This window comes from Erpetoichthys calabaricus, chromosome 15 (genome assembly GCF_900747795.2).
Source record: "Erpetoichthys calabaricus chromosome 15, fErpCal1.3, whole genome shotgun sequence".
Taxonomy (NCBI): domain Eukaryota; kingdom Metazoa; phylum Chordata; class Cladistia; order Polypteriformes; family Polypteridae; genus Erpetoichthys; species Erpetoichthys calabaricus.
This window is the reverse complement of record NC_041408.2, coordinates 77,904,923-78,049,101: the sequence shown is the minus strand read 5'-3', so window position 1 is coordinate 78,049,101 and position 144,179 is coordinate 77,904,923. Positions and strand designations below refer to the sequence as shown.

The 144,179-nt window shown below is 37.9% G+C and overlaps 2 protein-coding genes across 7 annotated transcripts in view; both read right to left on the bottom strand.

Annotated features, from left to right (window-relative positions):
* Positions 1-1,615, bottom strand: part of npas4l (neuronal PAS domain protein 4 like) — a 12,693-nt gene extending 11,078 nt beyond the window's left edge. The window contains exons 1-2 of the mRNA XM_028820370.2: positions 1,534-1,615; positions 1,149-1,277 (exon numbers count right to left, since the gene is read on the bottom strand). Coding sequence (XP_028676203.2) covers positions 1,149-1,273 — 125 coding nt within the window. The 5' untranslated portion in view covers positions 1,274-1,277; positions 1,534-1,615. The remainder of the gene's footprint in view (positions 1-1,148; positions 1,278-1,533) is intronic.
* Positions 1,616-28,192: 26,577 nt separating this feature from the next.
* Positions 28,193-140,512, bottom strand: klhdc3 (kelch domain containing 3). 6 transcript variants are annotated; one of them, XM_051919220.1, is made up of 11 exons: positions 140,327-140,512; positions 108,146-108,393; positions 104,265-104,441; positions 99,399-99,514; positions 98,480-98,551; positions 90,349-90,562; positions 88,104-88,190; positions 85,437-85,545; positions 40,793-40,866; positions 37,468-37,546; positions 28,193-30,019 (listed from the first exon to the last, which is right to left on the bottom strand). In XM_051919220.1, exons 2-11 carry the CDS (start codon positions 108,297-108,299, stop codon positions 29,953-29,955), a joined length of 1,149 nt encoding a protein of 382 aa, XP_051775180.1. In that variant the 5' UTR covers positions 108,300-108,393; positions 140,327-140,512; the 3' UTR covers positions 28,193-29,952. The 6 variants fall into 6 exon arrangements, with proteins under 6 accessions (XP_051775180.1, XP_051775177.1, XP_028676357.1 ...); XM_051919217.1 differs by lacking the exon at positions 140,327-140,512 and adding an exon at positions 136,621-136,760; XM_028820524.2 differs by lacking the exon at positions 140,327-140,512 and adding an exon at positions 135,975-136,213.
* Between the last annotated feature and the right edge of the window lie 3,667 nt (positions 140,513-144,179).

The following is a 144,179-nucleotide window of genomic DNA, read 5'->3' as shown; positions in this document are numbered from 1 at the left end:
TTTACTCTGCAGTTTCTTTCAGGATTAATGAAGTTTCTATATATGTAAGAAATGTCTCTATACACACAGTATGTTATATACAACTACAGTATATACAGTATAATACTTTTCCGGGCTTGGTTTTCAGCACTGCAATCATTTAAGTTTTACTACATAAGGATCTGGCATACTTCTATTTTAAAAGAATTTATTCATCTATTTTTGAAGATACTTTTCCATTAGGTGTTCATGGAAATCTGGAGCCTATCCTGGCAGTTAAAGCCATTAGCAATCCTGCATGTAATGGGGACACTATTCCACAGCTAAGCATATTCACTTACAGTGGATCTAATCGGGATTACCAGTCTGTTCTGGGGGAGAAAACATGAAATCCCCTGTGCAAACCGTAACAAATCTGCAGAGAGCATGCAAGCCTCACACAGAAGGTAACTCTTCTGGCTTCTTCTACTGGCAAATAAAGAAGGTTGCAAGTACTGTGGTGTGGCAATTCTAACCACATTACCACTTTCTCTACACTATTCCCGCTGCTACCAAGATTGGTTCCACAACCCTTTACTTATAAAATAGCTGGTCTGAAAAAAAACGTATGTTTTCTAATTTTTATGTCTCCCTTAATCAAATTAAATGAGAATAGCCTGAGTAATAAAGTTTCTCCTAAAATTGTGTAAAGTCTCATCAACTTTGATAAATACTTCATTTTGTTGCATATATTGTAGAAGCGTGTGCAAGTAGCAACAAATACACACACATATTATATATATATATATATATATATATATATATATATATATATATATATATATATAGATAGATAGATAGATAGATAGATAGATAGATAGATAGATAGATAGATAGATAGATAGATAGATAGATAGACTTCAGACGATGAGGTTGTGGGTTCAAATCCAGTGACCATAAGCAAGTCACTTCACCTGCTTGTGCTCCAACTGGAAAAACAAAATAAATATAAAAGTTGTATCTCAGATGTTGAAAGTCGCCGTTATTATATGCGTCAGCTAACTAATACGTGATAATAATATATTAAGTACTGGCATCAATAAGTGAACGATCCTTTGAGGTTTTGCAGACGAACAGCACAAAGGGCACATCGGCAAATATCAGTTACACATCGGCCTCGGCGACCCTACCTGAAAGGCTTTAAAGTGGTCCTTTCCGCAGTGACTGTCCTTGCGGCGAAGCATCCCGGTTTGCGCTGGGGACCCTCGGGCTGGGCAGCATCGGGAGTGATGAAGTTTCTGCAGCTCACCGTCATTGTCCTGTAGGAAAGATTCGAACACAGGCGTCAAGCGTTGTACAACTCAACATTAAACATGTGTCATCGCATTAGTCACTGTCGCCTCATGCCTAATAATGCACAATGTACTAAAGTTTGGTCCCAAAAATAATGCAAACTTTGCAAAGATGTGATCGTAACTCCACCTTAAATGCTGCTCATGCGCACGAATCATTAAGGTGTACTTTTAAGTGTACTACGATCTCGGACGTACACCTGCAGCTTCTAGCGCACTTTACCTCACTGGCCGCTGCCGCCTAGCTCCTCTGGCTGGCGGACTGGCCTCGGGCCCTTTTTATATGTTGTCCGGCCAGAGGGTGAACCTGATACTGTGTTTGAAACTCAGCGTGTGTATTTTGTGACGCAATGCCAAGCGCGAGGTTATTTTTAGCAAGTCGCAGTTTAAAAATAACCGCCGCGAGACAGCGCCCCCTGGGAGACGCGCTGGAATATTCGGACTGTGCTCGAGTGGGCGGGGAGAAGGGCGTCGCGCGCGCCCGTAGACTGAGTGATGAGCCTCCCTGCAGAAGCGGCCGCCGCCGCGCAAGACTTATCATTGATCCCTTTGATCGTGGCCTATAGTGGCCGCTGGCGAAGTGGCTATGGCGTGTGTTATCTCTGCATAATGAAGCTGCCCTAATCAGAAAGTGCAGCTGCCTGCATCCAAGCGCGAAGTGGCAAGGCGTGATGAATCACGGAGGCGAGCGCCGGCAGAGGGCCACGCGGGAGGCGAGTCGAGCATTTCCTGCCCGTGCCACTCTTGTTTATTTACCATTCGCCAAGGGCTCCATGTCGCATGTCACATCGTGACGAGGCAGCGGGCACGACCACAGCCTCGAATGTTTGCATAGGACACCCTAGAAGCTGCAAAAATAAACGGAGCGGGAATGGCATTGAGAGCAGGTTGGAAGCTTGTTTAATCGACTGTCTAATGTCATGTTATTCGATTTAAACACGTGCAGGAGCACTAGCGGTGACAGGACGATATGAGTGATGGGACGGTAATTGACACTGCACGTTTGTATGGGGGGCTTATTTGTGGCCTTGTGGTACATTTGAGAATAAACTGAACAGAAACATGTATAAAGGAACTTTTAATTAATAAGGAATGAATGTACCGATTTGCCATTTGAGTTTGATTTATATTTTATTGTAACAAAATAATTAAAATAAAGCCACCTTATGGCTAATATGAAACTCAAATCAGTTATAGACCGAATAAACCAAAAACAAAGCATTCATAATACAGGCCCTCAATGAAAATCATGAAATGTCATAAACCTTCTTTCAGGTGGTGAGCAACGTCGGTCCTGGGGGGGGGGGGGGGGGGCTGCAGGTTTTTGTTCCAACCCAGTTGCTTAAATATGAGGGACGTTGCAAGTTTCCACACTTTTTTTTTTAACTATTTATTAAGAATTTCAAAAACAAATTACATCACTTTTCTACATAGTCACCCTCCTTTGCGATGCAACGTTCCCAGCGTCATACCAATTTTTTAATGCCCAGTTACTCCTCCTCCTTCTGCCTTCACCGTTCCCAAGAAAAATATAAAAGTGCAGAAACTTTTTGAACGTCCCTTGTAGAAACCAGTCCTTACCGATGACAGGTCTTATTTAATTTCAAGGCTTGTTAGTGTTTTAACTCTGCCATGTCGGGTTATTCTCGTATCATACATTTTGTTTTTCTTTCCAACGATATCATCCAAACGATTAGAAATTCCCAGTTCTTCACTCTTTTCTCTTCAGTTTCCTTCCAAATATTTTATTATACCAGATAGTGCATGATGAATACACACAGGTGTAAATGGACTCAAATTAAATGGAGAACTGCTGGGTCCTTTGTCATCTCCATCTTATCTATAATAAGGAGCAACTCAAAAGACTAAAATAAATAATTAAGGGTGGGAAATCTAAACAAGTGAGACAACTAAAATCCATCCATCCACTATCCAACCCGCTATAACCTAACTACAGGGTCACGGGGGTCTGCTGGAGCCAATCCCAGCCAACACAGGTCACAAGGCAGGAAAAAAACCCCAGGCAGGGCGCCAGCCCACCGCAGGGCACACACACGCACGCACACACTAGGGACAATTTAGGATCGCCAATGCACCTAACCTGCATGTCTTTGGGGACACGGGGAGAACATGCAAACTCCACGCAGAGAGGACCTGGGAAGCGAACCCGGGTCTCCTGAGAAGCAGCAGCGCTACCACTGCGCCACCCGACAACTAAAATGAAGCACTAAAATGTTACTTAAGCAATAAGTGCTTCATCAGCAATACTAACTTCTTATTAAGAACTGGGTTGGAACAAAAACCTGCAGCCCTCCAGGACTGACGTTGCTCACCAATCAGTCTTAGACCAAGTAGAGTGAACTTGCCAAATATTAATCATACAAACATGAAACGTAACACAGATATACACTGAACAAGACGTTTCAAATATTTCATGTGATTTTTATATATTTTTGAATACTGAATTTTAAATGAAAACCATTTTTCTTCAGAACATTTTCTCACAAAACACATTTTTAGCTGTCAATTGGTTTTTTTTAAATAGTTTTTTGTGCTTTAATTAATTAAATATCAGCATTTTATTTAAATGTCTTTGAATGTAATACTTTTTAATATTAAACTCTATGTTTAAAGCAAAACAGTGAGAAAATGAACTACAGTGAGCACCATTGGGTCAGATAGATAGATAGATAGATAGATAGATAGATAGATAGATAGATAGATAGATAGATAGATAGATAGATAGATAGATAGATAGATAGATTATTAATCCCAATGGGAAATTCACATTCTTCAGCAGCAGCATACTCATACAATAAATAATATTAAATTAAAGAATGATAATAATGCAGGTTAAAAAACAGACAATAACTATGTATAATGTTAAATGTTAACGTTTACCCCCCCGGATGGAATTAAAGAGTCGCATAGTTTGGGGGAGGAACGATCTCCTCAATCTGTCAGTGGAGCAGGACAGTGACAGCAGTCTGTCGCTGAAGCTGCTCTTCTGTCTGGAGATGATACTATTTAGTGGATGCAGTGGATTCTCCATAATTGATAGGAGCCTGCTGAGCGCCCTTCGCTCTGCCACAGATGTTAAACTGTCCAGCTCCATGCCAACAATAGAGCTTGCCTTCCTCACCAGTTTGTCCAGACGTGAGGCGTCTTTCCTCTTAATGCTGCCTCCCCAGCACACCACTGCGTAGAAGAGGGCGCTCGCCACAACTGTCTGATAGAACATCTGCAGCATCTTATTGCAGATGTTGAAGGACGCCAGCCTTCTAAGGTAGTATAACCGGCTCTGTCCTTTCTTGCACAGCGCATCAGTATTGGCAGTCCAGTCTAATTTGTCGTGGCATAGTATGTAGTATGTATGTATGTAGTATGTAGCGACGTGAAATTTCAGTGTGTATCTTACGGTGTCAGCAGTCAGGGCAGACAAAACTTCCATGTTTTCTCTGTTTGTGGGACAGCAAAGCCAACAATTAAACTTTGGGTTAGGAAGGAATGGCCAGCTACGAAACAGCAATAGCTTGGTGCCAAAAACACTATCAGACTTGGCTTGGTGGGTCCTGGTGCTCCTAACCACCTCTTTATATCACGCTTGCTTTAATGTAAGACCTGTTGTATGTATTTTGGCTGAAGGTTTGTCTGTGGCTAATATGAAACAGGGCATTTTTTCTGGACCTGGTATTAGAAAACTGACTTCTGATGCAGAATCAGAGGATGCAATGAACAACCTGGAACAAGAGTCTTGGGTATCCATCAATGAAGTCATTTCTAAGTGTTTAGTTTACAATAAAGATTCAAATTCTGAAGAAATTGTGAAAAATATACTGGTTAAGTTTAGGGAATGGAGTTGTAATGTGAGTCTCCACGTTCACTATTTGGAATTTTGGAGCAGTGAGTGAAGGGCAAGCTGAAAGATTCCATCAGGCTGTCATAATCAGAATACACTTTACTGGCCAGGTACACCATTGTGTACTAGGGATTTGTCTCAGTAGTATTGATGCAATATACAAGGACAACACAGAACACAAAAGATAGACATAGAAAGAAAAAATGTCATGTAGCATGCAAGGACAATACAAAATACAAAGAGATAAAATAGGATTTAAACTGTCCAGACATCTGGTGTGCAGATATACTGAGATACTGAGTAGAAGCTCAGACCTGATTAGTCTGAATAACTGCACGTGGTAATAAACTGTTTAGGTCTTTTTAAACTGCCTTTCCCAAGGGTTTCTCCATTTTTTCCCTACGAGGTTTTTTTTGGAAGTTTTTCCTTGTCTTCTTAGAGAGTCAAGGCTGGGGGGCTGTCAAGAGGCAGGGCCTGTTAAAGCCCATTGCGGCACTCCTTGTGTGATTTTGGGCTGCACAAAAATAAATTGTATTGTGCTGTTTTAGCTTTCATATTGTATGAAGGTGTTTGTCGGAGGGAAAGCTTTAGAACAGGTGATGCTTTGGGTGAGTCGGATCAACAATGAAGGACATGGATGAAGGACAATGAACAACAATCAGCAATCAAAGACAAGAACCGAAGATACCGGGACAATTGGGATGTCAGACGTTTACTGGACAATTGTACATCAGGCCAACACTACAAATGGCAGGCCATCAAACAAAGTTTTGGACCTAAAAAAAAAAAAAGAAATGAGACAAACTAGAGAAGGTATATGTACGTCAATGAATATACAGTATATTGTTGTTATCTTTACATAAGGGCAGCACAGTGGTGCAGTGGCTGCTGCCTCGCAGTTAGGAAACCTGGGTTTGCTTCCCGGGTCCTCCCTGTGTGGAGTTTGCATGTTCTCTCCGTGTCTGTGTGGGTTTCCTCCCACAGTCCAAAGACATGCAGGTTAGGTGGATTGGTGATCCTAAATTGTCCCTAGTGTGTGTCCTGCGGTGGGCTGGCATCCTGCCCGGGGTTTGTTTTTTGCCTTGTGCCCTGTGTTGGCTGGGTTTGGCTCCAGAAGACCCCTGTGACCCTGTAGTTAGGATACAGCGGGTTGGATAATGGATGGATCTTTACATAAGAAAAATTAAATTGAGTAAATATTTTCATGTTATTTTGATTTAGAACAATATTGCATACATGAATAAACTGTGCATAAATTGTAATTACAATTCTTTTCAGTTTTTCACTTAAATTTGACATGTTGGAAATATTTATTTATATGTTATTGTATAAGTGAATGCAAATAAAAACAAGTATTCACAATTAAAATGATTTTTGTGAATTAATTTTGCAGACCTGTATAATGTTATATATTTGTTATCACACCATAGCAAAGGTCAGAAAAATATACTGTGTCAAAAAAAAATCACTTGAATCATATAAAGTGTCCTTCCATTGATACAGTATACTATTACAAATACAGTGTAATTAAATTAGAACAACAAAAACTCGGATTTAATTCTGGACTGAAAGAATGTCAGGCATTAACTATACAGAATTAGATACATATACATTTTTTTCTTATCAATATGTCTCTGAATACACTAAATAGTGATTATTAATTGCATCAAAAATTGAAAGGTAAATAAATATATCTGAGCTAAACAATTCCCCCATTTTGTTTTTACACATTTGGTATGTTCACCTAACTTAAAAGTTTATATTTTCACACAGACCAATTGAACTGAAGTAAAATCTTAATTAAAATCCCTTGTTTCTTTTCATAGAGATGCAGGGAAGTAAAAGTAACATAATAATTGCAAGATCAAAGTTTTCCTGTTCAGCGTGAAGTTTTCCTTTTTAAACCCCTCAGGTGTCTCTAAGTGTAGCTGCATCCCTTGAACTTGCTTTAAGTGAGTGAAAACGTGTGCATGCGTATACGGGACCTTTCAATAAACAGGCATTCTGCATTGGCTGGCTCCTGCTTCACCTGGGATAGATTCTGAAAATGAATTTATATCAAAAATGGACACTGTGCTTTTAAAGACAAACATGTAAATGGAACTAGTATTTTTGCTTCAAACTGATAACTACATAATACAATTAGATTTGATATACACAATTGTTTAATATAGATTAGTGAGAGGGTGCTTCAAAAAGTTGATTGGAGCACATGAATTAAAGCTTGCTACTTGATTTATACTTATACTTATATATCCATCCATTATCCAACCCGCTATATCCTAACTACAGGGTCACGGGGGTCTGCTGGAGGCAATCCCAGCCAACACAGGGCACAAGGCAGGAAACAAACCCCGGGCAGGGCGCCAGCCCACCGCATATACTTATATACTGTATTTATATTTACTTTTGATTTATTTGATTTTATGTTCTCTAAAATCTTAATTAAAATCCCTCGCTTCTTTTCATAGAGATGCAGGGAAGTATAAAGTAACAAAATAATCACAAGCTCATAAACAGAACATTCTCAAACAATCCTAATCCAGTTCAGTGTTTGGAATACGCCTGTCCCTACCGCTTTGGACAAGAAGCCATGGAAGGGGTCATCAGTCCATCACCGAGTCCATTCTTGCACACGCCACGCTTGTACTTATAAAGGGTCAATTTAGATCTGACAATGAACCTAACTTGCCCATCTGTGAGGATGTGGAAAGATAACTAGAAAACCGAGACTTTAAACCACACAGAGGCAGGAAGAACATTCAAATTCCACACAAACAGTGACTGGGCTCAGGATCAAAACCCAGGAATTGCAGTAACCAGAGTGTCTTTGTCTGCGTGTTTCATGACATTACAGAGACTTGTTTTTTTTTTTTTAAACTGTCAATGTAGATTTAGATTAATACGAGAGGCATTCAGTTATAAACAGGAATTTTCATGCTTTGTTCTTATAAAAAGTGCAAGGCAGACCTGACTCATTGGACAAACCCATCCATGGTTGCAGTTGTCATTATTAGTGCCAGCTGCTCTCCCCCCACCCCACCACCCCCCCATTCTAGTCAGTTGTAATCAACATGTCGGAGCTGGAGGTACAAAGTAGTGTTGCGCAGCACATTATTATATCTTTGACAAATGAAGGAGTCATTCCATCTCAGATTTATTTGAGACTTAAAAATCAGTTTGGGGACAAGTGTCTCTCTCTCTCAGTCTAGAGTGTATGATTCGTGCAAGTCATTCAGACAGCGACTATCATCTCTTCGGTCCACTTAAGGAGTTTTTAGGTGGGATAAAATTCAAGTCGAATGAGGAGGTTATTGACACTGTGCAAGAATGGGTCAACATGCAGTCAAAAGACTTCTACTCTTCTAGGATTTAGAAGCTTCCTGAGCGCAGAAACAAGTGGACTGCAGTGGCAGGAGACTATATAGAAAAACAGTGTGCAAGTCATTTTGTTGTATTCAATAAATAAAGTGCAGCTCATAAATTCCTGTTTATATTTGAACGCCCCTCGTACTACCAGCACTTTAGGTAATACACAGCGTCATTCGTGTGTTTGATCATTTTGGTCTGCCTGTTAAAAGTTAGCAGTTCTTTCCAGTTTTAAGGTGGCAGTTTGTAGCCCATGCATATCTAAGTATGAAGATTGCTTCTTCTTTCTGTGAGACGGTGCACGGGGATTTCCCAGAAGTATTCGAGTACAACTTTTGGCTAAGCAACTATGCAATTAACACCTATAGGCGCCCATTAGGTTTTGGGAGTTGTCTCCATTAAAAAGATAAGATAAAAATATCAGCTGCAAATATTGAATATCAGGCACTGGCTGAATAAATTGCACACCTGATAGGTGGCTTGATGCTGTCTTGAAACAGCTCCTAATCCTAACTGAATTAAGCAATAGACTCAACGTCTTCCTAATCCCTCAGGAGGTGGCAAGATTTCGGGTCTTGAGCATTACACTTCTGAAAAGATGGAGTAGAGAATTACAGGTGTAAAAGACACCCGGAGTGCTCTCTAAAGTGTTTGTAGCTTGTGCCAATCTAGCTCGATTGCATTACCAGATCACTTGAGATAGTAAGAGCCCATTTAGATCGAATAGATACCAGGGTTCTCTATATCTGCGATAGCCTGATTGCCTCCCCCTATCACTTACATATTTAGATTTTTGCTTTTCCTGTTGGAAGAAAAATGAATTAATGAAACGTATACTGTATATTATATGAAACTGACCTCTCTATTTATTAATGTATCAATAATCTTTCATTTTATATATTTTTTACAGTGAGCGCCATCACAATGACCTGTGCAAGAATGCAATTTGTTTTTATGTAGTTATTGGATTATACTATACTTGAGAGCAATAGTTTCATTTGTAAGTGATTAAACACTTTCATAATCACCGCTAAAACCCCACTTTAGATATGATATTCCTGTATTTACATTTTCACATTTTCACTTTAATGGTAGGTTACTTAATTAGATAACGGTGTTTATTAGGACAGAAAGTCTTTTCAATAAATATATGTAATGAAAAAGCAAATGTGCAGAATCATGGACTGTGCCATTACCATTAAGAAATTAATATATAGATGGATATAAAAAGGAAAGGCATATTTAATAAACTCTTGATGCATATAAGATGGATAACATCCTGAAAAAGGAAAAAGCTCTAACCTTGACTACTTTTAACACATTTGACAGGCAGGAAGCTAGCAGTAGCAACAAAATACATTAGGTTAGAACGGATTTTGCCAAATCCTAATAGAAAGCAATAGTCATTAAAAAAATGTGTTCTTACTTGATTATTTCTGTAAGTATATTGTATTCAGCGTGCCACTGTAACCTTTTTTCTTGCAAATTAAATATCAAACTAGTAGTTGTTGGCTGTGATAAAGGAAAAACCTACACTGGCTTTCCTTCAGCATAAGGGTTTCCTCTTCAGCTTGTTTTCCTTTTAAAAACCCCTCAGGTGTCTCTAAATGTAGCTGCGTCCCTTGAACTTGCTTTAAGTGAGTGAAAACGTGTGCATGCGTATACGGGACCTTTCAACAAACTGGCATTCTGCATTGGCAGGCTCCTGCTTCACCTGGGATAGATTCTGAAAATGAATTTATATCAAAAATGGACACTGTGCTTTTAAAGGCAAACATATAAATGAAACTAGTATTTTTACATCAAACTGATAACTACATACAGTCATGGCCGAAATTATCGGCACCCCTAGAATTTTTCCAGAAAATGCACCATTTCTCCCAGAAAATTGTTGCAATTACAAATGTTTTGGTATACATGTTTATTTCCTATATGTGCATTGGAACAACACGAAAAAACAGCGAAAAAAACAAATCTGACATCATGTCACACAGAACTCCAAAAATGGGCCGGACAAAATTATTGGCACCTTTTCAAAATTGTGGGTAAATCGTTTTATTTCAAGCATATGATGCTCGTTTGAACTCACCTGTGGCAAGAAACAGGTGCTGGCAATATAGCAATCACAACTAAAGCCAGTTAAAATGGAGAAAAGCTGACTCAACCTTTCTGTTGTGTGTCTTGAGTTTGCCACACTAAGCATGGAGACCAGAAAGAAGAGCAGAGAATTTTCTGAGGAATTGAGAACAAAAATTGTGGAAAAATATCAACAATCTCAAGGCTACAAGTCCATCTCCAGAGATCTTCATGTTCTTTTGTCCACTGTGCACAACATAATCAAGAAGTTCACAACACATGGCACTGTAACTAATCTCCCTGGACCTGGACGTAAGAGAAAAATTGATATAAAAGACTGCAACGAAGGATAGTCCGAATGGTGGATAAACAGCCCCAATCAACTTCAAAACATATTCAAGCTGTTCTGCAGACTCAGGGTGCAACAATGTCAGCTCGAACTGTCCGTCGACATCGGAACGAAATGAAACACTATGGCAGGAGAGCAAGGAGGACCCCACTGGTGACACAGAAACATAAAAAAGCCAGACTGGAGTTTGCCAAAATGTACTTGAGGAAGCCAAAATCCTTCTGGGCGAACGTCTTGTGGACAGATGAGACCAAGGTAGAGCTTTTTGGTAAAGCTCATCATTCTACTGTTTACAGAAAACGGAATGAGGCCTACGAAGAAAATAACACAGTACCTACAGTCAAACATGGTGGAAGTTCTAAGATGTTTTGGGGATGTTTAGCTGCCTCTGGTACTGGATGCCTTAACAGTGTGCAAGACATCATGAAATCTGAAGACTACCAAAAGATATTGGGGCGCAACGTAGGGCCCAGTGTCAGAAAGCTGGGTCTGCGTCAGAGGTCATGGGTCTTCCAGCAGGACAATGACCTCAAACATACCTCTAAAAGCACTCAGAAATGGTTGAAGACAAAGTGTTGGAGAGTTCTGAAGTGGCCAGCAATGAGTCCGGATCTAAATCTGATTGAACACTTATGGAGAGATCTCAAAATTGCTGTTGGGAGAAGGCGCCCTTCAAATCTGAGAAACCTTGAGTAGTCTGCAAAAGAAGGGTGGTCGGAAATTCCAGTTGAGAGGTGTAACAAGCTTGTTGATGGTTATAGGAAGCGCTTGATTTCAGTTATTTTTTCCAAATGGCGTGCAATATAATATTAAGTTGAGGGTGACAATAATTTTGTCCAGCCCGGTTTTTGAGTTTTGTGTGAAATGATGTCAGATTTGGCTTTTTTTCGCTGTTTTTTTGTGTTGTTCCAATGCACATAAAGGAAATAAACATGTGTATACCAAAACATTTGTAATTGCAACAAGTTTCTGGGAGAAATGGTGCATTTTCTGGGAAAATTCCAGGGGTGCCGATAATTTCAGCCATGTCTGTAATACAATTGGATTTGATATACACAATTGTTTAATATAGATCAGTGAGAGGGTGCTTCGAAAAGTTGATTGCAGCACAGAAATTAAAGCTTACTACTTGATTTATACAATACATTTAGATGTTCTCAAAAATCTTAATTAAAATCCCTTGTTTCTTTTCATAGAGATGCAGGGAAATAAAAGTAACAAAATAATCACAAGATAATAAACTGAACATTTTCAAAACAATCCTAATCCAGTTCCGCATCTGGAATACGCCTGTCCCTACTGCTTTGGACAAGAAGCCATGGAAGGGGGGCATCAGTCCGTCACCGAGTCCATTCATGCACACGCCATGCTTGCACTTATAAAAGGGTCAATTTAGATTTGACAATGAACCTAACTCGCACATCTTTGAGGATGTGGAAAGAAAACTAGAAAACCAAAGACTTTAACCCCACACAGAGGCAGCAGGAGGAACATTTAAACTCCGCACACAAAAAAGGACAAAATATAGAACAAGCATACCCTCGCTGTTTTAACGCAGTGTGTCTGAGCCTGAGCAGACTGCAACTTCAAGTATTATTTACTGAATCAAAGTGGGCAATGAAAACAGGATCTGGTGAAGATATGCCACAGGAGAAAGTAGGCCAGCGCCATGGTTCACACTGCCTGAGCCTGAGCAATATCTTGGGCCAAAACTGTTACTACATTAAATTGGAGGACAGAGTAGCATAAGACAAAAATGGAGCAGTCTTGGAGTTTGCCACAAAAGAAACAATTATGAAAAAAATACTTGGCATCTTAGCCTTACTGAATGAATTTTATCTTAAGAAAAAGCATTCCAAAGGAGATAAATATGCATGACGGCCTTGTTGGGAATGGTCCAAATCCTGCTGCATATTTATTGTGTACTGCGGTGGGCTGGCACCCTGCCCGGGGTTTGTTTCCTGCCTTGCGCCCTGTGTTGGCTGGGATTGGCTCCAGCAGACCCCCGTGACCCTGTAGTTAGCATATTGCGGGTTGGATAATAGATGGATGGATGGATATTTATTGTGTAATCCTGAAATGCTGAGCATGTTGTCGACAGTTGGTATACAACACTATAGAAGAGTCTTAGATATGTAATCAGTTCAAGTCATTTGATATATTTCTGAAATATTGCTTGGTGAAAAGGGCGCTAAAATCAAGAAAAAAAGGGTAGTAAGAAGAGACACACGCAAAGAAATGTAAATCAAATTGAAACACATAAGTAGTTTATTGGCACACCAGGTGACTGATAAAATCATAATTCAGAGTTTAACAGGAGCCACGTTAGCAGCTACACAATAAATAGAACTGAAAGAGAAGAGGCCATTTAGCTAATCAAGCTTGTCTGCTCATCTAATTGCTAAGTTAGCCCAATATCTCATTTGTACCTTTTATAAATGCTTTCAGCGTCTTTCCTTCAACTTTGTGAGTTGATCAATTTCTCGACGTTCTTCAAAAGTTTGCATCCTGAATGCTTTTCTTTAACATCTCCAGCAGGACATTTAAATATGTAACTTTTTAACCTCAAGTATTTTTCTGGACTATTGTTATCAATGTCTGTGACCTTCATTAGGTAAGTTCAGCTCCCTTGGACTGTCAGAGTGAGACAGGCTTCATTGTTCTTATGTGCACAGCTTCTACTACTGCTTTTTATTTATTTATTTTGTAGCACAGTGACCAAATATAATATTTAGAACAAGTCTCAATAATCATGTTGCAGAGCCTGAGCACAACGTTTCAGGGTTTATATTTAAGAGTTTTTAGAAAGTTGCCAAACTTTTTTTTTTTTTAATTGCTTCTGTAAATTGGCTGGAGGCAAAAATGCTTTGTCAATGTAAAACCCTTAACTTGTTTCCGATTTTATTTCCATTAGATCAGTGGCCTTATTACTGTTGTATGTCTACAAGAAGACGCACTTAGGTTTAAGAGTTTCCCAAGTCATTCTGAATTGTTTTTGCTTCCTTTTCAGTATTTCGCTATACTTCTAATGTCGGCATCATCTGCAGATGCACTTGTCTGTATGTGATACAAAAGTAAATTAGTAAAAGTAACATTCCTAGCGCAAATCCCTGAGCTTCTGTATGCATTGCTTTGCCCCATGTGGAGCATACTAATGTTATCTGAATTATCTGTCGCCTGCCCATTAACCAGTTCTCAATCCAATTCTGTAAATTACAGATGATGGTGACATCGTCTAGCTTGCTTCAGGATTAGTCTGACTGAAAGTGCCTATTAAAAAAAAAAAAAAAAAACTAAATTATTCTTTCGCTTTTAAACATTATATTATTTTTGTGAAAGTAGTTTTACGTTGATTTTTGACTGTACTTTGCTATTTACGCAGGTTATAGTGAAGACATATTGTATTTATTGGACTGAATTCACACAAGAAACTTCTAGTCATTAGGCATATAGTGATTAAAGAAATATATGCATCAAGAGTTTATTAAATATGCCTTTCCTTTTTATATCCATCTATATATTAATTTCTATTACCATTTTTTTCTAAGATCTCAATGTCTGATGCACATCTTTGTTTTTATTAAAGATTGTAAGATTTGCAGGTCATATTTATACAGTCTCTTCTTTTCACTCTTTTTCTGAGATCTCAATGCCTGATACACATCTTTGTCTTTAAAGACTTTAAAATAAATCTCTGAGTTTGTCTTCACTATACTATTCACAAATATCACATTTAGTTTAAAACTGATTGAATGCTTCATTTATTCATAATTATATTTGTGCATCTCTGAGGCTTTTAAAATGCAGTATATAAAACTTTTGTAAGGTTGTGCCTTGTGCTTCGTTAGCCCAGCAATGGCTCCAGTCTCCAAATCTACGATCTGAATTGAGCACATTTAATAAAAAATGGGTGGATGGTTTGGTACTGAAAGAAGTTACTGGAAGACATCCTGCTGTCAGTTGTATCGTCCAGTTTAGTTTTTGTGTACGTTTATCTTTTCGGCATGTTTTTTTTTTTTTACTCTAAAGAGCAGTTTGTTCATTTTTTAATTTTGCAGTAAATAGGACACTTTATTTTTAGGTTTATAATCGGTGTATTTGTTTTTGAATTATGCTAGTTATACACTCTAATCTGGATCTCTCTGAAATTACAACATCTTTTACTTATGGTATGAAAGTTTTAATTTGCATTTTATATTTGCTAGGTGTTTCGTCTTTCATAAGAACTCTGGTTTTCACAAGTTAGTTGTTTTGCTTTGTGTTTTCAATGATTATTGCACAGTTAACGTCACGGTGAGGCCTCTTGCTCACAATATATCACTCTTGCCTCTTTCCTTTACTTTGTTTTGTTAGAAATGAGTCTGTCTACACAGGCCACGTCCGAAGTCGAGCAAGAGAGAAAGTGGCTGAAGACGCCGTTGTTTGGCTTGTGTATCGTTACAGCTCCCTCTTTTGTTCTTCTAACAGCTTGGAGATACTTGGAGTAGCTTAAGCAGTTTAGCAAAAACTTAGAAACAAAATTAAATCACTTAAAGCAAAATGAAGTATTATGAACAAAGAAGTGTTTCATCCATCCATTATCCAACCTGCTATATCCTAACTACAGGGTCACGGGGGTCTGCTGGAGCCAATCCCAGCCAACACAGGGCGCAAGGCAGGAAACCAACCCACCGCAGAGAAGTGTTTCACCGTAAATCAAATATTCTCCTAATGTCAGAAGTTATTACTGCTCATTTGGTAATGGCATTCTTCATATTTAAGTAAAGTTGAAACCAAACATTGTAAGATGGTAATGGTAAAGCACCGGCGCTTAAGTCTTGTCATGTCATAGCAGGTATGGAGCAGCAGCAGAGAGGGTTTTTATGTGTTTTTTATTGTTACTGGATAATGTATAAGCTTTAAATGAACTTTTGAAAAATGATTAATGGGTGAACGGTGTACATATGGTTTTTATATGGCTAAGAACATTCACCTGTGCTGGCTCAACACTTTCATAAGTAAGAAAGACAGTCGATAGAGGAGTACAGGAAGGTTCGTCTCTCAGGTTCAGCCTCCTGGTCTAAAATTCACAGTGGTGCTCCCTGTAAATATACAAACATATAACACTTGCTGAATCCGAGAATTACAGTAGGTGTGTTCTCTGGTGTTTACTGGGTTGTATCCAGTTATATTGGTTGGTTGCCTAATTACTTGCAAAACATAAAAGATTGATATTTGGTTAGAAAGTATCTGTATATATATATTGTAACAAGACCACTAGGGGGCGTACCAGCGACCCAACCCAACACAAACAGACACCACAGGCACACATATAAAAACACAATTTTTTTTTCTCTTTTCTTCGCCTGTTCCCACAGGCACAACACAGTCCCAATAAGCACTATTCACACACAATACTTTTTCTTCTTCTTCTTTTCTCCTCTACTCCTCTCTGGCAAGCTTTGTCTCCCTCCTCCCGACTCTGGCTCCCGGAGTAGTGGCTGCTGGCTCATTTTACAGCCCACCCAGAAGTGCTCCAGGTGTTTGATGACCCATTTTCGGCTGCACTTCCGGGTGTGGTGGAAGGACCGCCCACATGGGCTCAGGAACCACAGCAGCAGTCCCTGGGTGGCACCCCAGGATCCTAACAGGGTCTTTGAGAACTCCATCTCCCATGGAGCCGTGCGAGAATCCGAGGCACCCACTGCCAACCAGGGGGGCTGCCATCTAGCATCCCGGGGAAGGTACTGTTCAGTCCATGCCTGTTCCCCTGGACCATATACAGAAGAGGCGTCCCGGCCAGCCGTCCGCCACAATATCTATAAAATCTAACGTCTGTCTGTCTGTATGTCTGTCCGCTTTTCATGAGAGAACTACTTAACGGATTTAGATCAGGTTTTTTTTCTATAATTTGCTTGAACATTCCGGTTGATTTTGCGACTTCTCTCATTGCGCTATGTATCATAGTTCGCTTGTGGTAGTGATTTAATTGCACGAGTTGCCAGGGGGAGGTGAGCAGAGCCTTCCTCACTCGCGTGTCAGCCTCGGGCGTATCTTACATCCACTTAGCTACCGAACGAGAGAACTACTTAACGGATTCAGATTGGGGTTTTTCTATAATTTGCTTGAACATTCTGGTTGATTTTGCGACTTCTCTCATCGTGCTAAGAATAGTTCACTTGCAGGAGCGATATATTCACGCTAATCAGAGACAGAGGCTGCGAGCCGAGGGGAGGGGGAGGCATGACGTCAGGAGTGGGGAGCCGGGCAGGGCCCTCCTCACTGTCCTGTTTCACTACTACGTGGGTGGAGCTGCAGGGGATGGTTAGTTAGTAATAAAAATACAAACAAGTTATATTTAAAAGTCATATAATTTCTGAAGGTTAATTTAATTGATGGCCCTAAATTGAGCCTATATGAGAGAGTGGGAGTATGGGAGTCATGTTTCTGGTAACAGGATGATTTCCCATTTCGGACTGATTCCTGCCTTGTGCCTGATGCACCTGTTATATTCCCCCAACTCTTTTCAGCCCTGAAATTAGATTCATACGGTTCAATAAACACAGCAGAAAAAGTTAATCTGCAAATCATACAGGAGAAGACTCAGCTGTTACTACCTCAAAAAAACAACATGTAAAATCAGGGCAACAGACAATCAGTCAAATGCAAAGACACACTAAAAGTGACATATACATATGCGTGCATGACATTTAATAGTGTCAGTTTCTGAATGCTCTTTAAAAAAAAAAAAATCTTCAGGCATATTGAAGGAATTTCAGAAATGGAGAAGAATGTGTTGCAGTAAAAAGTCTCATTTTAAGAGAGGGGAACTGAGCCAACATGTTTATATAAATACGGACACTGAAACTGTACTGTGGAAGGGTAGTCCAGGATACTTTTGACAGATCACCCAACGTTTAGTACGACTGGCTTATCAAAGCCATTGAAATGACGTTTAATTTACTGGTGCCTTGAAGCCACAGAGTGGAGCTCCTCATGTACATCCTGGACGGCTGCTGTGACTACAGGTTTTCACTTTAACCAATTTCTTAATTAGAACCCATTAATTTCTATTGAAGCAATATTTTGGGGGGGCTTAGTTTTAGTTAACTCATTTGTTACATTTCAGAACCCTTAATTGCCTATTGTGTTCATAAGAATTATTTATGAATGCTTTGAAAAGACTTCAGTCTTGCACCTCCTGACTACCCAGTATTAAAAACCACACATATGATATGCCGTTCAACTTGTCTTGATATCTAGTTGTTCAAGAAATCGAGATGTTTGGGGTTCCTGCCTATTTTTGGCTCTGAAGATATTAAAATTCCTTTTTAGGCATTTTTGGATTGTATATTGTGCAGGAGATTACACCCATATAATAAAGAGTAAACCAGTAAGTGTCCTCTGCAAAAATGATCAGGGCCACATCAACTGAGTCCAGGAATTCACCCACTAATGGGATATGAAGGGTCAAAGTTATTCTTTTTCACAAAACCTAGAAAAACATTGGGATTGGCAATACAGGCATGTGGAGTGTCATTTTATCCCATTCCGAGGTTGCTGATCACAAATATGATAATCTTTTGGATATCTGATTCCTTACCAGCGGTCCTAGCATGTGCGGTATCATTTTAAAGTCTTTCAAGGTCAGTGATTATGAATACGATATTATTTTTTACTATTTTCTAGGAATCAAGGCTTTTATTGACCTCTGTCAGAGAGCATAATTACTATATATATATATATATATATATATATATATATATATATATATAAAGTTGCAACGGTGATGTTTTTATGTCACGCTTTAAATCCGGCTTATTTTAAAACCTACATATATATGTTTGGCATTGGAATTCTTTTCAGAATTTATCGAAGTTTAATGTGATGTGGTTAGATTTTCAGATTCTTATTCAATTTTTAAATTATAAACTAAAAAATATCAAGAACTCACTTCTCGCGAGACGGGACTTTGTGCCAAAAGATTTAACCAGGCCCGGGGCCGGAAATAAAAGACAAAGAGTAGGACAGCTGCTATAAAGGCCTTTAAATGTTCAAAGCGCAGATCATGCGGCACGGCAGCAGCAGCAAGCCAGCAGCTAATTGAGCAAAGAGGAGGTTAAAAAAAAACAAACAAACTATTTGTTTCTGACTGTATCACCGTTTAAGAGGGGGTTTCGGAGGAGCGACCACATCTCCTTGGGGTGCATTCAGACCCCTCTTCACAATGCGAGCGGAAGAGACGTGAAGTGGCTGGCGAGTGAAGCAAGCAGGGGGTGAATCCCCTAGTTTAAACTGTAAACTTTTGAACTGAAGCACACATTTTAATATTTAAAATATGTGATGCATCTGTTCTAGTTTAGTATGTATTTGTACCTCATGAAGTAAATCATTACATTAATTAGGAACACCCTGAATTAGGGTGGCTTATGCGAATTCAGCCATTTTTTTTAGTTTTAAGCAGCTGCATGTAGGTTTTAGTCATGGCCTGTTTTCTTAACCAGCCATTAGTTAGTAATGAGGTGCAAATGGCATAGGAAACTCCAGCTCTCCATTTAAACCTGTGCATATACATCATTAAGATTATGGGTTAACAAAACAACTTTTGAAATAAATGGACCACAAAACATATGGAAAATGTTTTAAGAAAACCAAACAAAATCTAGAATGTGATACAAGATTTTTTTTTGGAAGAATGAAAGTAATAACAGGCCATATAATTAAATACTAAATATCATTATCTGCTAGGCCTTAGTTTTACTTATAAAACTGGTTGGAACACCACTGTGGTCTTCCAGGACCGTAACTGCTGTGGAGTATACATTTTCTACTGTTGCTCATTCTTAGTAGACAGCACATTTGTTTTTTCATTGCTAGAGTTATTAGATATTTAAAAGCTTTCTTGTGTTTACTAATGAAGCTCTGTGTGCTGTTCAGTATCTAGAAATTGAAGTAATATTAGCTGGGTTATCCTTCTAAGACGGGTTGAAATCTAAGTAATCTATGTAGACCTCATCATTAACGTTTGCAGTGCATCATACAATGCTTATGTCTTTGTTATATGCCATTTGGTAAGGGATTCGTGAAAACAGTGTTAAATGTTTTTGATGTGCCACCTTTTGGAATGAGAGAGCCATAGCGACCTGATAGACACGTATCCTTTTATTAGGGTGGATGGTCTAGTACCATGTGAAAGTCTTTCATAGTGTTAGGGGCTTAAGGTATTATAAAGTGCCGATTCTCATTTTGATGTTTCCACACATAACTCTAAATGGAATCCAAAATTTTGCACAATGTTTACCTAACCTGTGAGCATAATGCTGTACTGTGTTCATAATGGCGCTGGAAATGAGACATGCCAGTACAAACTCTATATAAAGTCAAACATTTCTGGAACATGAAACTGTTGTTAAAAAATGCCTTACTATCTCTGAATGCAAATCTAATTTGTGTATTTAGGGATAACCACAGGAGGTAGCGAAGTAGGTGGAGTAGTGACAGACAGCACTACGTAAACCACAAGAAAATATCTGGGAATCCTTAAAAACAAAAATGAGGCAAGAATACACCCAAATGTTTAAACTAAGAAAAAAGCTGCCTGTTAGCCTCCCTTTCTAGCCAACACAGAGTCATGAAGAATTGCTCTCAGATCCCCTACAGCTTTATTGCTTTTTCCAGTCAATTAAAGCTATTAACACTGAATCTTTTGCTACACTTCAGGTCAGGTTTGGTTTTGTTAGGACTCTTAAAGAGTTTGTTTATTTATTTGTTTAGTTTACAAACTTGATATCCAAAGTAACAATAATAAATATTAACGACTACTAGCAACTTGCTGGCTCTTTCATCTTTCTTGAACCACCAGAGAATGTGGACTGCTGCAGCAGCTTTTGGAAAAGCCCTTCTTTGTTGTTGGTTTTATTAATATAAGGTATATGGTTTAATAATAGAATTTAGCATGTATAACATGGATGCCATGATGTTTTAGAATGACACATTCAGTTATACTAACCATTTGTTATACTGTACATTGGTCAAAGTTACTAAGCACAAATCAAAAGGAATACATCGGGGAATTAATGAAATAATCTAGACATGCATTTTTCTTAACCTGTTAGTTGCAACTGCAAAGAGTTGCAAGTAGTCACAGCCTCCCTTGGTACCGATAAGTGAAAATGAGGAACCAGAACTGGACATCAATCTGTGGCCACCAATCAAACAGACTTGTAAGCCTTTGTGGCGTCAGAAGAAACAAGTGTGCCTGGAGAAAACCAACAGTAAACGTGTAAGAGACACACGAGCAATGACACGCTAGGATACTCCAGAGCAGTGAGTCAGATATCCGGTACTTCATGAACTTATGTTACACTGACACATATTAGTACGTAAGAAGAAGATGGTTAGTCCTTAATTGGGCAGCATTTTAGTAATATTCATAAGGGTGAAAAAAATCTGCTTCATTTTTTAAACTACTGTAGTTTTCAAAGAATACATTTCCCACTTTTGGCCTGATGTCTGCTAGTGCTCTGGTAACACACACAGTACATTCAAGTGGGGACAAGAGGACATAACGGGTTCACAGAACCGGGGCCCTAATTGGTGTGCAACACATTTTATTCCTAAGTTACAAATATATAAGAATTGATTTATTTTATGTGGCACCTTTCACTGTAGTCATCATCTCACAGTGCAGTGCACAACAGTTAAATCCCACTTTACAAACTGGCAAAGCATCTCCAGCGGTGGAAACTGAACCAGATGCCTTGTTTTACAGTAGATCCACTAGAAGCACTCGCTCATTAGACCTCTAGCTAACATTTTTAACCCCCTTACTAATCTTATTTGATATTATAGCATGACATACTGTACTATTTTACAAATTGGTAGACACTGTTGATTCACTACCGTATTTAGAACATATGATGCTTACAATTGGCAATGGACTTTAAAGTGAGTACTTAACCAAATGAAGGAGAATCCTGATGTATAGACGGAAGTTAATCATTTGCACTTCTGCAGCTTTCTGCTTACAGCACAGTTTTGACTGTCGGTGGATATTTTTTTCTTTACTAAACAACATAACTACTGCCATGTTCTAATGAGTGAGTGCTTCTAGTGGATCTAAAACAAAAAGACATCTGGTGCAGTTTCCACCACTGGCGCTGCTGTGCCAGTTTGTAAAGTGAGATTTAACTGTCGTGCACTGCGCTGTGAGATGGTGACTACAGTGAAAGGTGCCACGTGAAGTAATTCAACTCAACTACTGTACTGCTGGTGCACTCCCTCCCTCTGAACAGGCATCCCTCTGAACAGGCACTTGATTTGTGCTCGACTATAAAGGGTCAGGCTGCTGAACAGCCACCAGACCTGACAACTCACCCTAACTGACGTCAAGGACAACAACTATAGAAACAGAAAACATTGCTCTGTTGCCTTTTGATTTTTAAATTGCTCTGGATGAAAGCATCAGCAAAACAAATCATCTGTTAAAGTTATATAGAATACACTGTATTCTTTCTACTAGTATTTGCGGTAGATACAGGTGTTGATCTCTAGAGAAAGCTGCTCACAGTGATTTGCGGCTTCTTTTTCTGTGAACGATCCGTGATGAAGCTATTAGACTGCACTTCCTTCGCAGTGCTGGGTTGTATATTTTGTTAAAATGGAGCTCCATCTGTCTGGTCAGTCTATGTGACCTCCCGTCTGCAGCCAGCACTTAACACTCCAGATAACATTCACTTTATTGCAGAGCTTGAACTCTCAACATGCTGAAAGACAGGAAAAAACTGCTGAATTAGCTGAATTTAAACAGCAGCAGTTTCTTCTATTAGCATATTTCTCAAATGTACGAAATGTATAGTCATCATGCAAGTAGTGATACACAAATAATAATAATCCAAAATATACTTACGTGACATCCGAATAGAGATTATTAAATAAAAAAGGAGCGCTCTCTATTACGCAGGGTGGGTTATGTGTCAGGGTGATGCCTCACAGCTCAAGGAGAGTCACCACCAAAGTGGATTTCACACACATGTTCAGTCCAGGTGAGTTCTCACATCTCCCACATGTTGTAACTGTGTCCTATGATAGACTGGTACTCTGACCAGAATTGGTGCCTATCTTGGGCCCAACATTGCCAGAGTTAGACGGAAGCCACCCACAACCCAGAACAGAAAACTAGATGAAAGGATATCTACAGAGGAACGACTGAAGTCTGTGAACTTGGCTTGAAACCAAAGATAACGTTAAGGATATTGAGAAATTTACTGTATGAAAATATCATCCTGATAGAAATAAATACCACAACTGCATGTGAAGGACTCAAGAAAGGCATGTACTTTTGAAGGTGGTACTGTATATAAAATTAGCTACATACACACACACACACATTCTCAAAACCATTTAATCCAACTCAGAAGTGTTGGACACACAACGTAAAATTACCCTGGAAAAGGTGCCAGTCCATCACGGGGCTAACAGATGCCAATAAACGCTCACTGATGCTGGGACTCATCAAGAGTCGCCAGTTAACATTAAATTAGGTACTTGAAGGTGAACCGTCACATACGATAAGAAGGCACAGGATTCTGAAATAGCGTTAAACAATGACTGGTGTGGATAAATGAGTGCGAAGGTCCTGCGGTGAACCATTTGTTCTAGCTTTGTGCCCAATACAGCAAGAAGACAACTAAACGCAACCTTTTGCCAGCTTAAATCTCACTGGGTTTAACGGCATTTTGTATCATCTGATGCTAAAAAAAAAAAAAAAAAAAAGTTAAATTTACTTGATGGCAGAAGCCTTTGATATTTATACCAAATATGGTAACCCATAATAAATATTCATCTTAGCCGTATACCTCCAGAACAGGCAAGAGCTTTCTGTCTTTCTTGTTCCCCTTTGCTTTTTGACTGACTGACAGGAGTCTTACTGTATAACTGAGCTTACGGTATCATAAACCATTCTGAAAGAATTTTATAAATGTATGAATCGTTTTTTTAACAACATTAAAGAGAAGCACATCTTTCCTCTTCACACAAAGGTTCATGGGACTCTGGAACAAACTGCCAAGTCTTGTAGATGAAGCAGAGGCCTTGATGTCTTTTAACAAATGGATAAAACAGCACATCTCCTTAGCTTAGTGAAGTGGGTTATGTTCTTACAACAATAACATAGAACATTACCTAACAATGAACACAACAATACGCGTCATAGACAGTACGCCATGCTAAATTATAACCAGATAGCTTTCTTTTTTATAAATACACTGGTAATATTATACTTTACATCCCTTGTTTAGCTCCACCATCCTGCAAAAGTCCTACGGTGGAGTTGAGATTTTCAATAAATACTAGTAACATCTCTCCATGAAGAAATAATGGGCATTTCATTTATTAAAAAGACTATAAAGACTCAAACTAGTTCCTGAATCATTCATCATTTAAAAACGCACCATTAAATATGTTGCCTTGAAAATGGACTGTAATTTGAAAAAAAAAAAACATCCATGGATGAGGATTAAAAATGCACTTATCTTCAGTCCCATCGTTGTAGGAATATTAAGGGAGGTTTCTTTAAAATAAAGAAGTAGGAGGCAGTGCTGATAGCACGGAGGTTTGTCTTCTTATATAATGTGAATTTGTGCTGAACGCTTACTTTGCCTTTCAACAGCCTTCTGTCCATCTAGGAAGGCTATGGCAGGCGGCAGCCATCATTGATCAATTTTTACAATGGCCATAGCATTGTACTGTATTGTGGCAAGCATGACTGTAACAGTTTGAATACTCTAATGGAGCAAACTGCACAAAGCCAAAGTCAGCCGAGTAGATTACTGACCAAAGTCAGTTTTTGTCTTTTAACATATGGCAGAATAAATCTGACAAATTAAAAGATTGAATTTTAATCAAGTGGTTCTATATTCATTCTCTGGGGGTGTGATCCCCTAACAAATAAGTAATAAAATTAACCTAAATGTCACCATGATGGGTAAACAGAAAACAAAGAATGTATGCAAAATGCGGGGCAATTGGTTTGACAAACACAAGCAGGTTAACATTCTCCTTCAAGACATTATGCCTCCCGCTGGACTCCCTGGACAATTGTGGCTAGGCAGCTATAATTATCAGTTGTTAAAATCAGCATTAAATTGCAGATATTTTCCCATTTTGCCCATTAGGTTATGGTAGTGAACATGGGATAGGAACTTGATAGGCCAGCAAAGGAGGTGGCCAACATGGAATGATGTGCCTGGCGCTTAACCTTTGACTCTGAAAACAAATTATAAACATAATCCTAATTATGTTGTCATTTATTTATCCAGATTCACACAATGAAAATTAAGAGATGCCACTCAACAACATTTCAGGTATCTTTCACCAAAAACAAATGCTTTAATAGTTAAAAGAAAAATGTACCTATTTTTTTAATTGAATCACAATAGCACAGTAAATGTTTTCTCCGTTCTTCTATTGTGGAAAATGGTTAAATGTTCCTTTGAGCAGACAATGTCCATTCATTCATGACAGAAACCAAAATGAGCAACTTGTAACACACATTAAAAATTTTGCTTCCTAAACATTTGGCTCAATACAGTAAGTGGAACCGTTTTTAAAGTGGTGGACTCCGTGGAGTCAGCTCAGTTATCACATTTCCAAGCATTGGGTAAATAAGAGATAAAAAAACAGATCTACTGTAGTGAACTAATCAGTTTGTTCTTTTTAAAGCAGCTTCTTGTTTCTTCAATTTGTGCGTCTCTCGTGACTAACATAAAGGTGAGGCTGAAGTAGTGAATGCAGAGCACAGCCATAATGTACAGTAAATATTATAATCACACAACAGAGGAACAGTGAGATCATCCAATATAAAATCGAGAGTGGTTGCCCCTAGACGTTCTCGAATACTCAGATATGGGGATGGATATTTGAGGAGTAAACCAAAGGGAATGATTATATTTTTATATTATGTACATTAAAGAACCTTCAACAACAAATCAAATCAATAATATATTGAACAATTAATATAAAAGTAAAGTTGAATAAATCAGACTCTGCAGCTGCATGATTAAAAGGTAAAGTACCATTTCCGGTTAGCGGAAATAGCCCAGAAGTTGATAGAAATCTACGTTTTGTACCTAATACTTCTATGCAAAATTTGATTTGACCAAAGTGAAAGCGTACTCAAGTTATCATATTTACATATACACAGAGACACACACACAGACATAATTCCAAAAATGGTATTTTCGGACTCAGGGAGGTCTAAAACGTTGAGATTCATCAAAATCTCGAGGTCGAATTTTTGGACAGTTATAATACCTTCCCTATTCTTCGTATACAAGAAAGTAAAAATGAGTACAAGTTCAACAACATTTGAAATTCTACTTTAAACATACTTCTAACTTAGTATGGTAGTTAAAGTAGTCATCATATGTTAAGAAAGTACCTCCTTTATCTCTGCAAATCTCAAGCAATGGAAAGAGATCAAGAATATATATATATATATATTATATATATATATATATATATATATATATATATATATAGACAGAAAGAACACAATCAAAAAAGAAAATGACAAATCAACCAAGAGCTGTGATCCCAGTGGCCCTTCCCCAACAGGTCTTTGTCTCTATCTGGTGGGGTGGCTTACCTTCTTTGTCAGGGTCCGTGTCAATAAGCCCACTCTGGCTCTCTGTCAATCCCTTGCCTTTCTTCTCCATCTCAGTGAACTTTTGCGCAGATTAACTTCTATGCCTAGACCTGACTGGTACACTGGCTAGGGAGACTTTAAAGAAAAAGAAAAAGTTCACCATCATGGCATATGTAACTTTGTCATATACGACTGTATTCCAAATTGAAGCGTTTTTTATAAATGTAAAGAATAATTTTGTCTTTTCTAGCAATTTACAATGGAGTTCTATGGAACGGCAGATCCAAACGTGATAAAAAAAAAGCCTGAAAACTTACCAGATATGTCCACTTTGAAGCAGCAAAGATTGTGATTTAAGAAAACGTGCCTTTAATTTTATATCAGATTCTTGGTCCTGTTTTGTAGAAGTGAGGGTATGTTACTTGCTCGTTTCTGTTGTGGCTGACAACACCTTTTATTCTGCTGGAATCTGGCACTTCCAGGCAGGTGGAGCAAGTGCAATGAGAGGGCTGGAAACACTACACTGAGAAATGACATGATCAGTTTTGTTAAGGTTTCTTCCATTTTCTAATAAATCCCATTTTCTAACTTTAGCTTGACTCCCCCTCGTATGGTGAAGAAATAATTTTGACTTGAAAAACACCAAACTTATGCTTTACAATGCATTTCTTCACAGTTTCAAGGCTAAGACGTTATACCACTTGTAGATTCAGCTCTGGTCCACTGAAGCTGTAGTTTCACCATGATGGTGCTCACGCTCTCTCTCTGGCTCATTACTCTTACTCTTCTTTTGTTCTTTCTTATTAGTACACACAAACCACTGCAAACCAAAACAGTTTTCAAAAATCTTTGCGTCATAGTTTGTAACACTTTTCTATTCATATCATCTTTGTGATAAAGGTGACATTTCTGAAGTCAAAAAGATTTTTCTGTACCGCTGACCTGTTAAAACTGACTATGAAAACCAGCTTACTAATGCTTAAAAGTACTTGCATGTCTATATAGTCAAAATATAATATATTAATGAAGGAAAAGACTAAAATTCTCAAATGGGTTCAGAAGAATCTCAATGTTTTTGAAATACACGTGCAGTACCTGCAGCCATACAATTTTCCTCTATACGTTTGATGTGTCATACACTATAAGTATAATGATACACTCAAACTGCCAGACAGAATCTTAAAAAATACAAAAAAATAAAAAAATCACAAAAAGTGAACATGTCAGGAACAGACCAGTTATTCGCAAACAAAATAGAGGATTACAGACATTTTAACCTACTGTACATTGACTTTGGAGAAAAGAGTATTTGTTATAGGTAAATGATCACACATTGTTTTTAATGGTAAAAAGTATATCTGAAATACATCATCAAAAAAGGCACATAAAATTTGGCTTTGTCCCGCTTTCTCTTATTCACATCACCTTGTGAGATACTTTTTCAAGATTTGTTTAAAGAATAAACAATGCACCATTAAATTCCACTAGACTACTGACACGGGCAACATTCAGATCGGTATGGCAGATACAGGTGCACAAGGCCAATGCAAAACAACTAATCAATACCGTGAATACAGATATACAACAGAGTCATGGCATAAAACTTGACAATGAAAATCATTTTTAATAGAAATAATCCAGTAAATACAATATGAACATTTTAAACAGATAAATTAGAAAGATTGGTGGATATCGCGAGACAATAATAAATTAAGCAGTGCTCCTCGTTTGTAGACCAATTCTTTGTGTTGTGAATGGCACCAGCCTCTTTATGTGCATTCTATTAGCAAGACAAGGAGCTGCAAATGATCTGGCTGAGTTTGGATACATTTCCAGTATTTTTTTTTTATTGCTCTAAAAATAAAAGGCCACAGTAATTGATTAACTATTGCTGCAGTCAAATAAAATTGCATTCTTTCATTATACAAAAGGGCCTCTGTTTACAAATAGGTCAGGTAACAGCATTTGCTTCAAGACTTTCATCAGACAATGTTTGTAAACTTGAAGCTGAAATTTGGCAGGAATATTAAAGTCTCAACACTGGGGCCCACCAGATATACTATTAAACTCACCAGGGTCTGCAGAACATGAACAGCACATATGCAGATAGGAATTAGGCAAGTTGAGCTATTCGTCCCTTTGGTAAAACTATCAAGCAAATGTCCAGTAACAGACTGTCCATGGCCAAAATGTACGTAAACTCAGGAAACAAACCATTTACTGCATAATACAAATAGGAACACTGCATTAGTTCAATAGAAATTCAAAATTGTTATAAAATGTATTTCTTGCAGTGAAATTCACATTCATTTTGTATTTTTTTTCTTTTACAAAAATGTAATAATGTACTGCATTTCACTGTCAAATACTGTAGATAATAGAGGGAGAAAAAAAATAATACAAATTCAAATAACATTTTTTTTTCATTTTGCATTAAAAAACATTAGCTAGGTGTATCCAAGGCAGACTGGTCACTTCAACATGTGCCACATGCATAGATGCTGACATTTTAGTGCACGGCCAGTACTTTGCTCTGAATGCCTGAAGTAAGTAATTAACAAAAGCATACAAAATATTTAACCATTTGGCAGAAATATGTGTTTTGTTCATTTTAGCTAAAGCAAAAATATTCCACTGAATGAAGAAACTCTTTTACTCTCAATACTGCTCTGCCTTAAAGGAATTTCAAACAAAATTGCTTAAATTAGTCAATATGTTTTGTCATTTTAAACTGTACATCCAAGAGCAAGTTACAAATTGTGAATCAAACATTTTGTTATGTTCACATATATAGAATATTGGCTGTATGTAAAACAATATGTAGGCATTGTGTATGCATTACTGGAACACATCATTACAAAGGCAACAGTGATCAGAACTTCTCCATCTAAACATTTCTAAATTTTATCAAATGTACGCCAGATCTACCTTAGTACACTGAAGTACTGGTTTACACATTATTTAACTCTGAACGCAAGTAAATGCAGAAGGGGAAAAAAAAAAAAACATGGGGAGGTTGAAAGTCATCTCTGGGAACGTTAACAGTTTAAGAAAAACATTTTTTCTAATATGAAATGAACAATGTGACACCTCTTAAATTACTTCCATACATGCTACAGTAGTGTGAAATATTTATATACCAAAAATGCTTTGATTTGTCGTAATTAACGAATTGTAAATGAAATAACAGAAACCTTTTAGGTATATTTGTTTTTTTTTTTTTACATAGAATTTCAAAAACAATACTTCTTTAACATGTAGTACAATCGATCCAATATTTAGTTAAAAAAAAAAAAAAAAAAAAAAGCCTCGTATACACCTCTGATGTGTGCCACTTTGAGAATAACAACTGCATATTCTTGAGTTATCCATGAGAGGAAAAGATCGGTCGGCTGATGTTGCTATTGGTTGTCATGGCAGTCAACTCCCACCTAAACAAAATGACAAAAATATCAAGTTAGGTCTATTATATAAAAAAATCCTGAGATGAGACTTTTTTCAAGAGATTTTTTCAAGTCCCGCAAGACAAGACTTTGGCCATGAGATTTTTTCAAGTCATGCCCTCCTCTCAACCATATTCAACCACGCACACGGTACCCTCACCTCTCGTTTGTGAGAATGCTTTTGTCAGACACACTTCCTGCGCTCTCAGATCTTATAAATTTTAACGTTTTCCTCACTTTAAGTTCCCAATTAAAGAAGACACATTATGTCCAAATCTTACTGAAGAATTTCATCACGAAGGGTTATTAACAGAAGAAATTAGTACATGGGCAATCCTAGCACTAAGAAACAATGAAGTCAAACAAATTTACGCAAAAATTGTCGATTGGTTACACAGAAAATTGGTTAAATGTGTATCAACAGACTATTCTGAAACAGTTGGTGGTGACCGTGTAACCATTCAGTGTTCCACCACATGAATTATTGTAGAAAAAAGGATGTATGCAAGAAAAGTTATGTAGTACATCTTCCACGGATAACATTAGACAACAAAGAAGATTTTGATATGCCATTCACATTAAAACGTTAACAGTTTCCCGTTAGAATAGCTTCGGCAAAGACTAACAAATCTCAGAGATAAACATTCAAAAAAATTGTTTTATTCATTAGAGAGAAACAAACGAAATTCAGTCACAGGTAGTTATATGTTGCGTTGTCACGATGAAAGTCAAAACACAGAATCAAAATTCAATGCAATATTGATGAAAATTTAATTCAAATGTTTGTTTTTACTGAAGTTTTATAGTACAAGTGTAAGTTTAAAAACTACTTGCATGTTAATTTCAAAGCCAGACAAAACAAAATCCTATTACGCAATGAATAACTCTAACGCAACATGAAACACAATTTACTTTCAAATTATTACGTTTTACTATTTTTTACTATGGTTAATTACTCACTGTAATGTAAAATAGTTACTTCTATTATGCATATGTAACAATTCCCATGATAACAATCTATTTAAATTGTACATCTGCATCCCATTACGCGAGTGTCAGGACCGCAAAGAGGCTAGCACGTAGCGCAGGCCTGGGAGGTTGACAAGCGAAGCGAGCAGAGGGCAAAGCCCCCTAGTTTTCTACATTTAAATTTCAAAAATATATTATGTGCTTTGTTCAGGTAATATCCTTTAAAACAGGACAACAAACATCTCAAAAAGAAACACCCTTTTAAATTCTTTGTTTATTAACAGTAAGAACAATATTCCAGCTGTAACACATACACAGTATTTTTTTATTCTTTGTGTTCATGGCCTTTTGTTTTTTTTTTTTTTTTTAATTCCCAAAGATTGTTTTCTGATAACGTAAAGTAAAACATGCACTGTAACTCTGTGCATCTTTCTGGCTTGGTATTCTATGTAAATACAGTTAATCCTGAGAAGTACTTGGGTTAACCGATTTTGATGAGATGTGAAGCGTTACGCCCAAACACTTCAGCAGATTAAAGCCATGCCTAACTTACTAAAACAAGCTACTCTTGGATACCCTTCTTTCCCGTCTACTCTTCATCATGCAGTTAAGTGTGTGTTAACAAGGGTTGGCCATATGGTCACTGATACAACCGTTTTGTTGCCGAGTTACGTCAAGGTGCTTTCTGCACATACTTATATTTTAAATGATTTACAGCTTGAAGTTGGTATCAAAAATGTACATAATATGGGATTAAATTGCTCAGAGATATTTATATAGACAATATCTTTGCATCCTTTGAGCAATTACATTACAAATTTAACCTTCCAGCTACACATTTCTTTCACTATCTTCAAATTAGAAACTTTGTTACACAGAACCTGCCCGATTGTCCTCATCTCGTACCCGCCACCAGGCTGGGAAAAATACTGCTCAATTTCAAGGACTTAGACACCATTTCTGCAATATATAAAATTTTATTAGAGTCCCTTCCTTTCAAAGATCCAAGAGGACAATGGGAAAAAGATCTCTTAATTAATATATCAGAAAAGGAGTGGAAGGTAGCAATGCAGAGAATTCACTCGAGCTCCATATGCGCAAAGCATAGCATAGAATTATTCAACTCAAAATTATATATCGAGCTCATCTGTCTCGCTTAAAACTGTCCAAAATGTTTCCAGGGCAAGATCCAACCTGCGAATGCTACAACCAAGCTCCTGCCTCAATGAGTCACATGTTTTGGGCATGTACCAAATTAACATCATTTTGGACCAAAAGTTTTAAGTGCCTTTCAGACAGCCTTGGAGTCACAATCCCTCCTAACCCATTAATAGCTGTGTTTGGTGTTCTTCCAGATGGATTTGAAGTGGAGAAGGACAAGCAAAGTGTAATTGCATTCACTACACTTTTGGCACGCAGACTGATCTTGTTAAATTGGAAGAATCCTAACTCTCCTTTAATAAGTCAGTGGGAAACCGATGTTTTATATTATTTGAAATTGGAAAAAAATCAAATTCTCAGTTAGAGGATCTGTGTAGAAATTTTTCAAAACCTGGCAGGATCTAATCAATAATATTTTAGAATAAGAAGAAATAATTATTTCCGCATTTCTTTTCCTTCTCCATTTATCTTTTTTGCCCCATTAAACTCAATAATTTAGGCATGTTTACAAGCCTTAAGTATTACTCCTTTGGCCATGCTCTCCTTCTCAGGGGTGGGGTTTGATTTGTTTTTCAATCCTATTTTTTGTAAAAATCGATCTATTTGTACGGAATAATTACAATAATTAAAAAAAAAAAAGGAACATAATATTCTTGAAAAAGCGCAATACAGCTCAGGGTAAAAAGGAGCAGATACCTTTTCAGAGAGCATCAGGCACAAAGTAGGAAACAACCCCCAGATAGAAAGCCACTGCATTTCGGGACACAAATGCTAACAGAAGGGGCCAATTTGGAGATACCACTTTACAGAGCCTGTACAACTCTGGGAGGAAAACTGACACACATGGGCACAACATTTAGATTCAACATACTTAACAACTAGGCATAGTCTTCTAACAAAGAATGCTGGATCTGCAAGGTGGTACAACTACCCACAGTGCTTCTTATCCTCTTCTTAAATAAAATACAAAATAGTTCACAAATTATGAAAAGTAGCTTTGAAATTTATTTTAGTTGAATTTGAAGTTTCATCTACACTCCTTGGCAACATTTTCTATATTAATAATTATTATAATTCTTTGCATTTATAGAGTGCTTTTCTCACTACTCAAAGCGCTCAGCAATTGCAGGTTAAGGGCCTTGCTCAAGGGCCCAACAGAGCAGGGTCCCTATTGGCATTTACGGGATTCGAACCGGAAACCTTCCGATTGCCAGTGCATATCCCTAGCCTCAGAGCCACCACTCCACCTATAGCTTGTTATCTACAAGCTCTCAGTGCAAAGACATATTTTTGAATATTACTGCTAACCAGCTTCAAGTGTGTCCCAGTGTAATCCCTGAAGAATGCATGCAAACTAATCCGGTGGACATTTACATACATTAGGCTTTATAATATGTAGTAGATGATATGATCACTGTGGACTACACGGTTTAGTACACCATGTCCATATGCTAAATTTATTCACTTTCAGTTTCTGTCTTTTAACTAAAGAATATATCTGCATAAAACCCATATTAAAAAATTCAAACATTATACCATTGCCATGTGAATTTGTGAATACCAAAACAATTCAGAACATTTTCATTTACACAAATTCTTTAAAGCTGCATTTCTAACAGCACACTTTATATAATGAGGTACTGTATGTCAGGAACTCGCTTGATAGGTTTCTGACATTTTCTGTTGTGAGACTACATCAGAATATGAAGGAGACATTAGCTAGTATAAATTAACTCATATTTCAAATGTCACAAACTCCTGATGCTTTTATTTTCCAAGTCTTACTCTCATTTTTAGATTTGTCACAACTTTGATGCTACCATTGTGAATAAAATGTATTATTATTGTTAAATCGAACTTGTCGATTTAAGATTATTATTTAAGAATTCCTGTAACAAAATTCTTTTGTTTTCAGGCTAACTCACATAACTGATCAGGCTTTGTTTAGACTTGTGCTGGACATGTACAGAATTTGCCACTGAATAATTACTCTGACTGAAGGGCTGTACCCGTTTTGCTCCCATACCATCGAAACGTGTCATTTGTGCTTTCAATACGTTTGGCACATTTTACATGTTATAACATTATTTTGATTTCCCAAAAACACTGAATCACTTAAATGTAGTGTTTACTTTGTGTTCACAGTCTCACCACCTACATTTCCATTAAAACATTACTGTACATGTCAATCTGAATCAGATAACCTGGCTATAAAATGGGCGGGTGGTTGGATGTCCAACTGTAGCCAAGTTCTTTACAATCAGAGAATGAGTGAGAAGCCTCCACTCATTCATTTATCAGGGTAATGTATGGTACTCTGGCCATCATTTCAACTCCCTCATTCAAAGACATAACCTGTTTTGACACAACAAGTCAAAATGACTGCAACTGGCAGGTTACTGGTCACATTAGTGCACTCTCAAAGCAAGCAGAAATCAGGTATATTTTATTTCTGAGATGATAATGTAATGCATCTTTACCATGAAAATGCATTGGGATTGAGGTGCTGTGTCTCTCTGCCTTCATTCCCACTTGCCATACCTGACTTTTTTCTTTCTGTTTTCCCTCATGTAACACAGGTTGATAACCACCATTCTGAGTAAGATGACTTTTTGTTTTCCGTTTAACAGCTATTGACATAAATGAACTTACATGAATATAAAATTCAGTATTTGGTTGCAATCATTACCTCAAGCCTGTTGACATCACCACATTACTCTTTACATTTTGAATCAGAGTAAGTTAGCGAGCTGTGTTCAATAATGTAATCTTCTGCAGAAATGGCAGTGAGCCTTGAGCCTTTCTGAACCACCGGCTAATGAGATGGGAATCATTTTCTTGCAGATAGTCTGACAAAAGGTTTGTGGAGTCAGTCATTAGAGCCAAAATAAATAAAGGTGAGTGAGAGATGGCTGTACGTGTCTGTGATACTAGGCCTGCTATGTTTGGCAGATGAAGAGGTTTGCTTTGGGTCATCTGCATTTCATTGTTGTTTCACACTTTCACTTAGAGATCACTGTGTAGAGAATTACTATTGTCTCATTTGTCCGCGGCACTGCTCCTGCGTTTACCTGTCCAAATTTGAACTTTAGCAAAGTGTAATGTGGCCTTTTTATATGTGGTGTTGTTGACCAATTTTCCTACTGTGCTTTATGGTCTAAAATGTTTCTTAAATTTTTGTTAATCATAAACTGCAGTTGTTCTTCTCAATTGATGACTGCTAAGTGTACCTGTGTATGTTTTTTGTTTTTTATTTCATCAGATTCCAAATTATTACCTTTGCTCTATGTAGTTACTGTGCAGTAGTTTCAAATGTGCAATTCTGTGCAATAGCTTTCTTTGCTTTTAACATAAAATGGCATCCTTTTTCTTTGATGGGCAAATCTGAAGTCTTTGCTGGTTTAGGCCAACTGTCTCAGAGTGGCACATATCGAAGAAAAAAGCAAAAACTAAATTCAACACTCCTCATTGAGAGCTGTGTGCACAGTCAAGCACCTTCCAGCCAGTTGTACAAATACCTATTGGGCGGCAGAATGTACAAAAAAACAAACAAAAAAACAAACATGTAACACTCTTAAATCTTATATGATAAAAGTATAAAACTTCACAGAAATGTACAGCAACTACCCTGATCCTATATTCATTATTCATACTTTATTGTATATTCATGTGGTGGCACGGATGTCTTGCCGTTAGGAGACCAGGGTTCAAGTTCTCCCTGCATGGAGTTTGCATGTTTTCACCTTCTCTGCGTGGGTTTCTGCAGGTTCTTCAGTTTCCTTCCGCTGTTCAAAGACATGCAGGTTAGATGAATTAGTGGCACTAAATTGGCTTGGGTGTGTGTGTGTGTTTTGCAATGGACTGGTGCCCTGTGAAGAGTTTGTTCCTGAATTGAGCCCTATGCTAGCTGAGTTAGGCTCCAGCCCCAAACCTAGACTTGATTAAGCAGGTTGGAAAATGACTTGACCTAAATATACATATGAATAAAAGAATATATCTATTTTAAATATAGTCATAGTATTATTACCCATACAGAGTACAGTGAAATTCTTACTTGCATACTTGACCAACATGCAACAACACTGCCATTCTCCGGCGCCACGATAAACAAGAATGTAGTTTAATATCGTGTCCTGCAGTTTTATAAACAACTGAAAGGCAGGAGCACTAAAGAAGAAAAACAACGTGAGGAAGTCGCTGAGTGGTGCCCACTGAATATTTAATAGCACACTGTGACAGAGAAGGCACTTTGCCACCCCCCTCTGTTCCCCAAAACATTTCTGGAAAGCTTTAACACTAAGTTGCTGTAATCTGATAACCAGAAGCTGGCTGCTGACGAGGACTAGTGGTGACCTGATGAGAGGTTAAAGATCAAGACTCAGATTGTTATCTCTGTATCTTGTTTCAGACTCCCTTCAAGCTCACTGTGTGCACAGTGGCCAAGAGGTTAAAAGGAGTGGGGTGCCCTCAGAGACAGGTTAGGGGGACAAGTAATGTAGCTGGTAGGAGTTAACTGGACGCTGACCCCATTATATACTACAGGGTGAAAAAGCTTAAGGCTGAAACAAGAAGAGTTGCAGGTTATTAAGGGCAAATACGTTTATTTGTTATTTATACGTTTTGTTATTTAAAATAAACCATCATTCTTACCTGTTAATGTATATTTGTTTGTTTATACTGCATAAATATTTAAAATTTTCATTACGTCATACTTTTAACAAACTAATGTAGACCAGCATGTCTTTTGTGATCTAAAATCCCTTCAATGAAATATATGAACTGGCACATTTTATCATTATCCCAGTTTAAATGTTGTATTAATAATTCTAAGGTTCTGGAAAATTTTAAAATGAATACAATTGTGTTAGCACACACATTACAGCCCAGCTTGGATTTCTGTAGGATTTTTTGTCCGGGCAAAAGTACGACTGAGAAAGGACGTCTGACAAATGCTTTTATACATGCTGAAGTGTGCTGTTTTAGCTTTATATTTGGATATTTAGGTTACTTTAATGGATATGTCTGTTGAAAATACGTATCAATAGAAAACAAAACCTTATTTTTTGATGGCTACATGTTCAAATACTGCTGAAAAACAAAGCTTTATGAGTATTTTGTACATTTTCTCTGTAAGGAATATCTCAAATTTTATGGATGACAGGGCAAAATGATTACTCATCTTAATATGAGCCATGGATTCCGTATTTTGCAAAGTGTGACAACTTTTCAACCTTTTGATACTGAATAATAACACTGTGGTTACCTTTTATTATCTCCAGTGGCATCAGCCATGAATCTCCACTTACCTAATGTCATGAGGAAGGCCAGTCTGCTCCAAGTTATGCTGGATGACAGCTATTTTACATAACGTTTTCAGGCTCGGACCTGTTTTAAATAAGATTAAAATGAAAATACTCAGAATTATTTATCTCTCTAACATAGGCACACTCTAAGCTCTACAATATAAATAAATCACAAACCATTTTGGAAACCGGAAATATGGAAGAAGTGGAATTTGACTTCAATGAGCACACAACACCTGCCAGCAGTTAAGCCATTTAGATTTTAAACATACTTGTTAAACAAAAAACAGACTTAGTGTGAACACTACGAAATATGGTGCAAAATAGTATTTCAATAATATTTATTGTTGATATGACTGCAACAAATTATGTACTTTCAAGTTGAGATCGGGACAGGTACGGCCCAAACCACCGGTGCCATGTCCCCAGTTCTACCACTTTTATTCCAATTGTCCTGAGATGAGGTGAGAAGATGCCCACAGATCTAGAGGGACTTTCTGTGGCAGCCCCACAAACTTGGTAGTGATGGATGTAATAATGCATCACAAGAGCAGAAAGTGTAAGTATTTGTAAAAGGCATTATGAATAATGTTGTAGTCCAGGATTCAATCACAGTATAAGAAGGATATTTGAACAGTTCAAATGGAAAAAAAAAAACTTTCTGGAATGTTTAACCAAGAATGGGTTGGCTGTTATAATAGAAGGGGTGCAAAGTTGAGATGACACGTGGTTACTCTAAAGCACATCTGTAGATATGTTTATTTGTATGATGAAGACAAATCTCATAATCACCTAAATTGGACCTTTTGTGACAAACAACAAATTTTATTTTCCATTATTTATTTAACATAAACTAAGCTAACATGCAGCAGCCATACGTCAAAAAGTAAGGACACCATTACTTATAGGGAGAAAAAAGCTATACAAATGTAAAAAATTATTGTTATTATTACTTGTAACATGTCAATTAAAAATGTTCTACGAGCCAGGACTGCTGATGAAATGCTGCTGATTAGCTGATAGCCAGCTCACCCCCTAACTACTGGGTTAATTTTTTGGACTTTAAGTTCTTGCCCCAGCGTTAATACTAGACCTGTGATGTCACTGATCTGCTCCTTTTCTGGCGATTTAAACAGAAACTATGTTACCAGTTGAATACAGATAGCAGAATCAGTTTTAAAACATTTGATATCTCTTGTCTTTGTCCTACACCTTTCTTCTGTATAATTATGTGTTTCAAAACTTGCTGGCCAGTGCTTTCTCACTATCTCATTCCTGTAAAGCCTTCTTTTTAGACCCTGTCATTTAAAGACACGCTACTTGGTTCCGGTCTGCTTTTTGACTATCACCAATGGTAGATGGGCCCCCCATGACCTGCTATGAAAACATAATTTGTATTCTTGCAAATACATTCCATCTTTGAAGGTGACTCTCAGTGTTCCTCCTACACCTTTCCTCAATATCCTTATGTGACTCAACCTCTCTGATGAACTGAGCTGCTCATGGACACACAGTGTCAGTAGCAAGACTTAAACCCACAACCACAGGGTTATGAGGTCTAAAGCCTTAATTACTAAACCACACCAAGCCATGCCAGCAACTACACCAAAATTAATGTCAGCAATATAAAATAGAAAAAGAGGTGGTCCAAGAACAGACCCCTGAGGGACTGATGGGATTGTTCCACATGGCACATTCTCCTCTTACCTATTTCAAACTTAACTACAAAAAAATGAGATAAAAAAAATATAACAGATTTTATAATGGAATTCCTTTACTTAATATACTGCAAAGCATTTAAAAATATATGGTTATAATATACCGGTAGTTTTTAGTTTATATTTGGTATTGGTTGTCTTGTATGAAAAATTATAAAAAATCTGATACCTGGCCGCATTAATTAACTGTCCATTATTTCCTTGATAGTTTAGAATGGTGTTTTGTGATGAAATTATTGTATTATATAACTAAATATTTTAAAGTAAGAGTGCTTATTGAACTCTTTGGTTTTAGCTGAAAAATTGAATTACTCTAATTGCCAAACATAAGTAAATTAAACCCTTTCTTTCAGATTAGGGAAAATGTTCTGGGTGTTAATGCAGGTGTTTATTGTTTCTGATTTTTGTGAACATGCTTTGCACTTTTTTATTCCATGAAGAGGATAGAAACACCTTGTAAGCAGTAATAAATCTTTTGTTACTATTATAATTTCACAGGGTCACACTTGTTTTCTTTCTCTTTTCCCTTAAGGCTTGTTTTGAGATTGTAGCAGGGAATGTGGGTAATTTGCATGCATAATTAGCCATGCGGTGCTTCAGTGTTATATATCCAGTGGCAGTATCATAATATTCTTATTGTGGCCACCTAATGTACCTATCATAAGAACATTTTTTCACGTTTTTTTTTTTTGGGTGGGGACATCATGCATGGCCAAAGCAGCTTTTTAACAATTTTACAGTATACATGTTACAGCTCTGTGATGTCACCAGCTGTGGCACAGAAAGCTTCACAAAGCATCATGGGGTGCTGTAGAAGAAACTGTTTGCTCAAGCTGGCCAGAGGGCAAATTTCCAGGAAAATACTCAGCGAATAAAATCATGGCATATTCGCTGTGAGAAAAGCTTTTGTGATTTTCACTAATCAACACTAGCCAGGATCAATTAGCATTGAAATTTAAGGTAAAGCCAGTGGCACATTACACAGTCAGAGGGGAAGTCAAACTTGATGACTACAGCTGCTAATTTTGTCACTCAGGTATGTCTGATAGAAATTGCAGGACATAACAAATTACATGAATGAATGCAGATTTTTCAGTACAGTTTCACATTTCCAAAGCCCTTTTTTCTGACAGGCAATAACGTGCTGCCTGTCAAAGCCATTGCTGTACAAATGCTTTACAAAGGATAATGAGTTCAACTGCAATATCTGTATTTTTTTTTTCTTTCCATTCTGTTGTGACATTAGACACCCATGCTCATTATTGTACCTCCGGCTCAATGCTCATTGGCTGTCAGGTCTCATGCACACAGAGCCCGCCCCTATGGCTAAAGACAAAATCAAACCTGTTTGGTTTTGCCAGGGGGAGTTTTAGACCATTGCGACTGAGTCGTTGGGTATGTCAGACTACAACTGACCATAACGGTAGCGCACAGTAACTATTCTCAATTACCTAACATCATCCAGTGAAATTGATTGGAAAAGTTGTATAATGGGATAGGGTAATCTTAACAAAATTAACTGGAAAGACCACTTTAATCTTAATCAAAGGGCAGCACAGATAAAATTAAAGGGTTTGAAAGCAGTTGTGAAGAAAGAAAAGTTTACTCACTGAAGTCCAGGATGTATAAGTCTGAATGATCCATAAGGTTGAACTCGTCTCCCATTCCCTGCTCTGGACAAGGGCTGAAGGGAAAAAAAGAAAAGGCAAACAAGTAAGAAAAACTGATTATTCAAATGAATAAAAACCTCTTTAAATCTACACCGGAATAATTCTTTCTGCTGGTTATTAACCAGTTTTCTTCACTGAGCCTCTTGTATAGCTTCCATTTTGTTTCTTTTTATTCCATGTAAGAAACTTAATGAAGAACTCTATGAAAACTTGCATGTATGCAGGGATATTTTTGAAAGGCTGCAGTCACTTAATTATCAATGCACTGAAAAAAATCATTGTACATAATCATCATACAGTATGTATATACACAATTAATGACCTATTTATCAGGTCCACCTGCTCTTCCAAACAGCCAATCAGGTAGCTGCAAATGAACGCATACAGCACATACAAATACATACACAGACACACATTTAATAAGAAGCCCGGTGGGCAAGGTGTTAAGGGGAGGATGACAAGAAAGTCCAAAAAAAATAAGACCAATCCATGCAACACACATGTGCAGGTGAAAGGGAGAGTGGCAAGTTTTAGAAGTATTGTGGACTTCTGAAGGGACAATGGACAGGGATACCTAATACGGTATGGGTGTGGGTGGGTTGGGGGGTTTTCAGGGAGAGAGAGTTTTGCCCTACTTGGTAAAGTACAAGGGTCTCCTGGACACTACAGTGCAACCTCTAAAAAATGTGACTTTGCGATGTGAAGTTGTACAACAGAACTTTGCAGCAGGCAACAGAAAACGTACATCAGTTTTATAAGTGTACAAGATTATACAGTACATACAAAAGATTTATAACAGAACAACATTGTGTGGGGAACAGCCCGGACACAGACAGGTACACATGATGGTTTCACCACACACACATTTATTTACAATATTTACAAGTTTGAAGTGCACAATACCCAATGCCGCAGCACCAATCACCCCTTCAGTCCTGGCCACACAACACAATGCCTTCACAGTCTCTGGTCCGCCTCCACTCCTCTCCACTGAGCTTCGTCCACTTCCACCTGACTCTTGCCATTGAATGGAGGGAGGAGGCCCCTTTTATACACCCCCGGATGGGCTCCAGGTGCTTCCCGACACTCTTCCGTCGACACTCCCTTGTGTGGTGGAAGTGCCGGCTGCGCAACCAGAAGGACTCTGGGTGTCCCTGCTCCTCTTCCCCTCAGCACTTCCGGGTGTGGTGGAAGTGCTGAGGTCCAGGGATCCCAAGGCATCAGGGCGCCCCCTGGCGGTGACCACGGGCCCCTACAGGGTTGAGCTTCCAAGCTCTGTACCCGTGGCCCCCAAAGCAACCAAGGCGGTTGCCCCCTCGTGTTCTGGAGGAGGCACAAGCCCTCCTCCGGTCCTCCTGGGCATCCCGGCCGGGCATGAACCCCAGCCGGGTGCCACAATTGTTAGTAAGTCACCAACCATAAAACTAACAACATTATTATTACCATGATTAAACAGAAATGCATTATTTACCAGCAGCTCTCCAACAATTCCAGTGCTGAACAATGGAATCTTAATATATGTACCGTATATACTCGCGGATAAGTCGGGACTTGCTTTTACAGTATAATTTCTGGTATTTTATAATGTTGCTTGTATAAGTCAAATGCGGAAAACTCACACTATTGGTACAAGGGATTATGATATGCTAACACCCACCTGAGAGAGTAACCACGGAGCACACTGCCTTTTTTTTCTATGTGGGTGCAGCAATGCACTGTATCAGCAGCGTGTGCTCCTAACCTCTCTTTCACTCTATTGTGCCTATGTGACCACACGGTAATACCTGAACTACTCCAAAGCGACATTTTCATAGATTTGTGTTTTTTGTATCTCACACCCTCATACACCTTTATCCTAAGAGCATCCCTTATCTACAATGGAGCGTTAGATCAAAAGAAAATATGAAGCTGGTTTTATATTAAACATCATTGAAGTAACGAAAGAAATTGATAACTGAACTGCTGCAACAAAATTCAATGCGTCTGAGAAACTGGTACACGATTGGAGGAGGCAAGAAGATGTAAAAAAAAAAAAATAATTGTGTTGCATTTTTGAACGGGCATATACAGTAAGTCAGGGTCTGATTTTATGATCAATTTTTTGGGTTTCAGGACCCGACTTATATGTGAGCATATACGGTAATATTAAAGCCAGTCCACCGCCCTGTGAAGTGGAATCCAGGAGCTCAAGGAAAGCCACAAGACAAAGAACTCCAGGTGCCTTAAAGCTCGTTCTTCCCTTGTTCTAGAAGGCAACCAGAAACATTTCAAAATGAACATGCCCTTATGAGGAACCCACAGGACAGCTTAAGATTGCTTTGACCGATAAGGTCAGAACATGGAGGCCACATTGAGTACTGAGAAAAGCGCTATATAAATGTAATGAATTATTATTATTATTATTATATCACTTCCTGTCATGTGACACATGACTGACATTAAAAGAGAGCCTCTGGGAGAGAAGAGAGCCTCAGGGCTGGTAAGGCTTCACAAATGAATTAATTTAAATATTAACATATATGCATTACTTTATGATAACAGTACAGTAATTTCTGTATCATTGGAGATTGTGATGTGATTTTTTTTTTTTTTTTTTTTTGGTGAAGTAATTTGGAATTTAGTAGGATATTGACTGTAGTGATAGACATGATACACTGCGGCATCTTAAAAATAAGTAAAAGCTTGACATATCTCACTTTTTGGATCATAATAATCACATTGCTGGAGAAGGATGAATTTTGTTGTTGCTTCAGCCCTGCTCACATAAGCAACAAAAGTATGCCTTGAAAATTACAAATAAAAATATTTTTTAAAAATCAAAGACGCAAACACTACTGGATTCAAAACAAAACAATGTACCAGGGAGCAAAAGCACCTGAGGCCCATGGAGAGGTTAGGTGACATATAGAATTAAAGCTCGACACCCAAAGAGGAAAGAAGCAAGCACCCAACCATGACTGGAGGAGACTTCAGAAAAGAGGACATCTCCCATCTAGTGTTAGATATAGTAAAGGATTGTTTTATTCCACTCTGTGTATGGAGTTCAGTCAGTGTCAACAAAATAACAAATGCATATGGAGTGACAATAGGTGTGACAGATGTACAATTATAAGATGAACTACGCCATACATTGCACAGACTGCAGAAGATTGTATCTTCTCAGTAGCCGAATTTCAATCCCTATCTGAGATTTTAAGTAAAGATTACTAAAGGATGCACATCTTGAATTAAAATGAGACAATCTCAAAATAATGTCTATGTCTTCATCGTTGCCAGCTAGTACAATTATCAGGCATTGATACTGAAAGAAAGTGGGGAAGGTTACTTTTGACAAGTTTGTAATTTGTACATTAAAAAGTTGTGTGTTACCGAATGTCCGTATTTAAAGCATAGTTTTCCAAATAGTGTGTACACATTGTCTATTTAGTGCAGGGGTGGGCAAATTCATTCCTGGAGGGCCGCAGTGGCTGCGGGTTTTTGTTCCAACCCAGTTGCTTAATTAGAAAACAATCCTTGCCAATAATTACATTTCATGGCTTGTTAGTGCTTTAACTCTGCTATGTCAAGTCATTCTCATATCCTAGATTTTTTTTTCCATTCTAAGGATATCATCCAAATACTTTGAAGTGTAAAACGGATGGGTAATTCTCAGTCCTTCACTTTTTTCTCTTCTCTTTCCTTCCAAGTATTTAATTAAACCAAATAGTGCACGATAAATACACACAGGTGTAAAGGGTAACAAGCAAAATGGATAACTGCTGGTTTCTTTTGTCATTTGCATCTTATTGCTAATAAGGAGTAATTAAAAACCAAGAATGCAGCTGTTTAAGACTTAAATAAGCAATAAGGGTTCATAATCTTAACGAGGGAGATAACTAAAATGAAGCAGAAGTGTTTCTAGAGCAATAAGTGCTTCTTATTAAGCAACTGGGTTGGAACAAAAACCTGCAGCCACTGCGGCCCTCCAGGAATGAATTTGCCCACCCCGGATTTAGTGGCTTCTAAAGATCCAGAGACGTCTATGAACTAAATACCACAAAGTTTAAAGAAGGCAGTAATACAGTTACATGCAAAAAGTTTGGACATCACTGACCTGAATACATATTTTGTTGTTAGAAATATTTTTTTTTTTAAAAAATCAATAGAACATGAACAGAAAACAAACAAATCAATGGCATTTTTATGAAAATGTTAATGTACAGTTATAATGTGTTTGATCAAATGAAAAAATGTCAACAAAATATGTAATTTGGCCAGATGTGCCTAAACTTTGCATTTAACTACACGGGGCCAGCAAAGTAAATCACCTCAGCCTTAAAGTATCTTCTATGCTGGCAGCACATTTTGAGAGAATGATATGCCACAGGAGAGCTATGGAACTGGTGAAATTCTGCACAAAATTAGGTCATCTTCTGTACAAATTCCCACAACCCAGTAACTAAACTTCAAGTTAGGTACAGCTTTAGATCTTTACATGGCCTTTTTACATTCCAAATGAACAAAGCTACAATTCTATCTCTGTCAATAAAAGACTTGTTACTACAGATAAGAATACCCAGAAAATGATATTAGAGCTTCAGAAGAATAAGGATATTTACTTATTGACCCAAGCAGGAGCTCATCCACATAACCAGGGAGGTCTCCCTCTTGTGCACTGGGAATGCAACACTGAACAAGAATCCAGGTCACTGGTAAACACAACATGCCTATGATCCATGTCCTCAATCCTGCTTTTCACCCAACAGGTACATTACAGTGGACAGCTTGATTTTTTTTAATTGTTATTGAGGATTTTGCCACATAAACAATCACAATCTGATCATCCATTAGACATCACCACTTTATTTGTGTGGTTTGCTTAGCAGCAGAGGATAATTAAATATATTAAGCCAGGTTATGTAGGAGCTAAAGTTTTACACCTTGATACCTCTGTTCTAATGCTGTGCCAATTCAGAATGTTGTCCACACTGTATAATTTATCACTTATGTGTTGTAAATCAGTTCTTCATCAGCCACAAAGTCTAGTCAGTCATTAGGTCAACAGCAGGTACTCAGACTATATCTAGTAAAAACAATACTGGATTTGTAAGTAGCAGAACCCTGATCCAAGGGCACTAGCTACAATCTGCAGAGTATGAAATATCCCTGTAGACAGTGGAAAAAAGCCAGCATAATATATTGGCTGAGTACTCAAATACAATTAAGTGTACAATGTGTGTGTGCATTATTAAAACACAAGCAAAGGGACATCTCTACTGTAGTCAAGTTTGGTATCTCCTTCAACTTGGAAATTAGAGATGATACAGGGTCAGTATGCATGTGTATAGGAATGTGTAAACTGCTGAAAATCAGGGAATTTAAAACAAAAAAAACGAAATTTGGACATGAGTGTCAGTAGGCTTTGTGCCCTAGTAACCAAGTTACCTGAACTATTCTCTAACATTTCAGTCATTACTTACTGCTCTGATGCTGATCTTTCTGGTCATAAAATAGGTCATTACAGCAGCAAATGATGAGAAGAAGTCATAATTAATTACAGAATTATGGTAATAGAGTGCCTCTTTCTCTTGCACGATTTGGCTCAAAAACTAATCAGCACATCGTCATCTCATAACAGGCTTAAGTTTCAAGTGTCAAATTCATTTCTAGACCATCCTCAAGCAACTGTGACACTCAGACACACACATACACAGACAGACACACACCCATCATCGAGATATCATTGTTTTCAATATCAGGGGACCCTTATACGTTGAGATCCGTCACAAACTGGAGATTGAAATTTTTGACGAATCTAAAGCTTTCACTCCTCCTCCATAAACGATAGGCTATGGTGGAGGAGTGCACAAAACAAAAAAGAAACTATTTCTCTATACAAGTGAAACTAACAGTCTACACTCAACTGCAAAGTCATCTTGCACTATTGAACACCATGACTGACAAAACTATTACCTAAAAAAATGTACAGTATTAACTGAAAATTTCCTCATGTTCCTGGTTTTCAAATACATGATGCATACTTTTCTGCTCTAACACTATAAGGTTAAAAGAATGACAGCCCATGGGTTTATTAAAAAAAGTGGATCAGTGACACAAAGGAAACTTCTTGAGAGACAACATGTTTTGTGCTGATAACACATAACCCATGTTCTCTCTGCAGAGCCGTTTTCACTCGAGTGCATTATCTGGCAGCATCTGTTTCCTGCTTAAATCCAAGCTGAACTCCCCGGCACCTGCAGCCTCAACAGGACATGGCTACAATGAGGAAATCATTAAGAAAATGCAAGACAATTTACTACAAAGGTGCCCCCTCCACATTTAGCACTAAGAAGAAATAAGAAACAACAGTGAATCTACCACCAACATTTACTTTTTGTTTCCTTCTCTATTTTAAAGAAAAGAGTATGACCCAAATTAATGCTGGAGAATCTTAAAATTTGTTTTGTGGCAAAGAAGACGTCAGAATCATGGAGACTATGTGTCATGCTAGTAAATAAACTTAATGTTCAAATTTGTAATGTTTGGTACAGTTACTTACACTTTAAAAGCTGTTCATAGACAATATTATTTTTGCCAATACATTTATTAAAATAGACCTCTCAAGCAAATAGAAAAGCATGAACTGCCTGTTCAAAGAGGCCAATTTATTTTCTAAATGCAGTACAGCTGAAGTGTACAAAAGAGGGAAGTGCTGTAGTCACAGTTTGTTCAGCCCTCCACTAAGACACTTTAGTACCTAATATGAAACATCATGCATTTTCTGTTATCTCCCTATTATTCTCGGGGGGAAATACTCACACAACATACACACTACAGTTGTCTATAATACTCTAGTAAAGTCATGGATATATTATATATATATATATATATATATATATATATATATATATATATATATATATATATATATATATATCTATATAAAGTCAATCTGGAAAGTATTCACAGCGCATCACTTTTTCCACATTTTGTTATGTTACAGCCTTATTCCAAAATGGATTAAATTCATTTTTTTCCTCAGAATTCTACACACAACACCCCATAATGACAACGTGAAAAAAGTTTACTTGAGATTTTTGCAAATTTATTAAAAATAAAAAAATTGAGAAAGCACATGTACATAAGTATTCACAGCCTTTGCCATGAAGCTCAAAATTGAACTCAGGTGCATCCTGTTTCCCCTGATCATCCTTGAGATGTTTCTGCAGCTTAATTGGAGTTTACCTGTGGTAAATTCAGTTGATTGGACATGATTTGGAAAGGCACACACCTGTCTATATAAGGTCCCACAGTTGACAGTTCATGTCAGAGCACAAACCAAGCATGAAGTCAAAGAAATTGTCTGTAGACCTCCGAGACAGGATTGTCTCGAGGCACAAATCTGGGGAAGGTTACAGAACAATTTCTGCTGCTTTGAAGGTCCCAACGAGCACAGTGGCCTCCATCATCCGTAAGTGGAAGAAGTTCGAAACCACCAGGACTCTTCCTAGAGCTGGCCGGCTATCTAAACTGAGCGATCGGGGGAGAAGAGCCTTAGTCAGGGAGGTGACCAAGAACCCGATGGTCACTCTGTCAGAGCTCCAGAGGTCCTCTGTGGAGAGAGGAGAACTTTCCAGAAGGACAGCCATCTCTGCAGCAATCCACCAATCAGGCCTGTATGGTAGAGTGGCCAGATGGAAGCCACTCCTTAGTAAAAGGCACATGGCAGCCCGCCTGGAGTTTGCCAAAAGGCACCTGAAGGACTCTCAGACCATGAGAAAGAAAATTCTCTGGCCTGATGAGACAAAGATTGAACTCTTAGGTGTGAATGCCAGGCGTCACGTTTGGAGGAAACCTGGCACCATCCCTACAGTGAAGCATGGTGGATGTTTTTCAGCGGCAGGAACTGGGAGACTAGTCAGGATAAAGGGAAAGATGACTGCAGCAATGTACAGAGACATCCAGGATGAAAACCTGCTCCAGAGCGCTCTTGACCTCAGACTGGGGCGACGGTTCATCTTTCAGCAGGACAACGACCCTAAGCACACAGCCAAGATATCAAAGGAGTGGCTTCAGGACAACTCTGTGAATGTCCTTGAGTGGCCCAGCCAGAGTCCAGACTTGAATCCGATTGAACATCTCTGGAGAGATCTTAAAATGGCTGTGCACCAACGCTTCCCATCCAACCTGATGGAGCTTGAGAGGTGCTGCAAAGAGGAATGGGCGAAACTGGCCAAGGATAGGTGTGCCAAGCTTGTGGTATCATATTCAAAAAGACTTAAGGCTGTAATTGCTGCCAAAGGTGCATCAACAAAGTATTGAGCAAAGGCTGTGAATACTTATGTACGTGGGATTTCTCAGTTTTTTTATTTTTAATAAATTTGCAAAAACCTCAAGTAAACTTTTTTCACATTGTCATTATGGGGTGTTGTGTGTAGAATTCTGTGGAAAAAAATGAATTTAATCCATTCTGGAATAAGGCTGTAACACAACAAAATGTGGAAAAAGTGATGCGCTGTGAATACTTTCCGGATGCACTGTGTGTGTGTATATATATATATATATATATATATATATATATATATATATATTATATATATATATACACATACACACATATACACACACTAGCTGTGTAAGCCAGCACGGGGTCCTAGAAACTATTGAAATTGTCAGGAAAAAAAACTGAAATGTAGAGATGTCAGGTAATTGAAAGAAACTACTCTGGGCGTCTCTCTCCTAGGAGGTTTCGTGTTGCCGACATGTTTGCATCGTTTGTGCATTAGTGGCTATGCGACTGTCTTTCTTCGGAAGTTTCCTTTTTCTAGCGGGCTTACCTCACTTGTGTATTAGTGACAGGAGGAAAAGTAAAAGGGACACCGTTTTGCCGATGTGCTTGCCTCGCTTCTGTATTAGCCGCTAAGCAAGTGACTCTTTCTTTGGAGGTTTCGCTTTGCCGACGTGTTGGCCTCGCTTACGTACGGTATCCTCAGAGGTGGAGCCCTTACCCCAACTCCACCTCTCACTTCCGGGCTGGATAGACAGACACACACACTTACACGTTTATATATCAGATTACCTCTCTATTGTATAAAAAAAATCTTGAGACGAGATGTGACTTTCTCAGAGAGACACTTTCACGTCCCGCGAGAGAGACTTTGTGCCAAGAGATTTAACTACACCTGGGGCCGGAAATAAAAGAAAAAGAGTAGATGACAAAGTAGAATGTTGTAAAGAATTCAAAAACGTTGGCGTGATACACATGCGGATAGTAAAGATCGCATTTGCGCAAACAAACGGAAATTATTACTCGGTGAAATAACAGAACAGCGAAAAAAGATCGAATATATTGTTCGGATTTAAACTTTATGTCAGAGACTTGTAGATCGTCTAATTCGTGTTGCCATCAAGGAAAAGTAGTGTTTCTTCCCAATGAAGAGGCGTATCAAATACAAATAAAAGATTTGTTGTTTGGTGAAAGTGAAATCCACATTTGCTCTAACGCTTGGGTCACAGAATTGCACATATACACAGGAGATGTTAGAGGCAGAAACGTTATTCAAACACTTCAAACAAACATGAGTCTCTTTCAGGAGTGAATCGAGCTCCGTGTGTAGCTGGAGGGGACAGTTCCATCTCTCAATTAAAATAATAGAAAATCTTCCTCTTCATAGGGGCGCACCTCAGGAGCGGGACCCCCAACAGGAGCAAAGGATGTCCGGGGGAGGTGCTGCGTTAGATGCAGATCACGCGGCATGGCAGCAGCAGCAATCCAGCAGCTGATCGAGCAAAGAGGAGTTAAAGAAAAAAACTTTTTGTATCACTGTTTAAAAGGGGGTTTCGGAAGAGCGACCGTGTCTCCTTTACACAACGCGAGCAGCAGAGACGCAAAGCGGCTGTAGCATAGTGCGGGCCTTTGGGTGATTTTTGGCAAGCATAGCTCCCTAATATCTGTCTATCTATCTTAAAGTACTACAGACAAAAGAAGAAGAAGAAAAAAAAAAAAGACAGTAGCGGCCATTCATCCATGTTTTACTGAACCCTGAGCCTTTCCCGAAACATTTGGTGCAATGCAGGAATCAACCCTATACAAAATAATAACCGTAATTTTAACATTTTATACAAATAATTTCATGCACATATTGTGTCATGTTTTTCTGTTCAGCCTAATGTTTTTGAATTTATATACTTACAACAGAACATAACATTAATTTTAAAAGTGCATAATATGGAAGAGCACTTCATAAAAATAAACCAACCGTGCACATAAATAAACTAGTATTGAAAATGCATCTGAAACTTTTAAATATTGACAAACAAAATGCACTACTTCTAGAAGACACTTGTGCAAATTGTGCATATTGCCCCCGATACTTCTGTGACGTCTGGCTCCTTGTATTTATGTAGGTGGCCAATACAAACATTGCTGTCTATTTGTGTGGGTCTAAACTAACCCCTTGAATGATGGTGGCTTATGCTGTTTCTGTAGCTTTTTTCAGTGCTGCTCATGGTAATAGTTTATGTAGCATTTTGCTATGTTCAACATGAATATCATTCACTGGATCGCTTTTATGTCAAACACTCTACATTGTTCATCTGCAACTTGCAGCCTCTTTCAGGATGTTGTTGGGATTTAACATTACTAATCTTACCTAAACAAACAGAGTAGAAGTAAAGTACACCTCTGAACAGAGCAGCACGACCAGAGAGGCCCTGGGCCCCAGCTGGGGAACTCATTACACGGCGAGCTAACCAGGGGGTCAAGCGCCAAGGATTAAGGTGGAATCTTTATCAGCTTTTACTTGCTACAGAAGACAAATTCTGTTTATATCATTGATATGGAGGAAAGACGTGGGTTTGAAAAGAGAAAAACTGCAGAACAGGCAAGATCAAGCTTTCAGCACACTTGTGTGCTTTTATGGAAACAAGCACCTTTCATTTTTTTAGTTTTACCCTTACCCTGATGTTTACATTTGATATGATGATGGAGGTTTTATTTTGTGTTCAAAAGAAAACAGACCATTGACACCTGTATAAAATTCTGACAAAGAACATAAGATGAATCATTCTTTGACACAAGGTAACCTGTCAAGAATTTGCACACCTTTATTACATTAAGCAATGTTTATTCACAAGTTCCTTCTTTAATGGGGTAGCTTCAGGGTCATACACCTTATTAACTGAACTCAAGAGCTTAAGCTTGGTAATCAACAGAAAGAAGGAAGAAACCATTCTTTTTTTTAAATGACTATGCACACAAACATATTAAAAAAAATGTCCATCAGAGCAGCAAGTAGTTTATCTTGGATCTGAGCATGACAACTATCGACCGACCGACCGACCGACCGACAGACAGGCTTTATTTGTAGTTTACGGTACAGCAGTTTAGAGTAGAACATAAAATCTTTTAAGTGATACATAGATACTGGAAGACTAGTCCTGCCTAATCGTATTCTATTTGACAAAGAGATAAAATATAAGAGTGGATGAATACATAGAACGTAGTCCTAAATATGTCAAATCTACCAAAACTATCATGCATCCATACCTTTATACAGCAGACTCAAAGAAGTCATGGCCAAATCATGCAGCACCCAGCAAAAAAATAAAATAAAATAAAAAACTAAGAGTAAGCTCGACTATGTGCACACAGAGAATAAAATGTAGGTCACCAGAGCTATGAAGCAGCAGCAGCATCCATCACTCTGCCATTGTGTCCCTCTTGCAGAAACCTAAGAACGATGCAACACACAGCAAAGACACATGCATTGTTAGAAACACAACATACATGATATTCCCACCAATAAAAGGAACTGATGACAAACATCTTTACTTTCTACAATCAAGAACACAGAAACAAAGAGGTTGTGAGTGAACAGGTACATAGCTATTGTACTGTGCCTTGTGTGATCAGAGACCAGGTTCACTTTTTCTATACGTTTTCTATAGTTCTTAAATAAACTAATTGAATTGCAACTTTTAAAATGTATAAGGTTATTTAAACATCTATAGAATGAGAGAATGAAAAAAAAGTTTTCTGCATTTTACAGTTGTTATCTGCATGTAAAGAAGCAGGATGATGATGATATATTATATGAAAGCTCTAAAACAATAACTTCCCCTGCGGTTGACTGGCATGCAGTCCAAGAACTGTTCCTGCCTTGTGCCCTTTGCCTGCTGGGTTAGGCTCCAGCTCCCTTGTGGTCCTGCTCAGGATTAAGCAGGCTTAGAAAATAGTATGGGTAAGGTATAACAGTGACTTGACCCATCCACTTTTGAGCATGTGTAATGAAGTACTGTGTCAAAAGGGCTTGATCCTCCTGGCAGCATCGATAATAAGGCAGGAAACTAATCTTGGACAAGGTATAATAACAGAGGATAATTCATATCCATTAGTCAGAAGTATTTACTCATTTGAATATTAGAGGATGATTTAAAAAATTATTAAATAACGACCTGACCACTAATTTCATTTTACATTTTCTTCTAACAGTAAAATCTTTATGCTGCAGATGTTAGACCCTGAAATCATTTACTTGTCACAGATGCCTGTCTCTTACAAATGATGAAGCAGGAGGAGCTCGTGCAGCTTGACTTAAAAGTTCTGTTAGCTATAAAGAGCAAGTTGTAAAAGCCAGGGAGTTTGAGGTTGTCCTAACTGGTGTTAACAAAGCAATTTTCAGTCCCTGATCAGTTAAGTGTCATTGAGTGCCAGCTCGACCTTCTCATACCAATTAGACACGCTGGGAATAACTGAAAGATTCTTGACCCACTGAAGAATGAAGCGGGATACTTGGTGTTAGCTCCTGAGTCACATCATGTTATACAAATAGGTCTTGCTTTGTAACACAACATACTGTATAACTGTGTCTAATTGGAGCCTTCCAATAAGGGTGTTTTTCTTAAAAGTTCACTATTATGCCTCTCCTGGGGCACACCATTGTGACGGCTTTGGGATACTCTTGTATAAGGTTACACTATACTGACCAAATAAAACTGCCCATAGAATAAAATACATCCTTAAGTATTCATCAGTCACCATAAAATATGCAAGACAGCCCTCATAGCCTACTTTACATTTCTTTCAAACAAAATGTATTATGTTGTGTTTGTAAAGCATAATTATCAAACGTGGGTCAAGAAGCCTAATAAATGGATCACAGTGGAAATGACAGGTAGTGAATGTATCAGGCAAACTTGCTGAAGTGGCCTTTTCACGCCTCATATAATTTAACTAAGGGTTTCTGCCGTACCCCAGTGCAGGATCGCTGAAAGGCAAATCTTTTACGGATTCTCGCTTAAATTTACAAATCTCAGAATTATTAAGAACCATATGATTAATATTAACACAATCATGCATCTGGACACTGTCATGATGGCAATGGTCTACAGAACACTGGATCAATGCTGTGTCTTGAGACTTTTATGTATTTATTACTTTAATACCAATTCTTAATTGAACTTCTTTGTCTGATCTGATGCTAGCTTACTATTTTTATTATTATTATTTGATGTTAGCTCACGGTTTGTGGTCTCAGAAGTCAATAATAATGTGACTTTTACTAATTCAACATAGTGGATTTCACTGCACAGGTGTCTCTTAGTCTCCTACTATTTCCTTCATTTTAATCCATTTACTTGTCAAAATTTAAACCTCTTTACTGATCCACTGATGATAATAATTTGCAATTAAAAAGAAAGACAACAATTAGCTATACTGTTGCTATTCTCACTTGGATTTTTTTGAAAATCGGAAAAAAAAGTTAATAGGTTGAGTGGTTTTATTCCTCTCTGGTCCTTATTTGACTTTTTTCCAACAAAAAATAAAATACATAAGGAATTTCTGACACTGGAGAATGATGCTTTACAAAGAGCTGAGTAACTCAGTAGCCTCCTTTACCCCAGGAAAAACAAATCTAAGACGTTGATTTTTTTCCCCTAACAAGAAAAAAATGTTATTACATGTAACAGAAACATGTAAATATCAAAATGTCACCATAAATACAGACAGGTTTGTTCAGTGTCCACAGCTGTACTGATGCAGAACTAGTACACATCCTTCAAGTGATATGTCACCAACGCACAGCCTGATGTTGCAACTGGGACAGTAAAAGATTGTTTCTTTTTAACCTTTTCTTATAATGTTTTTCTGTTGCTTGCACACAAGAGGGTAGAAGGTTTGTGCCTGATCCGCATAATCAATGTACCCCTTGGGATAGTATAGGCTACCAAGTCTTAGTGACGTCTACATTTCCCCTGACATGAACATTGACAGTTGGTGCATAATAAACAGTGCTTAGGAGGCTAACATCTTTGTTATCCTTCTACTTCATTGCAATCATTTTGCTTTTCTGCCACAAAGCTACTTGAACCCTGCAGCAGCTTTACATGGCTGAATTAATTGGGCATATCATGGTGGTTCGATCATACAGTGCCATATGTAACAGTTTCACTATCTATGTCAATGTCTGATGCACACTATTATGTACCTTTTTCTGGTTACATTGATTTAATTCTGTTAGCTATCACACAAACACAAATTTACTTATTTAGAAAAACCACAATCAGATACTGTATCTTCTTTCAACAGAAGCACAACCAGTCTCAGGGACTATTGTCATTACTCACTAATTATATGTTGATCTTACTCAGAATTTTTGTAATCCTCAAAACATGGTATTCGGACATTCCCTAGACACACTTAAATTAAGTTGATTTCACTTAAGATAGTCATATTTGCATAAAGTGTGATATTTTGTACAAAGAACCACCGCTTATGTTGACAACACATTCTGATTGACCCTCACAGCTTTGTATACCTGGAAAGAAAGTTAGACTTTTAGTAAACTGATTTTTTTCCAAATGCTTTGGGTTTTGTGGAGTTGTGGAAGCCGATTTATGAGACTTTTTTTGATACACACTGCCCACCCTGTATCAGAAAACATTTTTTTCTTTGTTTCAAAAAAATAGCAATTTAATTAATGTAAGATTGCATGAAAAATGCAATCATCCTAAATATAACTTGATTACCTTATGAGGTAACAAATGAATGACTACACACTTAATAAACTGAACAGTGCTGATATAGTTTGAATATTTATTACAGAAGATGTAATTTATTAGTATTGCTTAATACAGCTAAGTAAAGACAAAATGCTGTGATCTTTTATGCGAGTCCATTTAGTTTATACTACTAAATATATACATTGTGGCGGATGGATGGGACCCATGCCCAGCCGGGATGCCTGGAAGGACCGGGAGAGGGACAATACCTCCCCTGGACCACAGGAGGCCCACCGCCAGGGGGCGCACGGACAGTTGTGGAGCCCTACAGGCCAGCACTTCTGCCACACCCAGAGGTACTGGGGGAAGGAATCCCAGGGACACCCGGAGTGTTTCCGGGTGCTCATGCGACACTTCTGCCACATCAGGAAATGTTATACAACACTGAATCACAATGGATTTATGTGTGTGTTTTTTTTTTACACTGATCAACAGAAAAAGACTCTTAATGTGAATTGACTGCATTAGCATTCACCCCCATTAATGTGGCACCCCTAAATCATCACTGGTGCAGCCATTTGTTTTTTGGAAGTCACAAAATTACTTTAATGGAGGTCACCGGTCACGGTTTTCAGTTGACTGTAGTATAAATGCATCTGAATGGGAAGGGACAACTAGTGGTGTATGGTGGTCTCACCTACACAATGAAGACAGAAGGGCACTTACTCCAAGCATATCTGTGAAAAGTACATGTCAGGGGATGGAGACAAGAAAATATCCAAGTCAATGAATATCCCTTGAGTCCAGTTAAATCAGCCATGAATAAATGGAAAGAGTATGGCCATCCATAAAAACTGAATGAAAGTGCAAGAGGATAAATAAGGGAGCCTACCAACTGAGAACCTACGATTAGCGAGGTAAATATGATATTATTTATCTTGATTTTCAGGAGACTTTTAATAAGGTACTATATGAAAGGTTAGAGATTGAACTAAAAGAAGTATGAATTCAGGCCATGATATATGTAGGTAAGTACAATATTGGCTTAAACCCAGGAAGCAAAGGGTAAGACCGTGTTTAACAATCTTATGACTGATGTTCACTTTGCCCACGTGTAGCGCTTTATACTTTTCTACTTTAAACCGCATTTTCCAAGTGATCACCCAGTTCTGAAGCTTATCCAACTTTCTTTTAATTAGTTTTGCTACCTTCTCAGTATCTGATATGCAAATGTCACAAGTTTACTAACTACACCAGAATCTAAGTCATTAATGTTTTAAGTCTTCTACCTTGGATTTTGCCATTTATTTCTCAACTTGACCGAAGAAGGAAAAAGTACAGAATTTTCAAAATTGGTACAACAATTATTGCAAATGAGGAGATCTTTTCTTAAAATTATTATTATTATTATTTTTTTTTTTTTTTAGAGTTTCTGCTTCAAAATCTATAAATCACAATGGTTTATAACCAGGATATTATTTTTAAAATAATCCACACTACTGCACAACTTCTTTTAATTTTATTCAAAAGAATTCTCCACCTTGTCAGATTAACTTGATAGATCTTTCATAGCAATGTAGTACAGATGTGAATTCAGCAAATTGCCAAAATAATTCAAGTGGCACTAGCAGTTTAGATTTGTGAATTAGTAAATATTCTAAAACATTTCTGTTCAAGTCACCACCTAGTGAAGCATATTATTCAAAGAGTGCAAATTTTTGTGCTCATACATTATTTATGAAAATAACTGAATGGTTCAATATTTTCCTTTTACTTTTAAATATCAGCAAATCTGTAGAAATGCTCAGTGTCTGTCTTCTGAGAGGAGTGGTTTGGAAAAAAAAAATCAAAACTTCAATAGCCTCTGTAGGAATCTGGGCTTTCTTTTTTTTGCACATAAATCTGTACAGTTATTAACAAGCTGAAAAAGCCAAATACACATTATTATAGAGGAAAACATATCTTCTCTTCCTCCTCCTCGAAGTTTCATTACGACTGACGAGGACAATCTTCAATCTGTTATTTCTTCATGAACTCTGCCGGCTTTCTCCTCATCCTCTATGACATTTTATCTCTGCTCCTTCCTTTCCTTACTTCCTGATGGTGCCTTAAGGAACTCTTCATGTACAATAACTTCCTGAGATGTGGCTTATCTGGCTAAACAGATGCATGTTACACCTGATGGCTGTGGCACTAAGGGTACTAGGCAGGCAATATCTGGGTCTCCTTTCATGGAAAAAATCTCCCCCCCAAAAAAAAACTTTATGAAGTTTTCTTAAAAAAATTGTGCCAGTGACATGCAGCATGTTGAATAGATAGACAGACAGACAGGCAATGTACAATGTACCTTTGATTTTTAATTTGCTTTACGATATATTAAGTAAAAACCTGTTTGCTTAAAATGCTTTTTCATTCCCCAAAAAAATGAATCAGATCATGAGCTGCAGTGAATATTTTACAAAATGATTTCAATGACACTCACGTCTCCATATTATTTTGAAAAATGCATACATAAAAACCATTAAAACATATATCCAATATCTATTTTTAATTATACTGAAAAAGAAATTAAAATTTGAAAACTAGTCCCCTGTGGCCATGCTCACACTGCGAGTAAAGAACAAATGGAAAATTAATTTGCTTCCTGAAAAAATACACAGTTTTTAACACAGCACTGAAGGTCACTGATAGGAAGGAAATGGAAACTAAAATACTGATGTAAAGCAGAACCTGTCATGTAGAGTGGGTGTCTCTTTTTTGCAGTAAATGAGCACCTCAAAGTTACCAAGTTTTCTTTTTTTTTTTTGTTTACAATTAAAGTTTGCACTTTGGGTATTACTTTCAGGGTGCACTTCTAACCAGCAGCCCTGTTAAAAAACACAAAACAGGTCCAGTGACCTCTTCACGTGAAGAGTGAAGCTCTCCAATGAGAACTACCCCAGTGGTCACTCTACATCACAACTTGGTGATCAAGTAAACACATTCAACAGAAGGTTTAACAGTAAAATCTATCTATCTATCTAAAAACAACAGTTTTATTTTGTTTCATTTTTTCATGCATTGCCTGTTGCTATTATATAAGTACCAGTAGCAAATGGAGAAGGGAAAGAGTAAATTTTGCTGTGTTTATAAAATATAAATACAGTTCCATGAAAAGGTTTGGACACCACTCACCAAATTGCACATTTTATGACATTTGAAATAATAAGTGCAACTTAAGACAGCAAAAAAACTAAAATAATATCATTTTTATAAAAATGTTAATGTATTGGTACAATTTGTACATGCAATATTTGCAAATGTTTAGGCTCCCTACCAAGCCAGTACTTACTAACACCCACTCTGGCAAAATCACAGCTTGCTAACACTTTTGTATGCAGCTATGAGTCCTTGATGTCTTGTTCTAGAAATGTCTCCCTGTTCTTCCTTGCAGATCACATTCCAGTTGTGAGATGTTCTTGGGCAGTCTAGCATGCACAGCATATTTTAAGATCTATCCACAGATTTTCAATGATGTTCAAGTCTGGGGACAGTGAGGGCCATTCTGAAAATGGAAATGTAAAATTGTGTGTGTACTGTACTTCTTTAAGAGAGGAAACAACCATGAAACCCAGAAATTTTAACCTCCGAGCACCTAGAAAAGTTCAGTATGAAATTAATTTATCCTAAGTGGTGCTATTCCCATTTCTGTATAATGGTACGGTAAATCCTCGCTATCTGCGGATTCCATTCCTGGAGATTTGCTTATCTGCTGTTATAAAAGTATAACCCATCTTGCAACAGTCTAGACCTTCAGTCTAATAACCTGCATGTAATAGGCTGGGACAGGGACAAACATCAGGGTGAAAAATATTCTAAGGAGTCTATCACGAATGAGATACATATGAGATTCAGCAATAACAGGTCTGAGATTACTTAAATGTCCACGGTTGCAGGCATGCTACACAAGATGGGTGAAAGCATATGTCTGCCTGGTGTGCATAAGTTGAAGAACTCAATTCAGGCAAGGAATTCCTAGTAAGTGTGGGTCCTAATCTCTCACTGCTGAAGTCTTTGGCCTTTGAACATACAGCCCGTTGCTAATACTGATTGGATGGTTTAGTGAGGTCCTCTGATCGGCCCCGCTGCAGTCACTCATGGCCACTGGTATTGAGCCTAGAAGTTGATCAACTTGTGTATCTAGAGCAGTATTTCCCAACCTCGGTCCTGTGGCCCCCCTGTGGGTAAAGGTTTTTGTTCCAACCAGCTTCTGTTTTTAATTGGACTCCTGGGCTAATTAAGTGATGTGTTATCGCCAAAGTTCTGTGTTTTGGGAACAATATAGAAATTAGAAAACTAAGTTTGGTAAAAAAAAAAATATTATACATTATTATATATATATTAAAATGTACCAAGCAGTTATATGGGAATAATGTATTTTTTTTCTTTTTAACAGTATTTTCATTTTGATTTTCATTCTACTTTTATAGGTGTTCTAATGGTTTAATTAATCCATTATTTACTAATTAGTGGGTCTGATGCTAAAGTAGTTGCAGCCTTTGATTATTCAGTGTTGTTTGCCAGCATGTCTGCTCTGCTCATTTTTAATTGTCATTAATACGATACAACGAAGGGGAAAAACCACATAGAGAAAGGGCAAAGTATAATTAAATCAACAAAAGAAAGTTAAGCATTTAAATCTATAGCAAAAGCAGAAATATTTCTAAATGTCTTATAAATGTAAAAATCATGCTGCTGTACTTTTCTGAATGTAGAATAAAAGAAAAATAATACCAACTAATTAAATGAGATCAGTGTTATCAGGTGTTGTCACTGATTAGGAATCTGTTTTGAACAAAAACCTGCAGTCACAGGGGGGCCACAGGACCGAGGTTGGGAAACACTGATCTAGAGGAAGTAAAAGTCGCTACAAGGTTTCTGAAAGTGAAAATGTGGAAGGATCATTTCCACGTTTCGAGAGGGGCAGGGTTACTGGTGCATCTGCCTGACTCTGTCTCACCCCGCCAACCCACTCCATGAGCCGGTGTCCCACTGAAAACTTACCCCAATTTTATTTCCATAGGATCAATGCTTCAGTATCTACAATTTCCATATTCGCTGGGTTTTTCAAGAACTTAGCCACGGGAAGGTAACGAAAATTGACAGTGTTACTATAGAGCCTCACTCTGCCACAATAACATTTTACAGACAAATTTTGGATAAACAATCAAAATGAGAACTTCTGACAAAATTCAAACATTTTTATTGACTAATCTTCCGCTTTCTAGATAAAAGACAAGCGATCTGTATTCTAGAACATTACAAATCATAAAATAATCATTATCACTGCTTCACATACACACTGGTGAAATTTCTACTTTTTAACTTAAATGACACACATCACTTCACAAACGTTCATGCTTTGCACATGCACCGAAAAAGGTAGAACAGGGAATTACTATGATTATATTGAAGCTCTGTGTGTCGTGTTTAATGAATGAGCTTCTTTTATCTGCATATCTGGTGCTGTCTTAAGTCTTTTTGCCACATGCAAGATGCCCCATCTACTGCTGTGGTGACTGGACTAGTTTGACAAGTAAATGTGGGCTTCTAAAAAAAAAAAATAAAAATTAATCGACACTTCTGTGCATTCCACTAAAAACAAAAAAGCTAAATGCATCAATAATCCAAAAATAGATGTGCATTTAGCCAGTATGACGTGTTTCACGTAAAATGCCTTCTCTGAAACTCCTTTCACATTTTAAAGCTCTGTGGCACACAGAACACAAAATGTTGCATTGCAATGGAAATGCCTAAAATGATTTCAAAAACCAGCTTTATTCATCTACACTGCATGTGGTAGAATTCGGGCTCTAATGTGCAGTCAATATTCAGGTGAACCCAGAATCTGTTAAATGTGGAGAAATTCTGAGAATTAAGCAATCAATTGAGACAAAAATATTGTGATTAATATATGAAACTTTAAGCATTCCTGCTGGAAAGAAGACCAAATAAATCAATTTTGGCTTTCCTTTGTAAACTTCTTATACATTACGTTAAGCTTTTTTTTAACCAGGCAATCTGATTGAGATCAACATGTGTTTTTCTAGAGAAATCCAGTCAAGACACCAGAGCAACATATGTACATCCTTCCATTCATTAGACAGTCTTCAGCTGATATCTAACAGCCTATGCAAAATGTCCAAATATATTACCTTATTCATATGTCATAACTCTAATATTATTTTAGCAAAATCTCTTCAGCAGATGCAGGGTCAGGATTACTGCCCTACAAGTGAAATGGCATCTTGTCATCGTATTCCAGTTTACACACAGTAGATATCCAAAGGCCCATGTCACCCCAGGTGTCTAACCAGCACCTGTGCTGGTGGTCTCCATACGCTGGAGTAGTTTGGCTATTCTCTCATCACTACACAAGAATTCTGGCTCTTTGTTTAATTTGTTTGTGTTTTGAACAAATCCTAAAGCCAAATGTCTTGTTACAGCAGAAATAGGCTGACTGTACTTTGTATCGAAGAATCTTTGTGTTGATGGTGCTTGAAAGATGTGAAATCAGAAAATGGATATTGAAACTATGTTTACTATGGTACTTGGTGAACTGTGCCATACAAATTAGTTCTGAAGGTAACAAACAACCCTTCTAGGGCAATATAATAAGCAACAAAAGAATGTAATCTTCACTTTAAGTTTTCTGAGCACAAAAATGATTGCACTTCACTCTGTAAAAAAGTACTGTTTCTTTAACAAAGATTACTCAAAGACAGAGGCAAACTCTCCTCCCTCGAGCGTAGTTCTTACCCTGTAGTTGCGACACTGTGCTGCGCTTTACTTCACAGTTGCTAATAAGCTTACTACTGTAGCTTAGTGCCCTAATTCTTACATGCCACTTTATTTTGGTTTAGTCAGTCTTACAGTTAAATAAATTGCTCAAAAGCAGAGGAATCAAGAAGATTACTAATAGAGGTGTCTCTTCATGCTATTCAACATCACTGTGGTGGATAAACTGTTCAGTAAAAAAATGGCCCTGTGCCAGTGTGGGAATGAGTAGGAGTGTATCCTGAGCTGGACCAACACACATTACAACCCAGAGGACGCTTTGAACTTTGCATTTGATGCTGTAAGGATAGATTACAGACACCCACCACTCTCTACTGGAGTAGGCAAGTTCGGAAAATGAACAAATAAATTAAAAACACTGCAATTCTTTGTTGGTGTTTCTTTACTTCATGTCCAACATTATTTGAATATATTACATAATAGCTGTCATTCTTTGTAGTATATATCAGATTAAGCAGGTTCAGAATATGGAGATGGATGGATGGCCAATGTAAATACAAATGAGTTCAAAATAACAGTGTATAGTCACTACACAACACTTAGATTCTGGTTTGAACCCTGCTTACCTAACATCATTGTTCAGTTTGCACATTTTTACACTGTCTATATACGATAACATTCCAGCCTTCTGTTATTGACAAAATTCAAGTTATTAAGGTAAAGGCCGACTCTAAACAAGTCTTATGTGTGCACGAGTGCTCACCTAGTGTGTCCCCTCCAGGATTTCTTTCCGCCTTGACCCATTTGCTGTTGGTATATGTTCAAACTCTCTGTAATGTTACATTGTAAAAATATTTTAAGAAAAGTAACAGAAAGGACTTTTGTTTTTACTTATAAGGTTGGGAATAATATAAACTCTTGAAGGATACAGATTGTACAAAAAAGAAATTCTACCTTCATGCTTATTTATGGTTTGCTCAGGAGAAGAGAAAGAGAGCAAGTTACTTCTTATCTATCCCTTTTACCCCCAAAACTGTGCCAACATAATAAGCTCCTTAGCCATAATACTTGGAAATAATATGAAATGAAAGTTAAAGCTAATTCATAAAGGTCACTAATTACAGTGTAATCAATAATCATGATCTTGCTGCTTTAATCAAAAGATGTAAATGCAGAGCACTTTATAACAAAGTCCAGAATATCTTAGGACAAGAAAAGTAAAGCACTACTAAAAAAAAAAAAACCATATGTTCAGTAAGGTAACTTATTTATGCAATTACTGATCTAATCTAAAACTAATCTAAATATACTATACACATACGTAAGACCGATCTAAAATCCAGCATGAAAAGAGAATGTTGAAAGAAAAACAAAAGGTGTCAGTGTCTTTTACTTATTGAATGTGTTATTCTTCTCTCTTCCTCTGTTCACGTTCCTCTCTGTGTGTGGCTCACAGGTTAAAAATCAGAGCTTAATGGAGCCTTAAAGGATAAACTCTTTTAACAATATACAAATTGATCAGATTATCAACTTTAAATAAACAAGAACTATGCTAATATAAACAAGACGGTACACAAGAGGATTATTATTGTTTTAAGAGAGGCAGAAGTTTTTAAAATTCTGTTTCTTTGTAGTATGCATTATTTCCTCATTTGTATAGAATGTGCAAAGTGATAACTTGCATATCATTTATAATGTCATACTCAAGAATATGAAAAGAAAAAAAAAAAAAAACTATGATTGCTTACAGACTGGTGAAACATGTCATTTACTTATATATATATATATATAATTTTTTTTACGTAGAATATGTATACACTTTTCTAAATAACATGCAACTTGTTACCGTAAGAATAATCTCAGCAATTAACATGCCAGCACTCACTTTAACATAATCACCAGCCAGTAATTGCTTTGAACACCTGTACCATGGGATAAAACATCCACAAGAAAGTTCACAGCAGCAAAGAGTTGAAGTTTTTAAGAGGCAAATGACAGTCAGTTTGTATAATCCAAGACAAATAACGTGCAAGGTGAGGAGAATGTCCCATTATTTAGGGGCTAATCTCAATGGAACATTACCTCTATCAAAGAATGACCACTTTAGTTAGTGTTAAACTGTCTTAGAATATATGACCCCATTTTTTGTGTGTTTGCAAACATCTTTAATGGCTTTAAAATTTCTAATTAATTTCACAGACTTAAATCTAGGACATTTTGATTGACTCAGGAGATTAGTAATAGTAACTACTGTTTTTTTTTTGCAATGAAATAAAAGAATAATACAAGCAATAATGTAGGTTCAGAAAATGAAAAAAAAACTGCAACCTATCTTGGTATATAACATAGATTTTTTGTACAAACACTTAATACATACACCATTTGTAAATTTAAAATCAGTACAAATAAACCTGTAAAACCCATTTTTACTCATTTCTAACTCTAAAATCTACATTTTAAACATGTTAGAACATTATTCAGTATAATCAGGAGGACTGCTATAGAAAAATGACTTTTATTCAGTTTAAACACATACTTATGAACCAACCCATAACAATGAAAACAAAGGTGAACATTCTATGGTGTTACATTTGGTCAATCTTAATGTACAGTTGTTAAACAGAAACTGTGAGCAAAATAATGGACGGTAGCTAGAAAGCTGTGAGATATGGTTTTTAGGAAAAATGTTAATTTCTTGGAGAAACAAAGTAACAAATGAAGGAATATTAAAGATTGCACAGGTGAAAAGGCAGATAAAGAATCGACAATTCAAATATTTGGGATATATTATCGGAGCTAGGATGGTACCATCACAGTGCTGCACCATTAAGAAGATGTTTCTCTTGATACATTTGCTTCATATGTTGCTGACCAACCAATTAAAAATTACTCATGCTGATCAGATTTTAAAAAGCTCAATATTTAGTAAACATGCACATAAGCGGGCAGCACTGGGTTCCCACTATTCATGTTGTCATGCTTTAGCGGCATTCAGGTTTATTATTTCCTTCTACAAGCAATGCACTCTGCCAGGCCAGGTAGGGACTTTAAATTTCCTCAGTACATAAAAGTTTGGTCTTGCCTTATACAGAATGTTCCTCCCCCTTGCATGCACTAAAATCTTGAAACAGGATAATGTAGGTTTAATTACACTGCTGTGCTCAAAAAATGAATTCAGATTATAAAAATGTACAGCAGCTACAGTATATTAATAATGAGGCCTTTGAAAAATCGCAGTAGTTTTTGTGAGGAGTCTGCTTGTTCTTCTGATGCCCACATAGGTTTCTCCTTTGTTACTCCAGTTTCCAATCTAGTCCCAGTGATGGGTGGGCACTAATTAGTGGATTCAACCTGAGTGAATGTCTACACGAGGGCGTGCAATGACAGACCGCTGCAATGTCCACAGCTGGTTCCTCTCTGACAATGCATGCATCCCAGAATGAGCGGGTTAAGAAAGGGGCTAGATATATGGAGAAGTGGAATAGCAATTCACTACTGAAATGTTTAAGAATTACAAAAACGCATTTCAAGGGAGCATAGTTTCACACAAGTTTTATACATTAAATTTGACTTTTTGAAGAAAATAACTGCATACAATCAAGTTAAACTTATACAGCAAATGACTTCATAGTCAAAGGAGAAAAAAAACATCAGAAATTAAAAAATAGAAAGCAGGAACAAAAAAAAAAAAAAAAAAGACAAAACCTTAGAATTAAAATTCTTAATGAGTCCATGTTGCTCTATGATCTACTTAACTTATTTTCCATCTAAATGTTTTGCCAAGTCAAACTCTGAATGTCTATTTTTACTTTGCTTTATGTCTCAACAGACCTATATCCATATATCGTTCTCTTTGGAGTTACATTATAATCTTTGTAATGTTGCTAGCTAGCCAACTAATTCTGTTTGGCTTCAAAACTCCTGGAATAATCGCACAGCATACTAAATTTCTCACTGGAATAAGGATATATCATGTGAAACTGGAAAAAAGAAAAAAATCCTCCTTGGTGCTCAAAGCAACTACCCTACAACATGATAGCCTTTCTTGGTTACAGCTCTTCCTTCCCTAGCAGTTCTTAGTCCTTAGTTTTCTGCTATTTACATCCTGATTTTTCCTTTATTGATGTGACAGAAGAATGATTACTGGGAAATATGAATATCAAACAGGAAAAAAAGTGAGAACATTCTAATACATTTTATTATTATACTATAGTTTTCAACAATTCAGACTGAAAAAAATCTCTTCAATGTTTCAGTTTCAGTCTCTGTAGATTTTATATTTTTAGTTAAATAAACAACACCATAAAGTATCAGCAGTTATCCACTCTTGACCAGTAAAAGTTACCTACTTAAATAAACAACATTTTTAGCCTCAGATAAATGCTACATTTTTATTGTACCTGCTATAACCACCCATCAAAACTTTTGTTTACATGGTTTTCTCTTTGTGGACTGAACTTCGAAAGAAGAAGCAATTTCTGAAATGTTCAGGTTTCTTTAGGCATCTTCTAAGATGTTTACATTTATTATTATATTTACTTTATTGATTTCTTAGCAAAGAAAACCTGAACTACCTTTACTACTGTATGTTAGTTTTGAATAGCTGTTTTAAACTATCACATTTTAGTTTCATTACCCTAACGTACAATAAGCCCCTTTTCAACCCTGTACCATTGTCAAAACTATGCACAATCAATTACATTAATAATGACATCTTCTGTAGCCACTTGAAGAGTAAATATAAATAAAAATGTACAAATACGTACACAGTCATATAAAAAACAACAAACAGGAACATATATAAATAAAATCTTAAGCTCTTTGTATGTCTGTTTGTTCAATACTCCTACAAACACGGCTAAACTGATTTTCATAAAATTTTGCATGTGCCTTGCTAAAGACTGTATGTTGTATCAAGAAAAGGGTATATTGTATAATATTACGGGGGAAACCCAAAAACCAGCACCATATCAGACAGCAGGAGTGCACAATGGCTGATTGGGGACTTAATCATCAGCACACGCAAAGCTTTCTATCCGCCAAAGTATAATCTCAAAGACCACAGGTATGTACAACATTTTCTTCGCAACTGGATTACAGCTTCTGACGAAGAATATCTTTTTGTCTCATTGTGGCTTCTGTTTTGTCGTGTTTCTAAAACAAAGCTTTTTCCCCATTTATTTACACTGGCAACACTGGGTACTTTGGCTAGTATACAAACAAACCTGCTTCTAGTGGCAATACATGAATAGTACTTAGACATCAACAGAAATTAGGAGCTATTTGCGTACTTCAAGAGGTAAAGCAAAAATTTGCCAAAACATTACAAGGACAAAAATCAAAGATAATTTTATAGTATTTCAAATAAATGTGTATCAGCAGAAAAAATAAATTATTATTAAACAAGAACAAAGTACAGTACATATATATTAAATACAAATTACTCAAAAAACCCATGTATAAATATAGACCTTAATGAATGAATATTGTGCATATGTCAAACAAAACAAAAAAGTAACTAAAATAAACCAGTAAACTAACTGATACAATAACACTTTCAACTGTTTAAAGAAAAGAGGTACACTGATGTACAAAAGTGCAACATGTCTGAGTCGGTATGAAGCTGAACAGTGAGATTGTGTCAGAGCTGGCATCACATACTGTAGCTAAAAGACTGCATTCATTAAGATTGTGCATCAAAGATACCAAAATGCTACACATCTGGCTTCAGAGAGGTTTACATAGGGTGTGCAGTGTTCATAATGAAGTGTTTTAAAACATATTATAAATATAAAGTTACTTTAGTTCATGTAGCAGAATGCTTCACTATTTACCAACTATCCATATTCCATTCCTATGTGTTTAATTATGGGCTTGAGGTGAACCACAGCCTATCACAGAAGCCCAGGGCTTAATGTGGGAACAAACCCTAGACAGGGTATAGCAGATCATTGCAGGCCTCAGTAAATTGTAATTTATTAATGATTTCTGCCAGAAGAATATTGATGTAAAAATGAATAAATTAAAGTAAACAGTAACAAAAGAACAGAAGAAAAAGATGCATAAGAAAAATCATGCTTTTAAAATGTTGTGGCTGATACAAGTCAATTTCAAAAACAGCTAAAAATCATTCTGGCTAAATTTAAGAATTATTCTAAAACTAGGTATATAAAAATAAGGACATAGGTGGAAGATTTGGATATTCAGAGTGAAACATGCCAGCTCTTTAAGATGTACATAAAATAGCACAAGTATTGTGTCTACTGGTATTGACTTGTAAGAAGAAAGCTAGGCAACCCCTATACACATTGATATTATTGGAGTTTATCGATTTCTTATATTAACCAAGATCTGGGTTCTGTTTAGTTATCTGTTTATTTAGTGTTTCTATATTTCTGATATTATAATCCATCTACTGTTATTTAGTGGGTTCCTTTATTAGTGTTTCTGTTCCCATTATTCCCTTTTCAATATTTCTTGAGTGCTTTGAACATACTCTATATATACATATTTTTTTTTTTTTTTTTTTAGGACAGAGGCAGGCACAGAGTTATTAATGCACTGATGATGTGTAAGTACATATAAAAACTAATCCCTAATCAAGAAAACATAAGACATCAAATAGACACAGCACTAAACACCCATAAACATCTGTTCTGTGTGGCTCATATTAACAATATCATTTATTTTAGAGGAGACAGGCAGGCCTGCCAAGGGACAATGAAAAACAAAACATTTTAATTATTACAATTTTAATAAACTGGAGAAAATGACCACACATTTGATAAACAATATAAAAATTCTATTTAGAATCATGGAAGCAGCACTTCAATATATAAGATGTTTCATAAAATAATAAATTGAGACATGCAGATTATTACAATAAAGAAAGTACACAAAAAAACAGGTGTGGTGTTTAATGCAATCTTAAAGCAACCTGGATGAAAGTTTAAAATTTTCTTAAAAAACAAAAAGATGATTTATACCGAACAATTAGTAGGCAAGCTGTCAAGACATTGTAACACATTGTATGGACAATCTTCCGGTTAATCAGGGTGCTCCTGCTGTGCACAAGCCCGTCTTGTAAATGAGATAAGCAGAACAGCAATAGCTGGGTAAGGTTGCGGCATGTGTGATTACAGACTCTCTGAGGTAATAAATCAGAGAGCCCACTGAATTTCACGCTGCTTTGAAACCCAGCAGGACTGTTTACACTAATGTAAGTGGTGTTGAATAGTCAGGATCCAAGTAATTCCTTAATAGCTACATTAAGAGAGACATTCAGAAAATGACAGTCATATTCAATGAGCCTTCAGTCTGACTAAATAAATTAATTGATTAATCAATCAGGATATAAAGGTTACATTGCAGCTTTTAGTCTTGTAAATATTAATCATTTTAAGCACCGAGCCAATATTTAAAATATCCTAAAATTTTAGTACAAATATCCATACACGTTCATCTCATTTTTTAATGCAGGGTTGCACAGACCTGAGCTTATCCTATGCATAATGCCTGTTTAAAGCCACCAATTGGTTAAATTGTCTTGTCAAACTAACGAAAGGAGACTAAGAGAGGAATCAAACCCAGGACACTGGAGCTGGGAAGCGGCAATGACTGCTCAACTGCACACTCCACCAATACAATAATGTACTGAAAAATGTAGTAATGTAAACTATTCGGACTTTCCACAGGATGGAAAAACGTACCGATTAAAGTTTTATGTCGTATAAGGGATAAACAGACATGTAGCAAAGTGAAATTTGAAAAAACATTAATTGTGTAATTGTAAATTAAATCACAAAAATCTAAATGATAATACACTACTGATAAGAAATTACTGAAAAATTATTCATAAAACCCAGAACCTAAATAATTTTATGTATGTTGTGAATATTTGACTGGACAGATTTTTTTCGTCAGCTTATATTATTTTACTACAAGCAACAGCCAGATTTATGTTTTGTATAATTCAGTTTCTGCAGAATCAGGGAAAAAGCAATTGTGTGAAAATGTATTATTCAAATAAAAAACCAGACACACTTGTAAATTTGTATGTGACACCTCTGAAAACATGTGAACCGTTATTTTATAGAAATAAACCTTCAACATGTGAACCGTTATTTTATAGAAATAAACCTTCAAAGGTAAAAATATTTACATTGACTAAAAAACATTCAAATGTCACACATTTCACCACACAAACCAGAAGAAGATCGACAATTTGCTTCAAAAGTCCAGTAAACCAATAATGTTGTCACATGTGTCTTATGCTGTAGACGTCACACTTAATGAGATCTCACAGACCTAACCATTCGAGTCATGGTCTTCGTTTGTTTGTGTGCTTCTTCTATGTGTTTCCAATTACAGTACAAATTAGAACACGATCCTGACAGTGAGACCACACAGAGCTCCTCTGGGTCTGCGGTGTCTCCTCCTGCTGTTTTCTTTGTCATTTTGCTTTTCAGAGTGGAGGATACTGAGTATCTTTTGTTCAACATCGATACAAATTTCATGCAGGTTGGAGTTACAGATACCATGTTTATCAGTCCAGGAAAACAATTCACATTAAATTATTGTAGCTCTAATATGCATGCACTGCAGTACTAATGTTTAATACTAGGGTAGTTAACAAAAATGGGCCAAGAATGAGGTGCAATGACCCATTTTCAAACAGCAAAAGTTCTAAGTGTCCAAATAGGTATGAATCATTCACAAGAAGTGATGTTGTAACATGCTTTGAATGGTATGTATTTAATTATCAAAATCAAAATAACATACTAAAGCAAAGCAGTGCACTGAAGAGTCATGGTCACCTTGCAAAAAGGAATCCTACAAACCAAAAAATTTTAACAAATAAGAGAATATCAATATTTGGACACAAGTTCATATTAATTGACATGTTTAAATAATATTAGTACCCTGTTACACTGTCAAAATTATAAATAACTAAAGAATGACTTGTACATTTTTGTCCAACTTTTTAATAAAATGTATTTAATTACATACTATTCTGAAATCTGCTTAATCCAATTTAGGATCACAGTGAGCAGGATCTCATCACAGCAGCATTAAACACAAGGGGGGAATCTACCCTGGACAGGGCAGGATATGGCCCCCTCACACACGAGCCTACCCTTGCAAGCATGCAATTTGGAATTACCAGTTAAGTTAACACACCAACATCTTTAGGGGATGTGGACATGCAAAATACAAGCAGGCAAATGGAGAATGTGTAAAATCCACGCAGATGATGATGATGTACCCATGACACAGGACCAAAGAGGCAGCAGTGTTAAACACTGCACCACTGTGCCCCCTGTATCTTTAATATTCTCCATTTTGTTTGGTTAGGTTGTTTGGTTAGGAATTTATGTGATAGAGTGAGGTTCGTGCAAGAAAGTACAACTATTAATAAATACTCAGTAAACCATATTACCATTTGCACTGAATTTTATGAAAAATGCAGTTTTTGGGAAGTCCTTTGTTGCAAAATATGGAGTGAGTGTATTTTTTATATACACACACACACACACACACACACACACATATATATATATATATATATTATATATAAGTACAGTCATATGAAAAAGTCAGCCTGCATAACAATTTGCTCTCCTTTCAACAAAAAAAGACAACAGTGGTATGTCTTTCATTTCCTAGGAACATCTGAGTACTGGGGTGTTTTCCAAACAAAGATTTTTAGTGAAGCAGTATTTAGTTGTGTGAAATTAAATCAAATGTGAAAAACTGGCTGTGCAAAAATTTGGGTCCCCTTGTAATTTTGCTGATTTGAATGCATGTAACTGCTCAATACCGATTACTTACAACACCAAATTGGTTGGAGTAGCACGTTAAGCCTTGAATTGTGAGAAAAGGTATTTAAGGTGGTCAATTACAAGTTGTGCTTCCCTTTGACTCTCCTCTGAAGAGTGACAGCATGGGATCTTCAAAGCAACTCTCAAAAGATCTGAAAACAAAGATTGTTCAGTCTCATGGTCTAGGCGAAGGCTACAAGAAGCTATCTCAGAGGTTTAAACTGTCAGTTTCAACTGTAAGGAATGGAATCAGGAAATGGAAGGCCACAGGCACAGTTGCTGTTAAACCCAGCAGGTCTGGCAGGCCAAGAAAAATACAGGAGCGGTATATGTGCAGGATTGTGAGAATGGTTACAGACAACCCACAGATTACCTCCAAAGATCTGCAAGAACATCTTGCTGCAGATGGTGTATCTGTACATCGTTCTACAATTCAGCGCAATTTGCACAAAGAACATCTGCATGGCAGGGTGATGAGAAAGAAGCCCTTTCTGCACTCACGCCACAAACAAAGTCGCTTGTTATATGCAAATTTTCATTTAGACAAGCCAGATTCATTTTGGAACAGTGTGCTTTGGACTGATGAGACAAAAATTGACTTATTTGGTCATAACAAAAAGCGCTTTGCATGACAGAAGAAGAACACCGCATTCCAAGAAAAACACCTGCTACCTGCTGTCAAATTTGGTGGAGGTTCCATCATGCTGTGGGGCTGTGTGGCTAGTTCAGGGACTGGGGCCCTTGTTAAAGTCGAGGGTCAGATGAATTCAAACCAATATCAACAAATTCTTCAGGATAATGTTCAAGCATCAGTCACAAAGTTGAAGTTACGCAGGGGTTGGATATTCCAACAAGACAATGACCCAAAACACAGTTCGAAATCTACAAAGGCTTTCATGCAGAGGGAGAAGTACAATGTTCTGGAATGGCTGTCACAGTCCCCTGACTTGAATATCATCGAAAATCTATGGGATGATTTGAAGCAGGCTGTCCATGCTCGGCAGCCATCAAATTTAACTGAACTGGAGAGATTTTGTATGGAAGAATGGTCAACAATACCTCCATCCAGAATCCAGACACTCATCAAAGGCTATAGAAGGCGTCTAGAGGCTGTTAGATTTGCAAAAGGAGGCTCAACTAAGTATTGATGTAATATCTCTGTTGGGGTGCCCAAATTTATGCACCTGTCTAATTTTGTTATGATGCATATTGCATATTTTCTGTTAATCCAATAACCTTAATGTCACTGCTGAAATACTACTGTTTCCATAAGGCATGTCATATATTAAAAGGAAGTTGCTGCTTTGAAAGCTCAGCCAATGATAAACAAAAATCCAAAGAATTAAGAGGGGTTCCCAAACTTTTTCATATGACTGTATGTATGTATGTATAAATAAATAAATAAATAAAAGGTAAGCACAGTTGCATGTTTTTGTTTGGATTTGTGACTGTCCATATGTAGTCAATGAAATGCAATTTGTATTTTTATACTTATAAGTATGAAAATAATGATGACCAATATGAAAGTGAAATTCCATAACTAAACATTGATTGCAAATGTAAAATGAAACATTTACCTGTTGACAGAATAATCTATGCACAGACTAATGAAATAAAAAATCAAATTCAGAGTCAAGGTAGAGACATGTCCACTGTAAAATGGGTGAATAATACTTTAATTGACCCAAATAAATCAGATAAAAGGAATAGTCAGGTAAGTTATTCCAAAGCTTCATACCATAATCATAACAAATTCCAAAAGCATTAATTCCTAAAGGAATTTCAGGGACATAGTAAGCATAAAACAGATGACACAGATGTAAAAACGATAAAGACTGCAAAGTAACGGAAAACAAAAACTGTCACCTGCTACAGAGGTTTTCCGATATACCATATATTTTTAAGTTTAACCAAACTTATTTGGTTACCATTTGCAAAACCACCATGTCAATTGACTAAGAAGCAGAAATTCAGTACTTCAAGAGAGCCATATTTTGTTATCAATACAGCCTGATTTGGGCTATCAAAAGTGCCCAGTAGGGTACATGTGATAAAGGCATGGTTCTCAGACAGCTGATAAGTAGCCATTGATTGAGAAGATGAGGAAGAACGAGTCTGGACCCTGCCGCTCCCCTACCTTGTTACGCAGCAGCTACTGTACTATCAGAGCTACTACTTGAGGCACAGATCCTTTGTGCTGGCTATCACATACTGGCATCTTTACTAGTGGAGATGCAGGAAGCAAAACCCCAATGAGAAGACTTAAAGTCTCCGTTCAGATGAAAGGAATCTCCCAAATCCCCCTTCTTCTTTTTAGCAAGTATATAACACTCAAAGGATGCACTTAACATTTTTTTACATGCATACTTTTTAAGCAACATGGAAAACAAAAATATTCCAATTTTCTTAGATTATGTTATCTTTTTAAACAGAATAAACTTCATGAGCATTCCAAAAACATTACCATCATCATTGATCATATTTTTATAAACTTAAACAAAAAAATACCAATGAAATATTTAAAAAGAATATATTTTCATGTGTAGCTTACATACAGCTGGGTATTACTAATTACATACTGCAAAGAAAGCTGTGCAAAAATATATCTAATTTAGAAAGCAAACAAACATTACTCATATTTACCTTTCAAAAACAGTGTCAATAAAACCCACTGTGATGTAATGGTGTGTATAACATACATAACACATTACACCTACAGCATAACTGAAAAGACTTTCGACTCCGAGTGGATTTGTCACAGTCCACTACCTGACAGTGAACTGAAGCACTCGTAAATGCCTAGTAAGGTGTTAGACTTCCTAGAGCGTGCTCTATAACCCAAGTCAGGGGAATTTATCCAAAAGAATATTGTCAGTAGTTGTGGGCACTATACTACACATAACATAGAACATCCCTAGGTATTTTGATAGAACATTTAATTAAGAAAACAACTGTACAGCTTTTCTATTCATCCATTAGTATGTTTACTAAATCTGCAAAATTTAGTTTTAGAGTCACATGGAAACAGAGTTTGTCCCAGCAGTAATGGATGCAGAGCAGGAGCAAACTCCAGAACAGGCATCAGCCCATCAAACAGCTCACTCACAGTGACAGCCACACTCACTCATACCAGGCCAAGTTAGAGAGGCCTGTTACACTAACATGTATTTCATTTGGAGTGTGAAAGTAAAAAAGTGATTAATTCTTTTACATAAAACACACTAACATAAAAGTACATTTTAGTGTTCTTATTATGCTTAAAATCCATATCTGCATTCTCTGTCATTTTAAAGCTACAACATTTTATTATTTTTCCCATTTTTAATTGTTATCTAATGCTATATTTCGTTTCCACTTCTCAAGGTCTATTAAGTATCGATCTGTTTCATGGTTCTACTGTATCCATTTCTAAATATATATTGCCAGCTTCTAAACAAGGTCAACAGGTATGAAAATTTGTCTATGCATATTCTCACAATATTCTTCCATCCATTTTCTGAACTTGTTTTTTATACTTCTGAGTTATAGATAGCCGCAAGATAGTAACAAAGCTGAAAGAGATGCTAGACCATCACAGAACATTCCCATGAATGTAAAAACATACTCGATACAATTCAAACTGCGCAAAAGACAAAGGGTATCAGAAAATATATATATTTTGGCACTGTAACATGTAGTTATTTGGCCACTAAGAGATCTGGTTTATGTCTCCAGGCAATTGTCATACCACATGTAACAGGAAGATGTGTGTAGTCACCCTCCAATGCAGAATCGGTTTCCATTTTCTGAAAATCAATGAAAACCTGTCCACCCAGTCTTCAGACCAATTCTAACTCTTCTTATCTCTCTATTATATAAAAAATTCCTGGAACGAGACAAGACTTTTTAGCCTGGGACAAGATGTGACTTTTTCAGAGAGATACTTTCAAGTCCTGCGAGACGAGACTTTGTGCCAAGCGATTTAACCATGCCCAGGGCCAGAAATAAAATACAAAGAGTAGATGACAAAGTAGAACATCTTAAAGAGGTTCAAAAACATTGGTGCGATACACATGCAGAGCAGGTTAGAGATTATGAAAGTACTAAAATTCAAAAGTCTCAGAAAAATGATAGCAAAGATTGCATTAGCACAAACAAATGGAAATTATTTCTTGGTGAAATAATGGAACAGTGAAAAGAGATCAAACATTTTGTTCGGATTTAAACTTTAAGTCAGAGCCTTGTAGATCATCTATTTCATGTTGCCATTGGGGAAAAGCAGTGTTTCTTCACAATGAAGAGGCGTATCTGCGAGAATTAAAAGATTTGTTGTTTGGTGAAAGTGAAATCCACATACGCAAGCGGCAGAGACGCAAATTGGCTGGCACGTTGGCAGGCCGGGGGGTTGGTGAGTGAAGCGAGCAGGGGGCAAAGCCCCCTAGTACTCATTTAAAATCGAAATAATTGTTATCTCTGTAGTGAATACACTGCTGGAACATAGAAACATTTGGTATAATGCACTCTTTAATACAAACCTACTCTTCACTTGTGATGTTTTACGTTGATGGCCACTTATGAAATACCACGGTTTCAATGGCCAGTGTTCCATTTCACAAGTTCTAGTTGAAGGTGATTTCAAACTTGATGTTTGTCCAGCACAGATTCACATTTGCAAAATATTACACAGAGCCAGCACTGTAAAAATGCTTTCCAGCCATGGCGAGTTCAAACACAATCTCGGCTGTTTCAGTTTACTTTTTTCCATTCTGCCATCATACATAAAACACGAGATATCAGACTGACAAGCCTCTTTTCTGTCTGTGAGGTCCAGAACACTCAAATGTCTTATGCCTCATAGCTACGTTATATACATTGTATTTCCAGGTGAGTGCTCACTGGTTGTCAGCTCTCAAGCACACTCCCCACTCTATGACTTAAGATAAATCACACCAGCTTGAATTTGCAGGGCGAGTCGCAGACTGGTTGGACGGAGTCACTGGGGGTGTAACACTGGATGTCACAAGAGCATGCGGTGCCTGCACCCAACTTGCTAAGATTAAAGGAAGTAAGTCTGTGACTGAAAATCACTGGAAAACTCATTTGGTGTTTGTGTGATTTCCTTGTCTTTATACTCATATACGTATGTTTTGTAAGTATCATTAGATGTAATCACTAACCTAATAAACAATTGGCTATTATTTATAATAAACGGAAAAACTGATATTTTTCATTACTTTGTTTCTAATGCAGCAATATATATTACTATACTGCAAAAAAAAAAAACGTGTCTGCTTAACTAATTTTGTATTAATTCACTAAGTATAAATTAAAGATCTTGATTGCTCAATAATTGGATATCAAACATTTACCAGTAAAGTACTTTTCTGTTCCAGTTATAATTTTTCCCCACAAACATTCTTTTTGTTTCTTTTCAGGTACATTGTTTCCCTAGGTGAATATATATATATATATATATATATATATATATATATATATATATATATATATATATATATATATATATTACTCAATACTACAAAATTAATACTTTGATTCACTAAAACCTGTTAAAAAATATATTAAAACTGCATAGATCCATCTATTTGCCTCAATTCATGCCTTTCAGCTATGACAGGGACCTCAAAATAGCAAGTACAAAACATGCACAATCAATATAAAAGGAAATCAAGATAAGAATTATAATAATCAAAAAAAAAAGAGTGAGAGAACCAAACGCTGAGAGCTAAAAATTATAGATTAGTGTTCCACAGCCACATCACAGACCAAATGTATCCATCTGAACCATTGTTTGAGAATATGCCATTTAAACCATCACCCACTCTTAAAATAACAACATCACATGTTTTGTTAAGGGTGTTTTATTATTGTATCATACCAAACATAAAAAAAATCTAAAATGTTAAGTTATATTTACCACTTCTACCATCAAAGACTACCTGAAATCACTACAAAATGGCCATTAGTCATTTTTAAGCCAATATACCAAGTTTAATTGGTGCAAAATCTTGTAAGGCCTTGTTTATCACAGAAAAGATACAAGATTCTTAATAAGATGAGAGGCACAATGATAAGAGGCTGTCATTAGTAATTAAAGTACGATGACTCCTGACTAAATTAAGAGCACCAAAGAGAAACTGATGGCTTGTCTGAAACAGATAAGTAACATTTATCATGAAAGCTAAATGTCTCAAATGAAACCCAGACTCAGCATTATTGGTTTTAGAAGTAGTCACTCCCAGATTATATAGGCAATAATCTCTGGTCTGGTCCCTTTCAGTGACATATAACCAGACGATTACAGTGAAAACCAATATTATTATATTTTGCTAGCTTTTACACAAAAAAAAGAAAAAAATAACTTTAATAGTGTAAGTAACAAATATATTAACATTTTAAATTATACCTTACATTGAGCATTCTGAGGAGCAAATTATATGATTGGGCTCAGATAGCAGTTTGTAAATGCATTGTACAATACTTTCTGAATTATTTCAGGGAACAGAACAAAATGTGCAAACAATCAGATAAGAACATAAGAAACATATACAGCACAAAGTATCATACAGATAAGGGACACAGCATACAGTAGTCTAATGGACAAATTACAAAGTAGCTGTGGCGTAAGAAACAAAATCCAAATACAACAAGGACAGATGGGAATGTCAGAGTTTGATATACAAAATCTATCAAAAGAAAACCTTTCAAAAACAGGCTAGTCACAAAGCTGGGGAACCACTTCATTGAATCATTTGCAAATTGTTTCTTGATTTTATTTTTATTCACTTGCAAAAAATAAACAGTTTCATCAAAACTTTACTAAACATCTGTTTTAATACTGCACAAGACCTGAGGTTGCAGACAGGCTGTCAAATGCAATCACACATTTATTAAAAGTGCTTTCTTCAGCACATACATCAACTAAAAGCCATTCAAAATATTAAGAACACGATAAACTTTAGCAAAAAATTATAGGTTTATAGGGCCATTGTCGTCACATGTACAGAGTGCAATGAAATTCTTACTTTCATGTGCTAATCAATTTTTAAAAAATCAAAATAAAGAAGTTGATAAATGTCTGTGATCATGTTTTATGACTGATTCAATGTGGTAGCCGGATATGGTATTTTAAACATTAGTGACCAATGTTGCCAGGACAGGCTTTGGCACCCCACAACCCTGAATTTGATTGAGTTTCAGAATGCTATGACTTAATTTAACAGAATTTAGTAATCTTGGGTTCATTGGTCTGTGCTGCTAACTAGTGTTGAATGTCTTCACTCATTTTGTAAACCTATCCTTCCATCAGACCTATCAAATTTAGTCATCCTAAAAAAGAAAAAACAAGACATTAGGGTTAGGGTTAGAAGTCTGTAGCTTACTGCTGAATAACTGAAGGATCATTTACACCTCTTGTCTCTGGACCTTGAGATCTTTTCTGCCTCAAATGGTTTAAATGCGGACTGGCCAGTAAAATACCTTGTTTATTTCATTGCTGTTTTAGAACTGCCAGGTGAATATCCTCTGCTGCATACATGAATTAGAAGACTTCGTAGTATGTATAACATCCATAGTGCTGCCAAGGAGACAATAATTAGGACCTAAGCAGCCATTTCTTGACTAGACCTACAACAGGGTAGAGCTCCTTTTAGTGGCTTCAGGTGTCCCAGCAACCACAAGCCATCAGTAGCACTTTAACGACCAGGTCTCCATAAAAGACTCCCTTTTTTTTTTGAAAATGTAAACACAGATCAATCCACTCCAACTTGAGACTGTATGCCCTCTTCAGTAACCAGGAGATCTTCTGGTCTCCTACAAGACCTCCATGGCACATTCCTCTCCTTGAAGGAAGCAACGTGGTGACTTCCTTTATGAGAAAAAAATACCTCAGTGTAACCAGGAAGCCATATGCTGCAAATCCTTGCCAGATCTCCTAGACTCCTCTCTCGCTCTTAGTTAAGGGTTAGCATCCCAAGCACCCACTTGGTCACATGGCATTTATCATCCTTGGGGAATATTAAGTGTTTCCATCTAGGTTACCACCAGCTCTCCATGGCAGTCCTATGTTTTTGAATTACATTTCTAGGCAATGAAGTATCTACAGCTTTCCAGAGGACACAGTCTCCCACAGTGGCTTAATCAGAACCTTTAAATTTGCCCGTCCCTCCTCTTCTTTAGAGGCCAGTTGTGGAAATGTAGCTGAAGCTCCTTACTAAAATGGTGGAACTCTAGCATTTAGACAGTATAACAGAAGAGACGGTCACCAAGATAGCTTTATCAACATTACCAATAAAAGGAGACATATCCTTGGGAGAAGCCCACTCTAACTACACAGTGAGGTACAGCATGCCAAATCTGTACACCAATATTAATGTGTAATTAACTTATCAATTAGGACACATTTTTAGTGCCTAAAAGAGACAAAACATTTCATTCTTTGATATTTCTAACTTTCTATTTTACTAAGTTATTTCTCAAGAATTTATACAGCAACCAACTCCGTCTATCTGCATTTGCTAAACCTTACACACAGTGGATCCCAATCAGGATTAGCACACAAGCTCCACTTTTGATGCTTCAAGATGTACTTCATGGAGAAAGGTTGAGGGCGAGGCAGCCACAGTTAAAGTCAATGTAAGCCTATGGTGACACCTTTAAAATGATTTTTGTGACAGCGGAAAAAATGTTTATAATTCCATTTTAATTTTTACTCATTTTTCTAGTGCTCTTATCCTCTGGGAGTTATACTGTAAATATCACTGCTACCAGGTGGAAAATGTAGGTTGAAACCTAAACCCTAGACGTTTTCCACAACAGCTTTATCAGGCATGGCCTACTTGAAAGAGATGCTGGGGAACATGCAGGAGTGACTTGACTACACCTATCAGTTGGCTTGGGAGGGGCTATAATTCCAAAGAAGCTGCGAATGATTACTTCTGGGGGGCACAGATGTCTGGTCTGGCTTCTTAACTTGATAACACCACAACCCTCCTGTAGACAACTCTCATGTATAGTTGGACCACCTTCAAAAAGAACATTCCTGAGAACAATACGTGCACAAGATGTGCCAAAGCACAGTACAACTACAGGTGTAAGTGCAATGTAACCAACAGCCAGGACTGCAATAGCGCACTGTCACCATGGATGCCAAAACCTTAGCGTATATCATTCACCCTGTGCAGTGTGGTTATCCACATAAAGATCAAATGGCTATCAAACAAGTTTCTCTTTGTTGTTCACAGCAGTCCAGACAATAACATGCAATCAAACACAATGGCAAAAATATACCCAAGTCTTAGGTTTTCCAGTATAGTTCAATTTATAAGTAAAAAGGTTACCTTATAATACATTAAAATCAGACTAGGAATCACTGAAGTAGGAAGTGCTTACATGTCCTTTATTCTGCTACAATCACGGTATTTTCTACCTTTTGACACATTCTTATATTTGTATACTGCTGAAACTCGTTTGCGTTTATCAGATATATTTACAAGCAGAACTACTACTTTAGTTATGCAATTAACTAACTGCTTTCATGAGACGAACAGTTGGGTAGTGAAAATTATAGCTCATTTTTTTTCGAGAAGAAAGAATTTTTAGTGGTTAGTAATTGTGCAAATAGCAAGACATATAAAAAGTCTTAATTGAAAGGCTGAAACCAACTTAAATTGAACAAAAATGTAACCTTCAGTTATCACTGTTTAATACATTCTAAGGCCTTGTTTTTTCAGTTTAGAAATATTGAAGTTAGTGTAATTTTTAACTTGCAGGATATATAAAATAAAGTAGATCATTCATTTTTATCAACCAGAACTGCTTCAAAATGTTTTGTTCAGATCTTAAAACGTGAGTTGTTTAATACACTACAGTCAATTGAAAACGCAGCAGCAAGGATGATAACTACCTTAAATACTCATGTTTAAGTTCTCCCGTGAATAAGTCAGGTTTTGATTTTACAGTATAATTTCTGGTACAGTGGAACCTCTAGATACGAGTTTAATTCGTTCCAGCACTGAGCTTGTATAGCGAATTTCTCGTATCTAGAACAAACGTCCCCATTGAAAATAATGGAAATCCAGTTAATCCGTTCCGCATCCCAAATATATTAACATAAAAATCATTTTTCCTAACAAATAACACTGATAAATTATATATACTGTAGTCTACCTTTAATAAATAACACTGGTAAATAATATAACTGATTATTAAAAGAATCAAAACAGGTGTCCAAAGTGCAGTAGAGCATTCAATAAATCTTTAAATAAATAATCCTTAAAACAGTTGTGAAGTGGAGGTTTAAAGTACATAAGAATAACAATCCTTTAACACGAGGTTAAAACGTCAACAGGAAGCAGTCTTCAAAAAACAGATGACAATCCCCGGTGCTTCTTCTCTGTTAGCGTCTCACCTGCTTCTCCCATGCGGGCTCTGCAACAGGCGAGACACTTAATGCAGCTGACCTTCTCTACACCGTCCTGCTTCAGCTGTTTGGCTCGCCTGTTCAGCTACACGCGAGCCTGCACTCGCTCGCTCTCTCGCACCGACTTCCTACTGCTGCGGATTCCTGCCTCCTCCTGCAACCTCCGTTCTCTCTCCTCTCCTCTCTTTTCTTTTACTTCTTCTCCCCCTTAACTGGCTCGCGCTTCTCTATATATGCGGGGAAGACATGGCAGCTGCTAGGGTTACCACTTTTAATACAAAAAAATAAGGGACGCATACGTATTGATTCAAAACGGGACGCGCAATTTCATTCTCAAATACTGGACGATTCCGTATTTTAAAGGACGGGTGGCAACCCTGCCCAGTCCATCAGCCACCGGACAAATCATGGATGTGGGCAGTTTCCCACCTGTGCACTTAGGTGAGAAACGCAGACACCGCAGATCGCCCTGCGGCTCGCTACTGCTACCACGCCCCCTCGCTAAGCCGCGAGCTATACCCACAGCCTGGCTCGTGGCTCGTTACGTGAGCCAATGCTCGTATTTAGATCTGAATTTTTCGCTCATACTTTCCTCGTATTTTGAATTTCTCGTATACAGAGGTGATCGTATCTCGAGGTTCCACTGTATTTTATAATGTCGGTCATATAATTTGAATGCGGAAAACTTATCCTATTGGTCCAAGAAATTATGATATGCTAACGCCCACATTAGAAAGTAACCACGAAGCACACTGCCTTTTTTTTCTATGCATTGGGCCTACATGACCACAAGGTAATACCTGAACCATTCCGAAGCGACATTTGCACTGTTTTGTGTTTTTTGTCTCTCACACCCTCATACACCTAAATCGTAAAAGCACACCTTATCTACGATGGAGCGTTCAATCAGAAGAAAATATGAAGCTGGTTTAAAATTAAAAGTTGTTGAAGTGGCAAAAGAAATTGGTAACTGCGCTGCTGCAACAAAATTTGTTGTGTCTGAGAAACTGATGTAAGATTGGAGGAGGCAAGAAGATGTATAAAAAAAAAATTAAGTGTCGTATTTTTGAACAGGTGTATAAGTCGTGGTCTGATTTTATGATCGATTTTTTGGGATTCAAGACCCAACTTATACGCGAGTATATATGGTAGTAGTAAGAAACAGCACCTTATATATCCCGTTCTCAAATTACTATAGTTGCTTCAACTTAAGGTTTAGAGACATTTTTAAAATATGTCTTTTGAAATAAAAAGGTCCTAAATAGCTTATCTTCTTTTACAAATCCTGAATGGCACAACAGGGGTTTCAGCTGTCCCTGAGAGGATGGAGGGCTGTAGACCTGAAGTTTTAAGGCTGGGGAGGACTCAGTGGTGCAGGAACAGCAAGATTCATAATTGGCAGTTACAGCTTAGTGCCCCTGTAACCAAAAATGAGCTAATCCTGACTAAAAAAAGCCACTCTTTGGACTTTGCCAAGAGTGAGTCTGGAATGGCTTTAAAGACACCACCTGGTAAAGACATGTTGATTCAGAGAGATGGTTTACTGAACTGCTTATTTAAAACCTTATAAAAAAAACCTCACTACTCCAGACACCACTATGCAACATTACATAATTTTTCAGCTTGCCATCTAACTTAAGTGTCTTTTCACATCACTTCCAGGAACAAAGAAATTTTGGTTGGGTGCCTACTATTACCATTAATGAAGCAGACCACTTTCTGTACAGTGACAAATCAATTCCTTTTGATTTTCAAGTTCAGGCTCATCTTTCAAGCCCTGCTACAATTATGGAACCACTGTCTATTACTTGATGGAGCCAACCACAGCATAAAGATACAGGACATGTTGTCACATTTTGATCAAATAATGTCTAATCTGTAGAGTCTACTGCAGCCTAGGACCGCATTCCATGTTAGTTGGATGGTCCAATTGACATGGCAAAGCAGGCGGCTTTTTGTCAAACACAAGCTGCTCTGCACAGCTCCCATGATGATTAGCATTACTTTTTCTGAAAGGTGAAAGAGCAGGACTTTGCAATGTAACTCCTAAAATGTAGCAATTTTCTGGGCTCAGAAGGAGAACAGGGTAATTTTCTTAATTTTTTTAATTTAAACTAGGTGCTGGTGTAGACCATCACAAGATTTTAGTGGTTATTATAATGGAACTTTTCAGTGTACACAGAAATAAAAGAACACTATTATAATGGTTTCCTTGCTAAAATCCCTCATATAAAAAAGATAAAAAAGATTGCCACCAAAATTCTTAATTCATATGAAAATATTTCTAATAATAAATATTTGAGTAGCACTAGTTCGGAAAACGCTCCCAGTTTACCCCTTAATCACAATCTGAATATGTTTAAAAAGGAAACAGGTAGATATAATTTTCAATAAATTTTAATATGTTATTTATTTTTTGCCGTTACGATAACAAGCCAGCAAAAAAAACAAAGAACACTTGTTTTATTTAGGAAAACTTCAGCACAAAAACTTGCTGAAGAAGCAGTTGTGAGGATTTATTGCCTTTTATTCTCAACAATGTAAACTGGTTACTTTCTAACTCTCCCAAATGAATTCATTCACTTACCTAGTACCTCCAAAAAGAATAATTTTGTCTCCAACCATACAGCAGCACTGTCTCCTACGAGGGCAGGGACCTTTTCCTTTTGGCTCTATCTTCTTCCAAGTAAAGCTTTCTGTAGAAGGCAAAGGATTGAAGTTTTAATATAAATTTATATTGAAATTCATTTTGTAATGGAAAGACTTCATAGAATAATCAAGACAAATGTTTGTTGTTCCTCACAGACACTTTATAAATATAATGTTGGTGCCAAACTTCAACTTGAAAGGTTATAATTTACAGCATATCTAGATAGATAGATAGATAGATAGATAGATAGATACTTTATTAATCCCAATGGGAAATTCACATTCTTCAGCAGCAGCATACTGATACAATAAATAATATTAAATTAAAGAATGATAATAATACAGGTGAAAAAAAGTGGCAAGCCCTGCATTCACTGCTCAACACTTACACTACATTCAAGTGCTATTGGACTATTCAAAGTTCTCAGTTGTGTCGTTTTACTACCCACATCAGTACATTCACATTGGTTTCTAGTCAAACTATTATGAGAAACCCAAGTTGTTGTTTATTTGTTACTTAGTCTGCAAAAATAAGCAACTAAAGATAAAAAGCATTTTTCGTGGAAATAAAGATATTAAACATATTAAAAGTGTATCACTTTGCTTCAAATGTAAAACCACTCAAGGCTGACCAAGGTATATTTTTTATATTATATGATTGAATAAAGAGAAATGTCAGTGATAGATAGATAGATACATCACAGCTCAGAGAATTCAGTTAGCTTTGTTTTCTCCAAATTCTTTGACTTGTATCTCTGTATTCATATGGTGTCATTGTGGAATTTCTGACTCAGAAACTCATATTTACCAAATATCTGATAGCATGTGACAGCAGCAATAGAGTGAAGTCATTACAACCATGTGACAGCAGCAATAGAGTGAAGTCATTACAACATTCCTGCTTTGAAAAAAGAATGCACCACACCGAAAAGACAAAGTGGCCCAGTAAAACTCTGTCATCGTCTAAACAACACAATGAGCTGTAAATATGCTCACTGGGTGCTTCTGAGTCTAAACATTGCATGAATGTGTGATAGTACTAGTTGTAGTAGTGCTGTCATATGTACTGTACATATTACTGTGAAATTCTTACTTGTATATATAAACGACACACATCATGTCACTACTATCCAGCGCCATGATAATAAGAATTTATAAAAATGCACAATTCCAATTCTTGACATATACACATTTATATACACCCAAGATCTTCTAGGAAACAAAACATGACCCACAATCAAAATATTACATTATTACCGTAACAACATCAGGTGCATGGAATTTATTTGTTAAAGCCCATTATACACATGTTGCATTTTATTAGAAAAGAACAATACACTGAAACATTGCCTTGCTCAAGTATGGCACTATAAGGATGGTTATGGAGATCTAAAGTGTGGAAAGTTTGGCACTGCTTACAAAATTAAATCCTTTAAATGTATTGGATGTCCAAGGAGTGGTGTTTCCTAAAATCATCAGAGAGAGAGAAACAGAGATAGAGATGGAGTGGGAGTGGTGGCCAGGGCAGAGTAGCTTCTAGTAAGGAACATGGTAGCACTTCCATGAGACACTTGGTCAGTGAGTCAAACACCCTTACTATAAGCTTGGGGACCTACCTCAAGACAGAATCCCAGAAGAGTTTCGCAAAGTGACAAAAGACTTCCTGGGTAATGGGAGGCAAAGCATGGTTTCATGCTGGATAAATATGAATTGTGGTAACCTTCTAGAAAGTCAGGCAGCAAAAGACCTTGTCTTGGATATGTGGTCCTTTTTAAGGCTACCACAAGCTCAAGGTTGCTCAGGCACCCACAGCCTCTATGGGGAGTTTAGTGTGTTTCTAAGCCAAGAACACCAAATTGGGGTGAACTTTGTCCAACATCAGAATGGAAAGTCATAGACTTTTAGGGTTAGAAGAATGTGAAAGCACTGAAGTCAAATTCAAAGAGTAAATTCAGCACAGGTTGCCTGCTTCTCCCTTTCTCTTTGATAACACGAGTTTGTGAATTCTATATGGAGTATATAAATGAGCCTTGAAGTGCTCCTGCCAGCTGCAGTTGAAGAGACAATCCTTGTCAGTGACATGCCAGAGTCCTTGTTTTTAATATAACACTTAAAAACTGTACAGTCATAATAAGGTCTTTCTTGCTGTAACTTTATGAAGTAAGGATAGAAAGCTCCTTGATTTAAAGCAAAGCCAGATATGACAGGCTTCACCCACCTCATCGTCACTTCCTCAATCATTACTCATCAACTGATGATAGCTGCACTGAGTACTCTGAATCCATCATACTTCCAATCATTTTAGAACATCTCTATCCACTAGCATACAGGTTAGCAAAATAAAGCATGTTACATACACCGAGTGTATAAATCTGTGTGAAGTTCAACTTTTTAACACATTTTACTCTGCAAAAAAAAAGGAAGATTGCACTACACTTCTCTGGCATTCATTGATGAAAACTAGTAGATGTAAAACCTATTATTAGTATGGTACAGTGTAATGAGAGTATAGAAAACAGGATTAATATAAGACATGCAGCTTCCTTCTTGTTATGCTATTTCATGCTTATCACAAAAAGAATGAGAAACACCCTGAAAAAAATACCTGGGTTAAATTTCCACAGATCATTAAAGTGTCTGTCAAGGCGTGCATTGTATCCTCCAAATATATACAATTCTCCATTACAGGCAACTGAAAGAAAAACAAACCAAGCATTTGTTAAAATTACTGCTAAAGAGGAGTTTAATGAAGTATTTTAAACTTTTAAATGTCAGAAATCACACATATAGTAAATGTACATTTAGAGTAAATAAACACTGTAACCAATCTGATACAAAGGAGTGAAAATATTTTCCATTCTGTATATATTACAGAAGCTAAAAACAGCTGAATTAAGATTTTTCACTGTCAAACATGACAGGTATAATGATGTAACAAATGTTAATACAACAAGATTATTAATTACACATTTAATGGAATAAATACATATTCAATACATACATTTTGTGAACCACAGGGGGCACCAGACAGCCCAAAAACCCAAACACAACCGCATAGACACAAGTCCTCCATGAAAATGTATGGTTTATTATTCACAATTACCTTACAAAAGGCTTCTTTATCCAAATAAACCACCACAATTATAAAGTCTTCTTCTTCTTGTCCTTCTCTTGTTTCTCCTCCACTCCACCCAGGTGAGTGTTGCCCGTATCTAACTCACCTGGATGTGGCAGAGTGGCTCCTTTTATCTTGTACCCGGGAGTACTTCCAGCGCTATGGCATAGCCTGATGGAAGTGTCTTACAAAGTAGGGATTACTAAACTCAATAGCTCCCTCTGGCGGCCCCCACAGAACCCAAGTGGGCTGCTCCACGGGACTACTATTCCCATTATGCTTTGCGGGTATCAGTTCCTTTAGTGGCCAATATATTTCTGTAGAAAAGAGTGAATTTCATATTCTAAATTATGTGCTCCTAATTTGGCTTACATGCAGATGAAAGGAAAACTTGTATGTGTCAAGCAGAAATACAGAAATGACAACAACATAATTGAGTAATGATGGAATGCGTTTCAAAAATAGAATGATGTACAGAATCTTAGTGAACATCAGGAAAACAAAACAATGATTCCTTCATACTTTTTGAAAAAGAAAACATTCAATTACACTGTTAATTGATGAGGTTTTCAAAATGTTGTTTTAATTGTTACATACAATGCTGAAATTGACCAGCCTAGCTTGATGAAGAAAACTTGTAGAGTGCCCTGAAACCAGCAAACAGAGTTGAAATTTTGAGATACTTCGTAAAAATTAAACGGATATTAAGACAATGCCAATGGACTAACCTTCCAGTTGAAGGTTTTATCTGACAGTCTGCCATTCATTCCTGACTCTGTACATCAGATGGTTTGGTATCAGGAACATGACTCCTTACTATTAGGTCATCCTAGAATCAGGGCCTAGGTTAAATATAAAATCCTTATACTGTTGCCCAGTAGGACTTGAGCCATCATTGTCATCACTGCATAGACTGTAGGAACACGTTACTCAAAAACACCACCCTCACAAGGATATATAGTAGTTGATAGATATTCCACAACTGTCCATTTTTTACCTTTTAAAAACTCCCTTCCACATTGGACTGGAAAAAGTACTTATAAAAGAAATATTCAAGGTACATGGTTTGCCAACATCAATAGTGTTCAATCGTGGTTGCCAATTTTTTTCCCATTTTTGGCAGACTTCTTGTTGTAGTTTTAAAATAAAACTTCATCTAACACACAACTAACCATTCAGAGTGAAAACGGAAATTAGAAAGAGTAATTCAAAAGTTTACATCATTGAGGATTTCCAACCAAAACAAAAAAGCATTTCTTCATGTTACATAGTTTTCCCAAAACTTTCATAAATTAAGGGCCAAGGAAATGTCTCCTTTTCAATGTGCTGTGGTCAGTAGGTGTGACATAGCTGACCATAAACTCTGAAAACAACCAAGGAGATCCACATAAATTAAGATTTTAATCACTAAAACACATAGCGGAAGATGTTGCAGGAAGAATGATGAAACACTGACATAAGAGAACCTGACAAAAACTTGTGCCCTAATTAAAGAATTCACAAGTCAAGGTTTCACCCAGTGTGGAGTAGTTCTCTAGGAGAACCGTCTGGTTAAACGTTCATCCAGAAAACTGACACATCAGTCCTTGTAGAATAATAAAACAGACTGGGCCAGTTACTTATAAGTTACCAGTGCCAACATCAACAGTGGATGATCTTTAGTCTTTAGTGCATCTAATACTCCTTTAATCTGCCACATGATTAATTAAAAATCAAAAAAAAAAAAGTTACTTACAGGCAGAGTGACTACGTCTTCCTTCAGGAAGGATTTGAGTAGCAGGGGAATCCAACCAACAATTCATTTCAGTATCAAAAACTTTAATTTTATTGCAGTATATTTCATTGTTGGAGTGAAAAGGTCCAAATCTGTCAGCTCGCCCACCAAATACAAACATTTTTGTGCCAATTATTGTGGCAGAATGGAAATCCCTCCAACGAGCTGCTGTACCCTTTAGATAGAAATGAAAAAATTACTTACCATCACCAATGTAATTAGCATAGACATAAATATCTGATTTTTATACCACTGTAAACTTTATAATTTAAATTACAGTGTTTAATTGTGAAAACATTATTATATATATATTTAAACATTCATCTGTCTTACAGATCAACACTTTAACTTGAGCAATACCCTGTAGTTTTCCTGCATGTATACTATTTATTAGACTGAAATTCAAAGAATTATCTTTAGATTCAGCAGTTCTGCTACAATGAATCTCCAGAAAAGTTTACTCCAGTTAAAAAAAAAAAAAAAAACTGTACGTACTGTACAGATTACGCCAGTCTACCCTTTCATATTACTATAGCAAGAAGTTTTAATTTTTTTTTACTTGACTAGCTATAATTATATTTTTGTTACAATTATTTCTATATCTAACTTTTCAAAATGTGACTGCAAAAATTTTTAACTAAAAGTTCAATATAAGTTGATTGGAAAAGTTCCAGTCTTTTGACTAATCAAAATGTAATTACAAATATCAGCAATTCATATTTTTACTAGTTAAAAAATATGAAAAATATTGCACACATCAGAGGTTCATATTCTGGCCTGTCAAAATGTATAATTTTAACACAGAGTGAGAAGCACAAAATGTTAAATGTCCTCACAGGTGGCGCAGTGGTAGTGCTGCTGCTTTGCAGTAAGGAGACTGTGGAAGATTGTGGATTCGCTTCCCGGTCCCTCCCTGTGTGGATAGCGCTTTGAGTACTGAGAAAAGCGCTATATAAATGTAATGAATTATTTATTATTTTATTATTATTATTAAATGTTGCCGCATTATTACTGGATTGACAGCCACTAGAGGGCACTCATGGATCACAATACGAGCCTAACTGGGAGAACTTGAAACGTGAATTACTAAAATAATCAACAAAAAGAAAATGCACAAACGTCAGTCTTTTTGCAATACAATATATGTACTTATAATCAGTAAATATTACGTCTCAGTTATGAGGATAAACCCAGAACCACACATGACAATTGTGGTAATCTGTGAATTTCCCCTTGGGATTAATAAAGTATCTATCTACAATTTTAATTATAGGATTATTATTCTTTTAGTATCTTGATAAAAACTTAAGGTAAACAGGAAGAGTTTCAGGATTTCAGACAAGAAAGCCTACAGAGTGATGATTGACATACCATACAGAAATGCAACTATGTAAAATATCTTCATTAGCCTAACAGTACATGAGTTTAAAGAGAAACAGTGTCAAATGTTATGCCATTTCACACTGTTAATTAATATTGATGTGGTGCCATATCTGTTCCGATTTCAATGGACTCACATCTTGAAGCAAATTTTGTTGAAACAAATTATTCATCTGTTCCTAGCCTAACAGAAACAAAACCTTCATGGCTAAATGATTAGTCACTAATCTCATACAAATATCATACAAATATTAAACCTCTTAATTTATTTGCCCCTCAGTTACAACTGGCTGCAAAGTAAAGAAACCCCTTTATGTTAAATGACTTATTAAGATCCACATACAAGTATAAACCTACATTTCACCCTTACAGCTGTAACAAAAGTTAAGAATTACTTGGATTTTGCATCTTAAACTATCTCTGAACAAATCCTGTAGCCTCTACTGATATATTTTCTATAAGAATGTCACAATCTGAAATTGTTCTTTAAACTTTTTTATCATTATTATAATGAATAACATAGTAAATACAATATTGTGTGTTTTGTTAGCCGAGTGAACAAATAAGCTTAAAATGAAAGCACTAAAGAGAAGGCAAATAAAATATGGCTTCATTGCATTGCATAGCTGGCACAAAGCACTATGTTAAATCTGTAAAGTTTCAGTTTGTTTGCCTTCAGCAGAATAAGTATGAAAAGTAACTTTTGTGGCATTGTACATACAATAAAACACTTGTTCCCTACACATGCATGCTTCTCTGTCTCAAATCTGAGACTTTTATATTAACTTTCTCTACATTTATCACAGTAATGAAAGATAGTAAAGAACAAATTAAATTATTGTTGCATAACATACACAGATTTTAGTATAACCGCTCTCATAATGATCAATGCATGAATTAATGCCACTGCCAGCATACAGTGAGGAACATAAGTATTTGAACACCCTGCGATTTTGCAAGTTCTCCCACTTAGAAATCATGGAGGGGTCTGAAATTCATATTGTAGGTGCATTCCCACTGAGAGAGACAGAATATAAAAAAAAATTCAGGAAATCACATTGTATGATTTGTACAGAATTTATTTGTATTGCACTGCTGCACATAAGTATTTGAACACCTGAGAAAATCTGTGTTAATATTTGGTACAGAAGCCTTTGTTTGCAATTACAGAGGTCAAACGTTCTTGACCAGGTTTGCACACACTGCAACAGGGATTTTGGCCCACTCCTCCACACAGATCTCCTCTAGATCTGTCAGGTTCCAGGGCTGGCGCTGAGCAACACGGAGTTTCAGCTCCCTCCAAAGATTTTCGATTGGATTTAGGTCTGGAGACTGGCTAGGCCACTCCAGAACCTTGATATGCTTCTTACGGAGCCACTCCTTGGTTATCCTGGCTGTGTGCTTCGGGTCATTGTCATGTTGGAAGACCCAACCATGACCCATCTTCAGTGCTCTGACTGAGGGAAGGAGGTTGTTGCTCAAAATCTCACAATACATGGCCCCATTCATCCTCTCCTTAATACAGTGCAGTCGTCCTGTCCTCTTCGCAGAAAAGCACCCCCAAAGCATGATGTATCCACCCCCATGCTTCACAGTAGGGATGGTGTTCTTGGGATGCAACTCCTCCTTCTTTTTCCTCCAAACATGGCGAGTGAAGTTTAGACCAAAAAGTTCTATTTTGGTCTCATCTGACCACATGACTTTCTCCCATGCCTCCTCTGGATCATCCAGATGGTCACTGGCAAACTTCAGACGGGCCTGGACATGTGATGACTTGAGCAGGGAAACCTTCCGTGCAATGCGTGATTTGAAACCATGACGGCATAGTGTTCTACCGACAGTGACCTTTGAAACTGTGGTCCCAGCACTCTTCATGTCATTGACCAGCTCCACCCATGTAGTTCTGGGCTGATTCCTCACCTTTCTTATCATCTGTGATATCCCACGAGGTGAGATCTTGCATGGAGCCCCAGTCCGAGGGAGACTGACAGTCGTCTTTAGCCTCTTACATTTTCTGACAATTGCTCCAACAGTTGATCTATTTTCACCAAGCTGCTTGGCAACTGCCCCGTAGCCCTTTCCAGCCTTGTGGAGGTCCACAATTTTGTCTCTGGTGTCTTTTGACAGCTCTGTGGTCTTGCCCATGGTAGTAGTTGGAGTTTGACTGACTGTGGGGTGGACAGGTGTCTTTAAAGAGCTCAGACAGGTGTTACTAATTAAGATTACTAAGTGGAGTAGAGGTGGACTTCTTAAAGGCAGAGTAACAGGTCTTTGAGATCCTGAATTCTTACTGATTGCCAGGTGTTCAAATACTTATGTGCAGCAGTGCAATACAAATAAATTCTGTACAAATCATACAATGTGATTTTCTGAATTTTTTTTTACATTCTGGCTCTCACAGTGGGAATGCACCTACAGTGTGAATTTCAGACCCCTCCATGATTTCTAAGTGGGAGAACTTGCAAAATCGCAGGGTGTTCAAATACTTATGTTCCTCACTGTATTTGTAATAAATGCAGATGTACTGACAAAACATAACTATGCATTAATAAACTATATTATTCTACACAACCCATAAAAAGCAGTATGTACAAATTAAATTGAATTGCAGAAAAAAAAGAAAACGTGCAAAAGAAACATATGCAGGGTGCTTAGTATGCGCCTGGTAAGAGATAATAAATTATAGTATGTACAGCTGGAAACAGGAGGGGGCACCCTTGAGATAATTCCACACACCAAGAATAATGCCAAGTATAATATGATAAAAATATATATAAAATATCTATTGATTAAATTATGGTGTTCCTTTTACAACATTATGAGAATATGTCTACATTTTCTTTTCTCAGTTTCTAAACAGGCAATGAGCTGACATATGCTAATTAGAAAAACTCACTTTCACTCCACTTATCCTGATGACAGTCATAGTAACAACATGCTGAGATGAACTATTACTTAATTCATATTCTTTATTGTTCATTCAATATGTTATTATGAACAAATTGGAGAAAATACGTGTGTGTGTGTATGTGGCTGTGACAATTTGCATATGGGAGGGGGATCACTCTTGCAGCTAATAAATAGGAGTGCAAATATAGAAATGAAATATTTAAGTTTGTTAATCATGAATTCCTTTTTGAATTCCTTTTTGTATTTTTTTTTTTTTGTTAATGGTGAATTTATTTTTATGCCTATTGGTTGTTAGCCTGATATACAGTATGTGGGACACATGTAGAAAGGTAATTTTACCACACTGAAAACATTTGTTTGGTTGATTATTCAAAGCATTGTAACCGATCTTCATCAAGAGCAGGAGGGTAACGTTGTGTATTTTTGTTATGTTAAGTGTAAAATTTCAAAAACAGAAAGCAAAAAGAATGTAAACTAGTTTATAAAAGGAAGTACTTAAAAAGTGTGGCATCCTACAATTGGGAAAAAAAAACCCAAAATAATTTCTTATAGTTTAAGTATTAATAGATATGTTTAAGCCAAGTCAACTTGCCTTGATGTTCAATGATGCGCAAATGCTGAGGGTATGTGGTAGAACTGTGTCTTACAAAGAAGTCATGATAGGACCGTAAGCATGTGGGTCTTTACATTAAGACGATTGAACAGGGATTAAACATGGTTGTGTAATCACATTTTTGTCGTCTTCTTCTTTCGGCTGTTCCTATTAGGGGTCGCCACAGTGGATCATCTTTTTCCATCTCTTCCTGTCCTCATCATCTTGCTCTGTCACTCCCATCACCTGCATATCTTCTCTCACCATAATCCATAAACCTTCTCTTAGGCCTTCCTGTGTTCCCCTTGCCTGGCAGCTCTGTCCCTAGCACCCTTCTCCCAATATACCCAGCATCTCTCTTTTGCACATGTCCAAACCAACTCAATCTCGCCTCTCTGACTTTGCCTCCAAACCATCCAACCTGAGCTGACCCTCTAATGTACTCATTCCTAATCCTATCCATCCTCGTCACACCCAATGCAAATCTTACTGTTGCATCTTTAACTCTGCCACCTCCAGCTGTCTCCTGTTTTTTGGTGTCACCGCCTCTAACCCACATAACACAGATGGTTTCACTACCGTCCTATAGACCTTCCCTTTCACTCTTGCTGACACTCATCTGTCACAAATCACTGCCGACACTCTTCTCCACCCACTCCACCCTGCCTGCACCCTCTTCTTAACCTCTCTTCCACAATCCCCATTACTCTGTACTGTTGATCCCAAGTATTTAAACTTACTCACCTTCGCCAACTCTACTCCCTGCATCCTCGCCATTCCACTGAACTTCCTCTCATTCACACACATGTATTTTGTCTTGTTCCTACTGACCTTCATTCCTCTCCTCTCTAGAGCATATCTCCACCTCTCCAGTGTCTCCTCAACCTGCTCCCTACTCTCGCTACAGATCAGAACAGTCCATGGGGACTCCTGTCTAATCTTGTCTGTCAACCTGTTCATCACCATTGGAAAAAAAAAGGGCTCAGAGCCGATCCCTGATGTAATCCCATCTCCACTTTGAATGCATCCGTCACTCCTACTACAGACCTCACCAGTGTCATACTTCCCTCATACATATCCTGTACAACTCTTACATACTTCTCTGCCACTCCCGACTCCCTCATACAATACCACAGCTCTTCTCGAGGCTCCCTGTAATATGCTTTCAACAGGTCCACAAAGATGCAATGCAACTCCTTCTGGCCTTCTCTATACTTCTCCATCAACATCCTCAGAGCAAACATTGCATCTGGTATGAAACCATACTGATGCTCACTAATCAGCACCTCACTTCTTAACTTAACTTCTAGTACTCTTTCTCATAACTTCATGCAGTGGCTCATCAATTTTATCCCCTTGTAGTTACTACAGCTCTGCACATCCCCCTTATTCTTAAAAATCGGTACCAGTACACTGTTTCTCCACTCCTCAGGCATCCTCTCACTTTCCAAGATTCCATTAAACAATCTAGTTAAAAACTCCACTGCCATCTCTCCTAAACACCTCCATGCTTCCACAGGTATGTCATCTGGACCAACGGTTTCCATTCTTCATAGCGGTCCTTACTTCATCCTTGCTAATCTGCTGCACTTCCTGATTCACTATCTCCACATCATCTAACCTTCTCTCTCTCTCATTCTCTTCATTTATCAGCCTCTCAAAGTACTCTTTCCATCTGTTCAACACACCTTCCTCACTTGTATGTTTCCATCTTTATCCTTTATCACCCTAACCTGCTGCACATCTTTCCCAGCTCAGTCACTCTGTCTAGCAAATCAGTACAGGTCCTTTTCTCCCTCCTTAGTGTCCAACCTCTCATACAACTTATCATACACCTTTTCTTTAGCCTTCGTCACCTCTCTGTTCACCTTACGACTTATCTCCTTGTACTTTTGTCTACTTTCTGCATCTCTCCAATTATCCCACTTCTTCTTCGCCAACATCGTCCTCTATATACTCTCCTGTACTTCCCCATTCCACCACCAGGTTTCCTTTTCCTCCTTTCTCTGCACATGATTATTCACAAATCTTCAATGTGCAGATGACCAATGTCCACACTCACCATGGAAACTACTGATTACTCTGAATGTCTTTGAAAAAACAACAGAGTTTAGGACTGCGCATTAACATCAGAAAAACCAAAATCCTGTTACAAAAACATAACTGAGTCCCCAGCAATAACCATTCTTAGACAAACTTTAGAATTTGCTAAACCTTCTCCATATCTTAACAGCTATGTGTACAAAAAGACAACAATGTAGGAGGAAATTCGAGATCATCAGCAATGCGAGTATCTCCATCTTCTTCAGGAAACCTTGCCATTGGAATCGGACATTGAGAACAGTGGCCTGAAGAGGAAAACGAAAGTAATGATCTCTAAGGGTGCTTGTGTTACTGCTCTCCTTCATGGTACCCAGACATGGATTACATACAGTTGTCATCCCAAATCTCAAGATTTCATCAGAACTGTATCTGAAACCTGAACCTGCATGTGTGACATTCTCATTGTGAATAACTGTTGAGAAAGACAGAGATTCTAAGGCTACTATCTCAGATTAAAAAGTGACACGACAAAAGCATTTAAGATTAGGCTACTTTACTGTAAAATCGTCTGCAAGGAAACAGTTAATTAAAAACAAATTGTACATAGAAAATAATTTCTTTCCTAATTTATGTCTGTGCACTACAATCTCTTATGACAATTAGATATTTCAAAGAAATTAATGAATGCATGAAGCACATGAACAAACAGAAGGATATCATTTTTAAAATGCTGATAGAATGAAAACACTTTACTAGCAACAGCAGTCCAGACACCCAAAGAAGCTACTGTAGTATGTGCATCAGGAGGTTCTCACCAATGTCAGCTCTGCCAGTCAGGCAGCTGAACAAGCAAGTATGTACACACTTAGTTGTCTGCAAAAGGTGGTTATGCCACATAAAACCCAATAAATTTATATTTTTGTCAATCATTTTGATCGGTATTTGTTAGTGTTAGAAATTACTCACGCAGACAACTGCTGACTCATTTTGAACACATTAGGTTAATAAAAATGAATGAAAGGTTTTAAGCAAAATGTGTGTTCTAAGCAGAACTTTACTGATGTCCATGTATTTTTCTATTACTTCTCAAAACAGCTGTTCAAACTTTTCAGACTCTTTAAACTTTAGAGCTTAACACAAAGCAGACAGAACACAGTTATACCGTACCTTGGCACTGATCAAAGTCCAAACCATTGTAGTGGTGTCAAGTTTATGGATGTCATTTGAAAAACAGTCAGCCTATTCAGCATGGGGAAGAAAATAATAATAAAAAAAATAAAAGTTTGTAACACGTGATGAGAAACGTACTAAATAAAAAAGTAAATGAAACTAAACTAGCAGAAAAAGAGGTAAATATTTTCGATAATGCCCAGTAATACATCTCCAATTAAATGGCAATACAGTATGGTAAGTATATTAATATTATAGGCACATACAGACTAGGGTGTTGTACCGTGTTAGCCATTATGGATGTAGTAAGAAGTCAAGCAAAATGACACCTTTTATTGGCTAACTAAACAGATTACAATATGCAAGCTTTCGAGGCAACTCGGGCCCTTTCTTCATCTTGCCTGAAGAAGGCACATGCGAACAAAGACATGTGTACATACAGCATATATACATCTTTTATATATACTAGCTAGTGTATATATACAGTACATGCATACCAACCAATTAAGGCTTGCCATTTTGTTTATCTTGCAGAATGGGTAACACAGTTATCAAGATATTACATATAAGAACAACAAAGATATTTACAAAATACTATGGATGTACTTATGAACTGGAGTGATAACTGTTCACTCTCAGCTAAATAATTAAACAGGATCAAGTCAGACAGGTGAACTAATAAAGAACTATGCAGATAAGAGAGGTTTCTGATTCCTTGAGTGAATATAGCCAATTTAAATTGCACAAAAAAGAAGATCAGCCTTTTTAACTTATGCGCAAACACCAGCAAATTGAACACATACTAACCATTAAGTTGCTCTTCCTTTACATTTATACATACTTGAAAAAAACAGTATATCATGCAGTACAAATCATTCAAATAATAATATATAGGTTAAAATGTTTAAATACTTACTAGTTGTTCATATCCTCCAAAGATATACATGCATTTTCCAAGAACGCAGGCTGAATGGCCATCTCTTGCTCCAGGTACTGTACCTGATATTCTTGGAGTAAACCATTTGTGGTTATCTTTATAGAAAAACCAAAAATTTGTTTTATGTTATATGTTAAAAGACATATCAGATGACCAAACCACTGACACTTAAAATGGTAAAACAAACTTTACCTATTTTTAACAACTCAGTAAACATTAAGTTAGAGACTCACTAAATTACTATTAAGACTGTGCTTCTGCTTACTAGAAGCAAACATATTACCCAAATTCAGGATATCCAGAGAGTGGTGAAGTGTTACATGTTAATTAGCACATGCAAGTTAAGACTTTCATTGTACTATGCATATGTGACAGTACAGACCCTATGAACCTTTAAGTAAGTAAAGAGGTTGGTAATTCATATTAACATGTTTTTTTATGTTAATGTTGTTATTTCAGTCACACACAATCTTAACACATATGTCTGAAATCTATAACCAAACTTTATATCTGTAAACAGTTCAGAACTTAAATCATATCATAAAGCCTACTTTTTAGGGTAAAATATCTGACAAATTGCGAACGATTGATTTAAAGTTATTAGGTTATTACATTGATCATTATTTAATATATACTATGCTCTAATGATGAAGTCATTCTGTTCTTAACACACATTTTTCATTGCAGAGTCTATCCGAGTACCACTGGGTGTGTAACAAAGAAGGGAGGCACCTTCAGATAAGACACCATTGCATCTCAGGATGAACTTCCACTCATAATAATATTCATATCAGGCCAATACAGGATCATCAATGAACCTAACATACAAGTTCTTTGGGAGGAAGCCAAACAACCCAGAGAAAATCCACAGACATTTGGAAAACATGCCTAATAACAAATGGAATGGCAGTTTTCATTTTCAGCCTCCTAAAATATAAAGCGTTGACATGTAATATGCTTGTTAAAAGTTTTAGTCCATGGCAGTGTAATCTTTCTGTAACTTGTTTTTGCTCTTTGAAAGTAGTAACACTATCGGGTCAGAAATAAAAGAAGTAACTTTAGAGCTAAGTAACTGTTATCTAATTGTGCTTTGACATCAAATGAGAACATATTGTTACAGCACCACAACAGAAGACACCACCATTGATGCAGAGAATTATAACACAAGTTGCATTTTAAAGTGAGCGCCACCCCACTCTGGGATAATTATCTTCCTGAGGTGACTGTGCTTCACTACAACTACTGCACACAAGTTAAACCAGAATGGTCTTTTGAAAGTGCTAACAGTGTCTGCTCAACTACGATTGAGTGACAAATATCTTTTACGCATTCATTGCACCATGGGTACACAAAATACAAAAATACTATTTCTATTTTTTCTACCACCCTCAGCACACAGTGTGCCAACAACTCCAGGGAGCATATCAGGACATATAAACTGGTTTACCAAAGATAACTTTGAACATCACAGCATATAAAGTACAAAACTGCACTCATGAAAATACTAGAATTGCTGACACACACACAGGTTTTCCCAAGCTCAATAAATATAATTTCCATGTTTCTTCTGACATATTTCAGGAGTTATCTTCCATAACCACTTGCATTCTGTTTGTTTTTTTTTTTTTTTGGTCATGGAAGGATAGCTGCAGTCTGAAACAGAAAAGTCTTGCTCAATGAAAACAACCATCTATCTCAATCATTTATCAATTTACTACACCAGATATAATATATACTGCTCAAATAAATTGAAGGAACACTTTTTAATCAGAGTATAGCATCAAGTCAATGAAACTTGTGGGCTATTGATCTGGTCAGTTAAGTAGCAGAGGAGGTTGTTCATCAGTTTCAGCTGGTTTGGTGTTAATGAAATTAACAACAGGTGCACTAGAAGGGCAACAATGAGACAACACCCAAAACAGGAATGAATGGATTAACAGGTGGAGGGAGGACACTGACATTTTTCCTTCCTCATCTGTTTTGTCACTCATTTTGCATTTAGCTATGGTCAGTGTCACTACTGGTAGCATGAGGCGATACCTGGACCCTACAGAGCTGGCACAGGAAGTCCAACTTCTCCAGGAAGGCAAGCACATCAATACGTGCCATTGCCAGAAGGTTTGCTACGTCTCCCAGCACAGTCTCAAGGGCATGGAGAAGATTCCAGAAGACAGGCAGTTAATCTAGGAGAGCTGGACAGGGCCGTAGAAGGTCCTTAACCCATCAACAGGACTGACCGGTATCTGCACGTTTGGACAAGGAGGAACAGGATGAGCACTGCCAGAGCCTACAAAATGACCTCCAGCAGGCGGCCACTGGTGTGAATGTCTCTGACCAGAAAAATCAGAAACAGACTTCATGAGGGAGGGTTGAGGGCCCGAAGTCCCCTAGTGGGCCCTGTGCTCACTGCCCAGCACTGTGGAGCTCGATTGGCATTTGCCATAGAATACCAGAATTGGCAGGTCCACCACTTGCGCCCAGGTTCACCCCGAGTACATGTGACAGACATGAAAGGGTCTGGAGAAGCTGTGGAGAACGTTATGCTGCCTGTAACATCGTTCAGCGTGACTGGTTTGGTGGTGGGTCAGTGATGGTCTCAGGAGGCATATCCATGGAGGGACGCACAGACCTCTACAGGCTAGACAATGGCACCTTGAGTGCCATTAGGTTTCGAGATGAACTCCTTGGTCCCATTGTCAAACCCTTTACTGGCGCAGTGGGTCCTGGGTTCCTCCTGGTGCATGACAATGCCCGACCTCATGTGGCAAGAATATGCAGGCAGTTCCTGGAGGATGAAGGAATTGATACCATTGACTGGCCCCCACGCTCACTTGCATGATCTAAATCCAATAGAACACCTCTGGGTGCTACGTTATGTATCGGTCCATCCAACGCTGCCAGGTTGCACCTCAGACTGTCCAGGAGCTCAGTGATGCCCTGGTCCAGATCTGGGAGGAGATCTCCCGGGACACCATCCATCATCTCATTAGGAGTGAAGTTGTCAGGCATGCATACAAGCACGTGGGGGCCATACAAACTACTGAGTACAATTTGGAGCTGCTGCAATGAAATTTCGGCAAAATGGACTAGCCTGACGCATCATTTTTTCACTTTGATTTTCGGGGTGTCTTTGAATTCAGCCCTCTGTAGGCCGATAGTTTTTATTTCCATCAAACAATGTGGCATCCTTTTGTTTCTAACACATTACCCAGTCCATATCAATACAGGTATCCAGCATGATTTTTGTTCCCATTGAGATCTGATGAGTTTTCAAAATGTTCCTTTCATTTTTTTGAGCAGTTTATATGTGAAGCAGACAGAGGTGATTTCAGATGGTGTGCACACATCATGTGGGATAAGACAGCACGGTGCATTTCAGACAGCACTACACCTGAGAAGAAATATCTGCTTCAGTATCATGCATTGTAAAAACCATGGTTTTCTTCAGCTAAAAATAGCTGGCCTTTTTAATAATACACCTTATGTTTTGCCTTTTACATTCATAGGTTTCTTGCTAACAGTGTTGATGGCAGAGAGAAAAGAAGGCAGAACTTTAGAGATTTTGATGTTTTCAATATATAGAAGATAAACAGGGTGCTCAGTGGAGCAATGTACCTGAAAAGGTGTTGTTTAATGTATTTGTTTTTGTTCCTCCAACAGTCATTTTTTTTCCTTGCAAATGAAAAGCACATGTGTCCTCCTCAAGACACTTCAAAATTCTGCCAAACAACAGACAAATCCTTGGTTTGCTTAGCTTACTACAACAGTGACATTCAAAAAAATTCATTAAATCAACTGCCACTTTTAGGAAAGAAAAAAACTAATCATCCAGTACTAACTCAACAACCAACGTCTACCACCTTATGCAATGATATGTGTCAGTGAAACATCTCTATGCTATGCTGCACATATGCCCCAAGTTAACCACTAAATCTGGTGCACAGATGACAACATCACCTTCTGTTTACAATTTCAGCGATTACATCAAACAGGAAAACAATTCTAATTAATCAAATCATAATCTGAATTAAGGAATTTATTTCAGCTGTAATAATAAACACTTGGCAGAGGAGACAAGAAGAGCTTAGATGCATGCTTACAGTGCCTATGGTGTGTCCGTACTGCAGTTTAGATAGGGGGCAACTGTGAAAGCAAGGGTTGGGAACCTGACTTACAATTTCATAAGGAGGTATGGAGAGCACCAAAGAAACTGAAACCCAGAGAAGTTTGAGGGAGAGGGGAGAATGAACACCCCCAGGTCAGACATATTTACAAATACTGGCCCATGCAAATGTACTACAGACAACAAGCAAGGAATGCATGGGCAGAAAGATCTGCAAAATCCTGCATTGTTAGATGACCTCGAGCCAAAATGAAATGCCTATAGGGGGAACTAGTGGTACACAGCACAGGGCACACTCCTGGGGAGATGCAGGGAGAGACAGGCCCGTAATCACTCCCATAGTGCCCCTGACTTTATCTTCGGGATGGATGAAAAACAATTTTTATTATTCCCTTAAGGTATGTTGCTGAATATTTACTGTGCAGAGTTTTTATTCATGATTTTTGTTATCTGGTAGATGCCTCCTGTGATTTTATACCCCATTTTTATTGTATAATGGCATTTTGGATGTTTTATATTAACTTTACATTAGTCTATAAAAGTAATGACTTTTTTTAGAGTTGTATTATTCCCAAAGATGCAATGTAGGCACTGTAATCCCATTTCTTACCTAAAACACATGTACACATTAATGCCTAGAAATTCAAATTCACAATCAAAGTATACAGAAGTATGAGGAACACATTTTTTTTAGATGACATCCAATATTAATTTCTACTTACTGACATCAAAGGCATAGAGCACATTGCAGGCTCCCTCGGTATCATTTCTACCCCCCCACACATAGATTGTATCATCAACAAGCACAGCTGTGTGCCCATATCTCATGTAGGGCACTTCTCTGGCATGTTCCCTTCCACTAGTTCGCACTGGAGGTAGCTTTGTCCAACGAAGAGAAACTAAAGAGAGGAAAGCAAAAAAGTAAGTCCTGTAAACCTCAGTGACTTAGTATCTGTTTAAAAGCATAACATCTAAGTGACATCATTTTGACAAACACATTATCATCCATAGCATAATAACAATACAATATGATAACAGATGAGAACATGTACAGCTGAAAGCATTCAAAATCTCCACACTATACATGTAAGCATTTCCTCATACCACCTTAATTCTGGAAGCATGGCGGATGTCAAAAATATGTTTACATTTTATTAAACATTTAATTTGAAAAACCACTTACTGACCTCTGTCCAATTCAATCATAAAAGTTCAATTAATCTGTCTTTATTTCGTTCACAGCCATTAACAGCACACAGCATTATAAAGCACTTTAAAAAGCAAACAACACTGTAACATTGTATTAGACTGAAATGCACAATTAGAATTCTTCTACTTCTTTCGGCTGCTCCCATTAGTGGTTGCCACAGCGGATCATCTTCTTCCATATCTTTCTGTCTTCTACATCTTGCTCTGTTACACCCACCGCCTGCATGTCCTTTCTCACCACATCCATAAACCTTCTCTTAGGCCTTCCTCTTTTCCTCTTGCCTGGCAACTCTACCATCAACATCCTTTTCCAAATATACCCAGCATCTCTCCTCTGCACATGTCCAAACCAATGCAATCTCACCTCTCTGACTTTGTCTCCCAACCGTCCAACTTGAGCTGACCCTCTAATGTCCTCATTTCTAATCCGATCCATCCTCATCACACCCAGTGCAAATCTTAGCAACTTTAACTCTGCCACATCCAGCTCTGTCTCCTGCTTTCTGGTCAGTGCCACCGTCTCCAACCCATATAACGTATCTGGTCTCACTACCATCCTGTAGACCTTCCCTTTCACTCTTGCTGATACCCGTTTGTCACAAATTACTCCTGACACTTTTCTCCATCCATTCCAACCTGCCTACACTCTCTTTTTCACCTCTCTTCCACAATTTCCACTACTCTGTAGTGTTGATCCCAATTATTTAAACTCATCCACCTTCACCAACTCTACTCCCAACATTCCCGCCATCCCATTGACCTCCCTCTCACTTACACACATGTATTCTGTCTTGTTCTTACTGACCTTCATTCCTCTCCTCTCCAGAGCAAACCTCCAACTCTCCAGGATTTCCTCGACCTGCTCCCTACTCTCGCTACAGATCACAATGTACAATTAGAATAATAAATTAAAACAACTACAATACAAAAGAGAACAAAAATTCTGTATTAACAAACAAACTGTATTGGCAAAAGGACTGACATCACAAATCAGTGCACTTTTCAAGGACTGCCAATCCAGTTTTTGGAAATTGAGAAGAGCTTCAAATTTTCTAGCGATTTCCTTAATTTCTTCCTTAAGTAGGCACCCTGCTCCAGCTCTCTAATTGCAATCCTACAAATATCTAATAATGACGGTTACATTCCTATATGGAAGTCACAAGGATAGCATTTAGTCTGCAGATATAGTTCTTTCCTATTATTTTTTACTTCAAAATTCTTGCATAATGTTTTCTTGGTTATTTTCTGAAATATAACAGTTGATTTCTGAAACATTCAGTCTTGTTTAGGCAATATTCAACAAACAGCTCAAGGTGCCTAACAGCAAACCTCTAAGGAACACTCAAACATACAAGAGGGTCCATCACATTAAGGTAACAATTCTAGAAGGGACATTTGTGTTTACAAACGATTACATGTGTGAGTACACATTATTAATGGTGCAATGCAAAATAATGACTGACTTTATTTATATAAATATGCATATTTAAGTCTAGGTTGGCTCTTGAAATTCACAGATTTATGGTTTGCAAATACGCCTATTTGCAAGTTTGTCAACAATAATTAAATGGAAATTATTTAGTGAGTTTGGGATCTATTAGGTAAAACCACAGATGACGCTGTAGCAGCACTAATTAAGTGGACTGCAGAGCCCAGCTGAAAGATTAGAGCACCAGTTTTAGAAGTGAGCTATAAGAAGTCAACAGGATCACAATCAGCAGTGTCTTTAGTTTCAATGCTTCACTCCACAATTGGATTACAATTATACTACACCTATCAGATTACAGTTTTCTCTGGATTTACAGTTAGGTCCATACAAATTTGGACAGAGACAACTTTTTTCTAATTTTGGTTCTGTACATTACCACAATGAATTTTAAATGAAACAGCTCAGATGGAGTTGAAGTGCAGACTTTCAGCTTTAATTCAGTGGGGTGAACAAAACGATTGCATAAAAATGTGAGGCAACTAAAGCATTTTTTAACACAATCCCTTCATTTCAGGGGCTCAAAAGTAATTGGACAATTGACTCAAAGGCTACTTCATGGGCAGGTGTGGGCAAGTCAATCGTTATGTCATTATCAATGAAGCAGATAAAAGGCCTGGAGTTGATTTGAGGTGTGGTGCTTGCATGTGGAAGATTTTGCTGTGAACAGACAACATGCGGTCAAAGGAGCTCTCCATGCAGGTGAAAGAAGCCATCCTTAAGCTGCGAAAACATAAAAAACCCATCCAAGAAATTGCTACAATATTACAAGTGGCAAAATCTACATTTTGGTACCCCCTTAGAAAGAAAGCAAGCACTGGTGAACTCAGCAACGCAAAAAGACCTGGACGTCCACGGAAGACAACAGTGGTGGATGATCACAGAATCATTTCCATGGTGAAGAGAAACCCCTTCACAACAGCCAACCAAGTGAACAACACCCTCCAGGGGGTAGGCGTATCGATATCCAAGTCTACCATAAAGAGCAGACTGCATGAAAGTAAATACAGAGGGTGCACTGCAAGGTGCAAGCCACTCATAAGCCTCAAGAATAGGAAGGCTAGATTGGACTTTGCTAAAGAACATCTAAAAAAGCCAGCACAGTTCTGGAAAAACATTCTTTGGACAGATGAAACCAAGATCAACCTCTAACAGAATGATGGCAAGAAAAAAGTATGGAAAAGGTGTGGAACAGCTCATTATCCAAAGCATACCACATCATCTGTAAAACACGGTGGAGGCAGTGTGATGGCTTGGGCGTGCATGGCTACCAGTGGCACTGGGACACTAGTGTTTATTGATGATGTGACACAGGACAGAAGCAGCCGAATGAATTCTGAGGTGTTCAGAGACATACTGTCTGCTCAAATCCAGCTAAATGCAGTCAAATTGATTGGGCGGCGTTTCATGATACAGATGGACAATGACCCAAAACATACAGCCAAAGCAACCCAGGAGTTTATTTATTAAAGCAAAAAAGTGGAAAATTCTTGAATGGCCAAGTCAGTCACCTGATCTTAACCCAATTGAGCATGCATTTCACTTGTTGAAGACTAACATGTCGACTTTAATCTCGACATTTAGTTTTTTTTTTCTTCACTGTGTCCGTATTTTCTTTTCACCGTGGCCCTAATACGCTTCTGTAAGAAACAGCTTGAGACTCTTGTGAGATATTCAAAAGAAAGTGTGTGACCATTAACCACACAGGGCTTAATTTTGCTATTCTTGTTTATGTTCTGCTATCGTTTACTAATGCTGAATTTACGTGCTCAAAGTTGAGGTTCTACTGTATATCCCCAGTAAAGTATACATTCCTGTTTATTCTCTAAACATTTACAATAAAACTTCTTGTATGCCACAAAATTATTTACGTCAACTATTAAAAAAGAGGCCTTGTTCTCTACTCACCTGCATTAAATACATGAACATCAATCTGCCGTAGAGTTTCATAGTCCTCTCCTGAACAGTAGCCCCCAAAGGAGTAGACTTTGTGTCCCACAGAAACAGCAGCATGGTTCACCCTCCGTGGCCCTCCTTCTAGATGTACTGTCCACCGTAACATTCCCCGCCACCAAAAGTCTTCGCAGACAGCACAGCCTCTTTAAACCATTTTTTCTAGTGTAATCTTGTCCACCTTTTAAAAAAAATCATTCTGCCTGAAAGAAAAAAAAAAGAAGAAGAAAATGAACATCATCTTCTATAACAGCTTTCGTGGCTGTTCATTTGTCTGTCCAGGATTTTAAATCACCTGTAGCTCACAAACCGTTTCACCTATTGACTTGAAATTTGGTACACATATACTACGAGACATCTACTATTCGCTTTTGGGGTGATGATTTTATTACTTTTTACATTTTATTTTATTTTATTGAAGAATCAACTCTCGGCAGTGTGCAGCAGGGCGGCGCATGCGTACAGGTGCTGTTCTCATTCCCTACCACCTTTGCTAATCATTCTTGAGGCAGATTGAAGACTTAAGTGCCAGATTAAGTCAAAATTAAAGAAAACGTACTAAGTAATTGCAACCACAAAAACTAACAATCGGTTTTAACGCGAAAAGATGCAGACGAAAGAAGAGAAGGGCCACTAGGGTGGAGTAAGGAAGAGCTGCTCAGGAAGCAGCAAGCACATCAAACTCTGAGCAAACGAATGCTAAACGTACAGAGAAAGGATGAATACTATGAATTTTCAAGTAAAGTGTATTCGTGCAGTGCGCCGTTACTGGTGTATATTACCAGTCAAAAGTTTTGGAACACCCTAGTTTTTCCATTGTCTTTTCAAATTTAATCAGTTGAAATACAATGAATGACCTAAAATGGTGAAAAGGTAACCAGTAAACTGCCAGAGGTTTAAATTTAAAATTTAGGTTAACAAAAACTGGAAAAGAAGGAAATATGAGAATATTAAAAATGGGCCTTCTTCAGGGAACAACTAATAGGTTACAAGCTACAGATGTTCTGCAGCAATTCAAGTAAATGAAACCTTGCAAGTTTAAGCAAACAATTTTTACAGGTATCCCAACTTCTGTTGGATTACTTAAAAACCCTCAGTGTGTCTTAAAGCAGAGTTGCAATAGACTGTGTTACTATACCCCCTGAAGTACTATTTGGACAATATTACACTGTAGAAAGTTGTAAATTCCTGTGATAATGGAAATAAAACAGCAATTAACTAATGAAACGACACACAAATAAATTAATATTTTCAATTGTTCTCTGCAGCTTCAGTATTGAACATATAGAGCTCTCTTTTATGCTTGGAATATTAGGCACTGTTCACTATTCTGCTGAAATCCACATACTGTAATATATTTATTAAAGAAACATCCAGGAGATGGCATGACTTACTGCATTGTCATCACTGTATCAATAAATGGGTCACAGGAACAATAAAAAAGCCGTAACACCTCATTCATTTGTGTTTGTTTAAAAAAAGCACATCCACAGTTTAGGATATGTGTCCTACTTTCTGCTATCAGAAACCCATCCAAAAAAAACGTAATTAAAAATACTTAATTTACGATGTGCTATACCAGGGGTGGGCAATGTCGGTCCTGGAGAGCCGCAGTAGCTGCAGGTTTTTGCTCCAACTCATTTTCTTAATGAGAAGTCAATTATTGCTGATGACGCACTTATTGCTTAAGTGACATTTTGATTCTTCATTGTAGTGGTCCACTCATTAAGGGTCCCCAACCTTAATTGCTTATTTCAATCTTAAACTGCTGCATTCGTTGTTTTAATGGCTCCTTATTAGCAGTAAGACGTAAATGACAAAGCAGACAGCAGTTCTCCATCTAGCTTGTTTCCATTTACATCTGTACGTGTTCATCATGCGATGTATTATTTAATAAAACACTTAATAGAAAAATGTGACAGACTGAAAATGATCCTTATCATTTTGGATAATATCTTTGGAAAGGAAAAAATCTATGCTATAAGAACCTTGCATTGCAGACTAACAAGCCATAAAATTAAATAAGGTCTGAGTCTGGCTAGGATTGGTTTCTAATTAAGCAATTGGGTTGAAACGAAAACCTGTAGCCACTGCGGCTCTCCAGGAACGACACTGCCCACCCCTGTGCAATGCTATCCATCCATTATTATCCAACCTGCTATACTAAAAGATTACAGTTTCATTTTTATTTCTGCATGAAATTTACACTGCTGTAATATACCATCCATTGCTATGTCTCTAACTTTGTGTTGCCCTGAAAGGTGGACCTTGTAGAAACAGTGTTGTCATGTCTACACGGTGTGACCGAAACAAATGCAAATCCCCTTAACACTAGAATTACCAGAGCCTACGAGAAAACTCGTAAATCCAGCCCACCTTAAATCCGTTCACACTTCTCCATCAGCGTCTTTTGTCCTGTAAATGTGCCGATTAAGACAAGCAGCCGGCTATTCCATCCCCCCACCATCGCAGAAAGTTCACAAAGTGTTCCCAGCTCATGTTTGATTATCTGGGAGTGAGTGAACTGCTGGAGTTTTAGACTGGAAATAATAGATTGTTATTTGGAACACATGCATTTCATGTATGTTCCGTTTCTACAGTAATCTGTGTAAACACATTGTTAAAACAGAAACTTTTTCATATTTTATTAATAAATGTTATAAAATGTAGGCATAAACTATAGAATGTATGAAGCCTGAAGTCCAAAGGTCAAATAAACACTTTCACAAAAGGCTCAAGGACGATAGAGCAGCCTCCGTGGCGTAGCGGCAAGATTTGCCAACTTGTAATCATGAGTCCCCGGTTCGATCCTGACTGTCTCCTGTATTTGCTGTTTTCAGTAGTGTTAATAGTATACAGTACACACATACATTTGGTTTGTGTCTGTAACAGACAGTGTACGTTTATAGTACTGTACTCGTAAAAGTTACCTTTTTTCACTTTTACTGTCTCGGTCACGATCACCATACATACATTGCCCTAGGGATCTGACGTTGTTAGTTTTTATTTGAAACTGGGAATAACTGTGGATGTGAGTGGTGTTTTGAGGCAATGGAACTGGACATTCTCTTTCTTTTTTTCTCCATGCTGCGTCGACATAGTGCACCAGAAGGCGTGAGCTTATTCAGTGCAGCAAGATCAATGTACATGTTCTGTGCAAAACGTAGTAAACGTTTTGTGACGGTGGGGGATGGAATAGCCGGCTGCTTGCTGCTGGTCTTAATCGGCACATTTACAGGACAAAAGACACTGACGAAGAAGTGAGAACGGATTTAAGGTGGGCCGGATTTACGAGTTTTCTCGTAGGCTCAGGTAATTCTAGTGTTAAATGAAAGTCTGCAATGTGCACTTAAAATGTACAAATCAAACCATTTTGACCTGATTAAACTGTGAAGCAGAGAGGTAAATCAAGAGAGGTAAATCAAATGTGTCTTTGTTCCAAACATTATGGAAGGTACTGAATATTTCTACATGTTCCTCCCTGTGTGGATAGCGCTTTGAGTACTGAGAAAGGCACTATATAAATGTAATGAATTATTATTATTATTGTTACATTTTATTCCCTGGAAGGTCTATTCCTGGCCACATGCTGATCTGTTTTCTCTTCTAATTTTGGCCTAGCATTTGAAGACTGTAACCCCCAGCTTTAAGCACGAACTTTAAGGGCAAGCTAAACAATAGTCCTGAAACACCAGCTGTAGGAACTATTTTAGCAGAAGTGCAGACCCTTACTAAGAATACCAGACTAACCATAAAAATCATTAACAACAACATTATCAAATGATAAATAAAAATAAATTAATCTATGGACGCAAGCATGATTTATACGAAAGTTTACAGCAGTTACCTAACAGTCTACCTACTGATAGCTACAGTTTCTCTTCTTTAAGTGTGTGGGAAGTGCACTGTAGACAAGATGGATAGACTTACTGCACTGTATGTATTGCAAAAATGCAGTTTTAGGCATTCAGTTTTTGTTTGGTAGAGCATTCTAAACATATTTTAGACACCTGGAACAGGAGTTACTCATACTGTTTACTACTTAAACACTTTTAACTGTGCTTTAACTTTCAGCCCACTTAATCTGTGCTGTGGAGGCCCGAGACTCTCCCAGAAGTTCTTAACACAAGGCAGTGCTGAACCCAGGGCAAGTGGGTCACTCCATCGCCAGACACATTTGCAGATGCCCACACACATTCCCTCCAGCCCAATTTAAAGTCCTGAATGAACTAATGAAACATCTTTGGGATGTGCAAGTAAGAAAAAAAAAACATAAAGCCCAGAAAAAGCCACAGCGACAAGATCAGATTCAATAATAGACTGAATTAAAGTGAACTGCAGCAAAAGTGCTGTTATAATACAAGGAGATTTTAATGGGCGAGGCCCCGACTTATGATTTGTTACATAATAATGAAGCAATCCAAATAAAATAAACATCACAGTATTCCTGGATAAATGTATGAACGAGTGAGGTATGGCGCTCTTTTGGACGTATTTGTAAATGAACAGAATGACCGCGTGATTAGTGAAGGTTATTTCCAGCAAGTTGGAGCAGCTCGCAGCATGGCACATACTGAATTCTTTTTTTTGGCAATCGGGTCATTTCAAAGGGACTATGGCCATCTCGTTCCCCAGACCTGTCATCTCCGGATTTCTTCCTTTGGAGAGCACGAAAAGGAAAAGTGCACAAGAACAATCTCCATACACTGGAACAATTACAGCGAAACACTGAACAGGAAATTGCTGCCATCACCCCTACAATGCTTGAGGATACCTTTGCCGATATGGACTACCGTGTCAATCTGCGTTAGAGAGAAGAAGGCGACCATTTCCAGCACCAAATGTGAGGTATGCACTGTATTTATTTCAATTCTATCGCTTCTTTATTACGTGAGTAACACATCCTAACTTTGGGCCCCACCCATTACAGTTTCCCTGTACTTATCCATATGACAAAATTCAAATCATGAAAGAAAAACTGCAAATAAATGCTCAGAACTTCATGATGTGTTGATGTTCAGAATAAAGTGGCAACCTTCAGCCATGAAATCCAATACCGTTACCACAAGGTCTCACAGAAATCATCATGTGTGGTTTACAATGAATGCTATCATATCACCAGTTCTAAAAAAACAAGAAAAAATGATAATTAACTATATTTACCGGTATTTTAAACTATACAACTGATCATTTATTGATCACTGAAAATAACATGAATATATGTCATGTCATTTTCTAACCCGCTTAATCCAGATGAGAGTCGCTGGAGTGCTGGGGCCTATCCCAGCTAGTACTGTACTGGGCACAACACAAAATTAAACCCTGGACAGGGTGCCAGTCCATCACAGGGCAAACACACACAAACTCAGATCCACTCACCAAACACACACTAGGTGCCAATTTAGCGTCGCCAATTCACCTGACCTGCATGTCTTTGGACAGTGGGAGGAAACCGGAGCACTAGTGCCACCTACATGAATATATGACACTGCAATATTTACATTTATAAGAATTTCATAACAGTACTAATGCAGAGACATTATTCCAAATATATAAATGTCTAACTTTGACACAGACTAGTTCAAATCTCAAGCAATATGACAAGGTATGAATGTTGAATGTATGACTATTAGGAAAGTTCCAAAAGTCTGTTCACATGGACTTTTGGATTTGTTTGAAGTTTTTTCAGGGTATCTTACTGAGCTACTCCCAAAAACTTCCTAAACTTTTCAGGTTCATACGTCATCATGGAGCCAAGAAATGAAGGTAGAAGTGAATGTGGTGTGTGCCCACAAGTGAGTGACTCTGATGAGAACTACCAAGTTCACATGCTCTACTACATTTTCATCGTGGTTTATTAGAGGCAGAAAGCTTCTTGAAGCTGGAAGATCATCTCATTGACTAAGCAACGACTCGGAGAACTGTCCAGAAGTGGTTTGCCTAGTTTCAGACATCTACACAATGAACTGCTCGACTGAAGTTTTCCAAAATTTCAAGGGAGATCGCACCAAGTCCAAGTTGACCAAGTGGTTCCTTCACCACAACAACGCTCCTGTGCATTGAGCCACCAAGACCATGCTCTTCATTGGTGCCTCTGGGATCAACCCTTTTGAAAGCCTCGCCCTACTTGCCTGACATGGCCCCTTGTGATTTCTGGCTCTATCCCCCATAATCAAGGTCAACATGCGTGGAAAATGCTGCAAGGATTGAGAACACTTGATCAAAGCAGTGAATAAAAAGCTGGCAAAGCTATTAAAAGATCACTTTTCAGGGGTGTTCTGAAAAATGTGTCCACAAATTGCAAAAGGGCTTTCAGGTCGGTGGCAAGTATGGGGGCAAAGTAGAAAATGAAAAAGGTTTCTGATGAAACAGAATATCTGGGGGTTATCTCTTTTTATTTCTATTAAAGTGAATGGACTTTTGGAGCTCCCCTCGCCCATCAGTCACTCAAGGTTAATATCGCACATAATAATATCTCTCTATATATAAAATCCAAAGTCTTCTGTTTATCTGCTGTGGCGGTCCCGGCCGGGATGCCCCTTTGTCACTAGATCCGGGGGAGCAGCCATGGGAGCCACGCTACGTCCCTCGAAACCTTTGTTGGCAACCCCCCTGGGCTGCGTCGGGGTGACTTTCATGGAACACCGGAACTCATCTTGGTTGGGTTCCGTGGACTTCGCCAGGGGAAGCTGCATAGAGCAGCACGACTTAACGAGCCCATCTGAGCGGGAGCGTAGCCACACCCGGAAGTGCAGCCAGAAGTAGGTCAACTAGCAACTGCAGCACTTCCGGGTGGGCTATAAGAGGAGCCTGCAGCAACTACTCAGGGCACCAGAGTTGGGAGGAGGAGGACGAAGCTACCCTAGGAGGAGTGGAGGAGAAAGAGTGTGATTTGGGGGTGATTTTTCTTTTGTATTTTGGGACTGTATTGTGCCTTTGGGATTCACAAGGAAGACGTGCCCCACAGGTGAAGAAAAAATAAACCTTTTGTTTGTTTTATATGTGCCTCTGTTGTCAGTCTGTGTCGGGTCGGTGCCAACCAAGCGCAAATATCACACCGCTTTAAACGAGAGAACTCTCATCACGCTAAGTATTATAGTTTGCACAAATTAAAGAGAGAGGCTGCGGACCGAGCGGAGAGGGAGGAGGGACCTCAGGAGTAGGGAGCCGGGCAGGGCCATCCTCACTTACATACCAGCCTCCATTTGAGTCGAGTCTGTATAGCTGCCCGCTTTTCACGAGAGAACTACTAAACGGATTTCGATCAGGTTTTTTTCTATAATTTGTTTGAACATTTCGGTTGATTTTGGAACTTCTCTCATCGCGCTAAGTACCATAGTTCGTTTGCGGCAGCGATTTAAAAGCGTGTAGTGAAGAGAGAGGCTGCAGGCCGAGGAAGGAGATAATCACCACACGATGTGGCATTGGTGAGAGGGTTTTAATCCCTTGCGTTCCTCTAACCATGATGGACATGCCCTTTCAATTCAAGAGAATGTCAATTAACAAGGCCCAGGGACAGACACTCAAGTTGGCTGATGTTAGCTCACCATGCTTCTTACATAGTCTGGTTTACATCGCCTTCTCACAAGAGAATGTCAATTAACAAGGCCCAGGGACAGACACTCAAATTGGCTGATGTTAGCTCACCATGCTTCTTACATAGTCTGGTTTACATCGCCTTCTCACAGGTTAGTTCTTATATGTCCTTGCCCCTGATAACAAAACCAAAAATATTGTATATCAAGATGCCCTCAGATAGGAAACCTATCAGTATGAATTGTTCTCAATACAAATTACTTTTTTTTTTTTTTTTTAAAACTGATTTTTGAAGTTTGCCCTGTTTCACTACTACACGGGCGGAAATGCAGGGGATAGCTAGTACATTTATAAAAGGCAAGGGTCTATTACTCATATTGTTGCAGGTTATAATGAAACTATTTATGTGCTTGGATATGGGTTTGTAATTAATAAATAGATCCTCATATTCCTTTCTTCTTCTGTCCTAGAGTATCTACCATCATTTGTCTGAGTGTTCTTTCCAACTTGATATTCTTCACTGCTAGATGAATCCGATATTGTTACAGTTCAGCATTCCACTGCTGAAAAGAGTAGAGGAGTATCAGGCTGGAGTCCGCAGTTAGCCTTGCTCAATCTGTGCAAACAAAGTTTCTGGAAAAGTGGGCTCTCATTCCACATTAAAAAATATCACAGAAATTCTTGTTAAATTGCTCATATAATTCACAGACACATATAAAGAAACAGAGAGATTCCTCAAACCACTGGGTTTGCTGCTGCTGGTGGTTTGTGCATTGGTATTATTTATATTGGTAGTGGGTCATGATGATCCTCCTCCTGTTCTGATCACGGGGAACCCCCCCCTCCCCCCCCCTCCATTAGCTCTTATGATTCCACTCGATTCACCAAGTGGGACTCCCACCATCCAGCTCTGATGATTGTGCCTCTAGATTTGCCAGGGAAGGACCCCCCACCCTTTGCTGGCACATAAAGACACTTACATGGAAAAAAGGTAATCACAACACCAAAAAGGTTAAGAAACCCTGTAGTAGCATAAATGCCATTTTCTGCGTGTGCTGCTTTGACAGTCAAGGGTTTTGTCACTCATTGAAGTTGCAGTAAATGTGCAAGGCCATTTTTTAAAAATAGCATTCAAAAAATAAAAAACTTGGCCTTATGCTTATGGGGAAAAAAAATTTAGAATTCCACCTTCTCCCATCTTTGACATGCAAAGCTCAGCGTATGAAACTGATGCGCACTTGACAGAATTAAAACTAAATTCTGTTTAGATGAGGACTCTAGGAGAGCACATTCCTGTTTGATTTTAATGTCCCCAAAAATGGTAAATCTACTCAAAAAATAGCCAAGAAGAAGAGCTAGACTACAAAACAGCTAACTTACAGCCCATCATAGGCCGCACTCAGGCACACACACAATGGGAATTCCTAAGCTACTTGACATTATATCTTTGAACACTGGGAAGAAACATGAGGTAAACAAGCAAGCTGCAGAAACTGAACTGGTGGTCCAAAACTTGTAAGTCAGCAACATTATACACTACTAGCATTATGTTTTACGCAAAAAATCTGATCTTCAAATATACTCTTACTTTTAAAAAAGGTTACCATATAGAATGTTCCAGAAGGTCACTTTATATGACTAAAAATCATGTGCTGTAAACAGCAGCAGTTATAAAATCAGCACTGCAGTAAGCAGCAGGTCTTTACCAAAAAAACACCAGGGAAAGGAACACTTGACAAGATGAGTGAGGAAAATATGTGCAGAAAATGCCAACTTGAACAGGCACATGATCAGTGCAGAGGACTGGAAATAAATGTGTCAACTTTTGTAGTCATGCCAGGGGGCTACAGAGGAACACTGCCTTATGTGGGGTACATACAGTACCACTGGGCACCTCATATATTGGAAAACACATAATGAAATCCCCAGACCGCCTCTACAATGTCCTTAAAATATGGCACATTTGGTTTTGTTCATATCCATTAATATGCACCCTACAGTATGCAATTCATATACAGTACATATAAAAAGTTTTCACCCCTTTAGAAATTTGGAATTACAGTGAAGACAATTTGACACTGATCAACTGAATAAAGGCTCTTTGACGACTTCTTCTTCATCTTTCAGCTGCTCCCATTAGGGGTTGCCACAGCGGATCATCTTCTTCCATATCTTTCTGTCCTCTGTATCTTGCTCTGTTACACCCATCACCTGCATGTCTTCTCTCACCACATCTGTTTTAGTTTGGGAAAATGGTTCAAAGGTTTTAACAGAAAATAAGCAGGCAAGAATCAGAGAGGAAAGGTCCAATACTTCAATTGTTTACTTGTTCAAATATAGTATCAGTTACATACAATATAATAGCAATATACATGCAGATATATATGAATTATACTATTGACTTACAGTAATACAGATATATGAATTATACTATTGACTTACAGTAATATCAAAAGACCCAGAGCCATCATCCTAGACCAGTAGACTGAGGGAGCCCGCGTGTCAGTCTCGTCAGAGGATCAACTCGTGAGCCTGGTCCAATACTGGGCGGTGTGCACGTTCCCCACGGTTGAGCTTCCGAAGAAACTGAGGGCGGAACCTTCCCTTATATACTAATTGAGTGTCCTTGCCCAAAATGGCTTACGTGTAAGCAGTGTATACAGAAGTGATCAGTTTCAGCACACACCCTTCCACGGGACGCGGTATTGTTTTTCTTCTACTTGGCCCTCACTGAGACGGTGCCTAGTATCAGAAGACACACAATAACAAGCGTTGCTTGCAATGAAGCCCCTCGAAGTGAAAAACAAGTACATAGCCTTGACTGTATTCCCATAACATTCTGAAACTCTTTATGAGAAACAAGTTTTTGCACATTCTTTCGCTATCATCCCAGACATTCCAATCTTTGTAGCTGGTTTTGCACGGAAGCGACCAACCCCCCCTCTTACTCCTTTATTTCATCCCTTCTCCTGTTACAGAGAAAACTTTTTTTTTATTACAACATCCATAAACCTCCTCTTAGGCTTTCCTCTTTTCCACTTGCCTGGCAGCTCTATCCTTAACATCCTTCTCCCAATATAGTCAGCATCTCTCCTCTGCACATGTCCAAACCAACGCAATCTCGCCTCTCTGACTTTGTCTCCGAACCATCCAACTTGAGCTGACCCTCTAATGTCCTCATTTCTAATACTGTCCATCCTCATCACACACTGTGCAAATCTTTCCATCTTTAATTCTGCCACCTCCAGCTCTGTCTCCTGCTTTCTGGTCAGTGCCACCGTGACATTAAAGTGAAAACAGATTTCTGCAAATTGGTCTAAACTAATTACAAATCTAGAGCATAAAATAATTCATCACATAAGTATTCACCCCCTTTAATTTGACACACCTAAATCATCACTGGTGCAGCCAATTAATTTTAGAAGTCACAGAATTGGTTCATTGGGCATCACCTGTCTGTGGGCTCAGTCATGTGGAAGGTTCAACTAGTGGTGAGTCAGTATGGTGGTCTAACCTACATAATAAAGATTAAATTAAAAAAAAAAAAAAAAGGAACTCCGTGAAAAGTGAATTGAAAAGCATAGACACAAAAAAAACATCCAAGTCATCGAGTCCAGTTAAGTCAATCATTATGAAATGAAGAGTACGGCACAGTTGTATATCTGCTGAGTGCTAGTCATCCACAAGAACTGAGTGAAAAAAGAAGACTAGTGAGGGAGGCCACCAGGAGACCTCTTAAAAAAGGAGGTACAAGCTACAGTGGCTCAGATTGGCAGACAACAACTGCCGCAGCTTTACTTGAGAGTGGTAAAGAAAAAAAAAGAAAGAAACACAGGATACCTCAGCTTACCAGAAGGAACATGGAAGACTCTGACCTCAGCTGGATGAAGATTCTATTGTTTGATGAGAAGAAAACTGAGCTTTTTGGCAATCAGACTACATGAAATGTTTCAAATAACTCAAACACCACACATTATCAAAAACGCACAATCATCATCATCGTCATCGTAGTTGTGGTGTGAAATTTTGTATATAAGTTGATAAATATTTTGAATGTCTTTATTTGTAACTTAGACAAAACAATGTAATATTAGTATTGTATCATTAATAAGAACAGCAATAACACCCCATTTAGGACAGAGTCTTTGTAATTTTATGACAGAATCGGGTGAAGTGCCTAAAACCAGTTTGGCAAGTAATTCTCTGCAGGACTCTCTCAATCAACCCCCACAGGAAAGTCAAATTACATAGCTGGCAAAAATCAGCTCAACAAATGGTACTGGGGGCAGGCATGAAACCATTGTGTCGCACCAGAATTCTATTGGTCTAAAGCTGCCTGTTTGGTTTTAAATCAGAAGCCATTAAGTACCATGATGCTCTATTGGCTGTAGGGTTTGGACAGAGAGTCTGTAAATTTGCTTGCCTTACCCCTCCCACTCTCTCTCTCGCACCATCACCATGAAGGAGCATCTCACACACCATGAACTGAAAAGGACAACACAATGAAGAGCACAGCTCGGCAGCCATATTGAGATAGGCATGTGGCCTGTTCTGAAGAAAGCTGACCAAAAACGATGCCTTAACTACAGACATTTTAAGTAACAAACGAGTCTGCATGCCGCTTGAAACTACACATCTGCATTCCAGGTTGTATGGTTGCCAATATTCAGCTTATTGTTATTATTTATGAATATTATCATTAATACATTATTTAAAGTGTAACTTAACTCCTGCTTGTCTTTTACTACATGTAACTGCCTGAAGTTATAGATGTAGAAGGGAAGGTGGGGAGATGTTATAAAGTACAATGCCTTATAAACAGTTCTGAGTCTGTGAGATTTGAGGCATTCTGACAAAGGCTGCACATTAATAATACAAAAGGGGACAGTTGAGCAACGGAGAACTCTACCAAGACAAAACAACCGTAAAGCCTGGTGGTGGCAGCATTAGGTACTGTGAGGATGCTTTGCCACAGCAGGCTCTGGAAGGCTTATCAGGGTAAAATGAATGCACCAAAATTCAGGAAAATCCAGGATGAAAACCTGATACAGTCTTCAAGAAATCTGCACCTTGGGAGAAGACTTGTTTTCCAGCAAGACAATAACCCCAAACATAAAGCCAAAGCTACAAGGGAATGGCTTCAAATCAACAATGTGAATGTCCGAGAGGGGCAAGGCAGAGTCCAGATCTCTGTCCATTTACGAACTTGTGGCTGGACTTGAAAATGGCTGTTTACCCACAATCCCCATGCAACGTGACAGAGCTGGAGCAGTTTTGTAAAGAAGAACGGGGTGAAACTGCAACATCCTGATGTGAAAAGTTGAAAGACACCTGTGCACAGAGACTCAAGACTGTCATGACTGCTAAAGGTGCATCTCCTAAATACTGACTTGGTGAATACCTGCACAACCAAGTATTTTAAATGTGTACTTCATTTAGATCACTTTGCAGTGTTCTGTTACCACTTTGACATTAAAAGGGTCTTTTTCTGTTGATCAGTGTCAAAAAAGCTAAATTTTAAATCAACTGATTAAATCAGTCAGTTATTTGCTAACCCAGTCTATCCAGACCAGGGTCACTGTACTGGTGCCTATCTCAGTTAGCATAGGGCGCAAAGCAGGAACAAAACCTGGACATGGTGCCGGTCCATCGCAGGGTAAACACACTAGATACACACTAGGGCCAATTTAGCATCGCCAATCCACCTAACCTGCAAGTCTTTGGACTGTGGGAAGAAACCAGAGAAGAAGAAACAGGGAGAACATGCAAACTCCACCCAGGGAGGACTCAGGACCCAAATCCTGGTCTCTTCTTATTGCAAGGCCGCAGTGCTACCACTGTGGCACCATGCTGCCCAATGGGCTTAAGTGTTGTGTAATAAAAAAAAAAAAGCAAAATCTTCCAAGTGGGTGAACACTTTATAGACACTGTAGATCCACAGCTTCAAACACACAAATGTACATCAGCAGCTTCAAACACTACATCCCAGTGTCCATTAAGGTTACTTTGCAGGCAATGCAGAAAACCACATACATGTAAGGCTTGAGCAAAGGCATGGATACCACCTTGTGCTAAATCCAATGCAGGCAGAGTTCTTTAAGATATTTCACGAGGGGATTGTGTTGTTTTTTCTCATGCTACAGCAAAGGAGACGGACGAAGAGCATTGGAGGCATACACTCCCCTCAGTCTCTTCCACTTCTTTTTTGCCACACTGTACTCCACAATAAGACAGAACAAGAGGCCGAGATGCCCTTAATAATAACACTTTTTTTTTGATAGCCTTTCTTATTGTCATTTACAAAAATAAGTGATTGACCAAACCATACCAACATTTTATTTGCATCATTTCCCTCTTCCGGATGTATTTCTAGGAGTTTATTTCACATTATTTGTGGCTCTGCTGTGTTCAGTAGGGTGAGCTCAATTACTGTATGCCCCTGCAGTCTGACCGTCAAATTACACAAAAGATCCCAAAAAAGTTTGGCTCACAATGTCCATGTATCTGTTTCATGGGCAAAACTGTCACCCACTTGAAGGCACAAAAATGCTTGCAGCCCCAATTAAATCTCTGGTCTGCGAAATGCTAACAATCAGGTCCAATTAGAATACAGATCTGTAAGAGTCAACCAATGTATTAGCATGAGCTAAAATTAACTCGCAGCCATCTGCTCAATTAATCTCCTTCAAAATGGGCCTCCTTATGCAGGCCGCTGCCAGGAACCAAAACCAGAGCTGATGACAATAGAGTCCAACGGCTCACTGACACAGTAAAGAGCTTTGCAGTTATCTAATGACTGCCTGGCACAGATACAGATAAGCTGCCATCTGAGGTGGCATTCTAGTGACAATGAGATGATCAGTCAGAATTCCGGTTGGACAGCTAGGCAGGATTGAATAGGCAGGTGTTGTTAAAGTTTTAACTGTTATAAGGAGATTTACAGATGCCTTACTAATATTTAACTCGGTAAGTTGGGAGACCACTGCCAACAAGCCAGACTGTATTGTTAAATTTGACAAAGAAACCAGTCTGGAAGTTAGAATATAAATATATATGGACAACTCACAAAATCTCAAAGTACAAACACCTCTGCTAAAATTAGGAAGACTAGAGCCGGTGAAATCTCAGTAGTACAAATTAAGAAAAAGAGCTATATAATTATCTTTTCAATACATGGCTATGATAAAAAAATTGCTTACATTTTCTTATTAGACTCTTTAAAATTAAAAGAGTTATAAAAATGATTTTTTAAACTGTTGTGGTGGTGAAATGACTTTAATTACGTTGAATTTATGTAAAAATTGCACTTCGGGTCAGAATTCTGTCTTATGCACTTAAAAGCAATTTATAGGAAGGTTCAGAAATTCACATCAGTACACAAGAAATTAACGGTGTAATAATGCAAAAAAAAAAAATTAGATTACCTGCCATCTGAGATTACACTTAAAGAACGACATCAAAATGCAATAAAATAAAAACCAACCTTCAAAGGGGCTCCAGTAGGCAAATGTCTATGAAAGTGAAGCAGTAAGAAACAAACACAGCAATAAGCACTCCTGGAAAAAAAAGGGCGCCTTTCACATACAGTGGAGCATGTGCCATATTTAAACAAGTATTAAGGGTCTTAACACGAGGGTACATACCCTGTCATTTGTCTTGCTCCGTTTCATTTTGGTCACAAACTGCAAGTGAATTCTGGCACTGTATATTCCATAGTGTCGTCTATTTTCAGGAGCAGACATCATCCCATGCCACAGACAACCACATTGCACAAAAGAGGCCCCGGCATGACATCTGACATTTATAAAGAGTTATTAATTTAGCAACAGAAAGAGACACCAATTACTGTAAAAAGAAACCAAGCCTACCATAAACCTTCATAGTGGAGGAGGAATTGAAGCTTCCATAAAACTATGAAGTATTCAGCTGAATGTGCATCTTTTGATATTAATCAATATATATTATTTTTATATACATGTTGCATCATACAGAAATAAAGAAAACGCCTAATGAGAGATGCAGATTCCTGTTTGCACTTGGCACTGTGTATTATTTATTGCATGTCATTCTGTACTTTATTTTCTAGTTAAAGCTCATGGCCTGCAGCTTCAGAGCAATGGCTATGAATTTCAGCCTACTGATGGGCTATGCAAGGTCTGCATGGGTTTTCCAGCTACTCACACTTTGGGGAATTTGCAAGGGGTCTCCACAGGTCTTCTGGTCTCCTTCCACAAACCAGAGACATGAAGGTGATCTGAACTGGTAAAAGTACACTGACATAATGAAAATATGTGTTTGTGTTAGTGTGCACTGTGGAGCAGACTGGTCTGGTTTGGTGTCTTCTAAAATAATCCATTTACTGTATACTGTAGAAATAGGCTCAAATATGACGAGTTTCAACACAAAATTCTGCATATTCATTTTAACCAAACTGAGGAAGATGACCCTTTTCTCATGACCAAATGCAACAGAGAATACAAGCAACACAACATTTTCAGACTTAAAGTATGAAATCTGCTGAAATCTTCTTATATAATACGCTACCCTGGCAGTCCGTTTGTCTGTCCAGGATTTTAAGTCACCTGTAGCTCGTAAACCGTTTTGACATATTGACCTGAAATTTGGTACACGTATACTACGTGACATCTACTATTCGCTTTTGGCGTGATGATTGATGTCCAAGGTTATTGCTCTTTTAATTTTTATTTTACTTTATTGTAGAATCAACTATTGGCAACACCATCCCTCTTCATATCTTAAATCATTTTTGAGGCAGACTAAACACTTAAGTGCCAGCTTAAGTGAAAAATTAAAGAAAACGCACTAAGTAATTGCAGCACAAACACTGACTTAATCAGTTTCAATGTGAAAAGATGCTGATGAAAGAAGAGAAGAAGCGGGCCACTTGGGTGGAGAAAAGAAGAGCTGCTCAGGAAGCAGCAAGCGCATCAACCTCTGAGCAAACGAATGAATACGCTACCGTGGCTGTCCGTTTCTCTGTCCAGCATTTTAAATCACTTGTAGCTCGCAAACCGTTTGAATTATTGACCTGAAATTTGGTACACATATACTACGTGACGTCTACTATCCGGTTTCGGGTTGATGATTGTGCTCCAAGGTTATTCCTCTTTTTATTTCATTGTAGAATCAACTCTCGGCAGTGGCCAGCAGGGCAGTGCATGCATACGAGCGTCGTTCTCATTCCCTACCACCTTCACCGTCACTTCCCCTCCCTCTTCATATCTTAAATCATTCTTGAGGCAGATTGAAGACTTAAGTGCCAGCTTAAATGAAAAATTAAAGAAAACATACTAAGTAATTGCAACATAAACACTGACTTAATCAGTTTTAACACGAAAAGATGCTGACGAAAGAAGAGAAGAAGCGGGCCGCTAGGGCGGAAAAAAGAAAAGCTGCTCAGGAAGCAGCAGGTGCATCAACCTCTGAGCAAACGAATGCTAAATGTACAGAGAAAGAGGATGAAGACTAGGAATGCTCAAGTCAAGTGTATTCACAGCACGTTATCGTGCAGTGCGCCATTACTGGTATTTAAATATTTAAAATAAATGTAAAAAAGGGTAAAAGTTTTTTTGGCAAAATCTAACATTCAGTGCCCTCCATCATGTTTGGGACAAAGACACATTTTTCTTGATTTACCCCTCTACTCCACAGTTTAAAATTGCAAATTAAACAATTCAGATGTGAGTAAAGTGCACATTGCAGACTTTCATTTAAGGGGATCTGCAGACATTTCGATCACATCTTGTAGAAATGACAACACTTTTTATTCAGGGTCCCCTGCACAAGTCAGTAAACAAGTGTGGTTATACACTGAGGACCAAAGATCGAAAAAGGCCATTAAGCAAACTGGCCACGTGTTTTGTTGGTCTTCATAAAATGACAAAATGTCCGGGCCTGTGATCTACAAGTCAGCTCTTCCAAGTTTGTTGAGAATTCACTCCCTTTATACAGTAGTGAAGTTCAATCAACATTCAATACGTCATTGTTACCTGTATAATCAGTAAGCTTTGTACTAGTATACTGTACAAAATCTGTTTATTAAAACTATTCTTTTACAAATAATAAATATATACATATCTACTCTCTCTCTCTATATATATATATATACAGTGATCCCTCGCTATATCGCGCTTCGTCTTTCGCGGCTTCACTCCATCGCGGATTTTAAATGTAAGCATATGTGAATATATATCGCGGATTTTTCACTGCTTCGCGGATGTCTGCAGTCTACAGTACGTGTGCTTCCTCAGTTGATTTGCCCATTTGAATTCAAACAAGGGACGCATTTGAATTGAAACAAGGGACGCTATTGGCGGATGGCTGAGAAGCTACCCAATCAGAGCACGCAGTTAAGTTCCTGTGTGCTGCTGATTGGCTCAGCAACGGAGTGCTGCATTAACCAGGAAGTCTCATCTCACTCATTCAGCATTAATGCACGTTACTGTTAATGCTTCAGGATTGCAGAAAAGGTAAAAGTTTTGGATATGTTGAAGGAAGGAAACAGCTACACCGCTGTAGGACACAATTACAGCATCAATGCGTCCACGATTCTTTTTATTTAAAAAGGAGGAAAAGCATATAAGATCTACGGCCGCAGTGTCCTTTAATCAGGGCGCAAAACGAGTTGCAAGGGGACGTGATAAGGCAGTAGTCTGGATGAAATCTGCTTTAGGGATTTGGATTGAAGAGTGCTGGAAGAAGAACAACGGCAGTGCTAAACAGTCGCCTGAAGAGGCTCCTTTAGAAGAGCTGTAACGCTATCCTTTGTTGTGCAGTAAAATTAAACTCATCGTTATCGGACAAGTCGTCGTGTCATTGTTGGTGAGTAACCATAATTAATTATTTACGTACAGTACTTATTACATGTACATAGTTTAGTGTCGCTGTACACACATTTTACTGTATACAATTTTTCTTGCATTGTACGTATTTATTGCTGGTGGCCTGTCTGTTGTAATGGCTGTAACGTATCGATATCGGAGACGCTCGATATCTTTAAAATAATATTTGGGTTTTACTGTATGTAAACTGTGTTTACATACATAATTTCAACGAATCTTACCTAATATCTAAGAGAATACAAAGCGTTTATGCTGTATAACTGTGCGTGAAATGTTTATAATAGTGTGGGAGAGTTTGTAAGGGCTTAAAATATATAAAAATAACCATATAAACATTTGTTTAACATTTCTTATTTTGCGGGTGGCTCTGGAACGCAACCCCCGCGATGGAGGAGGGATTACTGTATATATATAAAATCCTAAGCCTTAAAGTGAAATGATTTTGTGCAATGATTTTGTGTGACATTTTTTGTCACGCTTTAAATCGTGCTTATTTTAAAACCTACATATATATGTTTGGTATCATTCTTTTCAGAATTTATTGAACTTTAGTGTGATGTTGTTAGATTTTCAGATTTTTACTCAGTTTTTAAATTATAAACTAAAAAACATCAAGAACTCACATCTGACAAGACAAGAATTTGTGCCAAAAGACTTAACCACGACCCGGGGCCGGAAATAAAAAACAAAGAGTAGGACAGCTGCTGTACAGGCTTTTAAACATTCGAAGTACCGTGCGAGATGCAGATCACGCGGCACGGCAGCAGCAAGCCAGCAGCTGATCATGCAAAGAGGAGGTAAAAAAAAAGCTGTATTTGTTTCCCATTGTATCGCCGTTTAAGAGGGAGTTTCGGAGGAGCGACCGTGTCTCCTTGGGGTGCATTCAGCCCCTCTCTTCACAACACAAGCATATATATATATATATATATATATATATATATATATATATATATATATATATATATATATATATATATATACATATACATATATATTATATATATATAACTCATTTCCACTTATTATTATATATAGTGATGAGCGAACCCCACAGAGTTTGGCTTTTCCTTGAGCTTGGCAAAAATCACGGAAATGTTTCCAAATTTTGATAAACTCCCTGAAATGCACTGAAGTGAATGCGGAAGGAGGAACTGAACTCGTGTTGAGTGGATTATAATGGAGCCGTGATCTTTTAAGTGTCCCTAACAGTCAACTATAACTGACCAATTATGTGATCTGAGCTTTAAGGGAGCAGTGTTAATCACTATGCCGCCGTGCCTCAAAAACAAAAGATGCAGATGGAATGAATACCACAAACAGAACACAACAAAAGGATACAGACTGCAAATAAGAAAATAAAATAAAGATCATGGCATTCACAGAGTTGGGGCACACATTGGCCATGCCACGAAGTGGCAGCACAGGCTTGCTCTGTTGTTTGATGTGACGCTGGGCACAGCTACAATATCTGTTTTGTTTCTGAATTATCTGTGAGGATACTTTCACCAAGAAGAAAGAAATACCATGTAGGATTGCAATAAAACATCATGTCCTGTGTTTTCCGATGAGGAGGATGGCTCATCTAAGACTTGTTTTCAGAGCCTGAGCATTCGCATGCATACAGTAGCCATACCCATGCAGTGCCACTTCCACCACAGTGCTATAATTCCAGTGACAATGCTCTTAATATTCTAATTATGGTCAGCCAATGTACCCCTCAAAATGAAAATACTACAAGTTTACTTAATTTTTTAAATGCATGTGGGAGGGAAATCCGAAAAATGTTCCTCAACCTCGGTGGCCAAAAACTCACATACAGAAATCAAAGCTCAGGGTTAGGTTGAAACAACCAGAAGTGGAAGCCGAAAGAAAATACCATACAGCGATGTCAAACATAAAACACCAATTTTTTTTCCCCCTCAGATGCTTGTGACCCATCGACAGCCACATCAGCAACAATCCCACAGAAAGCATGCGTGAAAGTCCTGCACATGGCTGCTCCTGCTCTGTGATGTCCTGCTCGTCTCAGAAAGCATCAAGGCGCACTTTCCTAAGCCAGCTGATCAGCAAATTACCAGGAAAATATTCAGCAAACGTGGTCACCAGAGAACACAGCATATTCTCTTTGAAAAACACTTTGGCCAGTTTCGCTGATCAACATTAATTATGCAACACTGCTTACTTTTTCCTTTTTATATCTTATATATTATACAGTCTTTTTGCTTTCACTATTATGCACTATCAGTCAGTAAGAAAATAATTTCTCATGGTCTGCTGGGAGAAATGGAGAAAAAAGGTTTTTACTTCCAAAGGCTTTCTAGCAAAACGGGACAAAGCTCTCGTTAAACACTCATTGTCTTCTGTTACCACAGCAGTCTCCAAAAATTACAAAAAAGTGACACCTGACAACCCTACATGACCACTGAACACCAGACATGCTTGAGCATCACAAACTGCCTGCCTGCTTAACCCCAGCAACTCTGACTTGTCCCCGTGACAGGATATAGCGGGTTGGACAATGACTGACTGACTGACTGACTGACTGACTGACTTTGACTTGTGGCCCTCCATAAGCTTCCATCCTCCAGACCTCTGCAAACATTTATAACAACAGAAGCACGTCAGCTACAGAGAGAGCAAGCATCCCGACCGGCAGAGCCTGATGTGGATTGTATGCTCAAAGATTCTTTAATTCAAGCCAAGTATAAAATGATTACTTGTGTCATCATTGTTTTTGTTGTGTCATCTTTGTGGCATGTAGGCAGCATTAGAAGTTTACCAGCACACGCCAAAAACCTTCAGGCCAAAGCTAAATTGTACAAGACTGAGTGAGATGTGTCCTGCAACAGAATGGTGTCCTATTCAGGACTTGTATCCGCCTTGAGCTTAGTGTTTCTGCAGTTACATCTGGCTCTTAGAAGGCTGAGCTGGGCTAACCAGGTTCAATAATGGATGGATAGATGCATTCCAGAAACAAATTACTCACAAAAAAGGTCAGTGAAACAACTTGGTTATTAGACTCCTCTCATTTAAAACGTTCTATGTTCTTAATATACATGAAGATTAAAAACAAGTAAATTCATTTGCAAGTTGTACTGACAAAAATAAAGACCATATGGGCGTTGTCGATATGTTTCATTGCGAATTAGTGGCCAAAAGTCTCAGTACCATTTTAAATAACAGACGGTAACTAAAAACAAGACGGCATAAAGAAGAGTTTTGAAAAAGGCCCATTTGACATCTCTGAGCTGTATTACATACAGAAAAACACGAAATTACGAAACCTGTGGAACGATCTGCCTGCTAATATGTGAGATTCCCCTTCAGTCTCAGCTTTTAAATCCCAGCTGAAGACTCACAACGTTAGTTTGGTACACCCTGACTAGTACTGCTGATTAGCTGTGGATAATCAGCATTTCTGTTTGTTAGTCATTTGTACAGAAGTAAAAGTATCAGAATATTTTTAAACTGCTACTAACTCTCCTTTATTAGGTTTCCCTTCTCAATACCTGGATGCGATACTTGCTGCCATGGCGTTACTGCCAGGCTGCTCTCCTACATATGGAAAAGTCATCTCAGACAAAGGAGCAGTGGAATCATCAGATGGAAAGATTCTCTTATCATATTGGTCAGCCAGCACTGACTCCATGACAGAAAACCCAGGAGGGGTAGATAGATAGATAGATAGATAGATAGATAGATAGATAGATAGATAGATAGATAGATAGATAGATAGATAGATAGATAGATAGATAGATAGATAGATAGATAGATAGATAGATAGATGGTGTGAAAGGCACTATATAATAGATAGATAGATAGATAGATAGATAGATAGATAGATAGATAGATAGATAGATAGATAGATAGATAGATAGATAGATAGATAGATAGATAGATGGTGTGAAAGGCACTATATAACAGATGGATAGATAGATAGATAGATAGATAGATAGATAGATAGATAGATAGATAGATAGATAGATAGATAGATAGATAGATAGATAGATGGTGTGAAAGGCACTATATAACAGAAGGATAGATAGATAGATAGATAGATAGATAGATAGATAGATAGATAGATAGATAGATAGATAGATAGATAGATAGATAGATAGATAGATAGATAGATAGATGGTGTGAAAGGCACTATATAATAGATAGATAGATAGATAGATAGATAGATAGATAGATAGATAGATAGATAGATAGATAGATAGATAGATAGATAGATAGATAGATAGATAGATAGATAGATAGATATTTGTGTGCTGTGGGACATTTGGCTTTTTACAGAAGGTCTTTAATTAGATAGATAGATAGATAGACACACACACACACACACACACACACACACACACAGACACACTATGGTCTGAACATACATAGTCTGACTAAAAAAAAAGAAAATTAAAAAGAAAGATAGATATTGCAGGGTTATAGCAGCACACAAAAATGTCACAAATATCATATTCTTCATCTTTTCCCACTTCAGTGTGGGGTCAATGTGCCTGATCAACCTTCTCCAAACAGCTCGGTCCTGCACCTCCTCCCCAGTCAGGCTCTTTTCCTTCAGATCTCCTTTTACTTTACCCATCCACCTCCACTTTGGCCTCCCTTGCTTTCTGTCCCCCCTGTACTTCCATGCCCATCACTGTTTTGCCTGCATATTCACTGCCTCTCCTCATCACATGTCCATACCACTTCAGTTTACGTTCCTGCACTTTCTCCGATTTCTCTCCCACTTTTGTTGTACCTCTGACAGTCTCATTTCTTATTCTGTCCTTTATTTGTAACTCCATTCATCCATTTCCACATTCTCATTTCTGCCACAGCCAACTTCTCCTGTGCTCCCTTTACTGCCCATGTCTCAGCTCCACACATCATTGCTAGTCTTATGAATGTCCTAAAAACCCTCCCTTAATTCTTTGATCACAAAAATTCTATACATAGAGCATCAGAAAAATTATAAGTATTTTAACAAAGAGTAGGTATTTACTTAGTGTCAAGTGATTATAATTGCACAGACTTCTCAGTTACAGTTTCACAGATCCAGATGCCAGTCATTGGCACAGTTATACTGCACATGGTGTCATTGTTAAGATGTCTACTAGAGCAGCTCAGTACTGTTCCCTCGGTGCTGAACAAGACCACTTTGGCTGCGGAGTGACTCATTTTTGATATGCCCTGCCTTTAATAAAACAAGACATCTTGATAAAAAACTGAGTAAAACAAATAAGTCAGGTTTCAAAAAAATATATATTAAAGACAGATAGAACTTTATTTGTCCCCAGGGGGAAATGTGCCTTTTTATATGCACTAGCCTTCAAAACGTTGGAATCATTCAGACATTTTTATGGTTTTAATAGAAAATGTTACTATTTTATCAAGGTACCATTAAGTTAATTTAAAAAACATAGCCATTACTAATACTACAAATGGCTTTTACTACTTGAAATGACCAATTTATAATCCATACGCCCTGTTTTGAGCAACCGTTACTCCAGTGTCCTAATGGTAAACTCCCTTAGATCATTCTTAATTACATTTAAATGCTACTTAGTTTTTTAAGGAAACTTCCTGATTGTGTTATCATAGCTGGAACCTGTCACTCTGCTCAATAATGCAAGTAAGCTGTCTGTCTTTGGGTTACAAGGCACTGGCAGTAATAAAATTCAATTCTGGGCCCAAAAATGGTCAAACAAAAAATAGCTTTCTCAAGAAACATGTCAGTGAAATGTTGTTATGTGAAATGAAGTTTATTCAGTGAGACAGATTGCCAAGAAAAGTTGAATTTTCATATAAAGGTGTCCACTACTATCTTGTGGGTAAACTGGATCTAGATAGATATATAATTTCATATTAAAGATACTCAGATAGATAGATCTTTGTCTGCTGGGGGAAACTGGCTTTTTACAGAAGGTCTTTAAATAAATAGATAGCTACACACACACACTCTGGTCTGAACATACACAGTGTGACTAAAAAGGAAGAAAATTAAAAAGAAAGAAAATTTCTGGCATGGCAGTCCCAATCCCACTGAGGCACTACAGAGGCATATTGCTGTTGGTATAAGGGAGCCCCCATTGCATTTCTTGACACACTATCCCTCTAAGATGGGCTGAACATCTAAGTGATCACCGTTTCGAACTTCTTCCACTTACAGATGATGGAGGCCACTGTGCTCATTGGGACCTTCAAAGCAGCAGTAATATTTCTGTAACCTTCCCCAGATTTGTGCCTCGAGACAATCCTGTCTCGGAGGTCTACAGACAATTCCTTTGACTTCATGCTTGGTTTGTGCTCTGACATGAACTGTCAACTGTGGGACCTTATATAGACAGGTGTGTGCCTTTCCAAATCATGTCCAGTCAACTGAGTTTACCACAGGTGGACTCCAATGAAGCTGCAGAAACATCTCAAGGATGATCAGGGGAAACAGGATGCACCTGAGCTCAATTTCAAGCTTCATGGCAAAGGCTGTGAATACTTATGTACATATGCTTTCTCAATTTTTTTATTTTTAATAAATTTGCAAAAACCTCAAGTAAACTTTTTCATGTTGTCATTATGGGGTGTTGTGAGTAGAATTCTGAGGAAAAAAATGAATTTAATCCATTTTGGAATAAGGCTGTAACATAACAAAATGTGGAAAAAGTGATGCGCTGTGAATACTTTCCAGATGCACTGTACCTGACCACCCTGACAGTCAAAATGCTATGCTGGCAAAATGCAGCGGTGGTGGTTACTGCATTAGCCTGGTTTGTGACTCTAGGCGAGCCGAGTCGAGTTTTTTGGTTTCCAGACATGCACATTGATTTATCATTATTTTCACTCCTCTACTGCCCACCACGGCAAGTTATCAGTCAATAGCATAACAGCTTTAAGCCCCTTTTCATGTTGCCCAAAGAGGGTGCAAGTAACTCACCACACTGCGTATAATGCTGGACCAACAGAATAGGCCAATAAGGCCAATTTTCTATTGAGCATTTTTTTTTTATCATTTGTTTAATTTTTGCCCCGTCTTCAACATGTTTTGCCAATTTTTACATTTTTCTTCCTAATGCTAGCAACCGGACAGGCACACAGAAACACAGACAGACCCTTATCATTTTTATTAAAGAGGATAGGTTTAAAAATATTTGATTGACTAAATATCATTATATTAAATTAATTTAGAACAATATTGTATACATGAATAAATGTTGCACTCTGTTAAATTTGAATTAAACTTCTTCTCAGTGTGACATTATTTAAACATTCTAATTATATTTTTTAATTGTGTTCATGAATGCATGTAACAATAACTACTCACAATTAAAGCACTTTTCTAGTAGTTGTGTTAGTTATGTGAGCGGTAAAAGAAAACGTGTCATCCAAAATGCCATGAAGGCTCTTGGCCTGCACAGAAACGGGCACAGTGCATCGTGCACTGGGAAGCGTGGAGCCGCAGGTCTTTGCCAGCCAGTGTCGATTTAGACCATAAGGAGTAGTGCAATTCTACTGCTATTAAGTTTGACAGAGTTATTTGTCACCCATGTATTAATGTCATCAACACATGCAGTAGGAGTATGGTGCGGGGGGGGGGGGGAAGGAGGGGGAGGTAATGGAAGTAGACTAAGTGGACATGTAGCAGCATGTCATCAGCATAATGAGAAAAATAAAAAGTAATATTGATTAAAGATATTACTAAGGGGGGAGAAGGTAAATAATAAAGAGGAGTGGTGCCAGCACTGAACCCTGTGCCACTTCATGGCAAACTACTGAGCTCTCCTACCGGTACTTCTGTATCTGAACAAATTGTGTCCCATCAGTGGACAGCACGGTGATAGTGCCTCGCAGTAAGGAGAGCAGGGTTTGTGTCCCCGGTGCCCCCTACATGGGGTTTTCATGTTCTCCCCATATCTGGTGATGTGCATGCCTTTGCTCTAGGCTTGTGCCGTGGAGCCCCCATGGCCTGCAAAAAGACCTTACTGGACACAGGGACATTGAGTTTTAAGCTACTGTTGTACACTTGTGCTTGAAGCTATTGACCTATGGTGCCAATAAAAAAAGTGTTCACTTGCTTGAAAGATCAACATTTAATCACAGTGGGAGCACTGCTGCCTCGCAGTATGGAGACCTGGGTTCGCATCCAGGGTCCTCCCTGTGTGGAGTTTGCATGTTCTCCCCATGTCTTAGTGGGTTTCCTCCTTGTGCTCAGGTTTCTTCACACAGACCAAAGACATGCAGGTTTGGTGGATTGGCGACACTAAATTGGCCCTGCTGTGTGTGTTTGGTGTGTGGCTGTGTGTTCGCCCAGTAATGGACTGGCAACTCTGTCCAAGGGTTTTTTTCCTGTCTTGTGTCCCTTGCTAGCTGGGACACTGCCTTGTCCGTCCGTCCAACCCAGCCGACCCTGACCTGGATTAAGCGCTTTAGAAAATGACATGACATGTCCTATCTGTGAACTATGAAGCTAAGAATTGATATACAGTACTACGGACTTCAACGCTTGTCAACAGATAAAACATGGAGCAATATGGAGCAAATCATCAACAGAATGTGTTACTTTTAAACATAAGCAGAGGAGTTCAACCACAGACGCTGTCAGATTAGCGGCATGAAATCTGGTACCCCCCGAGTGTACCCAGTCTGGGCGATGAGCAGTCAGTCGGTCGATAACGAATACGCTGCCAACGCTGCAGAGAAAAGTTAGCCACGTTCGAAGTCCATGAATGGCCGCGTGTGCGTGTAGTTATGCGTTCTGCACAAATCAATCCCATGCTGTCACTAAACGGAATATAAAGGCTGCTCTCTATGAATTCATAATCTGCAGATTTACCTGTCAATGGCTAAAAACAAGCCCTTTAAACAGCTGGGGTGTTGCATGTGAAATGACAAACGACGGAGGGGTGGCAATGGCCGAGCACATACACACACTCTGTACACGCACGATCACAAACTTAACTTTACGTACAACACGTGCCCCTCGGTCACTTTATATGCATTTTAATTAAAGCGAGAAAAGTGTCAAAAACGTGTGCATCGCAGGGAGGGGAGGGGAGGATACAAATGAAGTTTCAAGAAGTCTCTGAACGGCTACTGCGATGACAACTTATGCTTTAGGTGCTCGAAATGCATAAGGTCGCAATAAACACATTTTAATAAACAGCATGTTGTGATTTGTTTTGAATTTGATACTCGTGTTGCGTTTGGGTGACCGATGATACTAATTATAATCCGAAGAGCAACACCAGTATCGTTGGGAAATATTAGGCCGCTTTACTCACAAACTATTAGAACCTACAGGTGTGTTCCTTCAGTCTCAATTGTTCCCTGGTCTTTTCCTTGAGCTGTAACGCGCGAAGCTTCATTAAAAAAAAAATACAGACAGCAATTGTTACCTTCGACTTCTCCGCCGCCCGGTGGGTTCTCTCGTCCCCTTCCACCAATTCAAATCCAAGTAATTCACTGAAGCAAAAATAGAATGCGCGACAAAACCCACGTCTTCCCAAGTCGTTGAGTAAAAATATATAGAAACGCACACAATTTAGAATTTAAAATTCAAATTTGTAATTCCTGGAAAGAAGCGTGAAACTAAAATATATGAAGACAACTCACATACAAACACGCATGCGCAAAAGAAAGTCGATGAGTGCATTCTGGAGTTTGTAGTTCATTTTCACGAACATCAACAGAAAACACATGCTGGCGGATGTACGTAGAATACTACAAACCCCACGATACCTGGCAGCTATAAGCCAACGACAGCTCGTAGATCATGTCAAAATCCTTACAGAGACCCCAGCGGATAGAGGTAATATGTAGTTGTTATTATTTCTGACTACTCCAATCCTCAGAATTTCCAAGCTGACCAATCAGAGGCTTTGCCTAGCTCAACCCTCTTGAACAAATTTTCATCACCCCGTACAAAAGTAAGAATCTCTAAAATCGATTAAGTGTACAGCACTTTCTGTAACTTTTCTAAATGCTTGTATCGTCCGGTTAGTTCAGTATAATTTTGAAATATCAGTTAACGCAATTACCTACCTTCAGCAGTATCTTAATTTTATATTTAAATATTTACAGATTTTCTGTGGCCACAGTATTGAAACTGCTTGCATGGAGCCTGTCTGTCGCCGCACGTCAGTTGTCGGTGAATGGGTGAAACACCCAGTCGTTGAGCTACACATCATGGGACATTGGGAGCAGTAAGATGGGCGCCATAGCAAGCTGGCGTGTGTGCACCAGACTGTTAAAGTGGACTCCTTCTCCTGTCTAGTCCTTATTTGGTAATAGAAGTCATCTAAAATAAACACTGAGTACATATTTATTTATTTTTGGCAGAGACCACTGACAGGTCAGAGCTGGACAGCATACAGCACATAATTAAGTATACCAATAAAAGCCTTAAATGTCAAATTATAGTATCCATAACCATTTTCACCTCTCCTCCCCAACAATATGTTACAACATATTCAATGAATATTTTCTATATTCTTATATTCTTATGTTCATTTTCTTTATTGTACCATATATATCCATGAATGAGGATTTTAGGCAGTAGTCTCTGCTTCACAATGTCAATCATTTATGTTCTGTAATTCCTTTCATTTCATATTTAATTTGCGCATTTGTGTTGTGGAAAACATTTTGGTGATTGGGTGGTGCAGTGTTTAATGTTGGTTCCTTACAGTCCCAGAATCTAGTGTTCCAGTCCTGCTTGCGGTCATAATTGTTTGTGTGGTTTGCACACTTTTCCCTGAGTTAGTGGGTTTTTCACTGAGTTTCGCTGGTTGTCATCTTATCTGTCAAACACGAGTGTGTTAGATTAATTATTGATTTAAAACTGTCCCCGTATGAATGTGGGTGTGTATGTGAGAGTCGGCCCTTTTGTCCCACACAAATTTGATTTCTGTCTTTGTGCCCAGTGCTGCCTGGGTAGGCCCAGACCCTTTCAACAATGAACTGCATTAAGCAGGTTAGAGAATGAATTTTTGTTATATTTTCCCTGGATTATATCTGTTTTCTGTTTTTCTATTTTTGTTGAATATGATTTATTACTTTTCATGTCTCTATTTTTGTTTGTTTCATATGTGATTTTGTAATTATACTGTGTCCCTTTAAATGTTTTTATGATCCTTGTTCTTTGTGGGTGGAGCCCAGGAGGCGGGGCCACCCTGACATCACAGCTCCTGGTCCCTCCCTCTGGCTGTTTAGGTCAGCTGAGAAGACTCAGCATCTGGAGATCATTCATTTATTGTGGAGTTCAGGTAATATTGTGTTTTGTTTGGATTTACTGATGTTTTGATTATTTTTTTGCTTTGTTCTTGGATTATTCTTTTGAATTGTGGATTTTGACTTGTTTGCTGTAGGACTGCATTATTGGCAACTTCTTTTGCATATTTTTGCTGTTTTGAATTTTCTGCTCTATTTTTTTTTGTTAATTAATCCCATATTTATAAAGATTCTTTGATTGCCCTTTTTTGTACAAGTCAAGGGTTTATGGTCATGCATACTCTTGTTGGGTTTTTGTTATACTTTTGGGACATTTAAGTTTATTTTTGAGGCATATTACCCTTTTAGGGCCTGCAAAGCTTGACACCGTCCAGTAGTGCTGGGATTAATCCCATTGGGGTGAGGCCTTTTGCAGACTGAAAGAGAAGGCCTGGCCTGGTCGATGAAGCCTATTGAAGACTTCACAACCAGCTATGTTGTGTTATGCTGTTAATGTAATTGGGTGTAACTTCTTAGTGCTTCATAAGCACACAATTTTCCTGAAACATCACTGTGCATATGACTCAAATTTCTCATAAAAACCAGACTTGGTCCTGGAATACTCTGATTTTTGTTAGAATTGATCCCTTCTTATTCTTAATTCAACATGCTGCTCAAACTGACTCAACAGAGACTATTGTAATATGTAATGATAAAAGACCAGGACATTAGGCCCAGTCAAAGATATGAGCAGAGTTTGTAACTAGGAAGACAAACTGACCTTTCATCAAGTCCCAATAAACTATCAACAAATAAAAATCTTATTTTAGAAAAACAAGGTCTGAGAAACACCAACACATATGCTAAAGAATCGTTCCCTAACATACAGAAACTATCCCAGTCTCGGATGATATGAAAATGTACATATTGACCTTTATATGGTCACACTGATGGCGTCACAGGACATGCATCCTGAAGGACCCGCTGACAGCATGAAATTCAAAAAATGGTAGCACCCACAAGTAAACATGTATCATAGTAAAAAGTAACAATGTTTCAAACTTTTAGGAAGACCTTCTGACTAAAACCGATATCAAGTTTAAATTTCTTGGGTTACAATCCCCCAAACAGACACTTTGTTAAAAAAAAAACACCATTTACAACACTGTTATTTCTATTCTATTTCAATGTATTGTAAAAAAAAAAGATTAAACAACATGAAAAATGAGTGTTGGGGTCCATGAAAGATTCCCTGTTTAATTGAATCATCCAAAGAATGGAAAAGGAAAAGAGGCACAAACACATGTGCTAATAACAGATCGGTAGTGCACCACAAGAATGGAAGGGACAAAAAATAAAAACGCTCCAATGCACAAAGCTCTGACATTCTCTGAAGATGGTTTGAATGTAAACGCCTGACTTCCAGTGGAGACTTTGGTTATGTGTGGTCGAGACCGGAAGGAGAAGGACATTGCAGGGGACACAAGTGACCTTAAAAAGTCCTCTGGCCGTTTCTCTTCCTCCAGTCCAGTGAAACATACTGAAAAAAAGTTGGTGACAGTGTGACACCCTTTTCCTTCCTTATATCCTCACAGCATGAATCCGAAGCACTGGCGGTGTACTTGTAAAGTACACTTCTACTCGTGTGTACTGCTACACACTATTACAAATACAGCATAAGCAAAGTAAAAGAAATGCCGAGCACCATATGGTTAACACTGTATAAAAATATAGCAATTGTTATGACTTCTTTATAAAATACCAACAAAGGACAAGAAAACCATGGGGGGAAAAATAGAAGAACTTTGTTTTGTGGTGTAAAAGTGTGTAGGGAAGGCACTTTAACCTCCAAGGTTCTTTTTGTATTGGTGGACAAGTTAATATTGGAAATGCCTAAACTGCTAGCCTTGATTCACACATACATCCTTCAAAATCTACCTATTCAACATTCACTCTGCACAGATAAAGCTCAAATACAAAGAAAGAATATTTCAACACTGGCCAAAGGCTAGCTACACCTCAACTTCAATACCATGCCAGGGGCTAGAAACCATTCCACTTACAAGGCATCCCTGCCGGGATTCACTTATGCGTTGATCTGTCTGCAGATTGACAAATCGCTTCTACTGAAGCTACCAAGTAGTGTGGTGAACAGTAAGACTTTAGGGACTTTCAAAACCCGATGTTTTTTTGGAAGAAATATGTGGATAGGACTGGCAAGCTTTGTTGGGCTGAATGGCCTGTTCTCGTCTAGAGTGTTCTAATGTTCTAATGAAAGGGCTACACTCTTGAATACCCCAGCAAAAACCAGGAACCTTCACTCTTTGACTTTGTATCCCAATAGCTGCCTTTGAAAGGGCTACACACTCTGAAGCTGAGGGTTAATTGCTACCCCTGACATTACACAACAGTCACTGCTAAATGTCAGTAAGCAACAAGACAACTTCAGCAAAGCAATACTCAAAACTATTTCAATCATTAATTTGGTTTACTTGAATTGAGAAAATATGTGTAAATGTTAGATATGAAAACATACAACCTGAGCGGTTCAAATCAGGGTCACACAGAAAATTCCTTTTCAGGTGGCAATGGCTTTGGTTGTTGCAGTCCTTGGTTTCTCAAACCAGGTGTGATGCTTGGGAGCGAAGAAAGAGTCTGTAGGTGGCAAAGTCTGACCAAGTTGTTTTCTCTTTGGTAGTCATTTCTCTCTCTACTCCTAGTCTTGGCAGTTATGATGTCTCTCTGGCATTGCCTTTTTATAATCCTTGGAATTTATAGGGTCTTCCTGACTGCCTCATGCAAGATATTGCATCCGTCAGTAGTTTGGGACAACCAAAAAGTTCCCATGGTCTGCTTGATTGTTGATCAAGTTACTTTTAGCTAGACACGAAACATGTTCATCTTTAAGTCCTAAGCCTCCATTTTATATATTCTTACAAGCATAAACACACAATGGTCTGTTTATCTAAGCTTAAACATATACATTCAAATAAACAGTGACACTCTTTAGTAATTTATTCTTCTTTTCCCTGAATTCTTGTCTATGTCTGTTTTGCATACAGGTCAGGTCAGGTTGGGGAGCACTGCACTGGTACAGCATGTTTCCACTAATCACCACATGACAAAACAGTTTGGGATCCTGGTTGGCAACCCAACAGGCAGACTCGCGGTCCAGTCCCACCCTACAGAAATGACCATCTGGTCCAGCCATTCGGGTCCTCAACAATGAGCAACCTGCAAGCCAGATCATCCTCGGAGAATCGCACCGCGTGGCCGTAGTGCCATAACTTATGCTCCCTCACAATGCAGGTAATGTGCCCCATGAACAACCACTCATTCGATACAAAGTCAAACTAGCGTTACCCAAGGATTTTCCAAAGAGACAACTGAAGGAGTCCAGTCAGGTCACTGGATAGCGTCCATGTCTCGCAACCTTATAGCAAAACAGGAAGCACCAGGACTCTAAAGACTTGGACCTTCATCCTTTTGCACAGATATCAGGAGCGCCACACACCCCTTTCCAGTGACCTCATGACCTCTCATGCTCTCCCAGTCTGTCTGCTGACTTTATAGGAAGAGTCACCAGAGACATGAATGTCACTGCCGAGGTAAGTAAACCTCTCGACGAGGTCGTCATTCTCTCTGCAGACAGACACACTGCTGATGGCTGTGCCTAAGAGGTCATTAAAAATCTGGATCTTGGTTTTTATCAGGACACTCGCAAGCCCAGACACTCAGACTCCTCGCTCAGTCTCTCAAGAGCCCCAATCAAAGCCTCCATTGACTCCGCAAAGATCACAGCATCGTCAGCAATGTCAAGATCAGAATATCTCTCTACACCAACAGACGCCCCATAGCATACATCCCAGAATTTTATCTACTTCCAAAATTTGACAGTCTTGGGGAACTACCTCATGAGCTAATGAGATCATTTGTACCTGCGTGTCCTTTCAGTTGCAGAACATTTTCCACATGAGCTCTGAGCCCACAACTTAAAGAGTCATTATCTAAATAATTCAAAAATAAAAACAGACTGAAGTAAAACACACAAATGAAATATTACAAATCATATTTAGCACACTGTAAAAGCTCAATTTTCCAATAGCATTACAAACTTACAGCTGCATAGTTGACATCATGTGTTGCTTAACTCTGGTTGATTTTGGGATATATCATCATAGCAAATCAAAAGAAAATGACACTACGGAGTAACACAAAATAAACAGGTAAAGGGAGCAAGATAAAAATAAAATGTCAAAAATGAATTTTCTGAGGTGGAAACCCTCTGAATAAGCAAAAAATATTGACCAAATGGCCACAGAAAAGGAATAAAAAATGTACAAAATCTGCCAATCATGTCAGGTTTGATTTAATAATAATAATAATAATACATTTTATTTATATTGAGCCTTTCCCATGCTCAAGGCACTTACAGAATATAAGAAAGAACGACAGGGTATACAGTATATAGCGTTGTACAAACCAGATAAAGAAGATTACGACAGTGAATTCAGAGAAAAAAAAGCCTAACAGACAACATAATTGATGGTCTAGCACAGGGGTAGGCAACGTCGGTCCTGGTGAGCCGCAGTATGTGCAGGTTTTTGTTCCAACCCAGTTCCTTAACGAGAACTCAATTATTGCTGATGAAGCACATATTGCTTAAGTGACATTTTGATGCTTCATTTTAGTGGTCTCGCTTGTTAAGGTTCTCCAACATTAATTGCTTATTTCAATCTTAAACTGCTGCATTCAGTGTTTTAATTGCTCCTTATTAGCAATAAGATGTAAAAGACAAAGCAGCCAGCAGTTCTCCAGCTAGCTTTTTTCCAATTACATCTGTGTGTGTTCATCATGCACTGTTTGATTTAATAAAACACTTAATAGAAAAATGTGACAAACTGAAAATGATCTGTTTTAGGCTTCATATCATTTGGATGATATCTTTGGAAAGGAAAAAAATCTACGATATAAGAGCCTTACATTGCACAGACTAACAAGCCATAAAATTAAATAAGGTCTGAGATTGGCAATGATTGGTTTCTAATTAAGCAATTGGGTTGGAATGAAAACCTGTAGCCACTGCGGCTCACCAGGACCGACATTGCCTACCCCTGGTCTAGCACATACACACAGGTTACATGAGCATCTTGACAGAGAAGTAAACTGAGAGAAGGGTAATAAAGTCAGGTAGAGCTAAAAAGCCTTCCTGAACAGATGAGTTTTGAGTTGTTTTTTTAAAAGAATTCATGGAGTCAGCTGACCTGATTGTTTTTGGTAGGTCATTCCAGAGTCTGGGCGCTATACAGCTGAAGGCCCTGTCACCCATGGAGTGTAGATTAGTGAGGGGCACAACAAGATTGCCAGAATCAGAGGACCTTAGTGGGCGGGCAGACACATAGTGATGGAGAAGGTCACTAATGTAGTTTGGCGCAAGGTCGTTTAAAGCTTTGTAGGTTATTAGTAGGATTTTATATTCAATTCTGTAAGACACAGGGAGCCAGTGAAGACGGAGCAGAATGGGTGTGATGTGCTCGCTGCTGCTGGTTCGAGTAAGGACTCTTGCAGCTGAGTTTTGAATAAGCTGGAGCTGTTATCATTTTTTTACAGTTTTTTGTTTTTCATTGTATTTTGGACTTTTTGGGTTATTTAGTGTTTTTTAAGGTTGCTGAATTTTATTGTGATAACAGTTTTTTTGAAAGAATGTTTTTTAGAGATATTCAATATTTGATTTTCTCATTATTAAGTTTCTAGTCTAAACTCTAGATGATTAAAAGGTTCCTTTATTTACCGTATATACTCATGTTTAAGTTCTCCTGTGGATAGGTTGGAGCTTGATTTTACTGTATAATTTCCAGTCGTATAAGTCAAATGGGGAAAACTCACTCGGAAAACTCACGCTATTGGTCCAAGAGATTATGATATGCTAACGCCCACCGGAGAGAGTGCCTTTTTTTTTCTATGTATTATGCCTACATGACCACACAATAATACCCGAACTATTCCGAAGTGACGATTCCACTGATTTGTGCTTTTTGTATCTCACACCCTCACACATCCTACAATGGAGTGTTCATTCAGAAGAAAATATGAAGCTGGTTTTAAAATAATGTTGTTGAAGTGGCAAAAGAAATTGGTAACTGCGCTGCTGCAACAAAATTCGATGTGTCTGAGAAACTGGTGCGAGATTAGAGGAAGCAAGAAGGTGTATTTTTGAACAGGTGTATAAGTCAGGGTGTGATTTTATGATCGATTTTTCGGGTTTCAAGACCCGACTTATACACGAGTATATACGGTATGCCAGGAGCTGAGCCAAGTAACTTTAATTAGGTTTCTGGCTGATCGCTGAAAATACGGAAATGCATGAGAATTTCTAATTCTTGGACATGCTA

Bases quoted from the DNA above. Each gene is read 5' to 3' on its own strand.
- klhdc3 (XM_051919220.1), bottom strand. From the start codon at position 108,299: ATGTTACGGTGGACAGTACATCTAGAAGGAGGGCCACGGAGGGTGAAC. The intron at 99,515-104,264 runs GTAAGTAGAAAT...TTTTCTATAAAG, and splicing joins GCTCTATGCCTTTGATGTCA to ATAACCACAAATGGTTTACT. The intron at 37,547-40,792 runs GTGAGTAAACTT...TATTTAAAACAG, and splicing joins CTTATACATCCTGGACTTCA to GTCCGAGCCTGAAAACGTTA.